Here is a 140,480-nt window from a genome sequence, read left to right on the forward strand (position 1 = left end):
TTAAAGATTATTTATTTATTTATTTATTTATTTATTTATTTGACAGAGAGAGAGAGTGAGAGAGAGAGAGAGAGAGAGCATAAGCAGGGGGAGGGGCAGAGGGAGAAGCAGACTCCCCTCTGAGCAGGGAGCCCGATGCGGGACTCAATCCCAGGACTCTGGGGTCATGACCTAAGCTGAAGGTAGACACTTAACTTGCGGAGCCCCCCATACGCCCCTGAACAGCCCCGTTTTAAGGAAATTCTACTTACAGACTGGCCACCTTATCTTTACAAAAAGAGAGAAGAAGCTAGGGGTGCTCATCCTCTCCCCCAAAAGTAGGGCCTGCTCTCCACAAAGAGAGTCTGGGAGCTCCTCAGTTGTTCCTGGAAGCTGTCCTCTCTTGACTTGGTTGTGTCAAAGGTCTCCCTGCTTGGAAGGGACACCACACGGAGCCAAACAGATGCACTGACGCAGTCGCCACAGGTCAAGAGCAGAGCGGGCAGGGAGGTGACACTGGCAGGACACACACATGCACACACCTGGCCCCCAGCCTCTATTTGAGCCACTGAACGCCAACAAAAGGATCACATTGGACAGAGGAAAGCCGCTCGTTGTGTTAGAGGTGCTGTCGCCTGTGCGGCTGCATTTTCTTAGAAGAGAAAGCAGGGTGGGAGGTGGGGCTGCCGCAGGAGGCAGAGAAGCGCCTACTCTTTTGCCTTTTTCATGCAAAAAAGCAGCCCGGCTCCCTGGGCTGTCCCCACGTTCTGTGCACCCCGTCCCCAGGTGCAGAGCCATTCAGGGGCAGAGACGGCTCTCACCAGAGCACAGAGACCTGCCCAATGAGCTCGCCCACCCCGAGGTGCACAACCCTTCATGTGGAAGCTCCCTCTGCACCTGCATCTGTCTACTGTGCTTCTGCAAAGACGAGGGAGCCAGGATCACAGCCCGCCAAATGCTACTGCAGGCGTCAGCTTCGGGACATGGAGACTTACAGGGTGTCTGTTGCTCAAGAACAAGCTCAATGACTGTTTCTCACCTTATTTGAATTTTTCAATACTTTAGTTTTATAGAAGGTCATACTTATCCTTTTTCTTCAAGATGTCTTCACCTTCCTTTTCCCAGGGGCCTATGCAAAAAAAAAAAAAAAAAGGCTTCAAAGAGCCCAAGCCAAGAATGGGAAGAGGGAGAGAACCAGACTCCCAAGCTGTGACTGGTCTAAAACATCACCCGAGGATGTCTTGACCACCTCCTGATGTTTGAGGAAACTGAAGTCCGAAGAAGTTTATGACTTTATTCCAGCTCACATGATGAGGGTCTGAGTCAAAACCTGGACTTGGAAGCTCTGATTCAGAGGCTCAACAGCCCTGACACCGCACTGCACCCACGCACATGCACTCCCCCAGTTATGGATGCACAGAATGTCCTAGTAAATAAGAATAACACAGTAAAGATGCCTCTTGGACACATGCAAGGGAGCAGCTGAGTAGAGAAGTCTTGCTCTGTGAAAACAGGGGGAAGTGAAGAGTATTTTGAATTAAACATTTCACCCCATTTCCTCTGCTGGAAACCCATTTAATAAAATTATTTAGAGAAATGCTATGGGAATAGGAATGTTTTAAATAAACTAGCAAGCCGTATTAGCTGTCATCCAATTCTTGCTCTCCAAGCCAGCATCTAGACCTCCGGAGCAGGAGGTTACACCATAGCTACACAGTGACTCTTAACACTCCTGAACAAGTGCTCTAAGACACAGGCTCTCAAAGTGTGGTCCCAAGCAGGCCTGTCAGCATCTTCTGGGACTTTTCAGGAATACAGAAGCCAAGGTCCTAGGCAGACCCCCAGCTGGACAGGCTGAGGTGGGTGCAGAAGCCTGCTTTACCACCCTCTGCCTCCCAGCGGAGCACCGGCACAGACTGGCCTGACACCAGTGAAGTTTCTGGCTGTTTGTAGCAAGTCTAAGATAAACATAACTCCTGACAAACCTCTTTTCATGCACCTGTGGCTCGATGCCCACCGTTTCACCTGCTTTTATAATCAACCATTTTCACCCCCATGAAAACCACAGGCTCTTCTTTGGTTAGGATCCTTGTGTAGGTCAGAGACTGAATTGTCAGCAACAAAATCAAGCTTAAATAATGTTCTGTGAACATCAGTTATTATCATCCTTGTAAAACCGAGTAAGTAAATGACAAATACAGTTACAAAATGTGCTGCTGCCATACCAAGTTGAAAATTGAAGGCTTCTAACAGTAAAAAGCACTTGGAAAAATTCTCAGTGCTCCCCAGTGGATGGGGAGTGGTTGAACATACCAGTAACTGGACTCCTGTTCCCAGGTCAGTGCAAGGTAGGCCCCAAAATAGAGTCAACGTTACCTGGGAGCATGCAAGGAATGCAGAGTCTTAGGTGTCTCCCCACGCAGGCCCAGGCATCAGAATCTGCACTTGAGCAGGATCCCCTGGGAATCTGTATTCACATTAAAGTTTGAGAAGTAATGAATTACATGAGATTTGATAAATATTTGGTGAAAATGCTCTATTTCCTACTCTTTTGCCTTTTTCATGCAATGAAAAACCAACCACTGGCCAAAGAGGTGTGTTATCCACAACAGCGATATTAAGTAATTATTAAGTGCTTTCTTTGAGTAGGACATTAGAGTAGGCTTGCTTTCTTTCTTTCTTTCTTTCTTTCTCTTTCTTTTTTTAATGAAGATCTCATTTTACCTTTCCTAAGTAGAGTGATTTAAATTAAGTAACAATGGGGCCACTTGTTCACAGCTGGGAAGGAAATCTTGAAGCAACTTCTGAAGAAGTCTTCATCAGATGTCTTTATATTAAAGGGAATTTGAAATTTAGAAGCCAGCAGAAAGGGAGATTTTGAAGGTACGAGGAAAGGGGGGGTACTGGAGCAACAGAGCATCTCTGGAGAGGTGGGACAGTCACCACAGCTACTCCTTCTCCACCCCCTCCACCCCACCCCCCAGACTTGAGTGCAGAGAAAGGCTAAGTGAGGAAGGGGGAAGATGGAAACCACATTGTATGGCCAATGGGAGCCAGTGAAGAGCAGAGCCTTTGCCTGGGATGCAGGAAACCAACCACTGTAGCAGATGCCCCAACCACTGGGGGCAGTGGGGGGTAAGGGGGCTGTCCAGCAGTGGGGTCTGAGCTGCCCCCCACCCCAAATTGGGAGCAGGAGTCTGGAGAAAACCTTTGATGTGGGTCTGCTTCCCAAAGATACAAATCCATGTTCAAGGTTGAAAGGATTCAAACCAGTTGCTGAGTACCCCACGTTCTCTGCTGGGAGGGCTTGAAGCACATCTATAATACTGTCTTCATGAGAAAAACGCCCTCACCATCTGCTGCATTATTAATCGCTTTCCTAGGGGCTGTCCTATTATTTTGACACCTCCGATACTTTCATCTTTTCATTGGCTCGTAGTTGCTGGTTTTCATTTTCGGCATAATTCCTACAACATGAGCCATCTCCTTAGCACCACCATCCACCTTGTTGGTGGATCAAAGACATGTGTGCCCCTGGTTTAAGAATAAAACTTACCACCTATATTTATTTACAAACATGTGCTTCCACCATTGGAAGCAAAAATTATTGAAGTCAAAACTGATTCTCAAAAGTGCAATCACTGCCCTAAGATTTTGTTTGCCCAAATACCTTCAGTGAAGCAAACCATCAACTGTCTCATGCGCTTAAGAGTGTTTGTTTTTAAAAAAAATCAATAAAAACCTCTTTTCCGTTATTTTAAAAACCTCTTTCATTATTATAATATCAAAATTAATATATTTCCCTGGTGTCTTTGTTAATAGTAATAAATTCACCATTTGGTATGAATTGTTACCCAAAGGATACAAAAACACAAATTCAAAAGGTCACATGCACCCCTATGTTTCCTGCAGCATTATTTACAATAGCCAACGTATGGAATCACCCCAAGTGTCCATCAACTGATGAATGGATAAAGAAGATATGGTAGATATATTTATAAACACGTAATGGAATATTACTCAGCCGTAAAGAATGAAATCTTCCCATTTGCAATGACATGGATGGAGCTAGAAAACATAATGCTAAGTGAATGAGTCAGAGAAAGACAAACACCCTGTGATCTCACTCATAAGAAATGAAACAAATGAGCAAAGGGAAAAAAAGAGAGAAACAAACAAACAAACAAACAAAAAAAACAGAGTCTTAACTCAGAGAACACACTGATGGTCACCAGAGGGGAGGTGGGTGGGGGAGGGGACAGGGGAGATAGGTGATGGGGGTTAAGGAGGGTGCTTGTCAGGATGAGCACCAGGTGATGTATGGAAGTGCTGAATTCCTACATGGTACACCTGAAACTAATATTCCGCTGTATGTTAACTAACTGGAATTAAAAGAATAAGATTTATTGACTACAAGAATCTAAAATCACTCTTTGTCTTTACAAGTAATGTCCTGTTTCAAGTGCTTTTCTTGCAGCACATGTATTTCAGAACAAGCTTGGGTAAACCACATCACTTGGAGAGACAAGCTTTCCAGGCACTTAGGGATGCAGAGCCCCTGTTTGCAGGCGCTGCTGACCGTGCCCTGGCCGTGCGGCCATCACAAACACCATAAGGGATCCACCAGCCTTGGCTACAGCTTTCAGGGCACCAGTTACAAAGTGCTGTAGGCAACTAAAGGTGAGAGGGGCTGAAAGAGATCTTCAGAGAGGGGCTGAAAGTTCACAATGCAAGGCAGCAAGGGAGAATCCAGAAAATAGCTCTGTGCGCACTCACAGGTTGCTTTGCTTCCTCTTAAAAAATAAGATATAGCATTGAAAGACAATAGATAAACTACAATGGGATTCTAAAAATCAAACAACTCTAAAGAAAAGAGAGGAAGAAGAGAGGAACAATATCACCAAAAAAAAGAAGAAGAAGAAAAACAAACAGAAGACAAATAGCAAAATGATAGACCTCCTGTCATATCAATAATTACAATAAATTATAATAAATATAGAGGATTGAACTTGCAAAGAAAAGGCAGAGACACACAAAGTGGTTTTTAAAAAGGGAGACCCAACCATATGCTCTGTACAAGAGATGTGCTTTAAATGAGAACATGTAGATAGGCTGAAAGCAAAAAGGCAGAGAGGCCCAGCGATGACAAGTGAGGCCACAGTTGCTGTCTGATGGCAGATCAAAGATGTGGAGGGAGCACAGGATCACTAGAAATAGGGTAACACTTCATAATAATAAAAGGGTCCATGTGTCACCAAGCCCTAACAGTCATAAATGTGTACACACCTAACAACAGAGTTTCAAAACACACATGGCAGGGCTCAGGGCAGAAGGCACCCTTCACAATTTGTCCCAGATGCCTGCAGTTCGTGTGCAAACACACAGCCCCTGCAAGCGGTCCCAGCATACCATTCTGTAATGAATCCTGCACACATCAGGAGAAAAACCAGAGATCTCCAGTAGATCAGTCCAACTTAGAAAATCAGACAAAGTTTTCCATCCCACTCCATTCTTGCCAGTAGTAAAACCTTGCAGGGAGTTTAGTCATCTATGTTTGGTTGCAAAAAGTTTTATTGTTTTCAGCTGCTGAATGGGTTTTGAAGGCAAGCTGACACTGACCCCAGGCATAGTACAGGTGGCTCTGAAGGCAGTCCAGTCTCCTTTAGAGGTAGTAGTCAGCTGTGGTGAGGTGACAGGTCACCCAAATACCTGAACACCTAGTGCCTCTGTCTTTGTTGGGTGTGACCCTGAGTGGGGGGAAAGGGGAAGGCTTATCTCCTTTCTCAACTCTTAATATACAGAAATTTTATAACCCAACATTCCCCCCCAATTGAGGAGGAAATTAGTCCAATAATTATAATAATAAATTATAATTCATAAAATTTTACTTATTGCAAAAAGGACAAAGAATTCCATTAGCTAGATTCAATTATTTGTCACTCAGCAAAATTACAAAGAGAGCACCAGAAACTAAATCTCACGCCAATGAAGCATAGCTATCCAGTTCATTAATGAGCTTTATACAGCTTTGTTTTCATCCTGCCACTGAATATTTAAGATTAGAAGCAGTTTAAGGGTTTCTTGTTCAACCACAGATTTAAACCTGGCTCTGCTATCTTAAAAAAAAAAGGCGGGGGAGGACAGGAAATGATTGTGAATGAAAAAGCAGGAGAGCCACGTGTCCCAGGAGAGTCTGACAGAAGATGAACTTCAGTGGTGAGATGATCACTATGACCCCTTGTTCACATCTGCACCCGAGACACAGACTAATAAGGAATCTTCATTCCAGAAACCAGACTAAACACTTATGATCAATACATATTTAGCTCAATGTGCAATTGAATTACTTTATCAAAAGACAGTGGCTGGCGCGCCTGGGTGGCTCAGGCAGTTAAGTGTCCGACTCATGGTTTCAGTTCAGGTCATGATCTCATAGATCTTGCGATCAAGTCCCATGTCAGGGTCCGTGCTCAGCAGGGAGTTTGCTTGTGATCTTCTCCCTCTAGCCTCCCCCTCCCCCTTGTACACTCACTTCTCTCTCTCAAATAAATGGATAAATCGTTAAAAAAAAAAAAAGTGTTAAAATTTACCCTAAGGAAAAAGAATAAGGATGTGCATAAGTATGTAGCTATGAGGTTATTTGTTGAGGCTTTGTTTATGAAAATAAAAAACAGGAGGCTATCTGGGAATGTCCAGTGATAGGACAGGCTGGGAAATTTGTCACACATACCCACACCCCATGTGGCCAGTAAACAGTGATGTGACCGCATGTTTCTTATCCCAGGATGATGTTTACCCCAGGTTATCAGATCGTCCGGGGCAGGAGTGAACAAAGACACAAGATAAGAAAATATTTTGTCTAGTGTAGTCCTAGCTGTAAAAACTTGCCTGTAAGTTTACAAGTGTGATTATACAGGTAAGAGGTCTGGTCCTGCACATAAACCAGAGTACTCACCGTGATCATCTCTGAGTTTGGGGATTATAGATCATTTTTATTTTCTGGTTTTTACTTTTACTGTCCTACATGAATATGAGTTATTTATGTAAAGACATACATGCAAATTGTTGGATGGGGAGGCAGAGGGAGAGAGAGAGAGAGACTCTTAAGCAGGCTCCACACCCAGCATGGAGCCCAACTGGGGGCTAGATCTCACAACTCTGAGATCATGGGATGCCTGGGTGGCTCAGTGGTTGAGCATCTGCCTTTGGCTCAGGGTGTGATCCTGGAGTTTCCGGATCGAGTCCCGCATCGGGCTCCCCACGGGGAGTCTACTTCTCCCTCTGCCTGTGTCTCTGCCTCTCTCAGTGTGTGTCTTATTAATAAATAAGTAAAATCTAAAAAAAAAAAAAAAAAAAAAAAAAAAAAAACCTGAGATCATGTCCTGAGCTGAAATCAAGAGTCCAGCGCGTAAGCAACTGAGCCACCTGGGTGCCCCGACACACACGTAAAATTTTATGCAACACACCAGGGGCATCTTCTACTTCTAAGGTCCTTAAATTATTTAATCCAATTAAATTTCCACAATGTTTTAAAGACTATTAGTAAATATCTTCTCTGAATTGGGTAAAGTCAAGCCCAATCACTCGCAATGTTTTCAGAGCGTGACCGAGACTTCTTGCTCTGGACAAACCCACCACCTGGCCTCAGCAGATGTGCTCCGCAGACAACAGCTGGGGTCCATGCCCATCCTCTGGCCTTCAGGCTGCAGCTGGGCCTCCCTGAGGTCCCTGCTCTCAACAGAGTGGGTGTCTTTGTGGCTTGAATTTTATCTCCCAGAGGATATGTTGAAGTCCTAACCCCTGGAAACTGTGAAGGTGACCTTTCCTGAAAACGGGGTTATTGCAGCTGGAATTAATAAAGATGAGGTCCTGCTGGAGCAAGTGTGCTTATAAGAGGAGGGGAGAAACACGGAAAGAACACAACCAGACAGGAGACAGCCATGTGGTGACAGGGACAGGCAGAGATCAGAGACACATGGCTGCCAGCCCAGAGAGCCCACCATTGCTAGAAGCCAGAGAGGCAAAGAGGGACTCCCCACTAAAAACTTTGGAGATAGCACAGCCCAGCTGACACCTCAATTTCTAGTAGCCCTACTTCCCATAATCCCATCGTACCTGCTAATACAAGCACAGTACCAAGACAAATGTAGTTTTTATCATACCTAGAATTTTCCCAACTTTGTGGGGCTAAGCCTCACACCCACAGCAGCAGCAATGCCATCAGGCCTTGTGGCATTTCCAGAAGCCTCCCTAATAACCCAAACTGATGGCAACCAAGGATTGCTGTCTTCAGAAGTTTCTGGAAGGCTCTTGCTGGGAGAAGGACAAGAAGAGGTGGTGGTGATTCCACCCAGGCCCAAGCAGGAAAGAGAACTCTCCTGGGTCCTCAGGGACAGACGACTTGATGGAGACTACCTGTAGAAGGCCAGGGTGCAGGGGACAAACAGAGCAGCCAGGCATCCAAGACCATCAAAAGGGGAAAGTCATCCCCCCGCACCCCCTGGGGCTGATGGAGCTGGGAGGAGGGCTGGAGGAGCCTCCTCCCCACAGCAGTCACCCATCCCTGGGCCTGCACCTCCCTGGCCAAAGTCCACCTCCTGTCAGCCAGCAGAAGTGTGGGGAGATGCCGTCAGTGGGGGGCAGCCTGCAGGGGCCAGACAGGGCAGAGACAGAGCTGGCAAGGTAGGGAGGGACAGAGGGGATAGCAAATGGGCAGGGGCCAGTGCAGGCAACAACCACCTTGAAGAACCCAAGTAGGGAACACCTGAGGAAGCTGGAGAAACCCCAGGTGACCCAAGAGCCTTCCTGTGAGGCAACTGGCCTTCTAGCAATGTTACTATTCAGTGTGCAGAGCTAACATCAGACACCCAGTGTGGGGATGACAGGGGAGGGAGGCCAGTGAGTATCTAGAAAACACCCTTAAGAGAGAGAAAGAAGCCTGACAAAGGCCTTCTCTCGTCCCTGCGACTGCCATGTCCCCGGCGGCGGAGATGGGATGGCATCGCACTGGGAGTTCCCTGCAGAGCACAGCCCGGGTGCCACCCTGAGTCCCAGGGAGGACTGGGCCACAGCTGCTCCCGCCTCCTTCCATCTTTTTTTCCACCTTTGTTTTTATTGTGATGAAATATGGGAAACACACAGTTGACCATCTTAACCATGTGTGAGTGCTTCGTCCTGTGGCATTTGGTATTTTTGCACTGTCTTATAGCCACCACCACCGTCTGTCTCCAGCACTTTCCATCATCCCCAATCATAACACTGTCCCTACGACTTTGACCCCAGGAGCCCCACACTGCCCGTCTTTCTGCCCGTGCAGTCACAGTGGCTGCATCCCATTCTCTGCTACGGCAGAGCAGTCCTCCCCTGAGCGTCCACACCACTGTCTCAGGCCCTCTGGCACCTCGGGGGGACGCCAAGCACTGGTGCAGACTGCAGCTGCTGCAGACTCGGTCCCGGTGGCCTCTCTCCTCTATCTGCAGGCTGTAGTCACGAGCTTTGTCCCTGAGGGTCCTGTGCCCAGGCCTGGCTGCGACACGGCCAGTACCTTTCCCACCTTCCCTCTCTCCTGAATCTTGAACAGGGGCTCACAACGAATGCCCCTTTGTTGTCTCAAAGCTTCTGTTGCCAACAACCGCGGGGAGGACCGAGCACATCCACAAGGACAGGAGGCCTGTCCCCAGACTACAGCCTTGGCCTTACTTCTGAGGACGTAAGTGGAAGCCAGCTCTTTCTACCTTCAGTTCTGAGGAGTGTGTGCCCTGTCCCCACCCCCGAGCCCTGGGCTCAGCCAAGTACAACACAGGAGCAATCTGAGAGCCGTCTCTCTCTCACAGGTCCTGAGCTTGAAGGGACATGTGGTGGGGATGTGGGCTCTGTGCTCCAAGACCCTCCAGGTCGTGGGGCTCATCCCGACGGGGCACAGCCCCTGCCAGTGGGCACACGTTCCAACCTCAGAGCTCCCAGACCAAAGCCCCCCACGACCCAACCAACACGAGCCACTGTCACCCCACAGCCTGTTTCCCGGAGAGGTTAGATGGCTCCTGGGCATGGCCTGTCCACATCTCCTGCCCGTGGTTGGTCGTCTTCCGAAGCAAACAACGTGAGCATGAGCCTGAGCTCTCTGGATGTCCGGAGCTGGTGAATTCACAAGACGCCTCACCCGTGAAGCAGACGGCACCCCCAAGGCTGAGCAAAACGCTTCCAGAGGAGAAATTTGGTCCTGCTGACATGGAGCACGCAGGTTGACAGTGACACTTCTGCTCCCTGGACCCTCAGGGCCACGCGCGCCCAAATGTGCAGCGTCCAGGCGGGAGGGGCACCCCGCCCTGAGCATGCGGCGCTCCTCCCTACTCCCTCTGCCGCAGCCCCTGCAGTGGCCCGGAGGTCACCTTAGCTGTAGCACTGCTTTATAACCGTCGGAACTCTTACACTGCATGTAATTCTAATAAAAGCTTTACAGTTGCCTATAAGGAGGTGGGAAGGGACCAGGAAACTATTTCTTACATGTACAGCCTTGTTATCTGTTCATGGCAAATTACTTAAAAAAAAAAAAAAGAAAGAAAAAAACAGGTTGAGCTTAAACACGAACACCTTGTATGTATTGGGGTATAAGTCATGCCGCTGTAACAGGAGACCAAAAATGAGGTGACTGGGACAGGAGCTTGCCCTCTGTCCTGCGGCCACCTGGAGGCAAGTGGGTTGTGCCTCTGGGCCCTCACCCAGGGCCCTCTGGCTCTGAATTGTCCTGCCTGTGTGGTAGAAGCTGGTTCACTTCTGGTCCACATTCCCAGCAGCGAGAACGGAGAGAATCCAGGAAAGCTTTTTTTTTTCATTTGTTTTTAATTGAAGTTTGGTTTGCCAACATGTAGTGTAACAGCCAGTGCTCATCCCACCAAGCAAGCACTTTATGTTTAAAGAGATGGCCCAGGGATTGCTCCTGGTACATCTGTGCACATCCCACCTGCCCAAACCTAGGCATGTGACCACACCTGACTGCAAGGGAGCCTGGGAATTGTGGTCTCTACCCAGTGGCCGGGTGGCCGGCCAAGAATCAGGAGTCCTGTTAGTAAACTTCTCATCCTTGTGTGTCTTAGCATGCATATGAGATATTAGAACAGCAGTGCCCATGTAATTTATAAAAACACTAATATACTCAGGGGTGCAGAGCTAAGCTCGTTTTAACCAATAGGAACACCTGGCCAAAAAAAACGATTTAGAGACATGAACCCACAGGATAAAGGCTAAGCTTCTTAGCAAATCCTTCTTCAGGATCTGGTCCAACTAATTTCTCCCACTTCTCCAGACACACTCCCAACATATCCGGCAGTGCTCAGAGGGCTGGGAGTACCTCTCACCTCTGTGCCTCACTGCCTCAGCCTTCCTCCACAGAGGAAGCCCCAGCGGAATCGTGCCACCCTCGGATGTCACCCTTAGGTGAGCATTTTCTTGAGGCTGCACTTCTGTTTCCCTCAAGTTCGGGGAGGCCCTGTGAAGACACCAGCCACGGTGTGGGGAAATGATGTCCTCAGTGCTCTAGTGGCCAGATGAACAGACTCTGCCCTTTTGAGCACCTACTGGCCCCCAGGACCTGTGGATGTGTCACCTTCCAAAGCAATGGGCCTTTGCACACATGACTGGGGGTCTGGAAGGTCTTGAGATGGGACCACTGTCCTGTGGGTCCTAGGGGAGCACCAGGGGCCTGAGAAGTGACTGAGGGGGTGGCGGAGTCTGAAGAGGGGTAAGGATAGATGCAGAGCTCAGACCGCCACTCAAACGGTGCCACGAGCCAAGGGCTACAGGTGCTCTCTGGAAGCAGGAAGGGCAGAGAAGTGCATTTTCCCACAGAGTCTCAGGTAGGAGCAAAACCTGCCAACACCATGATTTCCATGTCTAATGTCCATAACTCAGAGATAATAAATTCCTGTTGTTTTGAGCCACTACATTTGGGACACCCTGCAGCCACAACCCTAGGAAACTCCCAGGATGGACTTTGCTACAAGCCTGTGCTCCTCCAGGCCGTGGGTAGAAAAGCCTGAGCTGCCTCTATGTCCAGTGTGTACAGCAGATGCTCAGTGAGGGTTTGTGGATGGAACCCAGGGTGGAGGGAGCCTCAGACTCCACAGGCCCGAATCTCAATCCTGCTCTGCTGCTTGTGGTGTGCAATAGCTCTGAGTGGATTTCCTAAGTGGGACTCAGTTTCTTCACTTGCCATAACAGTCGACTCCTCTTTCAGGTGTTGGCAGGGATGAAATAACAGAGGTGATACTGGGTGGGTGTGTTTTGGATGATGACCAAGGAAAACAGGGCCCTGAGGTAGGACAGGCTGGCTCGGGATAAGGCACCGCGGATCTGCCTTCCCCTGACCTCTCCACCCCACTGCCCACCCTGCTCCTACTGGCCCAGTCATGCCTCATCCGGGCAGGCTACTTCCATCCGAAAAGCCCACCCAAACGAGCCTCCCTCCTACCTCCCCCAGAGCCCTGGCCGGGATGACCAGCCCCCTGGGGACCCCTACCCTGCAGCTGTCCAAGGGGGTGGGGGGGATACCTCACCTCCATGTCAGTCTCCCTCCCACACAGGAGGGGGCATCACATGGCACTTTGTCTCCTCCATCCACAGCCCAAAGTCAAGGTGTGCAGCCTCTGGGGCAGCGCCGTCCTAGCCCCTTCCCTGTGGTCCTGCCATCTCTGTCCCCGTCCCTGCATGGCCCCCTCCTGTGTCTCCCCTCGTCTTGTAAGGACATCTGGAGCTGCTCCACTGTGACCTCACCTTGACCGAGCACATCCACAAGGACCAAATTTCCAAAAAGGATGCATCCTAAAGGACATGATCCGGGGGGACACCAGCCAACCCAGTATACCCACTCTGCCATGGCCATGGCGCCCCTCCTAGACACACTGCCTCCACTGCCCAAGAACTCAGGCACCTGGCACGGTCCACCCTCACATCCCGAATGTGCCATTGGCCTGAGCAACTTTGTCCCACACGATCATGACCCAGCCCAGCCCCAGCCTCTCAGTGCCCTGACCTCCCTGGGGCTGGTGACTCACTCCACACCACTTCAACTACCCAATCCTAGTGCCACTCCATGGACTTTGTCATCATCTGCAGCTGCCGTCGCCTTCTAAAGCCACTCATTGATAAAACATCCTGTGACCTTCTCTTCTCTTCCAGATGCCATATCCAGTAACAGATGTGTTGGACCTTGGTTTCTGTCAGCAGACAACATAGATGCCTCCGCGGCAGAGCCCACAGCCAGAGCTCTCACAGTGCGCAGCTCCTCCTCCCTGGGGAGCCTCCAGGAGAGGCTGGCTCCCCATCCCTGGCACAGCTCTCTCCTTACTTCCTTCCACCCTCCTTGGACTCCATCACACACACACACACACACACACACACACACACCCGCCCCAATCACTAGTCAAATTCTTGGACTTCCTTGCTCCATTGTCCCAGAAAAATCTCAGTTCTGGATGCACCCAGAGCGGGCCTTCCGGACCCAGCCCGCCCAGGGGCCACAGAGGAACAATCACAGGGCCCCAGAAGCCCCTGCAGGTCCCATCAGCCCCGGCCTCCATGCTGAAGCACACACAGTGGAGCAGCCCCTCTTAGCCAAGGACAGCTCCTCCTCCAGCAAAAGCTAGAAGTGCCTGAGGACCCCGCCCTGCAGCCCACCCCCCAGGCCCCTGCCCACCCATTGCACTGCATTTCCTTTCTTCACTGAGGTGGCTTCCTGGTAATTCCAGTAAATTCCTACCCAGCCTCCCCAAGACTCCTCAGGGAATTACTCACACTTCCTTCCTCTTTATCAGTCTCTCCACTGGAATCTTCCATCAGCATTTAAATTGGCTCACGTCTTCCTCTTTTGTAAAACAGAAGAAAACTCCTTCTACAGCTTCCAAGGCTCTCTCCCCATCCTGCCTACACTGGCTGCATCACTTCCCTGGCCTCTACCTCTCCTCAGGGTCCCCACAGGCACCACCTCATTGCACACTTGCAGAGGGAGTCTGGGGTGGGTGCTTGTCTTTGCCACTTGTGCCCTTCCTCCCCAGAACACGCTTCCCTGGACTTCTTGACCTCATGTCTTCTTCCTGCCCCCCTGGCCCTTCCTGCACTCGGCAGCGTCTTTTCCTCCTCTGTATTCCCAGGATTGTCGGAGGCTCATGGATTTCTCTCTTATCCCACACACTCAGCCTTGGCCCATCCTCCAATGGCTTCAGCCATCATTTGCAATGGTCTCTGTGCTGGATTCACCAGCTACCTTCCATATCTAAGGGTTAGCCTGGAAAGGAAGGAAAAATTCTCTATGCTTCGACGTCTTCCAGCCAGACTAAGAATTACTTTTATGTGAGACAGATGAACAGGAGAGAAAACCAGAGCTTTGTTACAGGCTCGCAGTCGCCCAATAATGAAATTGAGACCTAAGGAAATGACCCAGGCAGGCAGTTTTCATACTTTGTTAGACAAAGAGACAACACACCTGAGAAGAATTGACAGGAGAAGGAAGACTTCACTCTGGGAGCTTCAGTTAGTAAGGAATTCTGAACAGAATTGGGGCTGGGGTAGTGCATTAGTAAAAAGTAACAGGGGTCGCTGATACAGACTTCATGGCTTTAGATCTCCCATCTCTAGTCATGACGATGTCTCTCTACCTCCTGGTCCACGGAGGGAACTTGCACGTGGGAGATTTTTTCCTTGCTTTTAGGGGACAGAGGAGGGTCTGAGTGTCCTTCTGCACAAGCTGGCTCTTTAGTAACTTCTATTTTATAATAATCAGTATGCCAAAGTGGCACATTTGGGGACAGCCCTTGGCCCCTGTAGTCTCTTGGCTAATCATGTATTTTGTACTCCCTTTTCGAGTGACTGAAGGCCAATCTGAGCCAACCAGACCTACAGACCCAGCTCTGGGCTCTTCCTGTCACTTCTGATTCTGACGATGCGCTGTTGGCTATGGAATCGGGCTGCCAGCAGCTGTACAGAGGGGCTGGGATCAGAAGGAGAGAGAGGGATGAACTTGGACCAACGGGGGCGAACCTGGACCAAGTGGGGTGAACCTGGAGCCACCAGACAGAGCCCTGACAGGTATGCTTCTCTCCCCCAGAGGACTGTTCCTGCAAAGTGGAAGACATCTTGTATAATCAGATCCCGGACATGTTTCTCACACAGCTGCAGCTGACTCAGTAAGGCACTACCTTGCATTTTGCTTTTCCTTCTTTGCCAACCTACTCACCTCTTTGCCTCACCCTCGTATGACACTTGCCAATAAAGTCTTAACAAGGAAGTCAAGATGCTCCTCAACATACAAGAATACTATCTTGCTACCAGAATCATGACCTGAGCACCTCATGCCCACTAGGATAATGAGAAACATAAGGTCCACTAGTAACGGGTATTGCGAAGGATATGCAGAAATCAGAATACTTGTATACCTCTGGATGGAATGTGAAATGGGCAGCTGCTCTAGAAAATAGTCTAGCAGTTCCATACAGCACTGTACTCCCAGCAGCCCCACCGGGAGAAGTAAAACATGCCCCCGCAGAGATGTACATACCAACGTTCACGGAAGCTTTGCTCGTCAGAGCCTCAAAGTGAAAACAACGAAATTATCCATGAGATGGTAAATGGATAATAAAATGTGCATTTCTGTGAAATGGGATATCATTCAGCCATGAAAAGTAAAGTATTGGCACATGATACAACATAGGTGAACCTTGCAATATTACACTAAGTGAAAGAAACCAGTCCCCCAAGAACACATTATTATATAATACTATTCATATAAACTCCTAGAGCAGGAAAACCTATAGACACAGAAAATTGATTGCTGGCTGCCCAGGGCTGGGGAGCGGAAGCTGGAAGATGGGGTGGAGGGTGGGGAGGGAAAGGACAGCTAAAGCCTGAGTTTCTTTCTGGGTTGATGAAGATGTTCTAGGATTGACTGTGGTGATGATTGCACACATCTGTGAATATACCAAAGCCATGGAATTGTACACTTTAAATGGGGAAACTGCACGGTTAGTAAATTGTATCTTAATAAAGCTGTTTAAAAACGATGACCTAATCTATACTGATTGACTTGGAGAGCTACTCATTATCTCTGAAGGTCTGGTTCCATTATATGTGAAGTATGATCTTACTTAGTTGTTTTAAACACAAACACACACTTATGCACAGGAAAAAAATGTGGAAGTACACACCCCGAAATATTACATTATTTCTGGTCACTGGGATTATGGGTTTTAAAAATATATTCCTGAGGCGTCTGGGCGGATCAGTCGGTTGTGCCTCTGACTGGTTTCAGCTCAGGTCATGATCCCAGGGTCATGGGGTTGAACCCCATGTCAGGCTCCATACTCAGCAGGGAATCTGCCTATCCTTCTCCCTCTGTTCCTCCTCTCTCTCTCTCTCTCTCTCTCTCTCAAAAAAATAAAATCTTTTAATTAAAAAATACTAAAATAAAATATATTCTTTCATATTTTCTGAATGAAACGAGCATGTGATGTTCTTCTACTAAAAACAATATACTTAGCCTTCTACCCTATTCTTAAAAATATTTATTATAAATGGTTATTAATGTGTAAAAAAAAACAATAGTAGGAATACAGACTATAGGCACTCACTGCAAGACCTCTCAAAGGTCTTAGACACCTGGCTCTTCCCTTCCTCTCTTGAGTCTTCTGTGTCTAGAGAGCTACAGAGGTCTTGGGTCCTGAGTTAGTGATTTGGGAAGAAAGTACGTCACAGCATTTGGTCCATTACCAACAGTAAACTTTCCTTGCATGATGGCCCATCTATAATGAATGATTAACATAAAATGAAGTAATTAAGAACTAAATGCTCTCCTGAACACATTTCCCTAAATACTTAACTCTGAGTAACTGACTGGGGCTGGGGGGGGGGACAGAGAGCCCTTATGTATTAGAGAAGCTGCAACAATAACAACGTCACTGGGGATAATGGAGTTGCAAATTCTCAAAATATTTGAATATTGTTTCCTGAAACCAAGCCTGTGGTTTGCAAGCCTCACAATGTACACTCACATTCTTCCATTGCCATTCCCCTAGCCTAACTTCATTCGTGGGACCAGATTCCACCGGCATTGGAGCAAACCACAGGCCGTGGGGCAGCAGTACTGAGGCCACATCCACAGCCCTCAGCAAGGACCCAACAGAACACAGTCCGCAGGCAGCCCTCCCACTTCCCACAGGCTCCCTGGGCCTCGAAGCGGCTCCCGGAGGGCTCCTGATTCACAAAGTCCCAGGACAGATGTGAGGGAATGAGGGGTCAGAGGCTGGACTGTGTGGCCAGCAGCTGGGGCAGGGAGAGAAATAGGCACATGAACAGACCTTAACACACCAATAAGCTCATGGAATGGAGAGTCCGTTTCCACACAGGAGACAGACAACACAGAAACCCATAAAATATTCCCATGAGGGGCGCCTGGGATGCTCAGTGAGTTGAGTGTTCGACTCTCAGTTTCAGCTCAGGTCATGATCTCAGGGTCGTGAGATCCAGCCCCACCTCGGGCTTGGTCCTGAGAGTGGAGTCTGCTTGAGATTCTCTCTCCCACTCCCTCTCCCTGCACCACTTGCACACACACTCTCTCTCAAATAGATAAGTAAATCTTTTTAAAAATATGTATTTTCATAAGGTTTGTACTTGTACATAAGGGTATTACACTAAAAGCGACACTGGAGTAGTCTGCATGGCCAGGCAAAATGGCAAGAGAAAAAAACATAAAGAAAACCTAACACATCTTAGATCCCAGAAGACAGATATGCTAATTTCAGTGCTGTAAGGAATCCACCTACACAGCAGCTTGGCAGGTAAGTGAAGAGCAGTCCCCCTGCCTCTTGGGCCTCATATACCTGAATGGACCAGTTTTTGAAAGCTGGTGAGAAGCTCCCTGCATTTACTAGTCTTTCCTGATTGAGTCCATGACATGCCGACATTTCAGGGCCGAGGCTGATGCAGATCCACGTCCACAAGATTCACACCTTGATTGAAAGAAGTGCTTCTCCACCTGCATATGACACTGCAGGCTGATGGCAGGGGAAGGGAGAGAGAACACTGGCTGCTGATGGCTGAGCCGGCAGTGACGTGATTACATAGCGTCCCTTGGATACGTGTGCCGTCATTGAGCCAGACGATTTCCTATCAGTGAACAGTTGGGCAGCTTTTCATGTTTTTGCTTTTACAAAGTTCCAATGTTACAACGGTGTGCACTTACAGTAGATGCGTGGAGAAAATGGCCAAGACCCACATGACACTATGCCACGAAGTCAAGAGCGCTTTGAACTTCTGGGAGCAAGGTTTATAGTGGTGATCAGGGTTTAGAGAGGGATACACAGAGTGTGAAAGCCAGCTTCTGCCCTTCTCACAGAGAGACGTGAGGACGGAACCCCTCCTTCCCACCCACTTCCACTTTGGGTCGTGCCCAAGAAATGCAAACAAGTGACATTATTAGCAAATGATAAGTCTTGATTATGCAGGAGTGTTTGAAAACACTTTTGTCATAGTTCATGATGAAGAAACTTGTTAAAAACTTAGGCTCTCATGGAGGTAGAAAAGATTAGTAGGTTACGTTCACACTGGGTTGGCATGATGGACTGGCTGTAGGGTGTTTACACCATAACCAGGCTGTGTCTGGCCTATAAGTTAGCAGTAGCAGAAAACCCACCACGGACGCTGATGCAATAGTAACAAGCTAATTAATGGATGGCAAGTGTCTTTACGCTGTGCTTCTCAAAACTTTAATGAAACACCCCTTAAAGTCACGGAGTGGGAACACAGCCACTGTAAGACTACTTTTTCCTGAAGTTTCCTGTTTTATCATTGAAAAAATCATGTGAACCCTCCCCTCCCATCTCCCCACCCAACAAAAAAAAGGAACTTTGAAGAATATGAGTATCTCAGGAGGCTGTCTCCATTTTTTTAAAGCTTCTGGCACCGAGTCACAAACCCTGATACTGAAGATGCCACGTGCAATGGGATTTCATGCTGCCTCAGCCCCCGGGGTCTCTCAGCCACCAGAGGATCTGCTCTAAGTCCCAACTTCCTCTCAATCTCTGCTGATGGGGGACACTACAGAAGACCACGGACTCTTCCCCCGCTACTGTTGAGGAACATCTTAATACCATCTTGCTCAACAAGATGTGAGATTAGCACGGGGCACGGTGTGACACATGTGGGAAACAGGGTCGAAACACATTACACATCAACGAGGTAAAGCAATCTGCTTTTGAAGAGTAAAGTTTAATAAGAGTTTACATTTTCTGTTTTTCTGCAGTACGTGTGATGGTTTGCTTTCCGTAAATAAGGAAAGGCAACGTGAACGTGGGAGAAGTCACTGCAGGAATGAAAAGTGCATCATCTGCATTTTCATCAAAGATTTCATGTCTAAGAAGGGCTTCTGGACCCCTCTAGGCCGCCGGGAAGCACACACCCGCCGACAGCTCCATCTCCGCGCCGGGCTTCGTGCGGGGCATCCACCCACCTAGGCCAGGGAGCAGGTGTGGGGACCGTCAGGCTCTGCAGAAGCGGGCCAGACAGGAGAGGTAGGGGCTGTGGGACCCAGGAAATCTGACGTTAATGCCCTACCCCTGGACAAGCAGAGCAGGACTAACTCCATTTTGTGCTGCACCCGCCACCTCATGTAAAACCCCCCACACGACCTGCCTGTTGTTTAAGGCACTCCCTCACCCCAGTTTAGCTATTAAGCACACCCTTATCAGGAACCAGCACACCTAGGAATGCGGGACCTCTGACTTTTAACCGCCAAAGAATGAAAACCCCGTCTTCTGCCGCCGAACCTGCGCGCCAACTCTAACCAGAATAATAGGCTAGTCCAAATGGTCACTATAGGGCGAATCGTAATTCAATCGGCCACCTGCGTGCGCACCGACATGACTGTGCAACTTTCTGTGTGTTACAATCTCCCTGGGCACGGACCCCTGCAACACTGCTGTGCTTCTTAGCCTCGGGGTCCGAGCCCCTGCTCCGCTGTGTCGGGTACACTTGGACCCAAGCTCCAGCTTGCAAATAAACCCTCATGTACTTGCATCGGCGTCGGCTCCTCGGCGGTTTCTCGGATGCGCGGTCTTGGGCACAACAGGGGCAGCGTCAGGTGACGCGGCAGGTGCAGCGCGATCACCTGCTGCCGGCGCGGTGCAGAGGCCGGTTAGCAGGGGACGCCACCGTGCGCCACGTCCGGGGAGGACCCGCCGCCCGCTCTCCCCTCCCCTCCCCTCCCCTCCCCTCCGGGCCCGCCGGCCCCCAGCTCCCCGCCGCCCCGCCGCCGTCCACCCGCCCCGCCGCCCCGCAGTCCACCCGCCGGCCGTCCGCGCTCCCGAGCCAGCGCCGGGCGCGAGGTGGCGGTGGCGTGTGCTGACGTCATATGGGCCGCCCGCCTCCGATTGGCCACCGCCGCCTCACCAGACCGCGAGCGGACGGGCGCGCGGGCGGGGCGGGGCGCGCGGAGGCCACGCCCCCCGACGGCGGGCCGGGCGGGGTCACGTGACCCGGGCCCCACCGCCCGCCTTATAAGCCGCGCCGCGCGCCGCGCGCCCCGCGCCACGGGCCCAACTCCAGGCGGTCCCGGCCGCGACCTCTTCCCCCCCGAGCCCGCGCGCGGGCGCCCCCCCGGACAGGTACGCGGGGCGCGTGGGAGACTCCGGGGCCGAGCTCGGGGCGGGAGCCGGGGGCGCGGGGCCTGGGGCGGTCCGGGCGCCCCCACCCACCCCCGGGAGCCGCGGGGACCCGGGCCCGGCCCCGGGGCGGAGCTGCACGCCTGACCCCCGCGGGTCGGCTCGGCCCCCCCCTGCCCCGGGCCCGGGTAACTTGCGCTGCGCGCGGACGGCGTGTGGGAAACTTTGGGGCCGGACGGGCCAGCGCTGGAGGCGCGTGCGGAGGGCACCGGGGCCGCTCGGTGCTGGCAGCCGGTCCCAGACGCCTGGCCGCCGCCGCCGCCGCCGCCCGCAGCCCCGCGCCACCCAGCGGGCACCCGGCGGGACCTGGGCGCGGGCCGTGCCGTCTGCGGGCGCCCGGAGCCCCGGCTTCCCGCGCGAGCCGCGAGGCCCGCACCTCGCCCTCCGCCCGACGCCGCCCGGGCCCGGCTCCCCAGCTCCCCAGCTCCCCAGCTCCCCTCGCCCGCGAGCGTGACGGGGCCCCGCCCCTCTCCCTGCAGGAGCGCCGGCGCGCCCCGGTGACCGATGCCCCGGCTGGACGACCACTGCTGGAGCTGTTCGTGCGCCCAGGGCGCCAGGCACCGAGGCCTCCCGGTGGCCGGGGCCGGAGGGCTGGCGGCTAAAGTGGGAGACATGCTCAGCCCCGCGGCGCTGGCGGCCCGCCGCGGCCCGGACCCCGCGCCCGCTCACGGGCCTCGCAGCCCCGGGGCGGGGGGGGCTCGCGGCGCTGGCGGCGGCTCCCCGGGCAGCTGGCACCACCACCTGGTGCGACGGAGCCTGGTGCTGTTCTCGGTGGGGGTCGTGCTGGCCCTGGTGCTCAACCTGCTGCAGGTGCAGCGGAACGTCACGCTGTTCCCCGAGGAGGTCATCGCCACCATCTTCTCGTCGGCCTGGTGGGTCCCGCCGTGCTGCGGGACGGCGGCCGGTGAGTGCAGCGGGGGTGGGGGCGCTGCTCGGGGGCGCTGCTCGGGGCCGCCGGGCCGGCCTCCCGCCGACCTGGCCCGGGGGCCGCGCGCGCCGAGCCCGCCGCCGTCCCCGGGCTGAGCGCACCCCGGATTGGCGGCGGGCGAACTGGTGAGCGGCACGGCGGCGCTGCCATTGGCCCGGCGCGCGAACACGCTACCCGCCGGCCACCGAAAACAAACCGTCACGTGCGCCCCGCCGGGCGGGGGCGGGGCGGGGCGGGGCGGAGGGGACGCCCGGCAGGCCGCGGGGTGCCGCGGGGTGCCGCCCGCTGACTCCGTGCGCAGGGGCCGCTGACTCCTGGGGGACTTGTTCTGCTCCCGTGCCCACGCGTGGTGGATCTCGGCTTGGCTCGGAAGACCGCTTAGCGCTTCTCTAGCGGCGCAGCCTTCGTGCATACGCGCCGTGTCAGGCGTTTCCTGCAGCCTCGCCAGCTGCCAGCAGCGGGAGTAGAGAACCGGCGGGCCCCAGCCCTCGGGGAGCCACGCTCTGCTGGGCAGAGCACAGGTGTACCCAAGTGGGACAGCCGTCGCGGGGGTGCCGCGCTGTGGGCTGTGTGTCCAGCCTTGATGGGTTGCCTGCCGTGGGTTTTACGTGCTTACAACTTAAGCCTGTTCACTCCTTACAACAGTACTCTGTGATGGCTCCATTTCACAGATGTGGAAACTGGGTGCAGAGACTTTAAGCATCCCTGTCTAAGGGGACACAGTAAACGGCAGACCGCTGTGCATAACTCTGCAAACTGCCTCCCTGGAGTCTGGGTGTGTCCCCTACACTGTGGAGACACATCCTCTTTGCAGCAGACTGGCTGAGAACAGCTGGATGGCACAGGGCTGGGAGTGGAAGCTATGTTCTGGCCAGGGCACGTCAGTCACTGCCGGGTGAGGGGTGGGGGTAGAGCACCCACTCAGTGGGTACAGTGCCTTCATCTCCGTTCTTAGAAAGGTAGGATCCTACTTTGCCTTTCTAAATCCTTTAATCATACAGCTATCCTATTAAAAATCCTTTTTGAGAAAGTTACCTAGAGCAGATCCCATCTTTCATGCACATTTGGTACAGTAGTTCTTTCTCTGAATCAAAAATTCGGTCTTAAAAAGGAAATATTTTAGGTTAGGTTTTATTTGCAATTGAAGCGTCAAGGAATTCTGCACTCTCTCAGTTTCTCATACCTCCTTAAAAAAAAAAAATTACCAGATAAGCATAGGGCAAAATTCTTCAGTACGGTTGTGCCTCTTTACCCTTTAACCTTAAAAGGTAAGATTAAGTTTATAGCTAAATAAGTTATAGAATTGTTTGGGTTTCAGTCTTCAAAACTCTTAAAATTAGAATTTGATAAACTGTAAGACAAAATTGAAACTGAAACTCTCAGTTTCATTGATTATTTTCACCAGAACTGTGTCCCTTATTTGTCCAGGAACCTGAACTTAGTTACTCCTTTCCTAGGATAGCAGGTGGAACTGCTCCTTGGCTTTCAAGCCTCTGCACTTGGCATCTTTAAGTGCTGAGCCCCATGTCCCACAGTTGGTCCCGTGGGCCTGGATCCCCAGCAGCCTCCAGGCACCCTGTTTGTTCCTGCCTTTACTATGTCCCTGAGTGCCACACCCTCCCCCTGTCTAAGTTCTCTGTGTCCTCTCTCCTTTAAAAATCTGTGCCTGTGAAAACTCCCTAACTCTTCCTACTCCGCCTTCTGCTTACATAACCCTTGTCATTTTACACATGAGGAAACAAACATGAGGATCCAGGTCCCATCAGAGCCCACAGTGAACCAGGGGCCTGGTTCCCTGGGCCTGGTCCCAGGCTGTTCCCACAGGTCAGGACCTGGACTCACAGGGGTGGCTCAGCATGGCTGACTGGTCACAGCATTATATGGATAATTAACCCCCCCCCCCCCCACCTGATTGAGTTCTGTGTCTAATTAAACTGAAGAACAGCAATTTTTCAAAAACAGTGTGATCCTTTTGTTTGTAGTCAAGGAAGACGAAACAAAAAAAAAGACCAACAAAAATTAGACTTAATTCAAATGCTGTGTTATAGCATATATGTTTTCTAGGAAAAGAACTGGTTTGAATAATCTGTTAATCGCACTTAGAAGTCCTGTTGTCATAGAGCTGGCGTGTTCTCATGTGTGTTCTCATAGAGCTGACTTATGTTGTTTTCTTTGGCAGCTGTGGTGGGCTTGCTGTACCCCTGCATCGACAGTCACCTGGGAGAACCACACAAGTTTAAGAGAGAGTGGGCCAGCGTGATGCGCTGTGTGGCTGTGTTTGTTGGCATCAACCACGCCAGTGCTGTATCCTTCAGAGGATGTGCTACGTCCAGGGCATTTCCTTAGGTTATATTTTGAAGCACTTTTTTACTTCTAACGAGTATATATTATCTCATAGGTTAGTGGAATGATCTTCTTCCAACTATTTTATTTTAAAGCATATTGCTTGGTGTATAGAGTTTTCAGAATAGTTCAGGAAACTGTTGAAATAATACGAGAAGCAGAGTGGACTTTCTGTTTTGTCAGACAGTAGCTCCTGGTTCCTTGGAATTGGTTTTATAAATTCTTTTACGTTTCACCCTCATAATCTTCCATTAAGAAGACCTGGTTTCTGTGGCCCAGTGAGAGGAGGCCAAGGGTCCCTGTTCTTCGGGAGGGTTTTTTAGATGGAGACTTATGTGGTACATAATAATGACAACATGTATAGGATCTGAGTTGCTTTGTTTGCTTGTTCTGTTAGTTTTTTCCTTTGGCTTATTTTGAGCATCTTAAAAATCACTGGACTTGTCCTTAACCTTGCATCACCAGAAATTGGATTTTGCCAATAACGTCCAGCTCTCCTTGACGTTAGCAGCCCTGTCTTTGGGCCTCTGGTGGACATTTGACCGTTCAAGAAGTGGCCTTGGGCTTGGGATCACTATTGCCTTCCTGGCCACTCTGATCACTCAGCTGCTGGTGTACAATGGTGTCTATCAGTAAGTATGTTCTCTAGCATATCTACGTCACCTAGAAGCTATGACTTCACTTTTATTAAAAACGCCCACTAAGCTGAGATGCCATATTTTTTTAATACATACATGATGTTGACTTAGGCATGAAATTCTCAAAAATACTTACTGTTGATTCCTATGTTAAAAATGTACCACCCAGGGATCCCTGGGTGGCGCAGCGGTTTGGCGCCTGCCTTTGTCCCAGGGCGCGATCCAGGAGACCCGGGATCGAATCCCACGTCGGGCTCCCGGTGTATGGAGCCTGCTTCTCCCTCTGCCTATGTCTCTGCTTCTCTCTCTGTGTGTGACTATCATAAATAAATAAAAAAAATTAAAAAAAAAATTAAAAAAAAAAAGTACCACCCATAACTTAACCGTAGGGAAGTGAAGCAGTGGCAGTAAGCGCAGCGGTGAGACGGGACTGTCCTGCGGCCCATTGTGGCTGCTGCGCATCGTGCGTCTCCCCACTGGTGGACTCTCCCCCAGAGGCCAGCCAGGCTCGGGGAGGCTGACTGATTAGGTACCGTTTCCTCTGCTTTCTCTGCAGATACACGTCCCCAGACTTTCTCTACATCCGCTCCTGGCTGCCGTGTATCTTCTTCTCAGGAGGTGTCACCGTGGGCAACATAGGACGGCAGCTGGCGATGGTAGGTCCTGCGGCGGTCTGCTCCCAGTGCCTGATCGCTCGCCTGATAAAGTGGCTGCCCACGAGTCATTGTAATGTGTGGTTGAGACCCAAGAACAACAGTTACAGAGAAAAGCATAAATTTAAAAAAAACAAAACAAAAACCCAATGATACCAAGGCAACTCTTTGCTAAATGATAAAGATTTGGGGATTTGTGAACTCATGATGAACTAGGAAGCAGCCAGGGTTGGCGGGTGACCCCTCATGTTATAGATGCATTCAGCAACCTTTCTAGGCTCTCAGCGAGTCCAGTGGCTGGCAGATAAAGTCACTGAAATGGCTAATAGTTGATGACAAGGTGTCCGCCGTCCATCCCACGAGGGCAGGTGATGCCCGGGCAGGAGATGCAGCAGAGGCCCTGCACCCAGGTTGAGGCCTGGGTAGACAGGCCCTGCACATCCTGGGCTGGGGGACCTGGCTCAGCCTCCCTGGAAGCCCTGCCATCGGCCGTAGAGGGAGTCACACGGCTTGGAGCCATTGACCATTCCTTGAGACCTGGAAGGGCAGAGGGAGTCAGGGATGATTTTGGTGGTTCTACCTTCACATACAGTAGTAGTTACAGTTTCACATTTGAACACATTAGTACGAGAAAGTTCTCTCAGGAGTTGACTTTGACTCTAGGGCTTTAGTAAAACGAACGGAAGAGAATTGCTGAGTCTTACGAGGGCCACTGCCCTCACATCAGCCCTGGGGCTTTCTCAGAAAAGTTATCTCGGTCCCTCAGGCTATTTATAGAACAGGACATTTATTTGTGCCAGCTGATACTCACTTGCGGGAGCTGAATTTGAAGGCCACTTGGCTGTTTCACAAAAATAGAACTAATTTCAGAAAGATAAAATGTGTAGCATGTCCCACTGGTTCTGGAGTTCACCGTCCCTCCCTCCATGCCTTGCAATTCCTTGGAGCCAGTGCCCAAAATGGGAACTCAATGAAAATACGGTTTCTTGCAGCCCCAGTGAGGGTCAAAGGACTTGGCTTGCTTATTTTGACTTGCAGCCTCACATGAGACACCCATGCACTGGCTCCCTCCCATGCAGCCCACTGACTGGTTGTCCGACTAGAACCAGGCAGGCCCACGTCACCTGGTTGTATCTGTCCACCATCTGCCCTCTGTCTGTCCACCGGTGCTTGTTGCCGTGCGGCTTCTGTTTCAGTAGCTTCAGTAGAGAACTCCTAATATGGCTTTTGGGGTAAAACTGCTGTCAACAGGGTGACTTCATAAAACAAAAATCTGAATGACGTTTGACAGGTTGCATGTTGTGGTTTCAGGCTGCTCAGCTGGTGCTGTTATGTATTTGCAGGGAAGGGTTAAGCCGGGGTTTGGAAGTAAGCATTAGTCCCGTAGAGGTAGTGACTTCCACGGGTACGAGTTATAAGCACCGAGAAATGGTAAATGGTTGGAGGGAACTGATTTGAAGAGTCATACACGTCATACCTTTGAAACTACCGCTGCTTATAGATTGTGTTAGCAGATGATCCTTGCTGTGCCCCCCCCCCCCCCGGTCATTATGGTGGAAATATCAGAATTAAGTGAAAGTTTGATAAAGGTAAGTTTTAAACAAAACAAGCGAGCCACAGAGTTACAGTTCTCCTTACTGAAGCTTGCTCTTCCCTAGCCTTTAAAAGTGGAGAGACTTATGTAAGGATGTTCTCATACCTTGAAACGTGGGGAGCGATAGTCACCTCCCCTCCCAGGTCATCAGAATGAGCGGGCGTCTCAAGGCTCTGCGCCCACCCCATGCACCACTGTTTCTGTCCTCGAGAATGGAAATCCTTCCTTCCCCATGGGTCCCAGCTGCAGGGAAGGTTAGCAGAGTCCTCAGAAGTGGGGGCTCCCTTCACTTGGACCAGTGGCACCACCAGCCACACCCTGTGGTTGCCCCCGAGATGAGCTGCTGACAGCAAGTGGCTGCTCCTGGCCGCTCGAGGGTGGGGGCAGCCCAGTCCCCGTTCTCTAGGTGGAGAGCATGGGACGAGGGTGAGCACATGTGAAACTGCTGGCCCTCATGCCCCCAGCCCTGTTAGTGCTGGAGGAAGCCAGGAGAGTCGTGCTAGAGTGGAGCACAGCTTCTGGAAGCTTCTCGCTTCGTTGCGTAGGGGTGTTATGGAGGCCTGAGAGCGGGGAGCCAGGTGTTAAAGCCACTTGTATAGTCCAGGTCCATCTGGACTGGCGGGCAGCCCTGGCCCCTGAGGTGAGGATGGCCTTGTGGGAGTTGGCGGCGGTGGGGGCATCTGTAAGGGGTGAGGAGCCCCTTACAGGAGCCGCTGCTTCTGGAAAGTAGAACTGCACATGGTTTGTAGGGTCTGTTTGATTTTTCTCATCTTTGTTAAAAAAAGTTACAGTAAAAATGATAGTTTTGTAATGTAAAGCGCAGGTGATGTGTGTAGGAAGTGATAGTGTAGACTGCGGAGGGCAGTGGTGAGGGAGCCAGGAAGGTCCGCTGTGAACACATGGGGCTTGCTCACCTAGAGGTCCCTGGAGGTCCCTGAGATGGAGGCCTTCCTGCCCTGCCGCCACCACAGCCGCCCAACACCCACCCTGACTTGGCTCCTGGAGGGTGAAGCCTTCCTGGACACCACCCTGGCATTACGTGGCAGTTGACACCCTGCCGCTTTGATCCTCTTGACCTCCATCCCTGGAAGTGTGTACACACGAGTCTCGTGGAAGCAAGAGAGTCTTATAAAAGTGGACCCAGGGAATCTTCGGCCGAATGCACCTGCAGCCAAATGAGTCCTCCGGCTGCGGCGGTGAGGGTGCGGGACCTGGGCCCTGTCTGCAGTGGTGCTGCTGCGACAGCAAAGTGCATGAAGCTAAAATTGTGTCCTGCCTGCCGGTAGAGCTGGGAGTGCGGGAAATTATAGATGTCTCAGGCTGCGGCATGACCGAATAAAATATGAATCCTAATCCAGGTGCCCTGCCTGACCAGGTTCTCCTGGGGCCTGTGTTTGGGGGGCTTCTCCCTTGATGCTGCAGCAGCAGGTGGCCCAGGAGGCTGCTGGGAGGACCGCAAGGGCTGGGGGCCCAGAGCCCTCCCCTTGGGGCAGTCGAGTCTGCACCCTGACGACCCGGGTGAGTGGGTCCTGTGGTGTGGGTGTGAGTCTGTGGGTCCCTGAGTTGTCAGCCTTAGAAAGTGCTTCTGTGGTGTCTTGAATGTTGGTGCCATGATGTCAAGTCCTCCCTGGCTAGAATCTTCCTCCTCGTGTGCACCCCTGCCTTTAAAAACGACAGGGAGTTAAGAGGTTTTTCAGGGAGAGAGTCTGAATGCTTGAGCCTGCCTCCTTAGTTGTTACCCTGCTTCAAAGAAACAGAAAAAACAACAGCTTTCTTATTTGTAAAAACAGGTTAACTGTGCTCAAAACTGGAAAAGCCCTTCCCATGCTTATCTCCAGGAAAGCTGCCCGGCGTCCAGAACGGGGCTGCCAGTCGGGCTGGCTGTGGCCGTGGGCCGCGCCCTCGCCAGAGGCCTCCACCCTCAGGCTGCTGGTGGGACGGGCCTGGGGTTGTGGGGGCACTGTCTCAGAGCGAACCCCTGATCCAGGACGGACACCTTCCCCACAAGGGCCTCTGACGGCCCTGCTCACCCACTCTCCTCAGGCTCCTTCTCCGTCCTTGCCGTTGGCTCCCTCCCTCAGGGAGACACATGGTCACTTGCCAGGGTCGCTGGGTCCCAAAGCCGCAGATGGGCCCTACTCCCATCCCGTGGCTCAGGGAGCTGATGTGGCAGCTGCGTGGCCACCCAGGTGTTCCAGAGAAAATGATGCATCTCTGCGTTTGTAGCTTCAAATCTTTGGAAACATGGAGGCTTTGAGCTGCCCCAGGGAGGGGACGCGCAGCTTTGCTTCCCACTCCCAGGCCAGGCCTCCTGGCAGCGGACAGCTGACTGCCTTTCCTGTGGTGGTGGCGGTCAGAGCAGCGCCGGCGGGTGCGGAAGGGACGCGAGGTGAGCTGGTCAGGGGTGTGCCACCCACCCTGTGAGCACACAGCTCCCGACGGCCCGCCTTGGGGTATCTTGGGGGCATCACTGTGGGACCCCTTCTGCCCAAGACATGCAGCTCTCAGGCTGTGGCCCCGTGTCTTCTCCATCCCAGGCCAAGCATCACCTCCTCTCGGTGGTCACATGTGTCCTTATGCTAACGCCAGACCCGAGTTAGGTCTCCCACGCACAGTGGATTGCAAAGCCATGTTTTCTGCATCTCCCCATGTGCACGAGCCACTCGCACATCTGGCGTGCTGTTGCGGGGCTCAGACGAGGAAGCGCGGGGCATGGGTGTCTCAGCGTCCTAGAGCCAAGCCTGTCTCCCCAGGCTGCCCCGGGGGAAACAAGATGTTAGTAAAGGTCAGGACAGAGGCCCCCTTCCTGGGGAGCAGACTGCTGCGCACAGAAGCGTGTGCATCCTAGATCGCAGTGTGTGAGCGTCCTGGTGTCATCGCCGTGCACCCCCGGCGCCCCGACCACACAGGACCCCACAGCCTCCCCGCTGGGGCGGATGTCGTCCTGCCTCCACTTGTGCAGCAGCTCTGCGCTGGGCAGGACAGGTGGCTCCCGGCCAAGGGTGTTGTGGAGGTCACGGGCCCGTTCTGCGCCAGTGGCTCCCACATGTCCTATCCCCACCACGCTCTCTGTCGGAAGATCCTCTCCTCCTCTGCACACACGGGGCACTGACGTTCTCGCTCTCCTTCCATGCAGGGCGTTCCTGAAAAGCCGCACAGTGACTGAGTCTTCAAACCCCCCGAAGAAGAGCACGATGTGGGAAGAGAGTCTGTGACATTGGATTGTGGCAAAGATGATCTTTTTTCCGCAGTGATGATCTATTTAGATTGGGCTGACTGTACCAGTGACTCCCGGAGAAATGACTCACCTGTCTTAGAATAGCAAGTGAAGAACTGCTTATCTCGAAATGGTACCTTGCTTGATGCGTCCATGCCTGCGTCCTGCTCTAGAGATGCGCCCCCCCAGCGGGTGCGGGCGTCAGGCGGGTACGGCTCCCCGAGTCCTCGATCTCATTTATGTTATTAAAAGCAAGTTGCCATATTTCAAAGCCTTGAACTAAAGCCTAATTACCAGCTCCTGGTTTTGTACCCGTGCCCATAGGGGATAGCTTGATGGTGCTTAACAAAGGTGAAGTGTGGAAAAATAGGAATAATATTTATCCAAAAGATTTTTTTTTTCTAAGAATAGGGTTGTGTAAAAAGCGAAGTTGTGTGGCAGTGAGCCCCGGGAGGCCGCGCCCGCGCCGAGACGCTTCACACTCCCATGCCGCATGAGCGTGTGCATCGCTGTGTGCAGCTGTGCTTCGCTCCCCCTGTGGGATTCCGTGCAGACAATCTTACTGAGTGCAGAGGGCAGCGAAGGCCGTAGTCCTACACTGTGATAGACCGGAGTTCTCACCGCGGTACTTGACGAGTCTCATCCAAAATCCATACCCACCTGAGAGGGAGTACCTGTCTGCCGTGTGTCTCAGTCTTAGCGAGCCAGAGTCATGTGTGGTGTTTCTTCAATCCTCCAGAATAGACATGGCGAGTTTTCCACAGCCCTATGGAATTTGCAATCTGTGATTGCCTTGTAAAAAGATGCGTGCACATGTCACCACATTGAACATTTGGTGTTTCTAAATACTCAAAGATATCGGTGAGCACAATGTATTCACTTAATGGCATAGACCATATTAGACCCACTTTGCAAGGATTGGGTCTCAAACTTCAAGTGCAATGTATATGAAAACCAATCTGAGCCTTGTATTCTCTTAAATATTTATTATTATTTTTTTTAACGTATGAGATGTTGAAGAGGGGTTCTCCATTCATTTCAGTGCTGCATGGAGGCAAAATTCAGCAATAATTTCTTTCAGTTCTGTTGCACCCTCCACTGAGCCCTGGTCCTTTGAAAATACTCCAGTTTTGTGGGTTTAGTAGATTTGTCATTTTTACTTAACAAATTTACCTTTTTGTATTTTGCAATTGAAATGTTTTTGTTTTAAATCCTGTGAAAGTGACTTCATTAGGAGACTCTTTTTGGCTAGAAACAGGCAGTGGGCAGGACGGGGGTCGGAGTCACTGGCATCCGCGGCCGCGGATGTGTGCGTGGTGGTCTCGTCGCGCCTGTTTGGTTTTGTTCTGACAAAAATACCATGGAATAAATTTTCGGTGACTGTGTAGCTAATCTGTTCTAGAGGAATTTTGTGTAAAAGTCAACGAGATCGTTCTGAACTTTGCACTGACCCCTTACATGTTTTCTGAAAGTGAAGACGGATGATTAGCCGTGTGTGAAAAGATTTCTCAAGGAAGAGGTCAGCATCTTATGAGAAACCAGAAGTTATTAGGTGAAAGCAGTAATTGAATCTTTAAAATATACTTGATCATGTACAAACAGTAAGTATTTTTTTCTCTGAAACTGGAAGTAAATCTTTATCTGTTAGAAATAATGTAGCCAAAAAAAAAATGTGAATCTGAAGAATTTTTTTGCCAATACTTTATAGCAAGTATATGAACCAAAGTGATTTGTGTTTGTAAAAATGTAAAATACTCTGAACAAAATTTGCACTATATCAGATACAAACATCTAGTGAGATTCACATTCATACTAAGTTTTCAGCACTGTGTTCTTTTTGCATTCATTTTTTACTTTTATTAAAGGTTCAAAACCAACTCTTGTATTTATGAGCTTTTCTTTAAAGGGGCAGGGGGCTTGTCTGCGTGGGGTATTAGAATTTGGAATGGGAAAATATTTTATGGTTCTTCAAACTTGACTCAACGTTTACACAACCTCTTGGGGAAAGACCGCTTGAGTGTATTTTTTCCTCCCAGTGGGAGGTGAATTTGGGAGGTGACCGGCAGTAGGATCCACTCTGACTCCCTGCCCCCCCCCCCACACTGACGGGTGGGGTGTCTCCCTGGCAGATAGAGCCCAGGAGGAAGGGACCATGCTGATGGTGACCCCCACCCCCCTACCGCAGACATGGCCCTCACCACTGAGGCGTGAAGTTCTGCCTAAGAGGAGCCCAGTTCATGCAGCTCCAGCACAGCAGTGCCCACACTGAACCCATCCAAGCCCAGGTGTGAGCAAGTCTGGGAGCGTGGCATGCAGTGGGTTGGCAGGCAAGGAATCCTGTCACCCTGTTGATTACAGACAAGGCACGCTGTCCTAGAGTTCCTTGTCCCCTCTGTCAGCTGCAGGGGCCAGGCTGAGAGCAGGAGCTCCGTCACTGAGCTGCTTTTCAGGATCACCTGCTACCTCACCTCAGGAGTGTGTCTGGAGATCAAGGACTGGCACTCAACATACATCATCAGTGCCCTGGCATCGTCCCTCCCTGCATTACAGGCATTCCTTTCACGAGGGAGGAGAACCAACTGGAATCTAAACCGGCTTTTCTTGGGGCCCTTGGGTGGCTCAGGCCATGATCTCAGGGTCTTGGCATCCAGCCCCCACGTCAGGCTCTGCATCGAGTGTGGAGCCTGCTTCAGATTCCCTCCCTCTCTCTCCATCGAAGAACAATAATTATAAAAAATAGTGAACTTGTCTTTCCTATTTCGTGTGTTAGGCCTTTTGCTAACAATGCTCACTTTTTTTTTTAAGATTTTATTTATTCATAAGAGACACAGGCAGAGGGAGAAGCAGGCTCCCTGCAGGGAGCCCGATGTTGGACTTGATCCCAGGACCCTGGGATCACACCTTGATCTGAAGGCAGACACTCACCTGCTGAGCCACCCAGGCGTCCTCACAATGCTGGGTTGCTGAGAGTTTCAGCTTTCTCTGTAACAATGTAGCTTGCGGGCAGCCCTGGTGGCGCAGTGGTTTAGTGATGCCTGCAGCCTGGAGTGTGATCCTGGAGACCTGGGATCGAGTCCCATGTCGGGCTCCCTGCATAGAGCCTGCTTCTCCCTCTGCCTGGGTCTCTGCCTCTCTAAAAAAAAAAAAAAAAAAAAAAAAAAAAATGTAGCTTGCAGATAGAGACTTAGGGTTGGGATCTACTCTGAAAAGTATGGTATGGTAAAATACTAATGAAGATATTACAATCCTGCTTCAATACATATAATGCATAAGATTCTGGCCCACTCCTCACTCATCTACCATCAGGCTTGCTCTTGAACAAGAGGCAGGCTGATAAGCAATGAATTAGCCACAGGAGGGATTTCCTATTGATCCCCTAATATGGCCAAAATACGCAGAGACTGAGGTGTGAGATCTACCCAATCCGGACGCCCAAACTTGGTGCTCTGTGGGTTTTCTTCCTAAGGCGCACACCTGAGGAGTTCCTTACTGGGCATTTAGGGAAACTGTGCCACGTGCTGGGCTCCAGGTGGGCTGGAGAGCAGGAGGCACCGGAGCTGTGCAGGGGCAGCCGGTCCAGACGCGTGATTTTGAAGTCAGAATGGTCGGGCCCCATGAGTGGATTCCCTTGCTCTTTCCATTTCTCGGACACTGGATTCTGCTAAGCATGTCGGCCCCTGTTTTACTAGTTCTCTCCAGGTTTGTGGCATATTCTCAAGTTCAGGAAGACACAGCTCTGTCCACTGAGGTGACTTCGCCTTGTGTCCCATCTCTGACACGTAATCCCGGCCACGATGGTGCTGATTGGTCCTGTTGTCCCTCAGGCCTTGGCCAGAGTCCCGCTCCCGCGTCCCGGGGCATGTCTGTCTCCCTGAAGCTCCAAGCCGCAGGGCCTGTCCCCTCAGCCCCTTCAGCCGTGATCACGTGCCCGTGTCACCACCACCACCACCACCCTGCCCCGCCCGGCTCCTGTCGCTGCGGACTGGGAGGGAGGAGTCTGCCTGCCACCCGGTGTGCTGGTCACCCGCAAACACCTGTGGGAAGCGTGTTGAACAAGTGAACGCATGGGCTCAGACCTCCGTGGCCATCACGCCACTGCTCATGGGTGCTGCTCCCTGTGGCAGGCCAGGTACCCCCATCGGCCCAGCCCCGGGCCCTGTCCCCCGTGTGAGCTCCAGACTGTGGATGAGAACCTACATAGAGACATAGGTGGGTGGTTCTTACCCACACACACACCGCATCCCCGCCCAGGGAGGTTCTGACAGCCCCGGGTCACCCTGTGGCCATGTGCACAATGGCAACGAGTGCTGGGGTGCTGTGCATGGGGTGGGCTGCACTGGGCCACCCACACCTCCTGCCCGATGCCAGCCAAGGCCAGCCGGGCTGCTGGGATCAAACCCAGGGTGCCACGGGGTGCTGACTCAGGATGTCACTAGAGGTGGAGCTGCCCCCTGACTGTGTGCTTGCCCTTGTCCTGTGCCCATCCACATCCACAGAGCCTGCCTTGTTGGGGCAGAATGCTGTGTGCTTTGGCACCAGGAGACCTGTGGCTGCTCATCACGTTGTGTCTCGTTGGCCACCCACCTCTCTCGTAGCGTCCTAGTGCCCTCCCGCTCGGGGCCTCCTGCCCCCACTGGTCTGGGCAGCTGGCATCGTCTGGTCCCTGGTTCCCTGTCAATCACCTTAGCTGCAGAGTCCCAACGAGGGCAGAGCAGGTGCAGGGTGAGGCTCTGAGAAGGATCATGGGCCAGGAGAGCTGTGGTGCCCCTAATGAGCCTCCTCCGGACTCTGGCCCCGAGAGGGGAGGGGAGGCCGCTCTACACGTGGCCGAAATCGATAGGCCTCCCCATGACCGTCTTGCGGGGCCAGGGCTGCGGTTTGCCTTCTCCTGCTCCATCACACATCACTATCCACGTCTCCCCCGGACACCCCGCCAGTTGGCGGAGCCGTCTGGAGAAAGGTCAACATGCCAACAAGTCACTGGAAAGATCATTTCAAAATTTCACACATTCAAGAGGAGGGAGAGTCTGCACTTTATTTCACATTATAGGATTAGCAACGAGCTTTGAGTTCTTTTAGAAATCTGGGCACACAGAAAAGCCCCGTTGGAAGGTTTCTCGTAAGTGAAATTATTGCATTTCCTAAGCTCCACATGCAGGAATTTGCAACTGTACAATTGGTCATTTAAAACTGTCATGAACAGGACACTGGGGTGGCTCAGTGGTTGAGCGTCTGCCTTTGGCCCAGGCATGATCCTGGGGTCCTGGGATCGAGTCCCGCATCAGGCTCCCTGCAGGGAGCCAGCTTCTCTGCCTGTGTCTGCCTCTCTCTGTGTCTCTCATGAAAAAATAAAATCTTAAAAATAAATAAAATAAAAAATAAAACCATCAGGAACAATAATAATAGTAGGAGTTGAACAGAAATGAAAGAAGGAGGGAAGGTGGGTAAGAGAGGGAAGGAGGAACTGCTTCTCTGGGCACCACTGTTCCTTACCCTTGAGTTAGGGGCTAGACTCTGCTCCCCACCCCACAGCAAGTGGAAGCCCTGAGTCCAACATCTCAGGATGTGACTCTGTTTGGAAAGAGGGTCGTTGCAGGCCTAACTGTGTGAAAACGAGGTCACAGGGTGGGCCTCATCTAGCAGGACTGGTGTCCTTGTCCAAAGGGAAAACATGGTCTCACAGTGGCAAAGAGAGGCTGATGGGAAGACACACAGGGAGGCCCCATGAGAAGTGCCGTGTCTGCATACCAAGGGGCGCCCCAGGCTGCAGACACAGGAGACAGGCCTGGGACACACCCTCATACCTCCACAGAGACTGTGGTCCCGTGACACCTTGGCCTAGACTCTGGCCTCCAGATCTCTGTTGGCTTTTTGTTTCTCACAACAGTGTTTACTTTTCCAGAGCACCTGCCCTTCTGCTACTTTGACCACTTCACCCAGACTTCTGGGAGTTTCTAGATCTTTGCCCACACTCTTTTTTCCCGCAGTACAAGTATATTGAAATCTCTTCCAAATGACCCAATGCCATCCCTAGGTGAGATATTCACACTGTGTTGCAGATCATTGGAAATGATGGTGACTATTTGCTGTAGAATTCTTCTTTCCAGATTACTGCCATTTGGAAAACCCTCTCATGTGGAACTACTTCATTCCCCAGGGAGGGGGAGGCAGAAATGGATAGAGAAAGTGCACATCCAGTGGGAAGCAAAGAGCCGGGGCCTGGAGCCAAACCCTGAAAGGCCAATAAGGAAGCTGATAAGGAAGTTTGTTGGTCTGTGCAAACATAACTGCTGAGATTAAACTTAGCACTAACCAGGTAGGATTTCTCCACCAGGTGTCAAGTTCTCCTCCTGAGAACAGTCAGCCTCTTCTCTGGAGTTGGGCAACCGACTCCAGAAGATAAACAAAATAGTGAGAGCCCAGGGGCAGGCACCCTCCCCTGGGAGACCTCACCCAAGGCTCAACCCAGGGCTGGCAGCCAGACCCTCTGTCCTAAAGCTGTAGCACCCCCTCTCCCAGGGAGATTGAAGACATTGCACCGTGGAAATAAATACCTGGCTGGAATTGCCTTCTGTTGCTGGGAATGTCTTAGGAGTCATCCACATCTACCTCTTGCCCACCTGCACTTCACGGGTGAGGAGCAGAATGCCCACGAGGACACCGAACACACTGGGTCTGAGTCTGTGGCCTCGGCAGCCTCATGTCCTCTCCTCTGGCCACTCCCAGCTGCTCTGTCCAGCCTCAAACAGCTGCAGGTGCCCCGGCTGTTCCTCCCACTGGGGAGCCCCAGTGCTGACCGCGAGACCAGGCTCTGCTCCTGGTGACCCTCAGCCGCCAATGTGGCCAACACACAGGGGCTGCACTGGTCCCTGGACTCCCATGGCTCTTCTTCCCCTGCACTGGGGCACCCTGTTGTAGTAAACACAGTGGGGTGTGAGCTATGCTTGTGCTCCCGTTCTGAACACTGCACGCCCCAATTCACATCATCAGGCTTCCCCACAAGCCGCCCTTGTCCTCCTGGAGTAGAGCCCTGCCCCTCACCCTAGCCACGTCCCCCACCCCAGGAGCTGAAGCTCTGACCCTACCGACAACGGCAGAAACCCATGATTACTGGGGGATCACCTCCTTCCTGAGGGCATGAGGTTCTGAGGATTTCTCTTGGAGCTTCCTAGTGCATGAGCCTGAGCCCATCCTTGGCACAGACTCGTGAGGTCTGCTCCCTCTTCCTGGAGGCACCTCTGTCCCATAGGCTTGGCTCTGCTCTGCTGGGCCCAGTTGAGTCCTCTCTCCTGCAGTGGAAATGAGGAAAAGCAGGCCAGGACATTGGTTCCCCAGACCAGCCTTGAGTTCAGAGCTCTACCCCTTCCTCGCTAAACATGCTTGGCTAATGACTTTTCAGTGTCCCGCTCTCCTTATCTGTAAAATGGACATGATAATAGTACTTATCTCATGGGGCTGTGATAACCTGGCAAACATATGAGCTCAATAAATGTTAACTGTCATCACCACCACCATCATCACCATCATCAACACCATCACCATCACCACCACCATCATCACCATCACCATCACCATCATTATCATCACTATCAGCATCACCAGCATCATCATATGTCTTTACTTCTTTTATTTGCTCTATTCCACTTTGTCTTGCTACCATGGAGGCCTATGGAGGAGCCCACCTGGAGAATTTTATAGCCTACTTTACAGGATTACAATCCTGAAGCATAAGTGCACAAAAGTAAAAATAACAAATTTTACCTGGACAAGTAAAAATAATAACCCTTCTTAACTTAGAGAAGTGGACTGAGTTTCAGCATTCATAAGCAAGCATTTAGCTAGATAACCAACTTATCATCTGTCTCCCTAATTACCCATCTGAACTATAGAAATATTAAACCTTATTTTTCTGGTTTAAAAAACTATACTAGTAATATCCTCTCCTTCTGCAAGTGCCAAATAGGATAGAAATGGATACATAAAAGATAGAACTCTCTCCTCTCACTTTTACTTCCAGGAGTAAATACAATGTGGTATGTATACTTCCAGGTCTTTTCTGATACACACAAATAGTAAGAATAATATGTATATAAAGTGATAGAAAATTTTCAGAAACTATGCTTTAATTTTTATGGTGGTAAAAACCACCTGTCCTAACTTTACCATCTTAACCACTGTTAAGTGTACAGCTCAGTAGTGTTAAGGATTTCCACACTGTTGCACAATCATTACTACTGTCCATCTCCAGAACTTTTCCATCTTCTCAACCGTAACTCTGTCCCCATTAAACACAAACTCTCATACCCCTCCTGCAGCCCCTGGCACCAGCCATCTGACTACTCTAGGGTCCGCATATAAGGAAAATCACGCAGTATTTGTCCTTTTGTGACTGGCTTGTTTCACTCACCATAATGTCCTCAAGGTTCACCCATGTCACAGCAGGTGTCAGGATTCCCCTCCTTTTTAAGGCTGAATAACATTCTACAGTTTGTGTAGACCATGTTTTGTGTATCCATTTGACTATCAGTGGACATTTGGGTTGCTTCCAACTCTTGGCTATCAAGAATAATGCTGCCATGGGCATGGTGTATAAGCATCTCGTTGAGACCGTGCTTTCAATTCTTTTTTTTTAATAATAAATTTATTTTTTATTGGTGTTCAATTTGCCAACATACAGAAGAATAACACCCAGTGCTCATCCCGTCAAGTGCCCACCTCAGTGCCTGCCACCCAGTCACCCCCACCCCCCGCCCACCTCCCCTTCCACCACCCCTAGTTCGTTTCCCAGAGTTAGGAGTCTTCCATGTTCTGTCTCCCTTTCTGATATTTCCCACTTATTTTTCCTCCTTTCCCCTTTATTCCCTTTCACTGTTATTTATATTCCCCAAATGAATGAGACCATAAAATGTTTGTCCTTCTTTGATTGACTTATTTCACTCAGCATAATACCCTCCAGTTCCATCCATGTTGAAGCAAATGGTTTCTAAGGGCAGAGTAATATTCCATTGTATACATAGACCACAGCTTCTTTATCCATCATCTTTCGATGGACACCGAGGCTCCTTCCACAGTTTGGCTATTGTGGACATTGCTGCTAGAAACATCGGGGTGCAGGTGTCCCGGTGTTTCACTGCATCTGTATCTTTCGGGTAAATCCCCAGCAGTGCAATTGCTGGGTCGTAGGGCAGGTCTATTTTTAACTCTTTGAGGAACCTCCACACAGTTTTCCAGAGTGGCTGCACCAGTTCACATTCCCACCAACAGTGCAAGAGGGTTCCCTTTTCTCCGCATCCTCTCCAACATTTGTGGTTTCCTGCCTTGTTAATTTTCCCCATTCTCACTGGTGTGAGGTGGTATCTCATTGTGCTTTTGATTTGTATTTCCCTGATGGCAGGTGATGCAGAGTATTTTCTCATGTGCTTGTTGTGTGCTTTCAATCCTTTTAATTATATACCCAGAAGTGGGATTGCTGGATCCCAGGTTCTACTTTTTATGTTTTTTAGATGCCTCCACACTGTTTTCCAAAGCAGCCACATCATGTTACAATCCTACCAACACGGCACAAGGGTTCCAACTTCTCGCATCCTTGCCAACACTTGTTCTTTTCTGTGTGTTCTTTTGATGGAAGCCATCCTAAATAGATGTGAAGTGATATGCCACTGCATTTTTGATTTCCATTTCTCTGGTTTTAATGATGTTAAACATCTCTCATATGCCTGTGCCCATTTCTCTACCATCTTCGGAGAAATGTGTACGTGATTCCTTTGCCAATTCTCTTTAAGATTTTATTTGTTTATTTATTTATTCATGAGAGAGGCAGAGACACAGGCAGAAGGAGAAGCAGGCTCCGTGCAGGGAGCCCAGTGTGGGACTCGATCCCAGGACCCCGGGATCACGACCTGAGCCAAAGGCAGACGCTCCACCACTGAGCCACCCAGGAGCCCCTCTTTGCCCATTCTTCAATTGGGTTCATTTTTGTTATTCAATTGAGGAAGTTCATTATATATTATTATCCCCTTATCAGATACATAATTTGCAAATGTCTTCTCAAGAGCACTTGACCTGCAGCTTTGTGTTCTCTCTTTCTAAAATAAATACATAAATCTTTATAAATAAATAAGTAATAAATAATAAATTCTTAAGAAAAAAAAAGATGTGATTGTCAGCTCTTTAAGTTTTGCCCCATGGAGATACATGTTGGAGAACATCTCCAACTTTTCACCACCATGACCCAGGGTCAGACAGACATACCTGTCCATTCATTCTAGTGACCCTGCCTATTTCCACTGCCAGAGCTCCAAAAGTAAAACTTGTAGATTTATGGCATATGCATATCTAACCTTTTGATTGGTGCCGTGAAGTTCATTTCAGTTGGGCTGTGACTATTCCTATGCTCGTTGCTGAGAGGCTCACACCCAGGCCTTGACACATTTGCCAATCTACAGGTGGAAGTGGTTTATCCTTTTCATCTAGCGCTTCTCTGATCACTAGTAAGGCTGGTGGCTTCTACTGCATTTATTCACCATTTGTATTTCTCACCATTTGTGAGTTTGCCAATCGGTTTCTTAGCCTGTTTTTCTACAAGGTGGTTTGTTTTTTTCATTGTTACTATTTTCTCACTTCTAGGGTCTATTTGTGTATCAGGAAAGGTACATCTTTGTTTTTTCTGTGCAGCTCATACCTGTGAGCACCCTTAGCCATGGCCCCCTTCACTCTGCAGTATCTGGGCTAGAGGGATATAATGCTTCTGGTGTAGCACCCTTGTTTTGTAGGGCTCTCTCTGTTCCTAAGTCTTTTTTGCAAAGGCCACATACAGTAAAGATAACCCAGAATAGATTTTGAATGAAGCTGCCTGTCTCTGGAGATGAACATTTTCCATTGTCCTCTGGAGAAGACTGTGGTTAGTTTTAAGAAAAATCACCAGATGGACCCTTCAGCCATGTGAATTCAATATGTTATTATATTATGTAGCGTAGAAATCAGTAAATGCTTGCTGAACCAATGGACATACCAGCGGAGGAAGCAATCAATCGGATGTTTCTGTTGGATTAAGCTTATTGTCCAAGATAAAATGATGGAAACAGACTAACGACAACAGATCTGGTCCAAGAGCCTGGAATCCAGCAGCACGTGGCACCTAATGGCTTTCCCACTACCCCTTCTCCCAAGGGCTCTGAAGCGCAGGACCTCAGGCCACACGCTGTGCTGCATGACCTCTGCTGCACGCCCGGAGCACCCAGGTGTTCCTGCAGGTGTTCCTGTGGCTGGAAGGTGCTGGTGAGCAGCCCTTCATTGAGGCTTCATGAGTGAGGCCGCAGTTCTAGCCCTGGGTCCTGACCCTCTCAGCTCACCCTACTAACCAAGGAGTAGGGATTATTCCCACTGCAAGGTGAGGAAACAGGGCACAGCAGCCCCACCCCACTAAACGCCAGTAGCACCTTCTCTCCCCCTCCCAAAAATGTCCTCAGACACAGACATGGCAGGGACTGGAGGGCAGAGTGCCGGCCTCTCTCATGCATGCACGGTAGACTCCACAGGCTCAGGGCGCTAAGCCTAAGCTGAGGCCTGGGCCTCACCTGCCTGCTCCTCACCCCACACACCTGGGGAAGGCAAGGGGAGCCTGCTTGACCAAAGATTCAGCAGACCCAGTGTTCCAGAAAGATCCACCCCACAGGAGCATTTCCTGCTCCATCGCAGAGGATTTGGGACCCACCCTGGGAATCCCACCTCAGCCTTCTGGAAACCACTTCTGGCTGCCATGGGGACCCCGTCAGGGAAGCACCCCTCCCTTGTCTCTGACACCTTCACAAGGTCCCCAGGAGCCACCCCTCATTTCCCCCCAGATTTGGGCTTGTGGCCACCGTGTTCTGCGCGGGGAGGCTTTCCTGCTTGAGGACAGAGGCTGCTTCTGTCCTCCAAACTGTGCGTCACTCCCGTCCGCCGCCCCTCCTGGCACGAGCCGCAGTGACCCCCGCCCACCCCTTCCAGGGACACAGGCTCCCCTGCAGCGCTCAGTCCCCCGGAGCTGGGAGAGAGGGAGGCCCTGGGGCTGGGTGTCCTTCCCCCCCTGGTGCTTTGTCACCTTCTCCGAGCGGCGCCCGCGCCCCCTGGTGGCTGCTGCTGCACCTGCGTCCTCCTCGCCCTCACCCTCGCAGACACGGGTGAGGGGACGGGGAGGCGGCGAGAAGTGTTTCTGATGTGGCCGGTCCTGGTGGGAATATTGCTGTGGGTGATCCATTCTCTCTCTTAGGCAGAAAAACCAGACAGGGTTTTAGGCAGCTTATTCACTGAGGTTCCGGGGGACTGGGAGTTGGGGCTGAAAATGACAGTTTGGGAAGGGCAGCGCGCATATGGCCAAAATGTCAACACCCAGAAGGTCAAATTCATGATGCAGGAGAAGCAGCCTCCAGGTCGACCCAGACCCCTTCCCCAGGCACCTTACAGTCTGGTGGTTGTTGACTAGCCACTCATACCCGTTTTATAACCTACCTCTCCTGCCGCGGATCTCCAAGGACCCCTGCGAGGAGAGCACCAACTCCCCCCGCCTCCCGGCAGTGTCCCAGGAGGAAATGGATCCTAGCCTCCGCCCTGCACCGAGGGGCCCCACTCGGAGGGCTCCACGCAGTGGGCATCGTCAGGGCTCAGCCGTGACGAAGGGGCCGCAGGGCTGTGGCCAGGTATGCACACCTGCCTCCTGTGCGGGGCCGGGGGCGTGGGGGACAGGCTCTGGCTGCCAGACCCGACCTGGTGGGGAAACGGACCCGATGGTTCCCAGCTGCCCCTGCCTGCTGTCGAAACCCGGGAAGGGAGCAAGGCTGCGTGAGGCTGCTGGCGTAGGGCCGTCTGAGGCCGGCAGGTAAGCACCTGTGCCCTTGGGGTAGGCAAAATGGTAACAGATGCTGCAGGCCCTGCCAAAATGAATTTTCAAATGAGTCGCTTGGGTAGCAGGCACATTAATGAAGAAAAACACAGTTTTGTTTTGTTTTTTTCCTCATTCCTGGGAGCAAACAGCTGGGAGTCCTGTTAGTAAAGGGAGCATCACAGAGGAAAGGCTGGGAATTCTTTCTGCACACAAGCAGCCGGGAGGGGCCCATCAGCGCCCGAGGGACACAGTGACACCGGCTCTGCCCCTCCAGGTAAGAGGCCGGCACATCACTGCTCAGCGCTGCCCTTCGTGGCCAAGGACAGATCCGAGCGCTGGAGAGCCTGCAGGCCCAGCCACACTCAGGACGGCGGCTCTCGGCTGTTTGGGGGCCCTGGACACTGCTGAGAACAGACCTCTCTGATCGAAGGAACAAGGGTCCCCGAATGTCGCTCCCAGAGCCCCAGGGCCACGGAGGGCCACCTGAGGTCTCTGCAAGCCACAGCACCCTGGGCAGGCCCCGCGGTTCCCCCGCATCCCTCACCGCAGGTGGAGCCAGGTACCAGAGATGCCGTCGCTCCAGATGTAGGTCCTGAGGGTCCAGGCTGGGCTCCTGGCCAGAGGCAGCTGCGTGGACAGCCCCTCCAGGCCCAGAGCCCCCGACACACACACACACACACACACACACACACACACACACACACACCCATCTGTGGCCAAATACAGACCAGACGCAGACTCGGGGAAAGATGATCCGGGGGCGCGCTTTCAGGGCACCTCCTCAGCCCGAACATGTGCCCTTCCAGCCCCGCCAGCCAACGACCCTGCCTTCCTGCCCCCGTGCGTCACCCTGGGGTCGCAATGTGAGCCAGGCCAAGCATCTGGCCAGGGTCTCCGGCATGGGCGCCTGGGACAGGGACGCCCCACAGCCCCGACCACAAGGAGGGCATTGGGCCCGGCTGGCACCCATTGAGACCAGAGCCCGCGCCAGCCCGCCACATCTGTGTACACGTCCTCAGGGCTCCCACCAAGCCACCCCCACCCCCACCCCCACGGGCTCTGACAAAGGACTCCAGGAGGTTGCCCCTCTTTTAGTTTAGCGACATATTACGTTTAAAATGTAACACGGTTCAGCCGATTTATAATGCAGAGGAGCAGCCCTGCACTCTGCTCCCACCCCTTGGGCAGCCATTCACATGCCTTCTAGATGTTGTTTCTAGAATCTTCCTCATGTGGATGAAACCTGCAAGGGGCTGCCTGGCTGGTGCCTCCCACGGAGGTTAGGGGTCTCAATCTCTCATACGCCCCCCCCACACACACCCCCACACACACTTTTTCTGCCCCTTCCTCCAAGCATAATTCACTTAAACTAATATTGAACCCTTGCAATAATCTGATGGCATAAATACTATTTGTAGTTTACCCCCCTTACATGGTAAGGTGTTTATTTTCTTGTGCAGCTTTTTTACTGTTCCTGCTGTCACTCATCACCTGTCCCCATGAACTTACCTTCCACGTGAAGCCATCACTCGTTCGCCTGCATGGTCCCTGACAGGACTATAATATGCCCCCAGCCAGCACAGGGTCATCTCCCTCCCGGCGGGTCCCCCATCCTTGGTGGCCCGCCTACCCTGCCCACCCCACCTGGGCTGAGTGCTGGTCTGAGTGTCTCCACTCCCTCACACCCACCCCTGGCTCCAGGGTACCCACCTCTAAGGCCAACGGTGGCCCTTGCTGCCATATGCTCTCCTGTCCTTGTGGGTTTATGCCTCACCCTTTGCTTGCCTCACTGACACAGATGGAAGATAGGAGGGAAGATAAAGTGGCATGTCTGTCCCCAGTCTGTGAAGAGGTAAAGCCTTGAAACACAGTTAACCCCCTCCCGTGGGTTTCCCTCCTGCTTGCCTCCCCCCACCTCCCCATCAGTTGGACAGAACCCTTCTTATAGCCTGAATTATGCCCCCCCCAAAAAAAGATCGTTGAAGTCCAAACCCCCAGTAAGTCCGAATGTGACCATATTTGGAAACAAAGCCACTGCTGGTGTGACCAGTTAGGTGAAGACTGGTCACACTGGACCAGATGGCTCTAATCCAGGTGACTGGTGTCCCCATAGAAAGGGGAGTGCAGAGGCTGACAGGTGCAGGTTCAGGGGTGAGGGACGCTGGGTACAGGCTGGAGTTCTGCGGCCTCAAGCCCAGGGACCACCAGACTCCAGGAAGAAGGCCGTGAGCACATCCTTCCCTGGTGCCTGTAGGGAGCCAGGCGTGGCCACACCTGGATCTGGGGTCCAGATCCATGCATTTCTCCTGTTTGAGCTCCTAGTTCATGGTCTGGCAGCCCTACCCAAGCTGGGCAGCCAGGCGCTCACGCTGGCCCTTCACTCCTCCACCTCATCGGGAATGTGCAGGTGTGTGGAAGGCCCGGGGTGGGGGGTAGAGTCCTAGGGCCTGAGACACAGGTGGGGTAGCCAGGGGGCCCAGGGACAGTCTGTTGTGGGGACCTCGCCCCCACACCCCGACTGCAAGGTAAGAGTCATCTCTCCTACTTCCTGACTCCGGCCCGGGGATCCAAGGGAAGCTCCATGCTGGGCAGTAACCTGAGGGCACAGGTGTCCCCTCACATGTGACCAGTGGACAGGCAGCTCTTCTCTGTACCTGCTCCGCTCCTGTAACTGCTCAGTGCCTCAGCGGCTATGGCAGGGCTCACTCTTTGCCCCTACAAGCTTCTCTTCCTTTTAGAACCTTCCAGAACACCTGGGCTGCACCCAGGACACCCTGTGGAAGACCTCACTTCCCAGCCACCCCGTTGCAGCCAGGAGGAACCATGTGAGGAAACGTGGGCTGGCAGGGTGACCTGAGAAGCTTCTGGGCCAGGTTGTTTGGGGGGAAGTCATGATTAGCCCACAGGGGGAGCTCACTGCACAGGCCAGACCCCGGTGAGCGCAAGGCGTCAGTGGGCCTGATCCATGGAGGGAGCCTCTTGAGGGGTGCCTCCAACTTGCCAGGAGAACAGGGGTGCGGGGCTCCCAGCTCTGAAAATGCACTCTGTGTCTACCCACAGCCGCCCTGGGGGAGGAAGGAAGCTCCGCTGGTGGTGGTGGGTGGGCTGGGGCGGGGGCTGTGGCTTTTTATTTGTAACCCACGAAACACTCCACCATCAACACAGGAGTGCACATCGCCCCCTGGACATCGTGGGATCCAACGTGCTTTCTCTGCCTCTGATGCAGAGTCTGTTGCCAAAGAGCGCCACCGCTGCTGCCACCACCGCCACCTGAAGAAGGGTTTTCTCTGGAGCAAATGCAAGCTTGCCCTGAGATGCGCAGATGATGTTCAGGTGTAAATGAGTCCTCACCTTCAGAAATGACCAGGAGCCACACGGCACGCCGCACGCAGCACGCTCACCCCCAGGATGCCCCTGCTGAGCTCCTGCTTGGCTGGTTCGGGGCTGGGCCTGCACAGGGCTTAGCAAAATAAACCCTTTGGGAACAAGGGGTTACACCCCTCATCCAAACCAAACCCATTGGTAAAATGTGACCTCATGAGCTGGTCCCGGAGGAGACAGGATAAAGACCGTGGGGCCCAGGGAACTGGATCCCCATCCTTGGAGTTGGAAGTGGACCTCCCAGGTGAGAGGAAATAGCAGGTGTCTGGGACTCTGGGGATGGACGCAGGGGCAGGACCCTCGGAGAACCCGAACCGAACAAGGACCCCACTCGGAGGCACAAGAACAGTTCCTGGAGTTTACCCACCTGGGTTGTATGCATGTGTTTTATGCAGAAGGTGACCCCCACCTTTTATTAGATTTTAATCAAGAATGATCCTGTTAAATATTTAAGATCGCTGTTTGAGGGTGATATTTTTAAAGAACCGTGTGATGAAGAGAAGAACATAGGGAAGCATGAATTTTTAAAATTCATTCCCTGTATGTAATAATTCCACAAGGCACTTACCACTGCTCGGCTGCGAGGAGAGCCAAGCACAAGTGTCTTCCATGTGGCAGGTTTCTCCTGTCCCTCCTGGTCCCTGGACCTCCATCCCCATCATCCAGCCTAGCTCCGTCTGCATAAACGAACACCATTTGACAGACTAGCAAGGTGACTTAGATTCCAGAAAGGTCTGACTTCTCCTGTGCCCATTGGACCGATCCGTCCTCTCGCTGAATTAGACAGTCTCCCCAGTCAGGGCTCACGCGTGCGCACACATGCTCACACACACACCCCGAAGTCTCCACTTGAACCTGTGCTGCCACCCAGAAGCCCAATGGTACAGAGAGGCAAGAATCACAGGAGATCCCCACGTGGAGGCCCTAGAGCAGCCCCAGCTTCCTCTGAGCTACTGAGAAGGCAGGGCCTACCATCCACAGCCACAGAGACCCAGTGGGTTCCAGGAGTGTGTGGCCCCTGAGATAGGCCCCCCTCAACCTTCCTTTCTTGGCAGGGCTTTTCCCGCACCATCACCCTCCCCTTCAAATGCCTGCTGCCCCAGACCCCATTTTACTCCCCACTGGCCAACAGAGTCCCTCAGGAGGTGTGAGCTGGTGCCGGGGATGTGAGCCGATGCGCAGTTGGACCAGGGTCCCCAAAAAGAGTTCTCCAGAATGTAGAAAGGCTTCATTGGAGATGCATCTGTGTCTCAAACAAGAGTGGAGACCAGTGGTGCCTGGGTCCCGGTGGCTCTGCCCCCCACCGCTCGAAGCTGCCCGGTGTCCAGGCACCTCCTACATGCTGCCCTGCATGTCCACGGGGGCCTCCTTCGTCCTATGGGACTAGGGGGCCAGCAGCAGCCATGGGAGATGGTCCCTCCCACTTACTAGCCTCTGTCCCACACTTGGCTTCCTGACCTCGCCCGGGTGAGAGGAGACTGGGGATCATGTCTCTTCCTGCATCCAGAGGGACAGTTCCTGTCTCTACCCCGCATGACAGGAATATCTGTAGACCTTCTTGTTTGATCCTACAGCACAGGGCCCAGGGAAGAAGAGCTGACTGAGGCTAATCTGTGCTCAGACTTGGGATTTGGGAAGGGAAAGCCTTCAGGACCTCCAGATACCAAATGATGGGGTCAGGGCTGGGGTCAGAGGGCTGCCTCCTAGGCCATGGGACAGCCTAGGAAGGGGAGGGGACCTGCAGGTGACACATGGGAGTCCCATCCACCCCCTGCCCCCCACCAATGCCTGTGGCAGGTGGCTATGCTTCTTGGCTGCCACACCACCTTGGCCCTGGGGGGTTGGGGCAAGAAAGACAGGAACAGAGGGAAGGTCTTCAGTGTGGCTGTGGAGGTTCACAGAGGTCCTGGTTTATGTGGCGGCTGCCCGGCCCCATGGCCTCCCAGGGAAGTCCTGTCTTTCGTCTCTCCCGGGGAAGGCCCAGCGGCTCAAGATGGTTTACCAGGAGGCGCCGGATTAATAGCTTGTTTCTGAGCTGTTGCCTTTGGATTCTCCAGAGAAACAGAACCAAGAAAGTATGTGGGGAGGGAGGAGAGAGAGACAGAGGGAGATTTATTTAAGAAGTTGGGTCAGACAAACATTATATGGTCTCATTCATTTGGGGAATATAAAAAATGATGGAAGGGAATAAAGGGGAAAGGAGAAAAAATGAGTGGGAAATATCAGAAAGGGAGACAGAACATGAAAAGACTCCTAACTCTGGGAAACGAACTAGGGGTGGTGGAAGGGGAGGAGGGCGGGGGGTGGGGGTGAGTGGGTGATGGGCACTGAGGGAGGCACTTGACGGGATGAGCACTGGGTGTTATTCTGTATGTTGGCAAATTGAACACCAGTAAAAAATAAACTTATATAAAAAAAAGAATATCTATTAAAAAAAAAAAGAAGAAGAAGTTGGGTCAGAGGCAGCCCGGGTGGCGCAGTGGTTTAGCGCCGCCTTCAGCCCAGGGCGTGATGCTGGAGACCCGGGATCGAGTCCCACATCGGGCTCCCTGCGTGGCGCCTGCTTCTCCCTCTGCCTGTGTCTCTGCCTCTCTCTCTCTCTCTGTGTCTCTCATGAATAAATAAATAAAATATTTTTTTAAAAAAAGAAGTTGGGTCAGTTGGTACTCCTGGGTGGCCCAGCATCTGTCCTGGGCTCAGGGTGTGATCCTGGGATCCGGGGATCGAGTCCCACATCAGGCTCCCTGTCTGGAGCCTGCTTCTCCCTCTGCCGGTGTCTCTGCCTCTCTTTCTTTCTCTCTCTCTCTGTCCTTGGGGACTGGCGAGTCTGAAAGTCGTAGTGGCCTGGAAGTTCAGGTAGGAGCTGGTGACGGGGGAGTTCTGAAGGGCGGCGGCAGCCTTGGAGACTCGCGCGGGGCCTCCGTGTCAGTCTTGAGGCAGAATCCTTCCCAGGAAAGCTCGGTCTTTGTTCTTACGGCCTTCGACCAATGGGCTGAGGCCCACCCGCATTCTGGAGGGTGGTTTGCTTCTTCGGAGGCTACTGGTGAAGCGTCAACCACACCTACAGCACGCGGTCACGGCCACACCGGGCTGGTGTCCGGCCAAACCCGAGAGCCAGCGGCTGGCCTAGAGCACGCAGACCGCTCACCTTCATAACCTCAGGCACCTGCCTCCTCCAAACCCTAGACTTACACGGATGCTTTTGACATTTTTACTTTGTCTTGCTTTTTTTTTTTTAAGTTGTTATTTACTTCGACCTGAGCCGAAGCTAGATGTTCAACCACTGAGCCACCCAGGTGCCCCTACTTTGTCTTGTTTTGAAGAAAAACAATTTCCCTAAAAGCAGTGCCCTCTGGTGGGCACAAGGCCGTCGTGGATCCGGACCTAAGGTGACCCAGCTGCGGTTCTCTCGCATCTAGAGAAGAACATGCAGAGACACATGTGGTCCCAAAGCCACTTTCTCTGCATTTAAGCATGGGCCCTTCGCAGAACACACTTGCCCACCTGGACCCACGCATCCAGAACCCCCTCTCCCTGCCTTCGCACGCTGACAGCTGATGCTCTCCTGATGGTCGCTCCTCACTCAGCCTCCAGCGACTCTCTGTTAGAATTAAGTGTCCTCAGCTCCTTACCTTGGCTTTCTCCCTCTTCTCCACTGGAAGCTGAGCCCCCGGGGCCTTAGCCTTCTCACCCACCAGTGTACATCCTGCGTTTAGAGTAGGACCTGGTCACTTCATAGCAGGTGCTACTAATAGTTGTTGAATGAACAAATGCTGTCATCAGAAGAGACCAACTCTAACCAACTTTGAAATTCTGTAATTAAAGAGGACACTCTCAACTCACAGCAAGTGGGGACAGGCAGTGGTCCTCGGCTGGAAGGGAAACACCCAGGCATGTGGGCAGTGGACACAAAGCTTCCTGCCCATGCCAAATTTAAGTGATATCAGCTGGCAAGCCATTTACACATTAGTATAAACAAGCTCTCTAACCTCGTCATGAAGGAAAATCTCAAGGAGAGGAAAGATGGGCAGAATCAGAACATAGCAAACGTGAGCAAGGAGGTCAAGGAGAGGGGTCCCTGACAGGGAGGATGTGGACGAGACAGGGAGACCAAAGGCCCTGACAACAAATGGCCTCATCTTCCCCAGGAGCTGGCCCAGGTAACAGCTTTCAAACCTGTCTGTGGGCCAACTCTGCTTGGTTATTAGGTCACAGAAATGGAAACCATGTGTGCTGTTGACCTGCTCCCAGACCATCTCCCTTCAATGCTGTAAAACAAGACCCTCCTGAGTGTTCCAGAACGGCAGACGCTGAGTGATCCCGAGGAGCCGTGGGGGAAAGACTCCAGTGAAGACCCCTGGTTAAGTGACACACACAGATTGATGACTGCAGGAGTTCTCAGAGCCTTTAATATGCTTACACACGTATCTTAACCTTGTATGCCCCACTCTTCCTCCCAGGGAAACCCCTTCTGTTCTGCATGGCCAACACCCAGAGAAACTAACGTTCCCAGGAACACTGTTTGAGAAACGTTGACTTGGAGGCCAGGACCAGGCGGGCAGGTCGCTGGTGCTCCCAGGAGGCACGTCACTTCGAAGGTAATTAGGGACAGGGGGACCCCGGCATGGACTGGCTCCAATGGCCCTCCTACTGTCGGCCCCGCACATCCCGCACACAGCTCTGCCTCCTGAATGGAAGAGGAGAGGAGAATAGACAATCGTGCAGAATGAGGACCAGGAAGCTGGGCCCAGGGGTGAGAGGCACCGCTCTGCACCCTCCCCACCCCCTTCCCCAGTCCCTAGTCTCTGGCCCCATCACTTTTGCCGCCCACGGCAGCAGGGCCACCCAGGGACCATGGCTGGGACGCAGCATGCAGGCTCCTCTTCTCCCGGCCTCAAGGCTGAGCTGTCACTGCACGGACAGCAACTCCCTTCATCCACGGATTTCAAGGCAGATGTGTGGCCAGACCCCGCGTGCCCCCCGGAAGGGAGCCTGGCACGTTGCAAAGCCGTGTTTCCCCTTCAAGGTCACGGGCCCCAGCTCTTTCCTGCTCTGAGCAAACATCCACAGAGCACAGGGGGAGGACTGGGCAGCAGGCAACGGCAGATGGGCAGCAATGTCATGTCCTCGGGTGCCGGGTGACATGCAAGGACCCCTGTGGTCTCTGGACAGTGGGCACACAGCACTCCTGTGATGCAGTGACACTCATCCGAAAGCGACGCTTTGCAAATAAAGCAAAAGCTGCCGACAGAGCTCACACTCCTCTCCTGCCTTACCCCCATCTGACCTCAGGTGCCCCTCAGAGCCGCTCTTCAGGGCCTCTGGGGGGCAGTGCTCCACAAGCACCGAGCACACCTGGCAGGTGGGGTGACACAGGTGGCCGCAGGCGAGCCCACGTCGTCCCTGCTCAAACGCAGGTCTTGTCAAGAGTTAAGACAGACATTCAATTCAAGAACTGAGTGTGCATAGAGTACATCTGGTGTGCTGTACAGTATGATGCTGTCTCTGGCTGGGGAGAGACTGCCCCTCCAGGGTGGCAGTCTCTAGGAGGGCCAGCCGAGCAGCCTCTGATATGCAAACCAAACAATCTAGAGCCACTGACCCCCAACTGGCCTGTGAATCCCCGGGGCAGCAGCAGCAGCAGTTTTAATCACCCCAGTGTGAGAGGACGTGCTGGGCAACTCAGATCCACCCCACAGCTTAGACACTCTGGGATTCCTCAAACCAGTCAACCTAAGCTGTTGGCCTGTCCTGCCTTCCCCTGGGACAGCCCTGAGCTCTCCATCACGCCTGCCCTCTGCCTGCTGATGTTGGGGGCTTGGGGGTGGCACTCCCCTGAGGCCCTCCGGGCCATGTGGCCACCCCCTCGGGGTCCTGTGAGCTTAAGAAACATCTTTTTTGCCGGCTGGGCCAGCATCTGCTCCCCGGACTTCACCCCTGCCCAGCCCACACAGCTGCCCTGAGAACTCTGAGGGAGAGGTCAGGTGGGTGCTGGGGCCTGAGGGAGGGTGGGGAGAGGGCATCTGCAGCACGCTCACATCCCACCCTCGCACCTTGGGAGCCTTGTGAGCACCCTTCCCCAGGCCGATGGGCAGGGAGACATGGCATCAGCAATTGCACTGCACCGCACCCTCCCCCCAACTCCGGCCTGGGAGTAACCTTGCTGCACCACAGCCCTGCACTCGGCGCCGTCTGTGCACAAAGTCCCACAGACCAAGGGCTTGAACAGTGGAGGTGTGTTCTGTCCCTGTCTGGAGCCTGGAGGCCTAGATTGGGGTGTGGGCAAGGCCGGGCTCCCTGGGGCCTTGCAGGGCAGGGGGCCCCTGATCTTGGGGTCCTGGCGCTGCTGGCAGCACCTGAGGCACCAGGCTTGTGGACACTCGGCCCCGTCTCTGCCTTCATCCACGTGAGGCCTTACTCTCTGGTGTCTCTGTGTCCTCCTCTCTTCCGTGAGGACACCAGTTGATGCATAGAGGGCCCGCTCTGCTCCGGGGGGTCCTCACCTTAATCCGACTAATGACATCTGCAAATAGGGCTGCATTCTCAGGGTCTGGGAAAGACATGACAGGAGGCGGGCACTGTCACCCCAGCACGAATGAGCTCTGTTCAGGCTCCCATCTCCCACCCGCAGTCCACTCCGCCTCCCCTACAGGAGGGACAGGTTAGAAACCCCCACGTGGGACGCAGTGCCAGGCTGTGTCCTCTGAGCCAGAGCCCGCAGGAGCCAGGAACACACCGGCTCTGAGAGGGGCCGTCACTTCCCGGCACCTCATCTGGGAAGTGAAATGCTAATGTGAGTGGTAGTGCCTGCATGTCTGTCCAGCCCCAAATTCTCAGTGCATGGCTCAAGGGAGGCAGAAGGCACCCCCTGCACCCCGGGAACTGTGGCAGAAGCGGTCACTGGCTTGCCCAGGGTCACAAAGCTGACCACCACAGGGCAACAGTATGCCAGGCTTCTCGGGCCCCTGGGGGGCCAGCTCAGCGTGGTGCCCCCACTACCCATCATGAGTTATCTCCCCTCCTGGGCACGCCCAGACCACCTGTTCTTAGACCCGCTGGCCTCCTGTCCCTCCCGTGGTCACTCACCTCTGACAGGTTGCCAGTCTTCGCGTGGGACTCAGATCACGCTCAGCGTGGGTTTGCTGCACAGAGAGAACAAATGAGCTGAGAGCGGAGGGAGAGGCCAGGGGCCGTCTCCACCAGCACCTCCACACCTGCACATGTTTGAGCCCCGCTGGGTCAGAACTGGCCACGGGACACCTGGTGAAGCTGCCCGGCGTCCCCTTCCTGGGCTACAGGACAGGACAGTGTCACCCGGAAGGACCTGCGCCTCCCAGCCTGTGCCCGCAGAGCTTCAGCGTGAGGGGACAGAGGCCCAGGAGAGAGGGGCACCACCACACGCCCCCTTTCTACCCCCCCCCCCCAACCCCTTCCTAGGTCTTTGCAGGCTACTTCCCATTTTCTCCAAGTGCTTGGGGACAGACTCACTACTCACATCCTTGGAGGGTCTGCAGAAAGGCTCATGAAGGTAAAACCCAGAGCCACCTGATTCTCAGCCATGAGACGCTCTAGTGGAAACAAGGGTGCATCCACACCTGTGGTTTTAGGTAAAGAAAATTCACTGGAAGCAGGTGATTTCCCCAAACTCCGATTGTCCCGTCCCTGCAGTCCCGGGAGCTTTGAATCCCGGAACCCCAATGTCGGGGCAGTTTTGCTTCAGAGGCGACTGGGGTATAGTTTCAAGCCAGGTGGATTAGGTAGGGACCCTTGGGGCCTGGTCACCAGGGGTAGGGGTGGGCCCTTTGCCTAGCACACATGACATAAAAGCCCAGACGCGACATGCTTCCAGCAGAGGCTCAAGGATGGTCAGAGCATCCTGACATCACAGGGTCCTGGAATGAAAAATGAAGCTTGGTGCATGACACAGGTACACCCACATGGATTCTCGGGTTCTCGGCCAGAACAGATGGCCCTACTTGGGCAGGAAGGAGCTTCTCCCAAATGCAGTCTGTTTATGTCTCCTCTTCACAGCCCCTTCTCTAATGCCCAGCTTCTGCGGGTCACTTCTCCTTCCTTGACTCCACCCCGCCATTCAGATCTGCAGGTGCCCAGGCATCACTGAGCCCACAGGGAAAATGGACGTGATAGGCATGGAATCCTACGCACCAGACTTAGGTTCCCCCAAGGGCCATCACGGCAACTCCTTGAGGACTGTTCCTGCCCAGAGAGGGTGGCACCGTGTGCAAGAGGAGAAGAGGGCCTAGGTACTAGACCAGGTCTGTTGGGTGCCACCTGCCCCAGGCAGGATCCTAGGACATCCCTGGTTGGTGTTTGTTGGGGCTGCAAAGTCTTGGAATGAGCTATAGCAAAACACAGTGTTTTCTTAGGGAGCTAAGTTTTCTCGATGTCTAATGAGAAAGCATCTCCACTTTTAAAACTATATTGCCCCCTTTGTAGGGAATCATCTCATATGTTATTAAACACGCTTCCTGACTTTTCGTTGCAGTGTATTAAATCTGCTTGACGTTTTCTTGATGGTTTGCTGAGGGGCACAGTGACAGCTTCACTCCAGCTGTGTTTACGCCACCCCCGTGGGAAGACAGGAGGTTTGGGGGAAAAGAATCGCCAATGGGAACAGGTGTTTAGGCCAAAGAATCCCAAAGAGGCTGGCGCTGCTGTCCGGATGCTGGACAGAAGCAGATGGACAGAGGCCAGGTCGCCAGCGGGGATTAAAACTCATTAGATCAAAGCTCAGGACAAGGGGGAGTGGAGCCAGGGTCAGCATCTGGAATCTCTCCCAGCAGGGGCTATTGGACAAGAGGCATGTGCGGCCAGCTGCGTCCTTTGATTTGGGAAGATTCGAGGCATCCTTCATCAAGTCCACCCTCAGGGCTGGGACCAGGAGGCTCTGAGGATTAAAGGCTGGGTCCCTGCAGCCAGGTGGGTGGCTGGACTTTCCTTTCCCTGCCTCCTTCCCTGTCTCTCCTCATCTAATGACAGCGGATGGTGCAGCATCTCTGCAGCATGGGTATCTCTGTGTGAGGGGCGATGCTGTACCCCTGCGGGTACAGGGCCAGACCATCTGGAGACAAACCAAGTCTCCATCACTTACCTAGAGGTGACACACCAAAGCTCATGGTGCCTCAGCTTTCTCATCTCTAAAATGGGAAGAATGAGGATGGAGCCCATCTCCCAGGCTCATTGTGAGGCTGTGTCCATAAAGTGGGAGGCACAAGGACCAGAGCACAGGGAAGGCTCCCTAAGTCGTTATGAGCTGACAGGGCTCCCCTCTTCTAGGCCCATGCTTGACCTCCCAATGGTTGACCGTTTCATCTCACAAGATCTCACTTCCCAATCTGGAGATGTGTGTACAGGTGGCTCCTGACCCAAAGCAAGGCCCTGGGAAAACCGCCTCCTTCTCTGCTCTGGTGCCTATGTCTTCCATCTGCCCTCTCAAGGCTTTTCACCTGCAAAGATGACACAGCCCCGTACTGGAAGTGGTGGGAGGAGGGTTCGTTTCCCAGGCCAGAGCAGGTCTCTGTCAGCCAGAGGATTTGGTCTGGAGGGGTCAGGAGAGCAGGTTCAGGGGTGGGGAGAGCCACAGAGGCTGCATGAGGCAGTGCTATATGCTCAGACCTCTGAGAGTGTAATAAGGACCTTCCACAGAATGTCCTACGACATGATTGTCTTGTGCACTTGTATCTGTGTACACCTCCTGGAGCCTCCATTCCTTACCGGTCACTCATTCACAGGCATGAGGCATGCTGCAGCCCAGCTCAGCACACGTGGACTCTGAGCTGTCCTCACATGTGAGACAGTGAGTCCAGGTGTGAGGCTCAGGGAAGCCGTCAACAGGAAGTAAACATGGATCATGAGCCAGGCAGGTTTTTGGCATAGTGTGGAAGGTTCTAGACAGGCCTGTTGGTGCCTCGTTTATTCAGGCCATAACTAGGATGCTATGCTGGAGGGCCCCCTTCCCTGAGTAAAGAACACAGACCTCGGGGCAAGCTTCGGGGGGCTACTCACCAACAAGTGTGCATCGCCCTCCGTGCACCTAATGCAATACTTGGCCCATCACAGGTGCTTCCTGAGATCTGTGGACTGCTGATAGCCAGGATCTGATTCCAGCATTGCTTCTTTCCCAGGACTCGACCTCATCACCTTGTGGTCATTTTAGCTCCATGACTCATCCACTAATTGTGGAACCTTGAAACATATCCCCCCATTGCCTCGGCAGGTTGAAACTCATCCAAGTACACAGCGCTATCTTACTGGACAGTGGCTCCTCTGTCCTGAGGGACACAGCAAATGCTTCAGGAGAAGTCCGGCACGCACTCGGCCACTCAGACCACCAGGAGACAAGACACACTCCTTTCCATCCCACTGAGAGCAAAACTCGAATGTTAACATATTTATGATTTTCAGAGTGTTTGCTCATCCCTTTAGTCTAAGCTTCACTCCAGGATGAAGTAAGTAGGGTCGGCTAATCATCTTCATTTTACAGGCCAGTAATCTGAGTCCCCACGTGCAGAGCACGCTCCTTTCAGGGGTATGCTGGGTGGGTGCACAAATGGGGTCCACGGGGTGTAGCAGTTCTTTTTTTTTAAGATTTTATTTATTCATGAGACACAGAGAGGGAGAGAGGCAGGGACACAGGCAGGGGGAGAAGTAGGCTCCCTGCAGGGAGCCCGTGATGCGGGACTCGATTCCAGGACCCCAGGATCACGACCTGAGCCAAAGGCAGATGCTCCATCATGGAGCCCTGGCAACCCAGGGTATAGCAGTTCTAAGGGCAGATCTCGGTCAAATTCTGACCACTTACTAGTTGTGTGCTCTTGAGAAACTAGTTTCATCTCTTTGTGCCTCAATTTCCCAAGAGGTACCCTGGAGATGATAAATGTACCTATCTCACTGAGTCTCTGGAAAAGATTAAATAAAATAATCCAGGCAGAGTGCTGAGAAGCCACCTGGCCCGCCTGTTATAAAGGAGGCCTGGGTTGTCCCATCCCTGGCCACAGCCTCCTCCTGGTGGCTGGGAAGCCGACTTGTTCTGTGGCCACAGGAATTATTCCCAGACGTCTCAACTCTTGTCGAAGGCCCTGTTGTGCACACAGCTGGGTATTTTTTGCTGAGATTCAGTGTGGATTCTGGCGGGCTCAAGGGAATGGTTTAGGGCCCCCAAGAGAAAAGGATCAGGATCGGAGGGGGTGCCCCTAAGCTGTGCGCGAGGGTTTAGCCCAGCGGCCCTGAAACCTGCCCAAGGATGTGGAGACCCCTCCAACCTGCGACAATCCCTGGCTGGATTTCCGGTCTTTGTCAGCGGAACAAAGGCGCCTCCCACTCCCTGCACCCGGGAACTGGACCACCGTGAGCTCGAGCGGAGGAAAAGGAAACACGATCTGGATCTGGCCCGGTTGTTGGCGGAGTTCAAGAACAAACTCCCTTTTGTGTCTCTGGCTCCGTGTACTAGGGGGATAAAGCCAGCCAGGGAACAGGAAAACAATTTCTTGACCGGCTCACTCCCTTTTCCAGGGCGAGCTGATAGTGCAGGGCGGGGCTTGGGCTGGGCGCGCCCCTCTCTCTTGGGGCTTGAAGGTGGTCCTGGCGGGAGCAGCTGGGGGCCTGGATGGTGGGGCTCTCCCGCATGGGGTGGGGCAGGGGCTGGCGCAACCTGGACTCCCTGCCCACCCTATCCTGGGAGCCCTTAAAAGCGCCAGGGCCTTGCTCACCGTGATGTCAAGGGGCCCACGATTCCGCGGAGCTTCTGGAAGTCTGCTCCCCTGCATCCCGGCTTTTCCAAGTGGGAGGAGCCTTCTCTGTGGGCCCCACCCAGCCCTGGAGCAGGTTTAGGATGGGGAGAGAAATCACACTGCGTGTGACTATGGTGTCAGTGCCAGGAAGGGTCTCCTAAGCAGACCCAAGAGCTCACCTCCCTCCTCCCTTCCCCCACCGTCCTTACTCCCACCTTATCGGCGGAGGCCTCTGCTCTGGTGGAAACAGACTTGTTCCAGAGAATATCCTGGTGAGAAGGCACACTTGCCTCTGGACTTGGCCAAGAGTTTAGGGAGACTGTCCATCCAGAAAGAACTAGGGTGCGCGTCTCACTCTTTCTTCCGCCCCTGGGATAGAGTGCTGGGGCCAAGGCCACACTGCGGGCGTCCCCAGCTCCAGACCTGCCTGCCCGGGTCGACCCGGGCTCCGGGCTCTGACGGCTCTGCCTTAGCCCTCCGGCGCCCGCCCTCCACACCGCGCCGGACCGCACTCCCGGATCAGGGGGAGCGCTTACCGGCAGGTGCCCAAGTGGTCGGGGAGCAGGCCGACTTGAGGGGTACCCCCTGCCCTGGGAGCAAAGCGGGCAGCTCCCCACCTACCACAGCCCACGGGGCTCACCGGGGCTGGAGGTGAGTGCGACCGAGGCGGCTGAGCGCGCCCCCTGCTGACTGCTCGCACTGGGGGCAAAGCCACCTCCCCAGGAAAGCTCAGTGTCTGAGCGGAGACCAGGGGGGCTTGTGTCCCTTACCAAAAACCATCTGGTCTAGGAACGAAATCTCCAGAACTAAACAAAAACCAGCTTCGTGGGAACGAAGCCTTGGTCAGCGTCCCCTCTGAGCGCCGCTTGGCCAAGGGGAAGCATAGAGAACTCTGCCGGGTGCCCTCTCCTGTGCTGACCCACCTCCACCCATGGGGACCCCAGAAATCAGGTCTCCCTCTGCGTCTGCTGCTTAGACAAAGCTCTAGGATTTGAGGCACCTGTAGCGGGAATAACTTCAGCGAAAGCAGAAACTGGGTTGTAAAGGCCGTAGGGTCCCCACATGCCCCCCCCCCCCACTCCTCACCCCAGGCCAGAGGGCGGGCCTGCTCCCTAAAGGAGGTCCAGAGTGCAAGGACTGGAGTGAAGGATTTTGGCTCCAGATTGTCCCCTCCACAAAGGGCACTAACCCGCCCCTTCTCAGTCCTCAGGCTCCAGGCACCAGGACAGGAATCGCCCTAACCCGGGATTTTTTCAAATCACTTTTGCGGATTTTCGGTGGCTTTCCCCAGAGAGGCTTGGTTCCCGCTCTGCGCTCTCCCCTCCGTGCTGCCCTGTTCCCCCACACAGCCCTCTTCCAGCGAGTAGCTCCTAGGGGCTCCGGCCCAGCAGGCTCTGGGGTCGTCGTCCCAAGTCCTCAGGAAGACCTGCAAGGTCCCTTTCTGGTCCCTGGGAGGACAGTGCGAATCCGGACCGTGGGTTCCCTCCTGGCATCAAGGCTCCAGCTCTTGGGTCTGGAGGCCGGAGTTCAGCCACGCGGCTTCTCCTGGGCTCGTCAACCCTCTGAATGTGCATTCATTTATTTATGTGTTTTAATGTCGTAAATGGGCAGCTAAATGAATTGCAATTTGTAATCTTTATGGTTAATTTTAAATCTCGCTCTTGTTGGCTAATCCTGTTAGTTGGTGGCAAAACAAGGAGACAGTCGTGTTGCCGCCGCCGTGATTCTAATAGGCATTTTATGTGAAATTACAGCCACCGGCCAGAACAAAAGGCGCAGCCGGACCTGCAGGCCGAGCAGCCTGGGCGGGTCCGGAGCCGCCGCGCCCAGCCCGCTCCGAGCGCCCCAGGCCGGCAGCCGCACCGCCCGCCCCGACTTCGAAATTAAGAACCCGCGTGGGCCCCCGGGTTGTGGTTGTGAACTCTCCGCGCCCCCAAGTCGTCAGCCCGCGGGCCCCGAGCCTCCCTCCCCGGCTCGCCTCCTGGACCAGGGCGTCCCGGGCGCCGAGGCGCGAGCGCGCGACGCGCCCAGGTCCGTCTCCACGGCCGCCTCCTGCCTCCTGCGTCCTGCCTCCTGGCCGAGTGGAGGGGAAGAGGGGGTCTCCGGTGTGCGCGGGGCCGCGGACGGCGAGCGGGGCGCGGCGGTTCTGGGCAGGTCCCTTCCAGCCCCTCCCGACCTCCCAGCCCGCGATCCCCGAGCGGAGCGAGCCCGCGGGCGCCCGCTCTTCCCGGTGCGGCCGGCCGGGTGGGGTCCCCGCCAGCGGAGCGCGTGCGGGTGGGGGCGCTGGAGCGCAGGGACCCCGGGGTGGGGGCCTGTTCGCGCGTTGTTGCCCGCGCCGTATTCCTTGTCCCCGGCGCCTGCTCGGTGCCATCCCAGTGAGTTTGATTGAAACGCGGCTGCGAGGAGATGTAGAGCAGGGAAGGCGGCGCGAGGCGGGAGGGCGAGGCGGGAGGCGGGAGGGGCGAGGCGGGAGGCGCGAGGAAGGGGCCCCGGGAGGGAAGGCGCCCCGGCGGGGATGGGGCCCCGGGCCGGGAAGGGTCCCCGGCGGGGTAGGGGCCCCGCGGAGGCGGGAGGGCAGGGGCGGTCACCACCGGAGGCGCTGCCCGGCGACTCCTATTGTGAAGCCCGCGGCTGTCCCCTCCCGGGCGCGGGATGCCAGGGTCAAGTGTCACTTCCTCTGGCAGTCAATCTCCAATATTCCTTGTAATGTTTCTAAATGGACGAATTCATTACGCGGGGACATGTGAATGGGGAGCGGCCGCCGGCGCGCTGGGTCGAGAGCGTCCACTGAGGGTTCACTTCGCACCGCGAGCGCGGCCGGCACCGAGGACGAGCCCAGTCAGCCCCGCTCCCGCCCGGCCGCCGCGGGCCTGAAGGTCACCTAGGGAAGGTGAGCAAGTGCAGGCGCCCGGAAGGAAGCTCGATTGTCTCGGGTCCGTGGCGCGGCCCGGCCTCCCCTCCCTCCGCCTCCCTCCTCCCTCCCGCAGGCCTGCGCGGTGCAGAACGGCCCGCTCCGGAGCCCGGGCGCACACGCGTCCCTGCGCCCGCCGCGCGCCCACGCACGGGGCATCCACGCGCTGGCCGCCCTCACGGCAGACGGTCGGGGGATGGGGCGGAAGGCGGGGGGCGGGGGAGGTCGCTTCTTAAAATCCAGGGGCTCTCCTAGCTAAGGAGATGGCCGCAGGGTGGCAAGAGGAGTTAGACCGCCGTCTCTCCTCCCGCTGTTTTTTAGAAGAAGCATTAAGTACAATTAGAAAGGAAACACCTCCCTGTCCCTTCTTCCCGCAGGACCACAGGACAGGAGTGGGCGGCGGCAGGCGGATCTGGGGAGGAGAGTCAAACTGATGCAGGAGCCGGGATGCCCAGGGAGGAAGGCCTGCCTCGGCTGTGGCTGGGTGGCAGTGAGGGCTTCCCCAAGGTGGTCCTGGAGCTCAGAGGGGCCAAGGAGACGGAGCACACCTCCCCAGAGTTTCTCCAGGTAGATTTCAAATGGGGTTGGCTGTAGATGAGGGGGCCAGCGAATTACCTGGTGACCGGATGAATCCCTGAGTCTGGGGAAGGGAAATAACTTGCCTCCTAGAAGCTCCTCCATCCCTGCCCACCTCAGACACCAGAAAGCTATGCCTCTCTTTCCTTTTCTTCCCGAGGTTCTCCCCGGAAGGAGGAGGAGGAGGAAGGTTGGTGGAGTTCAAACTGCCAGGGGATATGGAATGGTTGTGTTTGACCCACTGACACCTACGTCGCTCTGGGTACACGTGGTCACCCCCTGCACACGTGTCTCCAGCAGGAGCCCTGGGGATACCCTAATGCCGGTGGAGAGTGGTCTCCGTCTGCACAAGCCCTACCTGGCTGGAAAGAGATGTGAGACGGTTGAGTCGGGGAGGGGGGTGCAGTGGGCACTTACTTCATGCCGAGTGGAGGAGAAGAGAGGGTCTCTGGTGTGCGGTGCACAGACGCGGAAGTGAGGTTCCGTTTTACTCTGGGGCTGGTGGCCCGTGGAGACCCAGCCGCAGGTAGGAGGGGGCATCTCTGCTTCCTCTAGATTTTAGAAGATAAAGCGGAGAGGGAGGAAGTGGCTTGCAGTTCAGACACAGCCACAATCTGCTTGTTGGGGTTGTTACGTGTTTCTAGGTGCCCCCCACCCCAGGTTTCAGACTTCATCCCCCCAAAACGTGGTTTTTTAAAAAGTCAAATGTGAGGGGCTGTTGGAATACTGTGATCTCTATAATGGATCCCGTCTTGGTTTCTAGTCAGATGGTTCATTTTCACCATCATCTGAGAGTCTATTTTAAGCAGAGGGTTTTAAACTGTTTGCAGTTTGGTTTACCTGGAAATACACCTCCCCAGAGAAGGCACAGTTTGCTGCAGCTTCACTCCCCACAAGGGCGTGCGGGTTACATGTGTGAGGTCAGCTCCAAACCTATTTGTCTTTTCTGTCCTTTAGTGGCACTCAGTGAAAAAAAGGGCAATTTGCTTAATTTAAGAAAGTGACACATATGAACCGGTAAATGCAAGATAATGCAACACAGCTGACATATTTGGCAGATTAAATCCTGGATTTTTTTTTTTTACAAAATTCCAGATTTTAAGTTATTTACTCAATCTTCAATTATAATATTAAAAGGACAAACATTAAGGGGTCTTTGGTGCCTATATTTTTTTTGTAAAGCAAGCTCTTCTATAATTTCCCACAAAATACATTTTTTTTACTTAAACTTGTCTTTAATCAAGCTTCTCAAATAATAATACAAATGCTGTGTTCTCATTTTCCTGCCTCCTATAAGCCTCTGTACCAAAACACTATAAGGTCAAGCACTTGCTTTTTATTTATACATATTAAAATTGCTCCTAAGAGTCGAGTTTCCAAACACAATGTGTCAGGACAGGAAGCAAATGTTGTTTTAGGGGAAGATTCCAATAACAACCCCATTTATGCAAGCACATTAGAGCAGAAAGAATCATTTCTGTTAGTTAACATTTTTAAGCCAGAAAATTAAAAACAAATATTTAACTTCCCAATTTGGAATTCGGGTTGGCATTTGACTGCAAAACTTTTACAATGCATACTCAATGAGTTAAACACAATCTTTACTAGCCAAATAAAACTGCATTCGTGTGGTTCAAAAATAAGTTTGAATAAACTGAAGGATAAATAAAATGTGTGAGGATGCCCAGGGAGGGAGCTGATGTGTGTGAACTTGGCCAAGAGACAGCTTTTGGACTCGGCTCAATTCAGGGGTTTTAAGATATCTTTTATTAGATGCTATATTTAGAGAAGACAACTATTAAAGAAATAGGCACACTTACAAACATTAACAGTTCCCGCTTTGTTCTCTTCCAGAGCGACTTTTATAATAAAGCCGCTTTGGGGAATGAACTTGCTCTTTCCCCATCTCCACTTCTCCCTTTCTGTTTGGGCCCCCCCAAGAGAGGGTTCTGTGATTGTGCTGGGTTTATCTCATTTCCCCTACCCAGGCTAGCAGTGGGGAGCAGGAACTGGGACTTCATGGCTCACTGGAAGGCCTCTTGTGTGCTCCCTGCCCCTCCTTCAAGTCCACAAAGGAAGGAGGTTTCTAACTTGGGCACCACCCCAAACACCTACCACCGCGACTGTGGCTTTTTGTCCCAACACACACCTGGCAGGGCGTCCCTAAGGTCTAGCCTAGCTGGCCTCCTTGGCTCTCGGGGGGAGACACCCTAATAGTTCCTCTGTGCTTTCCCAGCGCACTCCGCACCTCCAAACCCCCTCTCCTGAGAAAAAAACAAGAGCCTAGCAACCCTACAGTCAGGAGCTCAGGCTCAGGCCTGACTCAGGGCTCAGACTTGGGGTAGCCCCAGGTGGGGCCTTTGTGGGAGAAGGCTGCCTGGGCCAGGAACCCCAGCACCCAGTAATCAGCTTGCTGGGCACCCCGAGGCAGCTTGCACTTCCTGGCCATGGTGAAGCTGGAGGTCCGGCTCCAGCTCATATCCAGACTCCCCCAACCCTGGATCTTTTGAGCTTGGGTCCACCACCCTATGAGCTGGAAGCCGCCATTCCCCGGGTCCCAAGGCTGACAAAGGCACAAATGCAGGTGGCCAAGGGCCCCCTTGTCTCTGTGTTGGTGATTATTTGCGGTGCCTGTGGATTGGAGATAGGGAGGCAGGAGTGCAGGCCTGCAGGAAAAGGCTCGGCCTCTGGGTTTCTCCAGCGGTCCCTGGATTTAGGAAACACAGCTGCCTCCTCCCCTCGGCCCCCTCCTCCAAAGAGTAAAGAAGAGTGTTGCCCCCACATCCCTTTTCTGTTTCTGTTCCGAGGGTTTCAGGGTATATACTCTTTCACCTGGGATGATGGTTCACCGTTACTTTTAAATTCTAGCTAAACAAAACATGTTATGGATAGCCATAAAGGCAGTATCCCTCTAATCAATACCTCTGCTGGTTACGAACAAGCCCAGGGAAGTCAGCAGAGGTCAACATCAAGCCCAGACAAAGGTGTGGGAGTCAATGTACAGGTTGATATTTTGTACCCATTTGATGGAACTCCCTTTCCCCACAAGGTCTCTTCTGCCCTTGTCTCCCATGCTGACATTTGGTCAACCTGCCCCAGGCTAGGGACCCCTCTGTGTCCCACTGAGCTCGGAGTTCCTTCAAAAACAAGCCAGAGACGAAGGGTGGGGTGCAGGCGGGCTGGACTCACTTCTTCCCATCACACAGCGTCTGCAGCCAGGCCTCAGGTACTGAGGTCAGACACCTGGGAAAACGAATCCGTGCAGAGATACAGACTCCAGTGAAGGAACACTCCCACAAATGTTATAGCTTAAAGATGGGGAGAAGAGGAGGGGAACCTGGGGGGCTCAGTGGTGCCTTCGGCTCAGATCATGATGGGTGGCGGGGCGGGGGGAGGGGGTGTCCTGGGATCGAGTCCTGCATCAGACCCCCTGCTCAGCGGGGAGTCTGCTTCTCCCTCTCCCTCTGCCGGCTGCTTGCTCCTCCTGCTTGTGTTCTCTTTCTCTCTGTCAAATAAAAAAAAATCTTAAAAAAAATAAAGATGGGGAGAAGAGGAGGCAGAATGGGTCAGATTCCTGAGGCCTTTAGAACTGTCAGCTGTCTTGTGGAAATAAAGACCTTTAAACGTGTGTGCTGAGTAACCAGAACACGGTTTAGACCGAAGAGGTGTTGGGTCTTACCCCACCTGAGAGAGAATAATGGGTCCTGGAGCCCTGCAGCCTTAGCAATAAGTGGGATCATCAATCAGTTTTTAAAGAGGCACTCGGGCATGAATTTGCAAACCGAGCTGAGCCGTGAAATCATGGACTCCTCTGCCTTGCAGGAGGCTCCCTCGCCGCTTGCAGAGACACCCGTATCTACGTTAAATCTGGGAAACGGCAAACATCTAAAAAATAAACAGATCCCTGGGTCCTCCTTCACCAGGTTGATCAAAATGGAATGACAGACTTCCGGAATTCACCTAAACGCACCCCGGCCCCCCAAGATAGCTGCGGAAGTGCCCGCTGGCACCTCCCCGGTGGCTGCAGGGAGCTCTCTGGGACAGCAGTGAAACAGCCTAGGCAGGGCCAGCTGCTCACAGGAAACCAGCTTCTCTCTCCATTCCCGCCATGGGAGGAAAGCAGTCTGCCCCCCGAGCTGGCCGAAGCACACAAACATCTGCCACAACTTTCCCAGACTTCTGACCCTGCTCGGTTCTTCTGGGGACACCTGTCTCCAGCCATAGAAACTGCCGGTGCAGAACCGCGCCGACCGGCGGGCCCCGTGAGGTCCGTAGCGGAAGGCGAATCCCACCGCCCACCTCCCTCCCAGCAACCCCCACCCACAGAGGCAACTTTGATCAAGCATAACTTTCTTTTCCTTTGGCCCCAAGCTTCCGCAAACACGCATTTCTCTCTCAGCCAGAACCTCAAAAACCTTTTGGACTGATTCTGTCCCCTCTGGCTCTCTGTCTGCAGTGATCCTGAAAAGGACCATCCGCGATGCCACCGACCGTCGGATTCGATGACTTCCCACTGGTTCGGGAGCTGGCTTTGGCTACCTTGGGGACCCGCAGCCCTCCGCACCTCCCTCCGCAAGTTCATTGCTAAATGATTTGCAAACTTAAACGATTATAATTGTTCCCTTGCCTCGGCCCAAAGAAATCCTGCTAAGACAAGAGCCTGATTAGCAAATCTAGCCTTCCTCTGCATGTGGCAAAATGCAATAAAGAGCTAGGCTTTCTTTTTTTCTCAATAGTATCAACAACGGGCTTTGGCATCAAATTCTGCAGTGCCTGTTGGTGTGCTTTTAAACACCCACTCTGGGTATTTAAAAAATGAATCGGCGCACAGTCACCTCTGTGGTTGCCTGTGGGGAAGGAGCCCGTTGGCAGACACCTCTGCAGCAGCGCGAGGGGTGTCCTTCCATGAAAGCGACGCCAGGGGGCAAGAGGCGTTAACAAAGAACGGGTGTAGACAGCTGCCTTTATCTGCCCGTGCGTGTCACAGGTTGCAGGGCGAAATGTCATTTTGCAAGGTTATCCGTTTCCAATTCCACACAGAGCCTTATCGCTCATCGTTTACCTCGTGGGCACAAACAAACAGCCTCTTTAAATAAAACCAGGCAAGGGAAACATATACCTTTGTACAATTAAAAATTGCACAAGAATGCCAAAATGTATTGAACCTTGCTGTTAATCCGACTTACCTTGCTGATACTTTGGCCTAATCCTATTTTCTCCTGCAGGAGAATGATTCCACAAGGCCACGTTTTTTTGTTCTTCTGGAGGATGGTTTACCTGGCCAATGGGCTGAGGGGTGCGAGCTCCCCACCCCGACCCCCAGCCACCTGAGGCGGGGCGGAGGATGGCGGGCTGCCTGCCTGGCCCAGCAGGCTGGAGGTCCGAGAGCACAGAGCCTTCTCTGCCAGGCAGAAAGCAAATGAAATCACTCAAGGGAAACTTGGCTGGAGACAAAACACATTCAATTTCCTGACTCCGCTTTCTCTCCCGAATTATTTGCCTTTGCAGAGGCACGTGAAACAAATGAAACATAAAAATGGAAACTCCCTGGCAAAGAAAAAAATTTTTTAAGAAAGGATCTGGTAATAACAATAATAAAAATGAAAGAAAACAATAGCACGGTAGCTCTTTTAAAAAATAAACTCCTTTTTCACCTAAAGTCCTTTTGGCAAATTCTCATTTGCCGGGGTGGTGAGGACAATGAGAGCCTGCGCTGACCGAGGCTCCCCAGCACTAACGGTCCTGGAAGCTTCCACACGGCTTATTTGGCCTTCTTTTTACACCTTCACCTTGCAGACAGCAGCTTCTGGTGACCCTGACCTGTGCCTGGCTCCCCTATCCCACTGCCTGAGAAAGGGAGCCAGTCTGAGCGGGGGGTGAGGAGCTGCCCAGGAGCACCGTGTCCAGTGCTGTCGCTGGGTGTTTGAAGATTCTGTGTCTCCTGCACACCCGTCCCTCCCCCCTTCCCTCCGCCCCAGTATCATTTCTCTTTGAAATGTCATGAACTTGGCGCTTTCAGCCCCAACCGCTGGGCTCAGACCCCAGACAATGGGATTGTCAGAGGGCCAGCACCGAGCTTTTTCTGCGTGTTCACCCAGCGTTAAGCCTTTATCCCACAAAACGGCTCTGTCTGACCAGGTCAGACAAAAGCCAACTTCCATCTTCCGCCTGGAAGGGGATCTGGGCAAAGCCTGGTGTCCAGTGCCGCCGCCCACCCCAGGGGGGGGGGGTCCCCTCTGCTCCCACCCCATGCCTCAGGGCGCCCAGGGCTCCCCGGCTTGAGGCACCTCCAGCGGGAGTCCCTGGCCCTGCTCTCTGAGGGGCCCCGCCAGGACCTGCACACCCTCCCTCCTCACCTCCCAGGCCCTGGCCCACTGGGCCCCATAGCAGGGGCGTGTGAATGCGTGCAAGCCTGTGGATGTGCGTGAGCGTGCATGAGCCTGTACGTACATGCGTGTGGGTGTGCACCAGCGTGTGACTGTGCATGAGTGCAGGGGTGTGCAAGGGGTGGGCGGGAGACCAGCTCGGAGCTCCAGGAGGACAGGCCTTCTTGGCTCCGGGAAGACTGCTGAGAAGGCTGGCACGCGGGCTCCATGCTGGTAAGTGTCGGGGGTATTTCTCCCCCTCGGCTGGGCCCCGTGGGGCGGCTCCAGGGGCTGGGATGGCCCTCTGTGGCCCACCCCCGGCCCTGCCTGGAGCCCCCCAGCCTCCCTCCCCCGGTGGCCCGGTGCCCCGCTCCACCCACCAGCCTAGGGGGAAGCAAGTTCCTGGTTGCTGAGAGCCCTGGCGGCTGGGTTCATGGTCAAGGGCGGCCTGGCTGAGTGTGCGGGTGGGGCAGGGGGCACGGGGTGGGAGATGGGGAGGGGGGCTTGGAGTGTGCCCAGGGAGCCTGCCGAGAGCCTCAGGGAGCTGCGGGAAGCACCCTCTGGCCTTCAGAGGCCAGTGTCCTTGGGGACTTGGTCTTCTTCATCCCTCTTCCACCATGGAACTGAGTTTGTGCACAGCCAGGAGGTGGCTAGAGGGGGGTGGGAGAGGTGGAGAGCTAGAGATACCCTCCCACACACCCCTGCAGCCAGGCCTTGGAGGATGGATGCCTGCCCCAAGCAGCCAGGTGGCCCCAGACCCTGAAGAGGCAGGCGTGATGCTGGGACTGGCCGGGCGGGGCTTGGGGGGCCTATGAAAGTCCCTGTCAGTGTTGCGACAGGCCTCGGCCCTGGGTGGTACACATCCCAGGCGCATCCCAGACAGGCCCTGGAGTGCCTGCAGGCCATGAGGTTGCCCGAAGACATGGCCTGGACAGGCTTCCCCCACCTCTGGCGCCCTGCCCTGCCACTCAGCGCACTCTCCAATGGTCACTTCACCACCCTGTCTGTGTCCTCGGGGTCCTGGGGCCCCATCACAAGGTCTGGCAAACCGAGGGGCTTAGGACAATAGAAATTTATGATCCTCCAATCCTGGAGGCTGGAAGTCTGAAATCTTCCAGTAACATCTGGAGGTGTGGGCAGGGCCTTTCTTGCCTCTTCCTAGCTTCTGGTGGTAGCCACTGACTCTCCGCTCTCCTTGGCTCATGGATGCAGCATTCCAAGGTCTGCCAGCGTGGTCACATGGCCTCCTTGCATGGTTGTCCCTTCGTACGTGCTCCAGCCTTTGCTCCACTCAGGCTTTAAGATGGCTTCGGGGGACCCTGAGCGATGACCATGGGTCTCAGCAGCCCATGAGGCCGACGGGACAGCAGAAGCTGTGGCAACACCGCCCAGGGAGTCAGGCATGTCCTCTCTCTGCTCCTGAGGAGCCAGGTGGGGATGTCCTCCAGCTCTCTTTCTTCCCCAGCAGATCCCTGTGGAGCCCAGGGATGCTCTCGGGGTCCTTGCCCCTCTTAGGCTCACTCCATCTCTCATTTGCTCTGAGCTAGCGTCCACATGGAGCCTGGACTAAGCATGGTGGCTGGCATTTGTAGTTCCCCTGAGGGGTTTGTGACAAAGCAACACATCCCCAGGAGACGTGGGGTTCTGTGGCACCTCCAAAGTCAGGGGTTCCGGGGCACCCAAAAACCATGCGCTTGGCAGCAGCTCCACTGAGACTCTGGCTGTGATGGATCAGCACATGGCAGGACCTTGGGCCAGTGAAGGAGCAGGTGCCATGCTTGCAAACTCGCCTCCATGCCCCCCGAGCCACATCTACGATGTTTGGCACCCGACTCGGCCTCCGAAAATCTGCTTCCTCCTCTGCAAAATGGGGAAACCCATCCTCCACCCCAGGCAGCCAGCAGGGCTGCAGATCAGATGAGATCCAGGCTATACAGTTCCTGAACCAAGCTTAGCGGCCCTCAGCCCTGGCTGCCCATGAGAGCCACCGGGGGACATTCTGAAGCTGTTTGGGAGGTTCTAACCAGCATCAAGGTGCAGACCCGCCTCTGGCTTAGCTTTGAGTCTCTGCCACCTGAAACCTGCTCCTCCTGGGTAGTTCTTGCTAGGAGGACCCAGTGCCTGACTCCCTCAAAGCTGCAGGGACAGGAGCAGCCCTGGGGGGCCCGGGCACCTGGGGACCAGGCCGAGAAGAGCCACCTGTGGCTTCCTTCCCCCACTTCTTCCAGAGTCCCTATTCTTGTTCCTATTTTTTTTAATATCAAAAATCCTGGGATCCCTGGGTGGCGCAGCGGTTTTGCGCCTGCCTTTGGCCCAGGGCGCGATCCTGGAGACCCGGGATTGAATCCCACGTCGGGCTCCTGGTGCATGGAGCCTGCTTCTCCCTCTGCCTATGTCTCTGCCTCTCTCTCTCTCTCTCTCTCTCTCTCTCTCTCTGTGTGACTATCATAAAAAAAAAAAAAATCCCTGAGCCCTTGCTGGTCTTCAGTTCTCAGAATCTATTATAAAGCAAAGCCTCCTCTCCCAGGATGGCTTTCCCCACACTGTTCCCCCAACCTCTCCCTAATTCCAGGCTAGAAAAGGTGTTCCTCCTCTGGAGTCCCATACCCCCCAGGGCCGAGGCCTGTCGCAACACGGATTGCACTGTGCTGTCCTTGCAGATATAAAATCCTGATGTTATTATGCCTCTGTTTCTGTATCCCTAGGCTGACAGGGACTTTCACAGGCCTGGGTGCAGTAGGCACTTAATTAATGCAACTGAAGGCATATCTGGCCACCTCTCCCTTGTTGGGGATAAAGGAAACACTGTGCTGATTTAAACGCCTGCACCTGGAAGTTGTGTTCCAAGAAGACACGATTTATGGTAGCATCGACCCGAACATCTTTTTCTACCTCAGCTTCGTGTACAGGAGAAAGAGGAGGAAGATACTCCGAGTAAAACTTGGACGAGTGACCCCTCCCAACCCAGAAAACTTGGGATTCCAGCATGTGAGCGCTGAGGTTCACAACCTGCCACGGGAGGTATGGAGTCACAGATGGGAAGCAGGTACACCAGCTGGCTGAGGCATCTCTGTGGGGCACTGCACCCCTGTGGCCCCCATGGATGATCAGTGGGGCCAGTGGCTGGGGTTACCCTGTGAGAGAGCCCCAAACCACAGGCTGATGCCTCAGGCTGTGATGATGCTCCAACCTCAGATCGGGTGTCTTGGCCTCCCAGACAGGTTGTGCCTCTCCTTCCCTGCCAACACAATGCCCATGGTTTCCTCAACATTTGCACCAATTTATTTGTTTTTTTTTTTAAGATTTTATTTATTTATTCATGAGAGACACAGAGAAAGACAGGCAGAGACACAGGCAGAGGGAGAAGCAGGCTCCATGCAGGGAGCCTGACGTGGGACTCAATCCCAGGACTCCAGGATCACACCCTGGGCTTAAGGTGGCACTAAACTGCTGAGATATCCAGGAGTCCCTGCACCAATTTAATCGTAGGAATGATGAGGCTGGGATGGGCACAGCATAGATGCAGAGCGAATGCCTGTCTGAAGAAATGATGCAATGCCATCGTCATTGAAGCCCTTGGGCAGTAGGTACTGTGGGCCAGATATGCTTCTATGCACATCACATGTTCGCTCAGCTCATCCTCATGACGGCCCCATGAGGGTAGCACTTTCATCACCCCACTCTCCGGAGGAAGAGACAGATGTCTGAGGGGGTAGGTAACGTCAAGGCCTTGTCTATGGAAGGGTCAGTGCTGCTGGCAGGGATGAGGGACTGTCACCATCCAAGGCCGGCTTTTACCTCACTGGATGGCTCAGCCCGACTGTCTGTGAACCTCTGCCCACCCTCCACTCTCCGCAACAGTGCTCCGTAGGTCATCTGGGGGGCAGTCTGCATGTAGTGCAGATCAAGGCACATCCGACACCATTGCCACAGGGGCCATCCCGCAGAATTCAGGGTGCTGCATCCATCCAGGACTGGGCAAGGGGCATCTGGTTGGAGTCCTGACTGTGCCAATACCTAGGTGTGCAAGGCTTGGGGCAATTCATCCCTGTCAACACCATCTCTAAGTCAGGCTGTCCTCTCATCTGTAGAAGGAGGCCTCCAGACGCCAGCTCCATGGGGCTGTTGAGACTGTCCACACCGGGCCACCAGAAGGCCCCTTGAAAAGTGTGCAGCAGTATACAAAGGCATTTGTTTGTCATTCAAGTGAGCCGCCTGCCAGGGTGTAGTCACAAAAAGAGTCAACCTGGGCTAGCAGGTTCTGGTTGCCTAGATGGGGACACAGCCTTTCATCCGGGCACGGAAAAGAGAGAAGCAGCCAGGGGTCAGACCCCTTGAACGTTAGTCTGTCCAAGCCTGTTAAGTGTTCTGCTTTGTTGAAGGGTGTTTTAAATTGGCTTATTTTAAGTTCCATTTAGCTCGAAATATTTTATATTTCATTGGAAAGCGGGGGCTGTCCCTTGGTGAGAGTGAGTCCTATGGGATCACTGTACTGGAGGTGGTCTGCTTGCTGCCGACTCCTCTGCTCACGGTGCAGCCCCCATACCTGGGTACAGGGGGAGGAATAGTGCCTCCTTCTTGGGGTGCCACTGTGGTCCAGGGAGGCCTTTGGTCTGAGGATCCTGGGACATGTGGCTGCTGGATGAGGGGTGATGGGGGAGCCTGTCCAAGAGACAGGACCACATAGAAAAGGATGACTAGCCCTCGTGAGGGAAAACTCTGGTCAAGAGGGGGTACAAACACCCCAGCACCAGGGGTGTGCCCCTCATTGCCCCTGGATGAAAAATCAGACTCTCCTCCAACCAAACCCCATGGTCCGTCAAAGAAGAAACTGGAGTTCTCAGTGGTCCAGTGAGTTACCAGATACCTGGGACTGATATTTCCTATCTGTCTCTCCCACTCTTTTTTTTTTAAGATTTTATTTATTTATTCATGATAAACAGAGAGACAGAGACAGAGACAGAGGCAGAGGGAGGAGTAGGCTCCATGCAAGAGAGCCAGAAGCAGGACTTGATCCCGGGACTCTAGGATCACACTCTGGGCCAATGGCAGGCGCTAAACTGCTGAGCCACCCAGGGAATCCCCTGTCTCTCCCACTCTTACTGATTTTACCAACCCATCCGATTGTGCTAATGATCCTGCCCCCAAATTTGGCAATCTCCTTAGGAAAACAAAAGCAACTTGGGAGAAACAGAGAAGACTAGGGCCTGCACTTGGCTGGGAGTCCTGTGGTCAACGCTGCTGCAGGACGAGCTCAGGGAGTCAGGCCTCCTCCGAGGGCTTGCAGAAGAAGACTGGCCTTGACCAGGGGAACTGCTCCTCTCTGTGTGTGTGCCCCATCCCTCTGCTCTGGACAGTCCAGCTTGCCCTCATGGGACGCAGCCAGGCCCCCTCCATGCCCCTCCCTCCCAGCCTGTGCCCTCATCTGTCACATGGTCCCCTGTGCAGCTGTCTGGGTGGTTCCCCTGAACCAGGCACTTGGTTGCTCCCATCTTGGTGGAAGATCACCCCCCATGGTGTACAGCTCCCCTCGTTTCCTGGTTACAGATTGCCTGCACCACTTTGCAGGAGCTGCGGCACCCCCTTCCTCCTGTGGTTAGAGGAGGCATTAACCCGGATGATGAGGAACTGGCCTGGGGTTGGGATGACAGGCAGTGAGCTGCACCCTGGGACCTGAGACCACATGGCCTCCTCATTGGGCAGGGTAGGGCCCGGTGGGGGTGGGCAGTGCCTGCAGGGTGCCTTTACTGCACTACGGGGTAACTCTTTCCCCGTTTCACAGCAAGGAAACTGAGGCCCAAGAGGTCAGATCATTGGTTGTAGGTCACCAGCCAGTAAGGCACGGAGCCAGAATTTAGATCCGGGGTCTTGATGCCAATGCTCCACGCCTAGGCTGTACCAGCCTCCCACCTGGGTGCAGTCCCCGGCGTGGGGGCCTCCGTGACACCCCTTCTTCTTAGTACACAAGCCGGTCCCCTCTGCAAGGGGGTCTCCAGAAGCAGGAGGGTGAGGCTGCCGGGCATGTGTGGGGCCCGAGGGGCCTGCTTCCAAGAGTGTGGACCTCAGACCTACCGGGAGCCTGGATGCTCCACACACACCTGCCTGGTCCAAGATCAGGGAGGGATCGGGCCAGAAGGCCAGGGAGCTGAGACTCTGGCCCCTGAAGGAGCTGCCTGGTGACCCAGGGGACAGGAGCTGTTCAGCAGAGGAGCAGTGGGATGGGCGGGAGCAGACAGGGCCTGGACTGTGGGCGCCTCCTCCAGAACACCCTTCAGGGTTAAGGCCAAGGGGCTGGTGGGCCATGAGGGCTGGAGAAGCAGGAGGAGGCCCAGTGAACGAGCTGGGGCTTCACCCTAAACACAGTGAGCTGCCCGCGAACGACCTTAGTTCATCATCACCTTGTAAGAAGAGTCAGCCGAGTTCCCAAGGGGAGAGAGGTGGCTAGCGGCTGTGGGTGGAAGTGTGGCCACGCGGGTGGGGCAGCAAGCAGTTCCCACCCCATGGCAAGGGGGCGGGCACCTGTACGTACAGGACAGAGGATGGGCAAGGAGGGGCGATGCACACCCCACTCACCCCACCACAGATTGACGGCTGGTCCCCCTGCCACCCAAACCCAGCTAGAGCCAAAGGCCATGGGAGCCTGCTGGGTGGGTGCGGGTCGGTCCTCCAGGGCCCAGAGCCCGTGGGGAGGGGCAGGGCCCCTGAGGCTGAGGACCAGGTCCCCTGTCCCATGATGGGGAAGCCCCTGCACCTCACCAGTCCTGGGTCCCCGATGTGTAGATTCATAGATGGCAGTAAGTCCTGGAGGCCACCCTGGCCATGCACACGGCCGCCCTGCATGAATGGCCCTTCCATGACTTCTTCCGATAAAACCAGTGAGCAGGAGCTCCTGCCCAGGCCGGCGGTGGTGGTGGGGGGGGTGGGGGGGGCGGGGACAGCCTCTGTCCACCTACACCGTGCCCTTGGGCTTCCACTGGGCAGGTCACTGCCCTCATTGCCCCCATCACAGGCCCGCCATGCAGGATGTGGGGGCCCAGCCTTCGGGGGCCTTTCGCCTGGAACTGCATTGGCTCCCCCCGACTGCCCCACGCTGCTTCTGGAAGGGCTGGGGTGAAGCACCAGGCTCCCCTCTTCTTCAGCACCCAGAGGGGTTGCTGCACTCACAGTAGAGGTGCCAGATGCTTGAGGAGAGGGCAGCACGAGTATCCTGGGATCGTCCCACGTGAGCAACTAGTGACTCGTGTAGCCACCCCAGCTGCCCTCTGGGAAGCCCTCTGTCGCGTTCTCGCTATGGAAATGGGAGGGGGAACCTCCACAGAAATGCCATGGCTGAAGGCCTGGGGCCCCAGGTGCTCACAGGCCTCAGCGCCAACCAGCTTCACACCCCACGCGGTCGTGCGGAGCCCGAGGGATGGGCAGACACAGCACACCTCTCGCGCAGAGCACCAAGGACAGCGAGGGAGGGGGGTGTGGGCAGGGAGCCTAATCGATGAATGGGCGTAAATGGCAGTGACACTCAAAGGAGACATTATTCCACCTTATTTCTGGAGAACAGTGAGAGCAATGTCACAAATCGCAGGTGCATGAGTGGGAAATCAGGCAACATCAGGACTCACAGTCGGACACCTCTTGAAAAATACCGCGGAGGGAAAAGCATAAAGCAATGTATTTTCCGATTTCCTGAGAACAGGAGTGTGACCCCATGTCCGTGCCGTGTGGGAGGGGCACGTGGGGACCCCAGCAGCTGGGCCCAGGGATCACCCCCCCACACCTGCTGCTTGCAGTCTGGCCTCCGCCGTGGGCCCTGGACTGCCGGGGTCTACAACATAGGCCAGGGCCTCTCAGGATGCGCAGCCTGGGAGGCAGGATTAATAATGCATCCTCCCTCCGGGCCACGAGTTCTAACGCTGCAGACGGAGGCCCGCCAGTGCAGCCGCAGAGCCCCGCATGCCTGCAGCCTGCCATCACACACTTGCTGGCCCTGGCAGGAGGGAGGCGGTGCAGGGGAGCAGGTCGTCTGGAGACCCAAGTGTCAGACCCGGGGTCAGGTGGAGGTGATTGAAGAAGGTTGGGGCTTTCACGTCGGACCCAGACATTGGCTCACTGGTTGAGATCTAAGGAGCCCTGGAGGCCCCACCCCAAACCTATCCCTGGCTAGTGGCTGTAGCAGGGCCACCGGAACCCATCTCTGGGGTGTGGTGGGGGGATGCCCTCTCTATGGTGCTGCAGGGTGCCCCCCGCCCCCCAGAGGGAAGATTAGGCCGGAGCGCCTGGGGGTTCCCACGGGCAACAGAAGAGCAGAGACAGAGTGCTGGACGTGGCTTACAGTTCGTCCTCAGAGTCAGGAACAGGACGCTATACGGTGCTGTCAGGTGTTGGGGGGGCGGTTTCCGTTCTGACCACCGGGAAGAAGCATAAACCTGCAAATGTGTTCAAAGAATAAACACACTCAAAGAATACGGAGGAGGGAACCGGGCTCCACTGCTTGCAGGATGGGGGCGGGGGGAGGTGGTAAACGCCGGCCCGTGTTTTCCGTAGGAAGTGTGAACACACAGCTCGGTGGTGCTGCAGGAATCAGGCCGGGCTTTGAATGCCAGGGAAAGAAATCATTTAAAATTGGATTTTGAATGAATGAGGCTTTCTTGCGATCTCCATTTTGTGCCCATTGCCCTAGAAGCACAGACCACACTTCTTTAGATACCAAAGTAATTGCTCTGCTGAGAAGCCCCGCAGTCTCCCAGGAGGGATCTCACCAGTGATGGGGGAGCTGGTGCCCCGCTCGGGAACGATTGGAAACAACGAGGGAGACGCGATTTCTGTACAGATGGGGCTTGAAGTGCCTTTTCCTGACTCACTCCCTGAAAGGCACAGTGCTGCCTCCGATGCATTATTAATCCTGCCTCCCAGCCTGCACATCCTGAGAGGCCCTGGTCCTGGCCCACGTTGGACCCCTGCTCTGCCCAGGTGGTCTCCAGGTCACCACCCCCGGAGGGATCCCTGGTGGTTTCTGCAGGAAGGGCAGAGGTCCCAGGCACCAGGAGGCAGGGCCATCTGGTCCTCCTTCCCCTCCGTGGAGCCCGGCCTTCCACCTGCCAGCACTCTGCTGCTCCAGGACCACAGAGAGGACTCAGGGAGACCCTGCAGGGGTTGCGAAGCCCCAAGAAGGAGCCGGCAGCCAGGCAGCTGAGACTGTGAGCCTGGGTGCAGGCCGCTGGGGACACAGGCGCCCGAGATGGTCCTTCCAGAAACGATGGCACAGGCTTTCCTGCCCACATGCTGGGAATGGCACCGCCTGTCGGGGAGGTTCGGGCAGGTTCCAGGAGCAGGCTTGATCCTCTGCAAGGGGTGTTTTCCACAGACAGTGTCTGGGCTCCTGTCAGGGGCATGAGTGCTGGCCACTCCCCCCTCAGGAAGCTCAGGAGAGCACTCAATCATAGGTGTGGACGAAGAGGAGAGCATGCAGCAGCCTCGCCCAAGGACGCGGAGACTCCCTCCAGCTCCCCTTCCTCCCCAAATGCTGCATTGGACCCCTTTGTTCCCCCCACTGCTGCTCTGAATTTAGTGTTTGATTTTAGCTTGATGAAAATAACTAGAAGATCCCTGCTTCTGTGTGTTCCCACGATGGCACACCATAGGGCTGGCGGGCACCGAGTGGCAAGGGGCGCCCTGGGGACTCCCTGGTCAGACAGAGGCCAGGGGCAACCACGGAGGGTCCCTTGCTGCCTCAGGGCTGGCATGGGCTGATGAGAACCTCCTGGAAGCCTTCCCCACTCAGCTAGACTTTTAATATACGTCTTACCCCATGGAAGAGCATTAGGTGAGGGTGACGTTAGCTTCCCTGGGTTTATGCATAGCCGCAGGCCACCCGGGTACCCAAAGGCCAGCAGGGCATTGTCATAATGTCATAGCCTCCTCCTTCTACCACCGTGAGTCAGGTGCAGAGCTAGGGGAGAAACAGACCTCTGGCCTGTCCCTTCTGATGCCCCACTGCACCCCATTGCACAGGGGCCGGGGCATCGAGCTGTGGTTGGGAGTTCTTATGTACCTCATCCTTAAATTTTCTTGGAGCCAAGGAATCTGCCTATAAAGGGAATCAGCAATTTTCTAAGAGAGCCCAGGGCACGGCGCATCAGCCCAGGAGACATGAACATTCCTGAGTCTTGGAGTCACCAAACTGAGTTTCAATCCTGCCACTTCCTCACTGTGAGTCAGGCAACTCACTCTCGGGAACCTTCATTACCTTCTCCATAAAATACGGGTAAACATGGTGGGGCTGAGATTGTCAGACCAGGAGATGGATCTCAGGTGCTCACAAAGTAGCAGGTACCTATTGCCTGCCCTGGGTCATTTCTGTGTCACGTTTCAGCTCAGGCTCTCTCACGGCGCAGCCCATTTGCTGAGCACCTACTACGTGTGAGCGCCAAGTGCTGCCGGCAGTGTGGAGAGGAGCCATGCATGGCGCTGCCCCCGAAGACCCCGCAGCCCACACAGGTGTGAGGATGAGCCGGTCACAAGGTGGAGAGGATGCGGTGCCTGAGGTGGGGTTGGGGGTGTGTGTGTGGAGGAGCCGCCCCGCTAGGCCAGGTGGTGGGGGTGAGCTGGAGCTTGGAGAGATGGCTAAGGTGAGGAAGGGCGTTTGGTCAGAAGGACTAATAGCAGTCACAGCACAGAGGCCCAGGATAGGCCACCCTGCCGCGTTCACGGAGCTGCTGGGGGTCAGAGGGTGGGCAGGGCTTGGCGGAGGACGAGCTCAGAGCTCGTTTGTGGACGAGATGCCCGGGCTGGGGTCTTATCCCATGAGCAAGAGGACACCAGGGAGGTTTCTGATGATGAGGGAAATGATGCCATCAGCATCTTGCTTTAGGAAGGTAACTCAGCCAAGAATGCTTGCCCGGGAGGAGGTGCAGACAGCCCGATGGAGCAACTACGGAAAAAAGCCAGAGGAGTGCGGTGTGGAGCGGCGGTGAGGTCACAGGGACACCATAGTACGGGCATGAGCAGGGGACAGTGACGGTGCCTGGGGACCGGGAGACACCTGGGGCCAGCGCCTCCACACAACTGCAGTGCTTCCCAAGGACTCTCCTCACTGCAGCCCTGGGGGCCGCGGGTCAGCTGTCACTTACCTATTTTACAATGTGGCGCCTGAGGCTTGGACAAACGCAGCGCTCTGCCCAAGACCGCGGGGCGAGCGAGCAAGCGATGAAACCACCACAGGCTTCCGCCTCCAAGTCCAGCCCTTGGAGTTTGGAGAACTCAACATCTGCCTCCTCAGACCCCAGTGAGTCCAGAACAAGTGATGCGGGGAATGAGTCCCCTTGCAGCCCCCCTGGGGCCACTGTCCTCTGTCTACTGGATGCCAAGGGCACCAAGCACGGCCTCTGTCAGGATCTGCCGGTCAGCAGGGCACTCCTCCTCGCAGGCCCATCCGCACACATTCGCTCCCCTGCCCCACACAGCCGTGGGCTAACTCGATGTCAGCTCACTGCAGTGACACGGGTCTTCTCGGCCCGCCCAGAGCCTGGACTGGTGCTGCTGCTGCAAACGGGAGAAGTAACGTCTGCTGAAACGATGCAGTCTCTCGGTTAGACAGACTATTTCTTTCTTTTTTTTAAAGATTCATTTATTTATTTCAGAGAAAAAGAGAATGAGGGGTACCTGGGTGGCTCAGTGGTTGAGCATCTGTCTTCGGCCCAGAGCGTGATCCTGGAGTCCTGGGATCGAGTCCTGCATCAGGCTCCCTGCATGGAGCCTGCTTCTCCCTCTGCCTGTGTCTCTGCCTCTCTCTCTGTGTCTCTCATGAATAAATAAATAAAATCTTAAAGAAAAAGAGAGAGAGTGGGGAGGGGCGGGGGGGAGAGAGAGAGAGAATGAGGTCTCAAGCAGATGCCCCCATGAGCATTGGAGGAAAAAAGCCCAACGCAGGGCTTGATCTCACGCCCTTGAGATCATGACCTGAGCCGAAATTGAGTCCGACGCTCAACCGCGTGCACCACCCAGGCGGCCCAGATCGCCTGCTTTGACCCTGGAAACCAGCTTGCGGAACATGTTTAAAGGAGGTCTGGTATCTCAAGGATGGAGAACAACTGTCCCTGAGTCTCCGTTCCCTTCCTGAATCCGGCCCTAGTCGCCCACGCCCCATAGTGTCTCCTTCCCTGCTCTTCTGGGCTCTTCCCATTTCACGACCTGAGACCCACATTTCGGCGCTTAGCCAGGGTCCCCCACATGTAGCTGGGGTGCCACTGAGCAGAAGCCTAGTTTTCCTGGCATGACCTTGTGTTATCCATTGCTATGTCTTCTTCCTGTGTTCCCACAGTGCCACACACCTGTCACCGGCAGCCCCGTACCTGCAAGAATGGGTCTCACCTGAGGGGGAGGAGGTGGGGCGATGGGGTTCAGGGTCACCTGGGCAGCTTCCTTATGCCAACCACCCTCAGGCTGCATACACAAGCTGAAGACGTGGGTGGGTGTGGAGGGTAGACCCCCGGTGCACAACACAGTGGGCTGGTCACTGGGCATGAAGCTGGGATCCAGATAATGGGGGGGGGGGTGGGAATGCTCCTTGCGGATGGGCAGTCATTAGGGGTCTTCTGTTGACATCGCTCGGTGACTCCTTGCGGAGAGTCTTCAGTTTTGAGCCTTGACTTTGGCCATGGTGGGAGCATTTCTACCACGGAAATGCTGGGAAACCAATAGGCGGGCACCAATCGGGGTGACCCCCAAGCAAACTGGCAGACACATCCCTGCAGAGAGCTGTCTCCCCGCCACATACGTCCCCGAGCAGTCGCCAAGCCACCTTGGAAATGAGAATGGACACCGGCCAGGCCTGAGTCCAGATTTAAGCCAGCCACACTGACCTCCATGGCCAGATACGGGCCCCTCGCCTCACTCTGACCTCTAGTTAATTCAGAGCAGAATCATAAAGCGTTTCACAAGGGGACCACACTAACAGGTACTGTTTATTTAGCACTTAGTATGTGCCAGGCCTAGGTGCAAAGGACGTCATGTGCATTAACCATTTAATTCTCTCCAAAAGCCTATGAGGCAGATAACGGTTTCCGTGCTTTAAATTTGAGAACCCGGAGTATTGTGAGTTCAGTCGTATCCTGCAAAAACCTGCTGCGGTCCTCCCCACCAGAGCCTCGGAACTCGCCGTTCAGTCACAACGGGGCCCTTGCAAATAGAATTAGTTCAGAAGCCGTCCTAGGGTGTTAGGATCTTTTAACCCTGTTAAAAAGAGGGGAATCTGGGCAGAGCCCTGAGCATGAGGCAGAGGCCACAGTGGTGCTTTTGGGCCCCGGAGTGCCCCTGCTGGCCACGGCAGAGCTGAGGAGAGGCCAGGAAAGACGCTCCCTCACAGCCCCAAAAGGAACCAGCCCTGCGGACCTTGGTCTTGGGCTTTTGACCTCCAGACATGAGGGAATTAATGTCCGCCGTTTTAAGCCACCTGGTGCGTGGTGCCTCGGTACCACAGCCCTGCGAACAGTTCACACGGAGCCGTAGGGAAGGCAGGAGACCATGGAGCCATCCAGAGGGCAGGACGGGCAGACCTCATGCTCACACACGCCCCAGGAGATGGAACCACAAAGTGTGACAGCTCCGGGAACTGCCAGGAGCAGATGGTCCAACCCCTTCAGGCCCAGAGGCAGAAGGGGGCCCATCGAGTGTCCCATGGCTGGGGCTGGGGCCGCAGCTTAAGGCTCCAGACTCTCCCTGCAGTGCTCTGCTCACCAAACCCCTGGCAGTTGCTCTGCCCCAAGCCCTGGCCACCCTCCTGGGATGGTGGACTGTGCCTCTGCAACAGCCCCTCCTGCTGCCTGGCCCTGTGTCCGCGTCTGCCTCGCTCGCCCTGCAGCACGTCTCTGGAGCCTGTTGGCTCCTTGCAGGTGGTGCCTGAGGACCCTAGATTTTTCCACAAGAGATACACATAATTCTTCCTCCTTTCTTGATTTAACTCTCTGTGCTCGATTGTCTTTGCACCAGGGAAGAAGTCCCGATTTTCCACTAACCTCTGACAGTTTCCCTCAGAGCAGTAGCCTGGGCAGCTCCCCGCAGAGGTGGAGGTGGGGGGAGGCACATCCAAGGTGAGAGCTCTGAAGTCTTCTCCCACACTGGCCACCTCCTGCCTTCGGCAAGGCCCGGGTCGCTCCCTTCCTGCACACTGAGGGCTGCAGGGCTTCTCCTCTGTATCCTGACAGCTTTGTGCAGCATCTGGCTTAGCGAAGGTTAGCCAAGTGGTTAGAGCCAGCTTGCCGGGGGCTCAGTCCTGCTTCTGCCCCTCATTACTTGTGTCCTCATGTGTGGGGGCTAATGGCAGCCCTGACCTCGGAAAGTTGCCCTGAGAGGGAAAGGATGAATATTTGCAAAGTGCACTGTAACTCCCCGCATTAAGGAGATCAGTGAATGTATGAGTAAGACTCCCTGATGACATGTGTCCATCACGGGGGAGGTGCCCCACAGGTGGTCCCCAGGGGCAGCGCTGTGCCCCAGAGTTTACATGGGTCCAGCCCCTCTGTCTTGTGGCTCTGCATGCTGGGCCCCGGGGGTCGTCCTTGGCCCCCCGCCTCCCTTAAGTCTGCTTTGTGCATACGAATCAGCACAGACACGACTGCCTGATGTATGGGGTGAGCAGACTCAGCTGGACTTGAGTGCAGAGCTCCGGAGGGGGCTGGTGGCCCTCACTACCGATACTCCTAGAGCTTCCAACAGCACCGTTCGCCCCTGATCGCCCTTGAGGTGATCTAATGTGGCTTTCCACAGAAGCCCCTTGCAAAAATGCAAGTCACACGGGGACATCTGTAAAATGCTGGAGGCTCCACTGTGTGAGCTGTGAAAAATCAAAGTTCTCTGACTCCGCCAGCTTAGTAACACTGCCAGGTGCCAGCTTGTGGCAGGTCTGCCAGAAACCCAGCTGGCATGAAAGTGGGTTTTTAATCCAGCCTGGAGTAGCCTCCCGCATTCAGAAATTCTTTGCATGACTGCAGAAGTCTACGGCAGGTGCCACTCTCCCCGCAGCTGGAGGAAGCACGTGAGGTCTTAGATGTAGTCCAAGTCAGGGGTAGAAGCCTCGCCCTCCTACCTGTGGGCCAAGGACCCCTCCTCACCCCCAGGCCTCACAGGATGGCCAGGACAGCTTTGAGGAGGGAAGGTATCCACCTGTGAGTCAAAAACAGCCCTGAAACCAAAGGGGAGGCTCTGGGAAGACACGGGGGCAACTGAACTTGAGAGAAATAATAAAAATCTGCAATTGGATTTTTCTGCCTCAGTTTCCCTCCTTCGAGTGTCCAATTTAGCCTCCAAAGTCCCAACAGAATCACACCCCCAGATGTTCATGTAACTCCTGATCCGAAACCTTCAACTGCTACCGCCTTCCGCCTCCACGTTGCCTGAGGAATAAAGTCCAAACACCGTAGCTTGATTCTTCATTCTTCTCCTCAGAAGAACAACATTTTTTAAACGGAGAGTGATGGTTGTGTTGTCCGGCCACAGGCTCCAGCCCCGGGTCCCATGCTCCTTTTGCCCCAGGACGGACACTGGGCTCAGGGCCGGCAGCTTCAGCTGGGGCACCTCCCTCGGGAGGGGCAGCAGCCTGCACCCCAGGCCCTGCTGACCAGTGTTGCTGGAGAACTATGCACTGGCCACTGAGGCAGGGGCTGCTCGGGCTTCCTTCTCCCCAGATCTGCTACGGGGGCCCCAGCATGGTGGCCAGCTAAGTCAGGAACAACTCTGCTTGCACCCCCTGGCCTAGGGAACACTGCCCTGGTCTGCTGCTGCCCACAGCCATCAGAGCACCCCCCCGCCCCCTTGCCCCCAGCTCCCCGGACCCCAGAAGTTCTTCAGGCCATGCATCTTGGCTCAAGAAATAGCCTTCAATCAAAATATCCTCCCCTTTACCCCTCCCTGCACAACACTGCTCACCTCGAGGTCCCCAACAGATGCCTCCTCTTCTGAGCAGACTTCTTGCTCCTGCAGCTGCAAAAGCCAGTTTACCACCCGGCTCCCGATCCCCCAGGCTTCCTGTCCGGGCTCGGGACACCCAGGCTACCGTGGAACAGCCGGAAGTACCCAAAAGAGAAAGGGTGAGCGGCAGTCATCTCTGTGTCACCTGCCCGATGCTGTGGACAGGATCTCATAGACTTGGTGGGTTGGAAGAGGTACATAAGAAGGATGTTAGGGGCTGAATTGTATCTCCCTCCCCAAATCCATCTGTTGAACCCTAACCCCAGGACCTCAGAACGTGACTGTATATGGAGTCAGGGTTTTTGAAGATGCGGTAAAGGTAAAGTGAGATCGGGATAGTGGGTCCTGGTTCAGTCTGACAGGTGTCCTTATAAGAGGGAGTCAGGACACAGACACACAGGGGGATGACTGGTGAGGACCTGGGGAGGGGACGGCTATCCACACGTGGGGGCAGCCAGCCCTGTGACACCCTGGTCTAGAAATCCCAGCGGCCCTCCAGCCCCATCCATCTTTACTCCTCGCTCCCACCACCACCACGTGCAACAGAGTGTCTCCCGCCCCTTGGATGCCGTCCTTGCCCTCTGTACTTTCAAGGACACAGTGATGCCCTGAGGTCCGGGGCCCCCGCCCGCTCCGGCCTCCACCTGCCCAGAGGCCGCCCCTGGAGGCTCGTCTGAGCGGGTCCTGAAGGAGCCCTCGACCTGCTCTAGTGCCCACCAGGCACCCCCTTCCCAAGCCCAAGTGGCTGGCATCCAGAAAGGGACCTTGGGGAAGGAGAATCAAAGGGACACAGAGGCCGAGAGCAGAGCGGAGGCCGCCCCCCACCCCAAGCCTCCATTTCTGGCGGAGAGCCGCTGGGATATGACCCTCAGTGGCCAACCCGCTTCTTCATGTGCCTACATCCCAGCGTTTGCGGCCCGGCCACACCCCTGCAGGAGAGCTGCCACCGCCAACTAAGGGAACAGGAGATCGGAAACCTGTTCTGTTTTGAAGATGTCAGCATACAGGCGGATCAAAAGTCGAGCCCCGAGGCTGCTGTCAGCTCCTCAAGCACATAACTTCATACAGTCCCGGCGATCCCTGCTGCAGGGCCCGTGGCGGATCCGAGGCCGGGGCGGCAGGGAGGAGCTGGGGGGTACAGGATCACTGGGCAGGGGCAATGCATCACCCCTGTACACTCTTCCCTGGGAGCCCCTGCACCCTGAGCCTCTCCCAACCTCCCCAGTGCAGTTCCGAGAAGGCGGCTCCTTCTTCCATGGGGCAGCTGAGCAGACAGGCCTAGAGGCCATCCAGGAGGAGGTGACCAGAGCCACAGCTGGGAGCAGGAGAGGTGGGGAAGGGGGCAGTATCCCATCCATTGAGGGTCAATTGGTGCACCCAGTGGGATTGCTCAGGTAGAGGTAGGTGCACATGTACCTGGGCAACTGAGTGCATGTCCCCCTCAGCACCCAGGCGGGCTGCGTCCTGCGAGGAGTCATCATGCACCGGTGTCCCTGTGTGTCCCCTCCCCCATCCTTCATCCACTCATGTGTCATCAGACACCACCAGTGCTTCCCGGTCCTCGGCAGGTGCTGAGCTGCTCAGAGCTGTGGGTTCCTGCCCCCCACCCCACCCCAATTGCACAAATAGAAGAAATAATCAGAGGAGATCTTTTATTATCCCCATTTGAAGGACAAGGAAGTGAGGCTCAGAGAGGTGAAGTTCCTCACTCAAGGTCACACAGCTAATAAGTGGAAGAGGCTAATTAAAACCCAAGCGGTCTGCAACAAGAATCTGTAACTTGAAGCACTTTTTGTTACAGGGATAATTCTTCATTTTTAAAAGATTTTGTTGGGATCCCTGAGTCGAAGGCAGACGCTTCACCAACTGAGCCACCCAGGAGCCCGATTCTTCAGTTTTTAAAGGAATTTTCTAACTGTAAGCACCCACATAGTAACATGTTGCCACAACGTCTCCTTTTCTGAAGAGCTCTGGCCCTGCAGCCCACATGGGGACCCCGCTCACCACCAGGGAGGCGGGGAGGAGGCGGTCAGTCTGGCCATAGCCGGGTTCACGTCCCTCTCCTCTCAGGGTCTCTCCTGCCTCTTCCAGCCTCACCCCCGCACTCCCTGCATGGACCCGCTCTCCTCAGGGCCCTGCACCCGTCAACATCTTGTGTGGATGCTGTTGATCTGCTCAAGCTCCGCAGAGTAAAGGAAGGAGCCTTGAACAGGGAAAAATCTATGCCCAAAGGCACAGTGATAGGAAGGTATTTGGGATGGGGGAAGGACCCCCTTCCCCCGGCCCTGCCTACCTGAGTATGAGGACAGCCTCACCCGCAAATGGTCTGTGGTCAGCGCAGAGGCAGCCTGAGGATGGCAGAGAACAACCACACCTGTGTGCATGGGGGTTACGTGGCCACCCCACAGGAGTCCATGTGGGGTTTTTGCTTGGGTTATTGTGCCTTGTCCATCCTCTGGGAGAGCCTGGCTGGCTGCCTCACCCGGAGCCTGACCTGACTGTGCTGCGCTCAGCGAGTGCAAATTCCAAGTGGAATCAGGCTCCTGAGAGCTGCAGGTGCTTAGTTTGAAAAGATGAGGAAAGAAACCCAGGTGGACTCTGCTACTTGCAGCCTTGGGGCTGTAGCTCCTGTGCGACGGTCTTGGCAGCTCAGGGTTTCTGGATGGGGGAACGCGTGAGCGTGTCTGTGTGTGTAAGTGTGTGTGTGTGTGCGCGCGTGCGTGTGGGTGACTCCTTGTCTGCAAGCAGCCTCCTCCAACAAGCATCCCCCCCTCCGTAGCACCCTATTAGCCAGTGTTCCTGGGAGCTGGTCTTTTGGAGAAACTGAGAGCTACGTGGGTTCTCACAGCCACTGAGATTTGCTCTGCTCTGCTGGTCTCTGGTGCCCCAAATCTCTCCAAATCTCGGAACCAGCTGAGGCACCTCAGGCTCATTTGGTTTGGCCACATTCTCAGATGTCCCTCACCTACCTCTCGTCAGTCTTATCTAGACACAGAGACATGGCTCTGACATCTGGATTCCACACACCACCCTCTGGGCGCCCCAGGGACCCCAGCAGGGGCACTTGGCCTGTGCTTGGGCTTCCTTCCTCCTTGTGAGGTTGGTACGGGGCAGGAGTCACAGAGCACAGAGGTTCCCCACCCCAGCCCCCTAGCCCCCTGGCCCCTGGCCCCCCAGCCCCCCAGTCCCCACAGCCAGGGAGTCACAGAGCTGTGTGTACAAAGGAAGTGGCTCGGAGGGCATCTCTCCATGGGCCGACTCCAGGAACTATGGGCTGGAGAGACCTGAGGGATCGTCTGCCCACCTGTGCTCTTCTGTTCTGGAGGAAGGCTAGTAACTGTCCTAAGTTACACCACCTTAGGAGAGATCAACTTCCTCACTGACTCCCCTCCTCTGTACTCAGGGCGAACAGTAATGCAAACGTTCTCCAGACTCTGGCTGCCTGGGGGGGTAGGAACCCAGGGACCAGTTCTGGGCCTTGGGTTCTGTTCTTTATTATGCTAGTTTCTTGCAGTGGCTTGAAACCACACAGATTTGTTGTCTCATAGTCTGTGGGTGAGAAGGTGGACATGGGTCTCGCTGGGCTAAAGCCAAGTGTTCGCAGGGCTGGTTCCTCCTGGAAGCTCCAGGGGATAACCCATTTCCTTCCCTTCTCTGGCTCCTAGAGGTACCCTGCACTCTGCTGGCCCTCCCTCGTTCTTCAAAGCCAGCACCATTGCATCCATCAGACATTCTTCCATGGTCACGTCTCCTCTGACTATAGCTGGGGCAGCCGCCATACCTTTTAGGACCACCTGGGGCCCACCTGGATGACAGGGGGCACTCTCCCATCCAAGATTCTAATCACATCTGCAAAGTCCCCTTTGCCCCATAAGGTACCATATCCGCAGATATTGGGGATCTGACCATGGACATCTCGGAGGGGGGCTCATCTCCAAATCATGGAGAACCCAGAGGCCCCGCACCCCAGTCATCTCCCGTGTCTCCAGCCTGGAGTCCTCATGAGCTCTCAGCTTCTTCAATCATGAGCACGAGGTCAGCCTGGCATCCTGGATCTGCACTTGCCCTCCACCAACACTGATTCAGGCCACCCATTGTGCTGTTCATCCCCCCTGGGCTCTGCGGTGACCCTGATCCCCACAGCTCCTTGGATGACCTTGTCATCCCCCAGAGGCCAGTGAAGGAGGACTTCAGAGAGCCTACACAGCATTCCACCCCAAAGTGGGGTCTGCCCGTTGCTGCTGAGAGCGCTCAGTGCTGCCCCACCACAGGGACCACGCTGGAGATGTTGGGGTGCTTTGGTCCCTTGCCTGTAACAGACAGTATTCAATGAGGGCCCTAAAACCCAGCCATTGGTTCCCAGGATCACCTTGCCCATCTAAACCACGCTGCCACAGCACGGAGCTGCCAGGGCTGGCCCTGCCTCGTGCAGACAGTGTGACACAGGGAGCCGCTCAATCCCGCTGAAACTCAGTTGGCCCGTCTGTGACTCGGGGGTGGTAAGGGTACCATCCCACCAGGCTGCCCGCCAGAGGAAATGGAACCCGTGAGTACCAGGTGTAACTACAAGGGCTCAATACAAGTTGGCCACCGTCATCATCGTCCTTGTCATGAGCATTGCTACAAGGATGCAGATGAGCACTGCGAGGGATCCATACAGAAAGCAAAGGCGCCCAAAGGAGGATGTGGAGCTTTGGGTCCAAATTCGATCTGCCACCACCAAGTTGTGGAGCGTGGCCAAGTCGCTTGTCCCTTCTGGACCCTCCTCACCCATCACATTGGTTAATGACTGTCATCCGCGCCACAGGAGTAGGGCGAGAAGCAGACACACTGAGGCCCCAGCCAGGGTTTGAAAAGCTGCCAGAGCAGGGCATTGCCAGTGCGTGGATGTGAGCACTTCCTGGCACAGCATAGGGCATCGAGCAAAGGCAGACGGAGGCATTTACACCTGCAAGCTCTCTGTGCATCCTCTCTGTGGACTCTGAATAGCTCATCACATGGCCCTGGGGAGACAGAGGTGCAGTGGGGCAGAGTGCGTGCCCCAGATCAGCAGCTGCCAGCAGAGAGCCAGGCGTCCGTGCTGGATTCAGTCCTCACTGCACCCATACCTTGTCCGGAGAAGAGGCCCCGGTCTGCGGAGGGTCCCGGCTCAGAAGAAATAGGCTCCATCCTGTGCATGAACGTGCTATGAGGGCTGGCCCTGTGCCACTGGCACCAGAGGAGTGGCATCTGAGTCAAGTCAGAGAAAGTGAGACAGGGCACTGGGGGGCAAAGGGTGGTCCCCATGCAAAGTCCCAGAGGGTGAGGGGCCATGGGTGCTCAGGAGCTTATCCGCCTCCCAAAGAAGCCTCTTCTCTGGGTGGGGTTATAAGAGAGGAGCCCAGGTACCCCCGCCCCCCGTTTCTGCAGCATCATTTACAGTAGCCAAGATACAGAAGCAGCCCAAGGGCCTATCGATAATTAAATGGATAAAGAAGATGTGTGGCTCATATCCACGATGGACTACTACTCAACCATAAAAAGAGTGAGATTTCTTCATTTTTTTAAAAATACTTTATTCATGAGAGATACAGAGAGAGAGGCGCAGAGACACAGGCAGAGGGAGAAGCAGGCTCCCTGAGGGGAGCCCGATGCAGGACTCGATCCCAGGACCCTGGGATCACACCCTGAGCCAAAGGCAGACGCTTAACCGCTGAGCCACCCAGGTGAACTGAGGTTTCTTCATTTGCAGTCACGCAGATGAACCCAGAGGCTATTATGTCAAGTGCCATTAGTCAGACAGAGAAAGAAATACCACATGATTTTACTTATATATGAACCTAAAAAAAAATCGAACAAATGCACAAATACGAAGTAGAGACAGACCTATAAATACAGAGAAGACAGTAATGAGTGCCAAAGAGAAGGGGGTGGAAGAAATGGGCAAAGTGGGCGAAGGGTTGTGGGAGGGACAGGCTTCTAGTCATGGACAAATGGGTCAGGGGGATGAAAGGCATAGCATAAGGGAATACTGTCAATGGTGTCGGAACAGCGTGTTGTGTGGTGACAGATGGGAGCTACCATGGGGTGAGCAGGGCATGCTGTATATAGACTTGTCCAGTCACTGCATTGCACACCTACAACTAATATCACATTGTGTGTCAACTAGGCTTCAATAACAAAACAAGTAAATCAATAAACTAACAAATAACAAAAAAAATAAAAGCTTTTTTTTTTTTTTTTTAAGGAAGCCCCAGGTGTGGCCCTAGTGTGCTTGTACCTCTGTGTCTTCTTCCAGACATCAGGGACACCCACCTGGAGTAGGAGCTGGCTGAGGTCAAGAATCACAACTTATATTCATGATGTCCACCCATTCAGCGGGTATTTAGTGAGTGCCCCCCATGTGCCAGCCCTGTGGTAGGTGCTAGGGGTGCGGAGTCTCCCCTCACTAGTGGGCAGGTGCATGGATAAACAACATGCCATTGTATACCTTTTAGAGAACTCAGTCTTGTTGGTGTCCTCATTTGCCCACTCACTCATTCATTCACTCATTCGTACAAGTGTTTCCTGGGGACCTCTATCAGGGCACGGCAAGTACATCAGGGACATAGGCGGGTAAAAATCTGCCCTAGCGATTGATCACACTGAGTAAGAATAACCGGCATTCTCCTGGTATCTCTTTTTCATGGCAACCACAGGTAGTAATCCATCCCTGACTTCGAAATAGAAACACTGAGACCAAATTAATTGCCTAATTGCTGCTGAAGTGTAACCAACCAACCATGGGCGAAGTTGAGTCTAAAACCAGATATAAATGTTTAGATATAAATGAAACTATTGCATCTTCTCCCCACTCTACCCCTCGCCCACTTAAAATTTTTTGTGTTTCTAAAGACACTGAAATATTTGGAATTATAAAATTTTGATTTTATTGTTTAGCACGTGGTGGTTCTGTGTTGTGTCTGGGTCTTTATTCTCCTAGAACGATGTCAAAAAATTATGCCCTGGGAGGACGCTGTAATGAAAATCACGGCATCTTATTATGGTGCATGAGCAAAGAGGGGAGGCGGGGGTTGGAGATCACCTCGCAGAACAGTTCCGGACCACTTCTGGTTCCTGTGATGCCCCTCCCTCCCGCCCCAGGAAGGGAGCAAGTGAGCCCTCCTCGGCCTGGGGGCCGCTTCTGGATGAGGCCGGAGCATGGTGTGAGGATCATTCCTGCAGGAGAGGGGGCGACAGGCTTCCAAGCTCAGTTGGTGCACGGGGCCTCGGGGGGAATAAGATCCGTCCCTGGGTCTGAGGCTAGAGCTCCATCCCCCTAAGGTCTGTGACCTTGAGATGCTCTGGGGAAGTACCAGAAAATGTCCTTTTCTATTGAAAGACAAAATATGATAATTCTGTGGGGAAAACACAAATAGTGCAGAGTCCTGGTCCTAGACAACGGGCATAGACTCGCTTTATATCTGAAAGAAACCTCAGCTACAGAGGTAGAACATTCAACTTCTTTCCTAAATTTCCACTTCCTATACTTACTGTTTTTTTTTTTTTTTTGAAGGCAGTTTTACGTAGAATTTCTGGAAATTTCTGGACTTTTACAACCCCCAGTTGAACCCAGTCTCCTAATACATGGTCCAGCATCTTTTTCTTTCACTTGTGTCTCTCTCTCATTCTCTTTCCTTGTGACATTCAGACAATTGCTGCCCCTTTTCTGTGCTTGGTGTGAGGCAAGGCACAAGATATAGAGTAAGTGGATGCTCTTACCTGCAAGCCCCCACCTCTGCCCAGCAGGAGATGCTAGGAGTGTGATCTGAACCCACCACATGCTTCCACCAGCACACTCGAATGTCTGCACACATGTGAGGGGGATTTTTGTTGCTATTTATTTCTATAAAAACAGGGGTGAGTGTATCCATTCGCTGCAACTGCTGTGACAGAGTCCCAGGGTTTGGAAGACATGAACTGCAGACATGTGCTTGCCCATGTCCTGGAGGCCAGGAGTCCGAGAGCCAGGTGTGCGCAGGGCTGGTTTTTCCCGGGCCACGCTCCCTGCCCAGTGGATGGCCATCTTCCCTGTGGGTTCTCACCTGGTCTTCCTTCCTGCGGGTCTGTGTCCTGATCTCTTTGCATGAAGACACAAATCTGGGGATTAGGGTCCACCTTAAAGACCTCACCATGGCTTACTTATGTCTTTAAAGGCCCTACTTCCCCATGCAGTCCCATTCCGAGGTGCTGAGGGTCAGGACTCTAACTATAGGTCTGCAGACACAGTATTGGCATCAAGGCGCACCATCTGACTGAGCCGCACAAAACACAACCCTCCCATCTTCGCCCAGGCCACCGTCTAGCCCTCCCGTGGCCTCAGGCACCAACACCTGTCCTTCTACAGGACACGCTGCCTCTAGTGGGAGTCTGTCTTGAAGCAAACCTGTGTTTTTACCTATGTTGTTAAAATTGCTAGATGGCTCTCTCAAAACTATGAGTCATGGGTACCATGCCATCTGAGGGAATCCAGCCCCCATATTCTCACCAGATGTGAACACTATTCTCGTTTCATTTGTAAACTCGTATTGAGGAAAATCTCAGGGCACCTGGGTGGCTCAGCGGTTTAGCACTTGCCTTTGGCGCAGGTCGTGACCCTGGGGTCCTGGGATCGAGTCCCACATCGGGCTCCCTGCATGGAGCCTGCTTCTCCCTCTGCCTGTGCCTCTGCCTCTCTCTGTGTGTTTCTCATGAATAAATAAATAAAATATTTTAAACAAACAGATGACTAAGGGCTGGAGGCTTTGTTCCTCTCCAAACTCTGCCTCTGAGTTGCCTGGGCAAGTCCTTTGACTTATCTTGGTTTGGATTTCCCTCTGAATGGGGGTGGAGGTGGGGCGGGGAGGTGGGGAGGTGGGGAGGACATTTCAGTTGCCTGGAGACTCACTGATGCTCCAGTCCCTCCACCGAAGAGAAGGGAGCACTTAGCCTCCAAAACCCTGAGTCACCAATCAGATCGTCTCAGATCTCTCCTCGCCCCTGCCTGGTGGGGCAGGTGAGGGAGGTCTGATGAGGGTTGTGGCTGCCCCTCCACTAGTACCCTGGGGCATCACAAGCGGAACCCAGACTGAGATAGGGCTCCAGGTCCCACATGTGGAATCCCTGCTGATCACAGTGGAAGGCTGGTCACGGGCTCTGTGTGCAGCGGGACCAGCTGGTTGCGTCTGTTCCCACATGGCCACGTTCCTCTCGATACCTTTAGTGCTCGTCCTGCCTGCATAAGTGGAGCTGTGCCCAGTGACCAGACAGCCTTGCTCCCGTGCTCATGGGTGTGTGCTCAACACATACTCACACACATGCACACCCACCCACACAGGCAATAATGGCACACACTCAATGCAACCGTGCACACCCATGCACATCCATGCACACCCATGTACCCATGTACACACGTGTACCCATGCACACACACATGCACTCGTGCACACACACACACACACACACAAAGCTCCAAGCTCCACACAAGCAAAATAAATCAACAAAAAGTGCAAGGCACATTTCTGAGAGACTAGATGCTCTCAGCAGTTAAGCCTCCATGGGCAGGGAGATGGCAGCCAGGGGTGGGACTGACAGTCTCAGGGTGCCTTAGCTGGGTCTCTAGAAACTCAGCAAACCGGGACAGGAGATATTTTTAAAAGAACTTTATTGCATTTAAAAAAAAAAAAGATACCTTTTTCTGTAAGGCCTCCAGTTTAATAAGTATCCAGGGCTTACCCTTAAATTCACAGGGGCTCAGCACTAAGGACTTTATGACAGATTTGCCACTCATCTGAGAAGTGGCCTGAATCCCAGCTGTTAGAGCTGATAGATTTATCAAAGCTGCTCTCCTTGGCTCCTAGGCAGGAGGGGAAGGCTGAGGGGCCAGCAGAAGACACAGGAGAGGTTTGGGAGAATTAGCTGTAGAGACAGCAACCGCCCTGCCCGAAAATGGGCCACGCATGGGTTTAGAGATGAAATCTTCGGAACGGACAGCAGGTCTAGTTACAGGGAGACGCACAAAGCCAGTGCTCCGCTCCCTTGGGTCCGGCTGCACAGCCCAGAAGGCGTGTGGATGTGGGTGTGGACACCCTGCCCCTGGCCTCACACCTGCTGCAAGGAATATCAAGGTGCATTCCAGATGCAGGGCCCCTCAGGAAAGCACCCCCAGAGCACAGAGCAGTGCCTCTGACCCCCCAAGCACACTGCATGGGTGTGGCCACGCGGGCCCCTCATCCCCACTAAGCAAGCACAGCTCTATTCACTTTCCGGGGCATGCATCCCAGACCAACGCTGACGACAGTGCACAGCAAGAGCACCAAGGGGCCATGACGCAGCGCCCAGCCTCCGGCGCTCCTTGTGACCAGGGCAGCCCCCATGACCCCGCCCTCTGCTCATCATCTTCTCTTCCCATCCAACAGACTCACCCTCCTGCCAATAGCCCTGGCAACCCATTCTTTTGGGGTGAAACCATGGTATTCTTGATCCCTCTTCCCCCCGGCCTTCAATCCATCTGCTCTGCCCCTCAACACTCAATGTCCATATGTTGAAATCCTTACCATCATGGCATCCCAGGTGAGGCCTTTGGGAGGAGACAAGGCCACAGTGTGGAGCCTTCATGCATGGAACAGGACCCCGGGAATAGCCCTGCCTCGTCCATTATGTGAGGACACGGCGAGAGGTGGGCCATCTGCAACCCAGAGGAGCGTCGCCACCATGAATCTGTGCTGGCACCCCGATTGCAGAACAGAGGCACAAACGCTGTGTACAAGCCACCCAGCCGGTGATATTTCGCCACAGCAGCTGGAGCTGATGAAGAGACCACCAGCATCGCTTGCCCGCATGTCTGCAGCAGACCTGCCGCCGTCTTGCCCACACGGGCCCTGGAGCATCAACTGGCACCCTCGTGGGAAGGGAAGGGCACAAACTCAAGCAGTTTTATTCTTCTTTGGTGCAAGGAAGTCAGCTCCGTGTTCAGGCTTTGAGAGGCTTTGGGGTGGATAGAGAGGACACAGAGGTCAGATCTTCAGCTCTGGGGCAGAAGGGCCCAGCCGACTTGTGCTCCTCAGGTGTGTGACCACCTTCCTGAACTCTCACAGCAACTTGCTGTCTTCCAGAAGGTGACCAGTTCAAGGACCTGATGCTTTGGCCCACTCTGTGGGGTAGAGGCAAGGGATGGGAGCCAGCCTGGTGCAGACCCAAGCTCCAGCCTCACCTCGGCTCTGGCTCTAAGCCCGAGACCTCCCACTTCTTCATTCTGCGTTTGCCTTGTCTGTAACAGGGGTCTGCAGGGACCTGCAGAAGCAGGTGATGTGATCAGGAAGTGACCTCATGGGGTGCCCAGCTGGCTCAGCTGGTGAAGCCAGTGACTCTTGATCTGGAGGTTATGAGTTCAAGCCCCATGTTGGGTGTAGAGATGACTTAAAAAATAAAATCTTAAAAAAAAGGGGGGAAGCCCGAGTGGCTCAGCGGTTTGGCGCCGCCTTCAGCCCAGGGTGTGGTCCTGGAGACCCGGAATCGACTCCCGCATCAGGATCCTTGCATAGAATGGAGCCTGCTTCTCCCTCTGCCTGTGTCTCTGCCTCTCTCTCTCTCTCTCTCTCTCTCTCTCTCATGAATAAATAAATAAAATCTTTAAAAAAAAGAAGAAGAAGACTGAGTGAAGTAAGTCAATCGGAGGAGGACAAACATTATATGGTTTCATTCTTTTGGGGAATATGAAAAATAGTGAAAGGGATTAAAAGGGAAAGGAGAGAAAATGATTGGGAAATATCAGAGAGGGTGACAGCATATGAGAGACTCCTAACTCTGGGAAATGAACAAGGGGTAGTGGAAGGGGAGGTGGGCGGGGGGATGGGGTGACTGGGTGATGGGCACTGAGGGGGGCACTTGATGGGATGAGCCCTGGGTGTCATGCTATACGTTGGCAAATCGAACTCCAATTAAAAATATGCAAAAATAAAAAGGAAGAAGAAGGAGGAGGAGGAGGAGGAGGTGGAGGAGAAGGAAGGGCACGTGGATGGCTCAATGGGTTAAGCATCTTGCCTTCAGCTCAGGTCATGATCTCAGGGTCCTGGGATCGAGCCTGGCGTTGGCTCCTCCTCAGTGGGGAGTCTGCTTCTCCCTCTGCCTCTGTCTCTTCCCTGGCTTGTGCTCTGTCTCTCTGTCAAATAAATAAATAAAATCTTAAAAAAAAAGAGGTGACCCCTGAGATGATCGGCCAGAGGGAGGGGGAAGCAGAGCAGGGAGGGGGCAGGCCAGGCAGGGGGACCCCACGGGGCTGAAGCTTCAGAGCAGAGGGGATGGGCGTTCACACCAGGCTGTCAGGGGTCGGGGGTCCCTGCATACAGAAGAGGGGAGTCGGTTACCAGGCAAACCACCATTTGGTGGCTGCAGGTCAGTGGCTCCAAGGAACTTTCGTCCCTGTGCTGTGTGTTAGAAAGGAAAGTACATGGAGGCAGTGGGGAGCCCACAAACCAGCTGGAAGGCAGATGACAGGTGGAAGAGCGTGATGCTGCTTGCTATGTGGGGGACCGTGCCCGCCGGCGAGGACAGGTGAGGGACCAGGCCAGAGCAGCGCACCCAGGGTGGGTCTAGTGACCACCTGTCCCACCTCCATTGCTTCTGTCTCCTCCAGGGTGCTCTCTTCCATTTCAATCTGTTTGCACCTGGTAAGCAGACCTGGGGCACGTGGGGCCCTGGCCCAGCAGGTGGGCATCTGTGCCTTCTGATGGTGCATTGGCCCGTCTGGTGACTCCTGTGGCTGCTCATCCATCGTGAGATACAGTCAACCCTCGGTTGCGGTTCTGGCAGCCGTTTGGATGCTAAAGCCGCTTGCTCCACTCCGTTGGGAGCCACAGCCCTCAATTCAGCCTGGACCCAGGGCTGGGCGGCCCAGGTAGGGCAGAGCCCTAGACCCCTGCTCCCCAGCAACCCCTGCCCCCTGGCCTCTGCTGGAAAGGCCCTGAAACACTTCTTGACCTCTGGTCTGCTTGAGGGTCGCTGTGGACAGGCCAGACTCCATTCAACTTCCTCCTGGGAGGGAGCTTCTGAGCTGGGGTTCAGCGTGTGCGGGTTCGAGATGGCCATCCTCCCCCAGACAGCTGCTCCAGATCCACTGAGTGTGCAGCATATATGGGGCAGGGCCTCTGAACGGAGACCTGTATTCTTGGAGTCCAGCCCCATCCTCCTCAAATCTTCTAATCACGTGGTGGAAAATGAGAGAAAGGCCAGGAGAGGCAGACAATTCACAGCTCTGTGCCCCAGGTCCTCATTCATAAAGTGGGCAGGTCAGACCCAGTTATCTCCAATACCTTCTCCCGCCATCCGGGGGCTCTGGCTAGGTCTGCCATCCCAGGGTCCATTCAGATCCAGGATGGTATTGTCCCATCAATGATGTTAAACCAACCAAAAAGTACAAAACTACAAGGCTGTTACCTGGACAGCCTTGCCACTGGGTACAAGACCTGATGGTGGCCTTGTCCCGAGTCTCTGGTTCCAGATGAGGAAGAGCTGCCTGGGCCTGGGCCTGATCACACCGTCCTCCATGGATGCCTGTGGCCAGAGGATGAATCTTTCCAACATGTGACATGCTTCAGAGACCATCTGCCCTGCACCCGAAGGCTGATACCACCACAAACCCATGTCAACGCACCTGCCGTGTACCCTCTCACCTGGGTCACCACATGCATGGTGTTGTTATCAGTGATCAAGCCTCGGAGCCCTGGGATCAGAAGCCATGTGGGGTAAAATCAACACCCCTAAGTGCGTGTGCCTGAATGAGTTACTTGGCCTGTCAGCACATCGGGCTCCCCTTTCCTAAGACAGGGATGATTATAGGCTGTACCTCAGACTTAAGCTGAGTGAGGAAACATGGGGCTGCTAGGCGACATCAGGCAGGGATCGTTCTGAACATATTATGAGGACAGCAGTGACACTTTGGGACAGTGAAACGACAAGCGTCACCCTCACCCTCAGGTGTCCCTGAACTCAGCACCTCATGATTCTCTTATCATGAGCCACATCTGGGATCAAGCGGTGTTACTCCTACTGGGTAGAGAAAACATCTGACCGAAATAGAAGTGTTGGGATGCCTGGGTGGCTCAGTGGTTGAACATCTGCCTCAGCTCAGGAAGTGACCCGGGGTCCTGGGATTGAATCCCACATCGGGCTCCCTGCAGGGAGCCTGCTTCTCCCTCTGCCTGTATCTCTCCCTCTCTCTCTGTGTCTCTCATGAATAAATAAATAAAATCTTTAAAAAATAGACTAAGGGGATCCCTGGGTGGCTCAGGGGTTTAGCACGTGCCTTCAACCCAGGGCATGATCCTGGAGACCGGGGATCGAGTCCCACATCCAGCTTCCTGCATGGAGCCTGCTTCTCCCTCTGCCTGTGTCTCTGCCTCTCTCTCTCTCTCTCTCTGTATCTCTCATGAATAAATAAATAAAATTAAAAAAATAAATAAAATAAATAAAAAATAAAATAAAATAAGAGCCTTACTATGTCTGGGGAGATCCAATGAGAAGTCCCTTCTGAGGTCATGGGAACCTGGCCTCTCCGGGCCCAGGAAGTGTGCAGGTAGGCACCTGTAGAAACAGGAAGATAGGTGTGGAGAAGCCCAAGAACCTGGCCCAGGTGCATCTGGCGTTGGGTGGAAGCTTCTAGGCTCCAGGAGGCCTGTGGACATTCATGTCCAACACGGCAATAGGGCAGCCAAGGTGGAGGGATGGCCAGCATCCCAGCCTGAGCTGACCCCTGGCTTCCCATGGTCTGCCTGAGGTGAGCAGCTGATGAGAAGTTCCTGGGGGTACAGTGAGGGGCCCTCCTCCTCCTGAATATTCTCAATGGAGAGACACCCACCAGAGGGATGCGGCCAAGCCCAGGATCGGCAAGCATCGCTGGCAATCTCCAGAAGCTGGAAATGAGGCCTGGACCAGATTCTCCAACAGGGACCCCAGAGGAAACCAGCCCTTTGGTTCTGGGGCCTCCAGATGGTGAAACCCACTTCTGTTGTGGTGCTTTGTCACAGCACCCCAGGAGGCTAACACACGGACCCATACCTGTCATCACGAGGACTCCCTGGCCTCCAGAGCAGGTAGGGTAGTTGGAGAAATAGCTGATGGAAGAGTTAATTCTGAATTAGCTAGATATTTCCCTACAAGGCCTACTTGGAGGAGGACAGACATGACTAAGCACGTTTAGTAAGACATCAATGGTAGAATCCCAATGGTGGGTGTTCAGCTCTTCATTGTAAAATTCAACTTAGAAATCGTTAATAGAATGTCAGGGTGTTATTCGTGGCAGACATTAGAGGTTAGATGACCCAACCCCTTCCTCCTTTGCTTGCTTTTATTATAAAGCCTAGAAAACGAAAATGTTTCACTTTCCCAGCTTCCCTTGCAGCTAAGGGTGCCCATGTGACATGGTGTGGCTGATGAGACAGTGGAAACCCCCAGGCGTTCCAGGAGAGCTATGGATTTCCTGTGGAAAGGGGAGGGACATGCCAGGCAATGCACCAGTGAGGTCCCCTCCTTCCTTTGCTTCAACCTCAGATACTACAACGGCTTGAGGTCACAGAGGGAAGATGATAGGCCAAGGGAACCACAGGATGTGGCCTGGACATGGTCGGGCTGCCAAAGCTATGCCACGTCTTCATGGGTGGGGGACAAAGGGTCGGTTTCAGCCATTGTGAGTTAGGATTCCCATTACCTGCAGGCAAAAGCACTCTCACCTGATCAAACTGTCCGAAGACTAGAAATGCCATTATGAATCATGTAAGGCATCATGCTCTTGTGGGGGAGGAGGTGGTTAGAGAGATCAGGTCCTTCTGAGAGATGACATGGCACAACCAAGGGACAGCAGGTCTGGGCACGCTAGCTCCTGTTCAGTATTAGCTATGATTTTGAGACAGGGGTGAACAAATTCATACACCAAGTTTTCTTAAGATGATGAATCTTGGGACACCTGGGTGGCTCAGTGGTTGAGTGTCTGCCTTTGAGTGTCATGACTCATGGCATGATCCTGGGGTCCTGGGATGGAGTCCCACATTGGGCTCCTCGCATGGAGCCTGCTTCTCCCTCTGCCCGTGTCTCTGCATATCTCTCTCTCTCTCTCTCATGAATGAATAAATAAAGTCTTTAAAAAAAAAAAAGAAGATGGATCTTTGCTGAAAATAGCCCCTTCCTCTCCAGCAATCCCAATGCTGGGTTGGACATTTATCAAATATGCCCCCAAAGCCCAGGGGACTGGTGAGGACACCTGGGAGCATTCGATACCACAGGGTCTCTCAGCTCCGGAGACCTGGTACTAATAATTGCAGGACCCAACTAAGCAGTTCCTGTGCAGCAAACGTCTCTAAGCTCCTACATCCCTTACAAGGACTAAGTGGATGAGTATCTCTGCTGCTTCCAGGGCTGTTCCCGGAGGAACTGTATCCTCCAAAAGACACGTTGCTGTGCTGGTGACAGAGGCAGAGGCAGGAGGCAGCTGGTAGCCCTGGAGCGCCAAGGACCCTCTGCACCCTCCAGAAGCTGCAAGAGGGGGGCAAGACCATTCCTGCAGACACCTTGCTTCCAGACTCTGGCACCCAGAAAAATCCTGCAGACACCTTGCTTCCAGACTCTGGCACCCAGAACATTCCTGCAGTCACCTTGCTTCCAGACCCCTGGCATCTTGTTTCCAGAACCCGGCATCCAGAATATTCCTGCAGACACCTTGCTTCCAGACCTCTGGCATCCAGAATATTCCGCCAGCACCTTGCTTCCAGATCCCTGGCATCTTACTTCCAGACCCTAGCATCCAAAACATTCCTGCAGACATCTTGCTTCCATACTCTGGCATCCAGAACATTTCCATTGTTGCAAATCTCCAAGATTGTGGTTCTCGAAATGCAGCCATCAGACAGTAAGCTGATGAAGAACACCCAGCGCCACTTTACCATAAAGACACCCAACACTCAGCCGGGAAATTCAGCTCCAATACCTTCAGGGTGGGGCCTTCGTTTCTGCGATTGGGTAGCAGAAGGGCCCGGTGTGATGGAACGGAAGTGTCCCAGCCCTGTGCTCGGTGAGGATTAGCTTCCGTGTACAGACTGGAGGCTCCTGGGAAGAAGCTCAGCCCCTGACAGGAGCCACGGCCCATCCTGCACAGCACTGCCAGCCTGCAGCATCCTCTCTCAGCTCTGGCACCCCGCAGCCCAGGGTCCACAGCCCTTGGCCCCCAGTACCCTCCACTCCCCCGAGGTCATCCCGAAGGCCCAGGTCTCTCTGGGCCTCCTTTTGTCTGTGTGTTTACACGCCTACTTGAGCCAGATCACAGGGAGCCAGTAGGTGCGTCTGTGCCCAAGACAGAAAATTAATTAAATTTAAGGCTCCAGGTGATGTAAAATAAATTAGGTCTCTGTTTCATCAATTTAAGTCCCCAAACCTTGGCAGTAAGTTTACTTAGGATGTGATATCTCTCAGTGAAATAACACATACCTCGAGAAACGGAAACCAAGTGTATGCAGAGATTACGCGAACGGATTCAACTTTAGGAACTAGGTCACAAATGAGGTTTTTACCCTGTGCGTGGGAGAACTGAGTGTCAGTTGAATTATTCATGCAATGTGCGCTGCACTGTTTTAAACCAGACAATTGAACATTGGTTTGGAAGGTCATTAACACCCAGGAAAAATGCAAATGGTTTCTCCATCTTTTTAATTGTCATAGCATGAGAATCACCAGCACATGGAAATGGGATGAAAGCAGGTCCCCTCCCTGGTGGGGGACGTGGCTCCCACCTGCCAGACTGTTCTTGGATGTAGACGAGAGAAGGTTCCCGTGGGCAACTGCTTCTCCACAGAGACCCCGGCTCGGTGGGTGAGGAAGCAGATTGAGGTGCTATTTAAAGCCATGTTCTCATACGTGAATAATCAAGAGGCTTTTTTTTTTTTCCTCTTTTGAATAGGGTAGAATTGGGGGCAATGCTCAATTAGCCTGGAAAATATCCCCTTGCCTGGCCACCTGTGGAAGGAAGCCATCCCAGGTGGAATCACAGTGTCAGAGGGGCTCTTCCCAAACCTTCATCTCGGAAGTCCACAGAGGTATGGGGATTCGCCCAGAGGGGCTCAGCTACTTAATGATGGTCGGAGCTAGAATTCTCTTCCGTCTCCAGCCCAGTGCCCTGTTCGTTGCACCTCCGTCCCCGAGGAGGCAGATTTGAAGGGCTGGTGTGCAGAACATTTAATATCTGTAAGTGCAGCTGGAAAAAAATGGGTAGGTTTTTAACTCTGAATCCCAATCTTGAGGGGGTTCTGAATACAAATCATAGCCGGCGTCTGTTTCCCGAATCCCTTCAGGTAGGCAAGAGGGGTGTTGTGTCTGCCCCGGGGCTGGCCAAAATTATAGGAGGCGGCCAGGGGGCTGGGGGTCTCCTTCACGAAGTCCTTGCCAGGTGTTGGAGCAGCATGCCACACAGGATGACCCTTCCATGTCAGAAGCTCCACCTCGTTGACTAACAAACTAGGAACTGGCAAAGCCGAGACCCTCCCCATACCCCTCTAGTTTGTTAGTCACCAAAGACCCATTTTGTCTAGAAGAGAGATGATCAAATCTTAGCATGTGTGAAAGTGACCCAAGGGGCTTGTTAGAAACACAGGTTTCCAAGTCACACCCTAGACTCGAGGTGGAGCTTCTGGCTTAGGAGATGTCGCTGGGCCAAGATCCTACAGGATGATCCCTGCAATGTGAGAAACACCAATCTGGGGCGAATCCGGCCTTCTGTCCAGAGATGGGCTCTCAGTACAAACTTGTCATTGTTGCCATGGACCGTGTGGCGGTCTGGCCGCAGACCTGCTGTGTTAGACCAACGGCCCCCCTCAGCGATGTCCACGTTCCAGTGCCCGGAGCCTGGGCATGAGTTACTGGTATAGCATGAATGTTTGAACCCCCCGCATGTTGGTATGATGGTGTCCCAAAGGTGGGGCCTTTGTGGGGTGACAAGCTCATGGGGGTTCCCCAGGATGGGCTCGGGGCCCTTAGAAGAGAGATGCCACAGAGCTCCTTCTCCATTCCAGCCACGTGAGGATGCAGAGAGAAGCTGCCTTCTCTCAGCCAGGAAGTAGGTCCCCACCAGACACCAAATCTGCTGGTGCCTTCGCCTTGCACTTCCAGCCTCTGGTGGGGTGAGGCCTGCCCATGTCATTTCCGCTGCCCCATGTGTGGTGTCCTGTTGTAGCTGCCCAGCTGAGCTTACACGGCAAAAGGGACCCAGCAGATGTGACGCCAGCCTTGACATGGAGAGATCATCCTGGATTCCGTGGGCGGGTCCAGTGTCCTCACAAGGGTCTTCACAAGAGGGAAGCGAGAGGTCAAAGCGGGAAGAAGGAGCTGTCAGATAAAGCACTGGCCCTGGGCACGGAGGGGGCCCGAGCCAAGGGTGCAGGTGCAGCTGGAAGCCTGAAGAGTCCAGGACACAGACTATCCCCTGAAGCCTCCGACGGGATCAGCCCGGCCGATACCCCAATTTTAACCCAGTGAGACCCACGTTGGTTCTGATGTTCAGAACTGTAGGATAATAAACCTGTGTTGTCTGAAGCCCAGGGCTCACAGTCATTTTATTTTTTAAACATCAGTTTGTTACAACGGCAAGAGGAAATGCGTACACCTGCCAGTGAGTAATTCCAAATGGAATGGTCCATCAGCCAGCCAGCTCCAACCTGAGCTCTCACCCTGCCTCATCTGTCTCTGAGAACTTGGCTGGCTTTCAAGAGGGCAAGCCTGCCTTACCAGCCCCGCACCGCCTCCTCCCCCGACCCCCCGGACAGGGAAAGGAGTGTGCAATCCCCCTAGGACACCGTTCCCAGGCAGGCAAACCCAGTCTCCAACCAGGATACGTGCACTTGTGACAAGGGCCCTGCAAAAACAAGCCTCAGCTCCTGATCACCTCAGCTCCTGATCACCCGTCGCAGCTTGCCGGGTAGCGGCAGTGACAAACACCTGCTGCCTGGTCACGTCCTGCTTCCATGTAAAGACCAGGGGTCAAGCTTTCCTAATCTCACAAGGACCTTAGGGTTCCCCGCCACCCCTGGAGGATGACAGTGCAGCAACGCCTGGTGTTTATTGTCTTCCTGACCCAGGGCCCACACCCTAAGCAGCCCCAGCGTCACCACTTGAGAAGTGTCTGTGATTGATGACAGCAGGTGCATTTGACAGAGGAAATGTCCCAGAGCCTTGACTCTGCTCTTGGAGGCTTCAGACCCTGGGGAGCTCCCGTTGTTGGGGGTTTGGCCAAAATGAGGGTTTCCAGGTCTCTTGCCTGGAATGTTGGGCTCAGCAGATCTGGGGCAGGGCGCAGGCACCTGCACTTCAATTCCCTTCCTCTAGATCCAATCACACATTGAGCCTAAATGGTTGGGATTCTGGATCACTTGATGAGGTTCCAGTACCCCGTCTGGAAATGCTGATCGAGGGGCCACTCTGGAGGTATCTTGTAGGGTGATTACTGTCTATAACCGGTCAGCTTTAAGTAAAGGAGATACCTCTCCACAATTACGCGGACCTCATTCAATCAACTGAAGGCCTTGGGATCAAAAATGGAAGTTTCTATAAAAGGAATCCTGCCTCAAGACCAGCATTAGCTCCTGCCTGAGCTTCCACTGGCTAGCCTGCCAGAAGGGTTTTAGATTTGCCACCCTACAGTCTCCAGAGCCAATTCTATAAAGCCAAACTCCTTGGATCCACTGGAGAGCCCTGGCTGGCACAAGAGCCCACGGGGCTATTGTGCATTTGGATGGATCGTTCTGCGTGAAGTTTCTAGAACAATGCCCTGGACACAGCAACCATTCAACAGATGTGACCTGTCATTATTTCTATGTGCCAGGGACAAGACATCGTGTTCCCTGTCTTTGGGGACTCTGCCTCATGTGCCCTATGCCCTCTCTCCAGAGGCTCCAGGAAGGTGAGTGTACATGAGCATGAGCCAGGGATGGGGGAAAGCAGGAAAAGGGGTGCAGGTGAGGGGTAAGAGGCCCCAGTGAGCTGGGACACAGGGCCAGGAGACTCAGGGAGAAGGTGAGGACAGGGATTGACCCCCAGGCTGCCCCCAGCTCACCCCCCAGCTCTCCCCCCAACCCTTCCCCTGCCTCCTGTGCCCCTGCATCCCCAATTCACCTCAACTGGGGTCACCCCTCCTCTGGTCACGTGCCCTCCTGCCATGTTCTCAGCTCCTCTAACTGCCTCTTATGCCTGCTCTGAGTCCCAGCCACTGCCACCACCAAGGACGATACTTCCAGACCCAAGTGGGATGTCCCCACCCTATCCTTTCACACTCTTCCACCAACAAAGGGAGGTGGACGGAGGATGGACACACTACCTGCTGCCACCCGGCTCCTCTGGGGCTACCCTAGAGGATACCTGAGGCTGGGACCACAGCTCTCCCTCACACCAGGAGATCACAGGCATTGGCGTGGATAAGGAGGAATGGAACCTGTGCAGGGCTGGTGTGACAGCTGCCATGGAGAACAGTGTGACAATTCCTCCCAAAACTTCAAAGTAGAGCACCCCCTGACCCAGTGACCCTACTGCTAGGGGCACACCCAAGGGAATGGAAGGCAAGGTCTGGAGGAGGTAGGTGCCCACCTGTGTCCACGCAGCATCACTGACAGAGCCCGGAGGGGGAGACAAGTTGAGTACCCATTGGTGGATGAGTAGAGACGCAAAACGTGGTGTAGTCACGTTGTAGGATATCACACAACCTTGGAAACGAAGGCAGTGCTGCTGTAAGATACAGCTCCGGTGAACCTGGAGGACGTGGCGCACAGTGGAATAAGCCAGCTGCCGTGTGGAAATGCTGTAGGACCCCACCCACATGGGCTCCCACAACTGTCAGACCCACAGACACAGAGCAGGTGGGAGCACTGGGGCTGGGTCATGGGGCTGGGGTTTCATGGGGATGAGGCTCCAGTATGAGGAGATGCAAAGGTCCTGGGGATGATGGCGCTGAGGACTGCACACGGTTTGAATGTGCCTGGTTCCTCAATGTCCTTTTAAAAAGGTCAAGATCGTAAGTCTTGTTATTTTTTCCACAATAAAAAAAGTGAGCCTCATTTTAATAGCACATGAAGTCAGAGTTCAGATCAGATGGGCGATTCACTGTGTAACGTTTTCCCTCAGAGCGCTGTTAGAGAGCATGGATACTCCTTAAGGATTTGAAAAGAACAGCCATTTTCTGAGCAATATTAGCCACCCAGAACTCAAATTTGCCAAATGCAAAAACTTCCTTTTCAGTCTTAGATTTTACCATTTTTGGTACAGCAGAGCCCTGGTGAACCTTGGGTTCTCACAAGTCACACAGAAAGGGAAAAGTCGGGGAGCCCAGCAATCCAGCAAACCTGAGCGGCTGCGGCTCTGGGTGCAGAGGACATGCTCAGAGGAGATGGGGTCAGGGCCCTTAATGCCTCTCAAGCTGACCTTGCTGCCAGGGTTCCACCAGGCCCCTAGCTGGGCGTTGGGAGGGCCACTGCGTAGCAGTGGGGGCCTGGGGTGCGGGCAGCCCCAGCACGGCAGGCCCTGGGCATGGGCACGCCTTCTGTTTCCACCCCTGCATCCACCCCTGCATCCACAGTGGGCCTCAGGCCAGCCAGTGGCCAACCTTCCCTCCCCAGCTGCACCCTCATGGCGTAGACATCGAGGGAGATGTCTCAAGGTGTATCCAAACACTTGCAAACCTGTGAGTCACTCGTGGCAAAACCTGATCTGAATGGAGGTGAGGCTTCTTCTCATTGGATCCCACAGAACATGGCTTTCCCTTGCCACAAAAGTAGCAACACGTTTCCTTATGGGGCGCTGTCGGCATCCACGGCCACGCAGAGTACATGAACCGTGCTACCTTTCCAAAACCAAATAAGTTTTTTCTTTTTTTTTTAAAGATTTTATTTATCTATTCACGAGAGACACAGAGAGAGGCAGAGACACAGGTAGAGGGAGAAGCAGGCTCCCTGCAGGGAACGTGATGCGTGACTCAATCCCAGGTCCCTGAGATCACAACCTGAGCCGAAGGCAGACGCTCAACCGCTGAGCCACCCAGGTGTCCCCAAAATCAAGTAAGTTCTGATCTGAAACACATCTGATGCCCAAAGCTCTGGGTCAGGAACTATGGACCTCTAAGTATCCCCCTCAGGAGACTGGAGTAGAATTCATTCATCATTCAAATACACATACAGCACAGCAAGTCTCAAAATATGATCTGCAGATCCCCAGGGGACCCCCAGCCCTTTTGGGAGGTCCACATATGGCTGTTTGTACACTGATACTGAGCCACAATCTACCTCGACACCTGCAGACGTGGGCACAGACATGCGAGCAACCCAGCAAAGAGGAGACGGGTCCTCTCTGGAGGGCACCCATGGGCACGGTGCCTTTCACGGCCACGCGCTCTCAGTTTTGTAAAGGAAAAAAGAAAAAGCCAGTTTCACTGAAGGATGTCCTTGAAGAAACAGTAAAAAGTGGTTTCATTAAACCTAGGCTCTTGAGTACGTCTCTTTTTTCCCATTCTGGGTGAAAACAGGGGTGGCTGGCATTCACCGGTGCGGTGGCTGTCCAGAGGACGAGCTCTTGTTGACTGAGTTGTGAGCCACACGAACCACTTTTCGTGGAACTCCATTTTATATGAAACAGCATCTGACAGACAGACCGTGGTTATTCAGACTTAGATATTTGACAGATATTTTCTCAAAAATAAATGAACTGAGACTGTCGTGTCCAAGAAAACAGGAGTGGTTGCCAATAATAAGATTTGAGTTTTCAAATGAAAGACAAAATCTTGGAAAACTTGTATCCAATACCACAAGCCAGACAACTTCCCATGACTTATAGAAAGAGGTCTCCAATGAGCTCAGTGGTGAAATGACAGGTGGGATTTTGTGGTATTGTGTGAGGAGAGTGGCAACATTCGGGATCCCTGGGTGGCTCACCCGTTTGGCGCCTGCCTTCAGCCCAGGGTGTGATCCTGGAGTCCCCGGATCCAGTCCCACGTCAGGCTCCCTGCATGGAGCCTGCTTCTCCCTCTGCCTGTGTCTCTGCCTCTCTCTCTCTCTCTCTCTCTCTCTCTCTCTCTCTGTCTCTCATGAATAAATAAATAAAATCTTAAAAAAAAAAAAGTGGCAACATTCAGAAGAACTGCCTAACCCAGAGAATGAGTATTTTCCAAATGACCAGTGAACGATGGCACAAAATCTTTCATGGGTAAAAGATCCTCTCAAATTCAAGATGGTCCCATAGATTTGGACGTCATGGAGTATGAAATGTTCATCGATGTGGTTTCAGATTCCATGCTGTAACTAACCTGTCAGAAACTACCACTCATTGAATTTTGGTGTAGTATTAAGGAAGGATGTCCACAATTATCTGACCAAAAATAAAAACCCCAAACACACTAATAAAACATTCTTCCCTCTTCCAACCACCTGCCTGTGAAAGGTTGAATTTTCTCCATAGACTTGAACCAAAGTAATGGATTGCACAGCAGAAATGGGAACCCAGCTATCTTCTATTAGTCAGACATTAAAGTGTGTAAAAATGTAAAACACTACCCTTCTGACTAATTTTGTTTTGTTTGGGGATACACAGGAAATATTCAATGAAATATATTATTTAAGTAAACATCAAGAGGGTTTTTGTTATCATTGTCAGTGAATCAACAAATATGTTAAACACAGTTGTTTCCATTTCTAGTAGGATAAATATCAGCGGGTATGATCCAAACAAAGAAAGCTCTTTGGGGCCCTCAGTAATTTTTAAGACTATAAAGGGGCTCTGAGATGAAAGCTCGAGAGCCCTGGCTGGGTGTTGCTGCGTGCCAGCTCCTCTGGCTGGAAGGAGCTGAAGCTGCAGGAGACAGGGCCCCACCTGCCTGAAGTGTGTGTCCCAGAACGGCCCAACACGTAGCCCTAAGTGCCAGGAAGACCACACGACTGGATCCGACGCTGTTTTAGACACATGGCCTCATTCTGGGCTGTCTGTATCCCGGGATCGGGGATGTTCCAGCCAGAGGAGACAGTATCCCCTGGGGGGTAGCTTGGGTGGCAGAATTTGTAGGGTGCCCAGGCTTGCAGAGGAAGGCCAGCAGCCTAACTGCAGGTGAGGGAGGGGGCTCAGGCAGTCACGCAGGGCCCTGAGGAACCTTTACACAGTTGTGTCTCATTCTCCGCATTCTTGGAAACCACTGGTATAGCATGTAGCCGAAGGACATGAGAGCATCCGATTTGCACTTACTTGGGCTCATTCAGACTGCAGGGACCAGCAGGGGTAGAAAGCCGGTCAGGAGGATCGTGCAGCTGTCCAGGTGGGATAAGAAACGGCAGCAGAGGGAGAGGAAGTGGTAGGAAGGAGGAACGGTGGGATGGAGCTGCAGGCAGCAAGGTCAGGGTATGGCCTCTGGTACATGGAGGAACCAGCACATCTCTTGGAGGCTTAGCCAGAGAAACTGGGTGAACTGGGGGACATGAGAAGGAGCAGGGGAGGCAGGACTCAACCCATCTATTTGAACTGATACATTTGAAATGTCTATTAGACCCCCCCAGTGGAGGCGGCCAGGAGGCAGTCAAGTAGGTGCATGAGTGTCATGCTCAGAGCTGGACAGAAATCTGGATTGTCATCCGCACAGTGATGGTGATTAAAGCACATCCCTTCAGAGCTGCTAGGAAGTGGTGTTAGTTGGTTGGGTTGGTTGGGTGGGTGGGTGGGTGGATTGCAGCCAGCATGGTAACAGGGGAGGCTTCCTTCCATAGAGAAGGACGTTTCAGACTCATCTTTTCTTTTTACTCTTGGCCGCCACAGCTTTGGGAAGTCTCCAAATGTCAGAGCCCCTCTTGTGGCTGGGGGCAGGTCATCCGGAGGGGGGAGTGGGGGATTTATCCTCTGGAATCTGGGGAAGGGAGAGCCTCAAGGGGCTTCCCAGCAGGTGAGAGGGAGGAGCGGTGGCAGTTGAATGGGATCTGAGGGGCACAGGAGAAAATGCAGTTTTTTCCTGGGGCAGGAGTCTCTCCGGAGGTGCCCTGTCACTGTGGGACAGAGAATCATCAGAGACGTAGATGGCGATGGGCACTGCCAGTCATGGTGCCCAGAAATTGTTAATGTGGCCACATGCAGATACAGGTGACACTTCCATCCCAGTACGTTTACTGCAGTGACCACGACACCTGTGATGCTTTCTGCCAAGCTCATGGAGTAGGCAGAAAGGAACGAAAGGCTTTTCAATATTAGGAACAATTAAGGAATCACGGTTTTAGATTATTTGCCAAAGTGGCAATGGAGGGACTTCTGACAACTTGACTTCTAGGGCCCTAGAGTATAGAAACTGAATCCCAAAGATTACAGGTGGAGCAGTTGTGAAGTACGTGGGTGCGGCTGTTTGGATGGAGCTCAAAGGAGGCCAACAGAAAGAAGTGTGGACTGGCTGGACCATTGTGGACTGAAACAAAGTTCTTTTCAGGAGAGCTAGTTTGAAGATTATGATTTTGACTTTGGAGGAACAAAGGTGATTGCAGTGGAAGGGTTCACATGCAAAATTCCTTAAATGAAAATTACTGACTTTGAAACAAAGACACAATTGCTGCCCTTCTGTCCTCCTGGGTCCCTGTCCCCCTGAGCCACACCACCAGGTTCTATCAATTCCTGCTGTGTCTCTTCTATTTCCTATCCTTAAGTCATTTAGACTTCCCTTGTCTTTGCTGGGCCAACGCCCTGCCCCTAAACTCGTTTTTTAAATAGATGCCTGGACCCTCTGCTTCAGTGATTCCCTCCCTGGGCCCTGAGGATGAGAGGGGTCACTGGGCCAGCCGTAATCCTTTCTAACCTCTGACCTCTCCTTCCTTACCCCACCCCCCTCACCCTGCATCCCTTCCCACTTTGCCACTGCTCCCCCATTTAAAGGTAGGTGGGGGACGGCTTCGGGCCAGGACTGCAGCCTCCTAAGACACCGCCGCCAGATCCACTTGGTGGAGATGGGGAGCATGGCGGGATGGGGGGGCTCCCTCCGCCGGGGCGCTCTCCGGGCCTGGCACCCGGGCCCAGAGGCCACGCTCCTCGCTCCTCAATGGGGCGCACACGTGGGTGCCTGCACCCCCGCGCCAACTACCGGAACACCAAGGAGGCAAGGACGGACTTTGATTTACAGGTGGGAGGGGGGTAGGAGCCAGGCCACGGAGACTCGCCCGCGGACCTAACGGGGTAAATGTTGGGTGAGCGCGCCCAGGGTCCCCGGGGTACGCGGAGGGGTCACCGCGGGCAGGCGGGGCGGGGCGGGGGGGACACGCAGTTCCAGGACGCGCACCCCTGCGAGCGCCACCCCTTCGCGGAGTCCGGGCGAGCGGCTTTGAAGTCGCTGCCTTGGCTCCCCCGACCCCGCCCCGCGCCGCGCGGAACCGCCGAGCCCGGGCCGTGCCTGCTTTGTCGCTAAGCGCTCATTGCAGCGGCTCATTGGACCACGTCGGTGGGGCGATCGCAAGCCCTCTGATCTGTGAGCTGCGGAGAGCTCACGGCTCGTTCACAAATCCGCGCCCGGGGCCGCCCTCGCTGCGCCCAGCCTGGGGCCCCGCGCCCCTGCTCCCGCCGCGCCCTCGCCTCCCCGCGGGCGCCCGGGGCCTCGCCAGCCTCGAACCCGGGAGGTGAGGGGACCGGCTTTCACCTCGAAGGAAGAGCCCGAAGCTGAGAAGTCCGCCCCAGGGATCCGGCCTTGACTCCAGGGCCCTCGCTGTCGGGCCCAGAGTCTCACTGGGCCCGAGTCCCCGCCTCTCCCAAAAGCAGAGCGTTGCTGGGGTGCGTCGCCGAGGGCCCACTCCGAGCCTGCGGGGGCGCGAGTGTAGACCTCTCTCGGCCTCCGCGGCCGGCCCGCGCGGGAGCCACAGCGCCCCCTCCCTCCCTCTCGGGGCGTGGCGGGGCACCTGGCCAGTCACAAGGAGTCACCCCTAAAACCGCGCCTGCCCGGGGCTTCGCTGCTTACTCTGATGCGCAGGCGGAAGGGGACCCCCGGACGAAATCTGCTCCGGGGCCTCCTGGGGGTCCCGCGCTGGAAGCCCCGGCGAGGGACCCCTCACCCCACCCGACGCTGCAGCGAGAGAGGTGGAGGAGCCGCGCCCCCGACCGGGGCGGCCACCCCTGGAAGGGAGAGCCCGGGTCACACTCGAGCGAGCAAAGGCCCGCGCCCCCGCCGCCCCCGCCGCCCCCGCCTCCCCCGCGCGCACCGCCGGCTCCCGCCCCTCGGCCAGCTCCGCGGGGCCCGCGCACGACGGGAGGCTGCAGCGCGGGGCGCCCCACCCCCGCCTCGGCCGCGGCGACCGCTGTCCCCGGGAGCGGAGGCCTGCGCTGGCCGCTGGCCCGAGACGCCTCCAGGCCCTTCCGGGGTGCTGCGGGGCGGCCCTTCCCTCTGGCTCGCGGAGCAGGCCGGCGCGCGCGGGCCCCCACCCCGCCTGGAGCCTGCAAGCGCGACGCGCCCGGGGTCCCGGAGAGGGAGCTCTCCGCGCGCCCGGGCCGCAGGCAGGCGCCGCCGCTCTCCTGCTCGCGCGATTTTCTGTTTTCCAGGAGTTGTTGCCACCGTGGAAAGGAGGTTTCCGCCCGCCGGGGAAGAAAGGCCGCACGCCCGCACTCGGCCGTCTCCAGCCCCGGTGGACGCTCGCCTTTGCGGATCTTCTCGATCCTAAATCCATTCCGATCGCTGGCTGCGGAGCCTGCCCCCGGAGTGGGGCGCCCGACCGGTCCACCCTTCGTTGTACATTCTGTTTTTTTCAGGGCTGAGCTGCTCCTGGCTGCTTTGCACGAGGAGTTGCTGGACTTGTATCTGCAAATATAACAGAAAAGCTGTCACCTGAAGTGTGCCGTGTTTGCGGAACCCGAGCTGTGCCCTCCGAGTGTGTCTGCCATGCCGTGGCACCAAGCCTTCCGGCCGGCCGGCAGCCCCAGACCACTCAGCCCCAGGCGCGGCTCCCACGTCTGTACCCCAGAGGCCCCAGTGCGCCCGGGTCGGCCCTGGCAGTGCCAACTGAGAGCCAAAAGCAGGCAGTTAATTAGAGCAGCTCTATCTCCTGTTCCTGGTAGATGGGGAGGTGTAAATCCCAAGGAATTTAAGGGCATTAGCTGCATATGTGGGAAATCCTCGCTCGTATCCCATTTCTGTCTCCCAGCCTGTGCTAATTCTCCAAATGGCATAGTCTCTGGACTTTGCCGGCATCACAGAGGCTGTTGTGTCTTAGGGGATTATCTGATATGAGACACACACAAAATCCTGAAACTCCATAACATAAAACACAACACAAAGGCCTGTGGAGGAATGGAGTTTTTTGTGTTTTTTGTTTGTTTGTTTGTTTTGTTTTTGGGGTTTTTTTGTTTGTTTTTTGTTTTTGTTTTGTTTTGTTTTTTGTAGAGGAACGGAGGGGATGGAAGAGTTTTGGAAGAGAAAGAGAGCACTTCTGCCGTGTGCCCTCACTTTCAAACCTCGCTTTGTGAATTCTCCCTAAGTGGAGTAGAGGAACTGGGGTGAGGGAACAGGCAGAGGCTAGCGGGGAGGTAGGTTCTGAGAGTGTCCCCCAGCCCTAGCAGGACCATCTATCCTTCAGAGGGGCTCAGGGGAAGGCAGCTCACCCCGAGAAGTTACTGAGAGCAGGCACCCAACTGTGCAGGGGACACCGTGCCTAGCCCAGCCTGCCCAGTCAGCAAGCTGGGGCAGGAGCCTTTGTGCTGGTGAAGGGCCACCCCTCTTCCCACCAGGGCTCTGCTGCACTCAGCACAGGAATTTACCAAAGTGGGACATACCTCCCTAGACCAGACATTTCAGAATGTTCACCAATTAGATACTGAAGCTCAAGAGGTGACCAATGTCGTTGAAGTCTCTGAGAATGTATGAATTTAAATCACAAGGTACTTTTATGATTTTATATCAAACTACAGTGTTCTATTTAATAAAGGGAAAAAAAACTAACTAGAACAGTTTTTAAAAAAATCCTCCCTCCCTCAACTGAACAAGTGCATAGCTCTACATAACCCTCCTCCTCCCCAGTAAGGTGCTCCTCAGCCCCGTATATTTGAGAGCGATCATGTAGACATGTTCTCCCTGACATCAAATCAGATTCCTGAGCCCATTTGTTTCTCTAGCTGTAGGTAGATTGACCAGGCTGGATCCAGGCACTCTACGTTAAGCCTAAACTTGCGCAAAGTTCTGAAAATCTCTAGCTACTCAAACCATATTTCCAAAAACAGCATAAAGTCAGCATATGTGAGTTTATGCTCTGCTAGCCTATCCGTCATTACCTGTGGCTTTTAGGGAAAGAGATGGGGAAAACCCTCATGCTCCATGAGGAGAAGCAGGTGTCGTGGGAGTTCCTTTCGAAGCTCTTGCTTTCCTTCCAAAGGTCAAAAGGAAGACACTGGGTAGATATTTGAAGTTCTTCCCCTGTTTGTAAGCAATCAGAACGTTGGAGAGGGTGGCTGGTTTCCTCCACTATTATCCTTTTACATGTCTTCTTGTTTTGCTGTGCTGAGACAGCTCCAACCATGAGTGCCGCTCTTCAAATTCCTTTGCCAAACCAGTGTTACCCATTTTCCTCTGGGTTACTTGGAATGTGTCACTTTCTTCTGGTGGCTGCGATTCTCAGGGGACACATTCTTTACAGTAGAGGCATTAGGTCATGGAACAGTCTGTCTGACCCTCAAATGTGACGCTGCACAGGCTGCTCTGGAAAAAACAAAAACAAAAAAAACGTCCAAGCCAGACCCCAGAGGTGTGATTGCTCTGGAGTATAATTGGGCCCCACTTCCGGAGGGGTCCAGATTTGACTAGGATTAGGAATGGCAGTGAAACAGGTTGAGATAGCAGGAAAGGGGCCTCCAGGGTGCAAAGTGATTCCCAAAGAATCCCCAAGTCAGTTCGCTTAAGCCACGAGTCACCTGGCCATGGAGAAAGTCAAGGGAGGGTAGGCATGGGCCAAGACGGTGTTCGGAGTTCGGTGTGAGTTCGGCAGCACTAGCACGGCCAGCCTACACATCCCCCTTTAGAAGCTTCTGTTTTCAAGAGAAATGAGGTTAGGGACGCTTTGTGCACCGTAGTCTCTAGCTCTGGAGATCTGCCCATCCTCTACCCATCTCCCCGGCTCTCCCAAGCTAGCTCTTGAGCTAAGCATCAACATGAGGACCTCTCCCTGTGGTCTGGACAGGACAGTGTTCTCCAGTGGGGGTGTCTCTCACACTTGGTACCCTCTGACACCCAGGGAGCTTTTGCTGAACACAAGCTGCCACTTCTCCAGCTCTCCAAGCAGAGACCAGGCAGCCAGCGCTGCCTGCAGCCCGGTGTGGCCCTCCTCAGCCCAGCCTCCCTGGCCACCCCCTGCCCACCAGGCTCTCCGTGGCACCTGGCACTGCCTCTGGGGAGCTGGATGACCCTTGTTGGCCTGGGACAGGGAGAGGCGTGAGGCCTGGAGCATAGGACCCAGGAGCCTGGGTGCCTCTGCTCCCTACCAGCTTCAGCCTCTCCCAGGCTTTGCCCCTGCTGTGCTTAACCCCTTCCTTCCTGGGGTTACCCAGCTGAGGCCCCTGACCCCAGGCCCAGCCTCCACAACCCTGGGCCCCAAGTTTGCCGGCTGGATCCATAGGCCAGTATTTCCCTTGGAGGTGAGCACCAACAGGCTCCCTTTGCCCGCTGCCCCACCCAACCCACCCCCTGCTCCCGGGGCCCCTTCACTTAGACCTTTGTCTGCGGGCCTGGAATGGCCACGGCACCAAGGGTAGCTGTCCGGCTGTCTGGTGGTCCGGCAGGCTGGGGACGGTTCTCTCTGCTCGGCCCAACTTCCCCAGCTCAGCTGGTCTCAGGGCCCAGGGCCAGGCCGTGAGGAGCCAGCTCTCCACCAGGGGGGTGCAGGGGCCTCCGGGCTGATTTTGTTGGGGTCAAAGTCTCACTGTCTGGAATTGTTGGGCATCTCCACCAGCCGAGTGGCAGGGACCCCTGCAAGCGAAGGCTCCTCTCACCACCTTTGTTTTTTCCCCAAGTGTCCTCACACCCACCTAGACAAGTGTGGGAAGTGAGAGGACAACAGAGCTGCCAGAAAAGTCACCCTCCCCCAGCCTTCTTTTAGGGGGGAGAAAAAGGAGGCTGCATCTGCAGCCAGGCACCTAACCTCCACAGGAGCGCTCCTGCCATCGGCTGCCAACCGCAGCCATGCGCCAGCTTTTATTTGTGATACTAGTGTCTCTATTCTAAATTGACGTGTCTGGAAGCCCTTTCCTTTGGATGCTCTTCCCTGGCCCGTCTTTGTGCAGATAGCCCGGGAAGTACGGAGGTAGTTCTCTGAAAGTGGGTGGTTTGAGGACGCTCCCCTGCACCTGCGAGAGTGGGAGTATTCGAGCTTCCTGGCCTCCGCCTCACTTTCCACCAGGGACCAGACAAACGTCCAGCGGTGGCTCTCTGGCCAGCAGTTCGCCCACCGAGAAGCCGACCGGAGTGCAGCGGTGGCCGGCAGGGTCAGGCAGTAGGGGGTGCAGGCCCGCGGGGCAAAACGGCTGCAGGGCAGGCATCCCCGTGCTCCACGAGAGGGACTTGCAGATGCCCCACCACCTCCTCCCCGCCCGCCATAAAGCACAGCCGGGCTGGTGTACCGGATTCCGCAGGAGGCCCAGCTGGACCTTCCTGAGACAGCTTGTTGCGACACCCATGTTGTAAGATTTAGAATTCCCTCAACTTGGGCAACTTGGGCCCAGATTCCCCTGCTCCCTGCCCCCCTGGCCCTTTGTATGGTGCTCACTCTCGAGGGGCGCTGTTTTCGGGAATTATTGTCATGTTTGCGTTGGCTTTGGGGGGCCTGATACTCTAATTATTTCTCACCATATTCCTTCCTTTTTGCTCTCTTCCTGCTGCTGCACCTCTGGCTCCCCTCTCCCAGCCTTCTTCCTCAGACCAGCCTGACCCTGGAGACCTGGTGTCCAAAGGTTGCTGCCCACAAGCAGGCTAGGTTTGCCTGGGGATAGCGTGCTGCTTTTCAGACTTCCTGTTGCAGCCATAAATATGGGTCTGGGTTGCAGGAAAGAACACAGTGGAAGTCCAGCCCGTGGGCTCGCTTAATGCTAAGGCAATCAGAGGCAAAGTTTCCCCCAGAAATTAGAAAATATTTCTCAGGAGACGGCCTAATTGATTTTTCATGGGACAGGTGGAGAAATTAACCTGGGATGGCTTTGCAGGAAGCAGACCAGCCCTGGGCCTTCCCTCCGCTCCCTCCGAGTTCTGAAGACCCAAAGTAATTGGACATTCCCTGGATGGTGATGATTAGGGTTCTCAGAGTTGCAGGAAAATTTCCCCGAAAACCATCAACACAAGTGGATAGGGTATTCCCTCAAACCTCACCAGCCCCATTTTCCTAGGGGCAGGCAGACTGTGAGGTTTGATTTTTTTTTGAGACCCAGGGAGGGCCCCTGGCAGTTACGTACCTAGTTGGATAACTTGGCAAGGACCCCTCCAATAGGAGGAAACAGGGGCGAGGGAGGTAGTAGATGTGAGTCACCCCAGGTGAGAATTGCCTTCTCTACCCTGTTTGAGTCTCACAGAGGATCAGTGAACCTTTCCATCTACCTCCGGAGCCTACAAACATGCAGTCCACCTTTAGTGGCCAGCTGACCCAGCCCATCACCTTCTCCTGTCCCCCACCGAGGTACCCCCTCAGAGGGTTAATTGGCCTGGGAACAGAACGCTTGTAACTGCTGTTTCTTCTCCCCCACAGGCCTGCACTCTGGAGCTTGCAGGGAGTGGACAGAGTGGATAGGAAAGATCACAGAACCTGGGTATGATGGGCAGAGAGTCCAGTCAGGCTAGGGTGAGGCCGTCAACACTCAAGGTGGCTCGGACACCCCACTGCCACAGTCGAGAGGGCCGCTTGCCGAGCCTGGCAGTCCCCCACTGGCAGCCCCGGGGCTGGAGCTGCTCTGCAGTGGGCCTCAAAGCTCCAATGCGCCTTTCTCCCTCCTCCTCCCCATCCCTCCTTCCACCGGGAGTACTTTTATTGTGTCAGGCTCCTAAAGCCTTGGAGCCGTCCTCTCGGAGGCTTCCTGAAGTTTGCAAATCTCCATAAAAATGCATTTTGATTGAGGGACAGCCAAGCTTAGGGGAACAGGGATGTTCCGTGGGGTATCTGCAGCTGGGGGAGGAGGGAAGAGCAAACCGGAAGGAGCCTAAAAGAGGAGGGGGAGGCGAAGAGGAAACAGAAGTTCAAGGTGGACATCTGACAGGACTGGAGAGCAAATTTAGAAAGGCGTAGAGAAAAAAGGGGGAGGAGTGCGGAGAAGGGAACTGGAGCCCTCAGCCGTCCACCCCCTGTTTTCCCGAGGAGGAACTCGTTGAAGGGATTTTAGGACAAAGAAAACGAGGTGAAGGAAGGGCCTGGCAGCCAGCCCCTCGGTGGGGGTAGAGATGTGGGGGTGGGAGGGTGGTCTGAGAACCCGCGGGGCCACGGCTGCCCCGGGGTCTTCTCTCTGGATGGCGTTGAAGCTTTGACCGAATCGTCAACCCTCCTCTCCTTCCCAAAACAGAAGATTCAGGGCGAACGTGCCGTGCTCCTTTACGGCTCCTTCCCACGCGGAGCCCCGAGTCCTATGCCCGCGCTCCTCGGGGTCTACACGCAGGCTGCACGAGCACCGGCGTTCCCGGGTGGAATCGCGCCGTATGCACGCGCCTCCCCGCTCACGCACACGCACACGCACATACACATGCACACTTACAGGGAGTGTCTACGGGAGGAGGGTCCTGCGCGCCAGCTCTGCGGTTAAGTCAGGAATCTGCCAGGTTACCAAAGTCAAGTGTAAGTGACAGTTCCCCCTCCGCCAGCAGGAAAGGAGACTACAAAAGTCCCTTTGTATGTCGGCAGCTCATTTAATATTATTTATGCATTTTTGTGCAAGGAATTGTGGGATTTTTCCCCACGGTAAACAATATGGAAATGTTAAAAATAGCAATCTTCCAGCGCGTGTCCGCCGACGCTCGCCCGGATGAGCCGGCGGGGCCGCCGCGGGGGCGCCGGGGGCCCGCGAGCCGAGGGACGGCCGGGGAAGCGCGGGCGAGCGCAGGCAACGCGGTCGCGGGCTCGCGGGGGCCGCGGCGCCCGCACGCGGAGCCCGAGGACGCGGCCGCTTTAAGGGGGGGAGGGGCGGCGGCGGGGGGAGGGGCGCGGGCGGCTCCTGTCACCGAGCGGCCGCCGGCGCGTCACGTGGGCGCGCGGCGCTGCGGCCATTGGCCCGAGGCACGTGTCCAGGAGACCGGCCCGCGACGTCACTCGAGGGGGCTCTGTTAAAAATAAGAACAAAAATCCAGAGTGAAAGTGTCTCAGGTTGCGCCGAGCGCCTGGAAGCCGCCCGAGCCCGCGCGGAGGCCGAGGCGGCGAGGGCGCGCAGACGGCGAGGGAGCGGGGCCGCCCAGCCCGGCCCGGCCCGGCCCGGCCCAGCCCGCGCCTCCCGCCGCTCCCCCATGCGCCTCGGGCCGCGGGGCTCGGCGGGGCTCGGCGGGGGCGCGGCCGCACCCGCACCCGCACCCGCACCCGCACCCGCACGCCGGTGGGGCGCCCCGGCCCGCAGCGGGGCGGCGGCCGAGCGCAGCGCGGGCCCGCGGGCCTCCATGTGCGTGCTGGCGGCGGCGGCGGGCGCGCTGACCGCTGGCGCCCCGCACCCTCGAGGGCCGGCCGGGGCGCGCGGGCGGGGGCGGCCGGGCGGCGGCGGCGGCCCGAGCGGGCCCGGGCGGGCGTGAGCGCCGGGGAGCGCGCTGCCTGCATGCGCGCAGCTCCAGCCCGGGCGGCCGCGGCGGCAGCAGCACCGGCGGCGGCGGCGGCGGCGGAGGCGGCGGCGGCGGCGGCCGCGCGCGGAACCGGCGCGCAGAGCCGCGGAGGAGCCCCGGGTCCCCGCCGGCCCGCTGTGACCGTCTAGCGCCCGGCGCGCGGCAGAGACCAGGACCCCGCTCTGAATCGCCGGCGTCCGCGCGCCGCGCCACTCCCGGTGTCTCCCGACTCGGCTCGTGGATTGGAACGTGGCTCCGCTCCGAGCGCGGCCGGGGACTCGCAGGAGCCCGGCCCGGGCCCCCGCCGCGCGCGCCCTCGGAAGCCCCGGGGGGTCGGAGCGGGAGCCGGCCGCGACAGTCTCCGCGCACCGCGGGCGGGCCGAGGGCTGGTTGGAGGGGGGCCCCGGAGAGCCGATTCGGGATTTGTGGTGAACAGCATGGAGGAGCATGACCCCAAGCCCAGCGAGGCGGCGGCGGCGGCGGCGGCGGCGGCGGAGGGGCAGGGGCAGCGGCAGCCGGAATCCAGCCCCAGCGGCGGCTCGGGAGGCGGCGGCAGCCCGGGCGACGCGGACACCGGCCGCCGGCGGGCTCTGATGCTGCCCGCGGCCCTGCAGGCGCCGGGCAACCACCAGCACCCGCACCGCATCACCAACTTCTTCATCGACAACATCTTGCGGCCCGAGTTCGGCCGGAGGAAGGACGCGGGGACGTGCTGTGCCGGCGCGGGAGGAGGAAGAGGCGGCGGCGCCGGCGGGGAAGGCGGCGCGGGCGGCGCGGAAGGAGGCGGCGGCGCGGGCGGCGCCGAGCGGCTCCCGGGGTCGGGCCGAGAGGCCCGGCTGAGCGCGCCCGGGGCGCCCGGGGCGGGCGGGCCGCTGCCCGGCGGCGGCGGCGGCGGCGGCGGCGGCGGCGGCGGCGGCGGCGGCGGCGACTCTCCGGGCGACGGCGAAGGCGGCTCCAAGGCGCTCTCGCTGCACGGCGGCGCCAAGAAAGGCGGCGACGCCGGGGGCCCCCTGGACGGGGCGCTCAAGGCCCGCGCCCTGGGCGGCGGCGGAGACCTGTCGGTGAGCTCGGACTCGGACAGCTCGCAGGCCGGCGCCAACCTGGGCGCGCAGCCCATGCTCTGGCCGGCCTGGGTCTACTGCACGCGCTACTCGGACCGGCCTTCTTCAGGTGAGCGGCAGGCGGGGAGGCCCGCGGGGTTGCGGGAGGCGCCGGCCGGGGACTCACCCCGAGGAAGAGACGCCGGGACGGCACCCCCAGCCCCAGCACACACAAAGACGCACAAACAGGGACGTTGTGTGCGCCTGACGCCGGCCGGGGCAGCGGCCCGAGGGGAGGGGGCTCGACGGAATCGCAGGGGGGTACAGACCGCTTAGAAAAGCAGAAGCGACAGGATTCTCTCTCTCCCTCTCTTTCTTGGTTTTGGGGCCACTCCCCAAAGTCCCCGGCTCTTCTCTCCCCGGCCTGGAGTTTATTTGGTGAGACGAGAGGTGGGTGGCTGCAAGACTGGCCTAGAAGCTGGACTCAACAATTTCTCCGTCCTTCCAACTCAGTAGAGACCCAGGACCCATGCCCAGCTCGCCCCAACCCAGTTATCCCAGAGGAAGCCAGAGAAAGAAGGAGCGAGGCTTCAGACTCTTCCTTTGGCCTGGGCTGGGTGTGTGTGTGGGGGGGGCGGGTTGGATAGAAGTAGGGAAGGGGTGTAAACAGAGGTGCCCTTGGCCCGGTGGGGAAGCTCAGCACCCCGGCCGATAAGACGGAGGCCCGCAGCCCCCCCCCCCAAATAAAGGACCTGCTTGCAGAGGTTTCCCCGGGCAGCTCCAGGGAGGAAAGAGCCAATTTGGGCCGGGTGGGGTGCAGGGGCCCGCGGGGGTGTGCAGAGGTTCTGGGTGTATTCTCCATAGATCTAGGTTTGTAAAAGCTGAATGCATGTCCTGATGGAAATCCTCCGTTGCCTGAGATGGGGTGACGGGGCGGGGGGGGGGGAGGTGCTGCAGCTGCAAACCCGCCATTAGGAGCGGGCTCCATTTGTCCCCAACCGGCGGCCCCCAGACCTCCACTGTTTGGCGGGGGTTGTTTACCCAAATCAGCGCAACCCAGTCGCCCCTGGGCCGACTTCCCGCAGAAACCCGTGTGTGTCTTTCCAAGGAAATCCACATTTCTCCCGCTAGATCTGAAATTTGCTCCATTGTTCTCGCCTCCCTCCTTTGTTAATATTTAATTAACATAGAGGCTCACAATGCAGCCAGCGAGGAGGCTCGGCCCAGCTTTGTGCGGCGGTCGAGTGGAGGCCGCGTCAGGCCCGGTGCCCGCGGGAGCCCCGCAGCCCGGCCCGGCCTCATGGAATCCCCGACTTAAACCCATAAGGTAACATGTGTATTTCTGGGCCTTTTAGAAAGAAGCAAGGCAGAGAGTTTTCTTTGCTGAGGTTTGCTTCTGTTGCTGCAACTCTTAAGTATTTCCGTTTTGAAAGAAAATCAAAGAAAGAGAACTAAAAATCCTGATTTTAGGGAAATTTTGTTTCTGCAAAATGCCGTGTATCTTCTTATGGGCCGGTTCACGTGTGCAAGAGCCCTCGGGACCGGAGGGGATGGAGGGTAGGGAGCGTGCTGCCCGGGCCGGGGAGGCGCAGCACGGGCCTCCCGAGAGCACAAGGCCGCGCTCCGGTCGGAGCAGGGCTCCGGGAGCCACCCCAGCCTTCGCGCACCCAGGCAGCCTCTCCAGCACAGCCCTCCCGCCGGCTCGGAACCAGCGCCCTCGGCTTCTGCGCAGCAGGGGCGGGGACGGTGGGCGCGCTCGGGGTGGGTGGGGGCGCGGGGCTCGGTGGGGGTCTGCTCTAGAGTCTGGAAGACCAGGGGTTTGCACCCAATGGGGCTTGGCGCCCCGTCGCCGGCGCCCCCAGCCCGTCTTCCCGAGTGTGGTTTTCCCGGAGCGCGCCGCCGGGCCGACGGGCAGGGAGCTCTGGCTGGCCCACACCCCTGGCCCGAGCAGCCCGGGTGCATTCCGCGCCCTCCAGGTCGGTTCAGCAGCAGCTGGGGGGGCCTCCGGCGAGTTCCCTCTGCAGCCGCTGTGCAGGGTGGTGGGGCTGTCCCTTGGCCCTGCTGGCTGGGCTGGTGGGCATGCTGCGGAGACCTGGGGGGTTCTAGCTGCTGGAGGGGTCGGGCAGGGGTCCAGCCTCCCGCCATCAGCCTCTAGGGAGGAACTGGGACCGGAGCTCCCCAAAGTTGGATCACTGTACTGAGTAAGAAACCCACACATGTGCAGCCTGGCCTCCCTCCCCTAGCGGCCTCTGCAGTCTCTTCCCTCAAAGACACCTTCGTGGGGCTGAACTTCGAGACACCAACAATAAAGAAAGGCTTGGCTCTCCTCTCTGCTCCCCTCATCCCGGCCTTTCCAGATGGCTGGGTCCTAGGACCTGTCCCAGACCAGCCTCCAGTGGTGCTGGGCGGAGAGGGTGCATCCCAGCAGGAGGAGACCCTCTATGCAAGGTCAGCTGGGCTCCACTGTGGCCCCCACTGGGGAAGCCCGAGTCCAGGAGGGGGTGCCTGTACTGGGAGCCTCAGTGGGAGGTGGCTCCGTGGTCCTTCCCCATCCAGGAAAGGAAGGATGTGTGTGCGGTCTCCCCTCTGGAAAGGAAACAATGAACTGGGACCCACAAGGCCAGTTAGGGGAGGAGAGAGGCCAGGGTGGAGGCAGACCCCCTTACTGCCCACCGCCCCTGAGCCCTGAGGGTATCAGCCCCTGGGGGCATCCGGTGCTGTTCCTGAGCTCCTCCTGCTGCTCCCGCTGCCTGCCCCTCCTCCAGCGTCCCTCTTCCCCCTCCTGCGCCACCCAGTCCTTACTCCTGGACAGAAAGACGCCATGCTAGGAAGTTTGGGGCTTTTGCTCTCCTGTAAGACTTTCCCTTTTATCTGGAGATCGATCTTTCTCTTTCTTTCTTTCTTTCTTTCTTTCTTTCTTTCTTTCTTTCTTTCTTTCTTTCTTTCTTTCTTTCTCTCTCTCTCTCTCTCTCTCTTTCTTTCTTTCTTTCTTTCTTTCTTTCTTTCTTTCTTTCTTTCCTTCCTTCCTTCCTTCCTTCCTTCCTTCCTTCCTTCCTTCCTTCCTTCCTTAACCTTATGCAAACTCTAGGCCACATGTGGGGCTCAAACTCTGACCCCCGAGATCAAGAACTCCAGGCTCCCTGCCCTGAGCCAGCCAGGCGCCCCTGGAGACCCTCCCACTAAGCCTGCCCTGTACCCGCACTCAGCCCCTTGCACCCAGATTTCCTCGGCCCACCTCTGGCTTTCCACCCCTTTCGTGGGGTGGGTCCTTGAGGCTGGAGAGAGCAAGCCCGGCATGCCAGCGGACCCTGACCAATCGGGCGCCTCCCTCCCCAGCCCCTTCGCCCCTCTGTTGCTCCCCCTTGAGTAGGCAGGCAGGCCCCAGCCCTCCTAACCACCGTGTCCTCTGTCCACCGTGCCCACCCAGGTCCCAGATCTCGCAAACCAAAGAAGAAGAACCCCAACAAAGAGGACAAGCGGCCCCGCACCGCCTTCACGGCGGAGCAGCTGCAGAGGCTCAAGGCGGAGTTCCAGACCAACAGGTACCTGACCGAGCAGCGGCGCCAGAGCCTGGCGCAGGAGCTCAGCCTCAACGAGTCACAGATCAAGATCTGGTTCCAGAACAAGCGCGCCAAGATCAAGAAGGCTACAGGCAACAAGAACACGCTGGCCGTCCACCTCATGGCACAGGGCCTGTACAACCACTCAACGACCGCCAAGGAGGGCAAGTCGGACAGCGAGTAGGGCGGGCGGGCCCCGGAGTCTGGTCTCAGTCCGCGCTCAACAATGCAATAATTTAAAATCATCAAGGGCCAGTGTATAAAGATTATACCAGCATTCATAGTGAAGATATCGTGTATTAGCTATGGTTCTGCAATATTCTATGTATATATAATTTACAGGTGGTGTAAAATCCAAAATATCTGACTATAAAGTATTTTTTGAGTTTTTCTGTGTTTATGAGATTATGCTAATTTTATGATTTTTATGTTTTGTTTGCGAAGGGGGCTGCTTAGGGTTTCATCTTTTCTAATCCCCTAGGCTCCGTTGTGGGACATGGGACACTTTTATTTTTTAATTTCAAAAGAAGAAAAAAATTAAAACAACTTGCTGAAGTCCAAAGATTTTTATTGCTGCATTTCACACGACTGTGAACCGAATAAATAGCTCCTACTTGGTCTCTGAGTTCTGCCACTTCGTTTGTGTGGGCTCAGTGAGGACAGCAGGAGGGTCTGCGCCCCCAGCCCTGGCCCCGGCCCAAGTGGGGAGGGCAGGGGCCCTGGCTGGGCCAGGTGACCTTTGGGGTCCTGGGAGGAGTGTGCGGCCTGGGCCTGGCTGTGGTCAGGAGCGCACCCCCTGGGGAACCCTGGGTCCATAGTGCTGGGCCACCCAGGCCCCCAGCCTCACCCGGCTCCCCTCCTCCTGCCTTCTCTCTGGGTGCTCCTCCTCCTCCTCCTCCTCCTCCTCCTCCTCCTCTCTTCCTTCTCACCAAGGCCTGGCCAGCACCTCCCAGCACCTCTCTGTGTGCTTCTGTTCTGTCTGTCGTGTCTGTCGCTGTCCCCTACCAAGCCGCCTGCCGCCAGAGCCAGCCCTCTGGCCTCCAGGCCCCACTTCAGGGATCCCAGGCCAGTGGGCCCAGCCTGTGGCGGAGACCAGCAGTGGTAGAGCTGCCCCTCAGCCCTCCGAGCCCCGGGAATCTCCTGCGGCCCCACTGGCTCACCAAGGCACTTGCATGGGCCCCAGAGGTGGCTGAGGTCTGCTGCCTCTGGACAGGCAGAGAGCTCCCGAGAGGGACCTGCTCTTTTCTTCCTTTTTTTTTTCTTCCCTTCCTTTTTTTTAAAATTTTTAAAAATTTTTTTTTAGTGGCTGCCTCATGTTTTGGAGAGCATTCTTTCAAGTTAAATATGTGTGTGTGTGCATAATCTATGTACTGCGTGTACGCACACACGAGCAAATGTGTATGAGTCCATAGTTCTGGAACATGTGGCTACCTTGATTTTTAATGGAACTCAGAATCCTCCAGGATTGAAAGGAAGGAAGAAAATATGTAAATAATCATTTCTTATCACTTTTTGTCTTTTCTTGTTTTTTTAATATACATTTTATTTTTGAAGGTGTGGTACAGTGTAAATTAAATATATTCAATATATCCCCACCAAGTACATATATATAAACAAACACATTATCTATATATATAACTCTGCACTGTCTCCTGTCTAGTGTATGGAAAAAGAATCGTGTCCAAATGTCCATCCGCAGCCAGGACAGCCCAGGGGGTGTGCCCATGGCTGAGCCAGACCCACGCTGAACCCCTGAGGGCTGAGGTTGAACTTCTCTCTTTGCCTTAAACCTCTTTATTTCACTGCGATAATAGTCTCACTTTGTACATACTAGTGCAAACCTTTTTAAAAAGGAAACTATAAAAAGAAAAGTTGTAATTTAAAAATTCTGTGAATAACCATCTGCTGCTTAGGAAACTCAATGAAATGATATGCCTTTTTAGCAGGAAGCAAAGTTTTTTGGTTTTTATTTTTTTATTTTTATTTTTTAGTTTATGAAACGTGCATTTTACAGTCCCAGTATCAAATATTTATAATCTTATGAGAAATGAATGTTTCTATTTACAACTGTGGTTATCAGCATTGTGAACATTCCCCTTGCATTTTTTTGTGTGTTTAAATTCTTGAAAGTTACATTAAATAAAAAAAAATCGCTTTATTGTAAAATATCGGATGTCCGAGGTGGAATGACTAGTTGTTCTAAGTGTGTTTCTAAGTCCAGCCCAACTGCTCTGGTGCTCCTGGCCTTTGCTGCCATCGGAGCAGGGAGGTGAAAAAAAAAAAAAAAAAAAGAAAAAAGAAAGAAGACGCTTCAAATATCCCCTGTGTGAGCATAGAACCACCAAAGTAATTGAAGTACATTTCTTTACCAGAAGGAACTGTTTAAAAGTATGGTACTATTCCATAATTGCATAATTGTTGAAAATCCTACAGAAAGCAACAGGTGGCCATCCTCCCCACTGTTCCAATGGGAGGGACAGAGACACTGGTCCCTTGGGGAGGGCTCTCCTCTTTTGTTTTTAGCCCCCAAAGCAAAGGACATGGACATATCCCAAGGCAGATGTGGGGAAAAGGACAGACTTAGCCCAAGCTGACCAGACGACTCAAAGCATCCATCCGGATAGTGTTTTGGGGAGGGTGGTGAGGGCCAGTGTGGCCAGGCAGGATGGTGGAGTGTACCCTGGGTGCCCAATTGGTCTATGTCCAGACTCTCCTGCCTTGAAAAAGATTGTTCTTCCAGTAAAAGAAGCTCAGAGACTAGTGAGGATCATCTGCTGCCAAAGGAGACCTGGTAGGCATTTTTGGGGTCTACATAGGCTTCCCAACGGAAAGCTGGGCCTTCAGGCAGGAGAGGGGGGCTGGCTGCTCCCAAGATTTGCAAAGATGCAAGGAATGAACAAGAGAGAGGCTCTGGGGCCCTAGCTGCCCGGGCCCAGGAGTGCTCCAGGGTCATTGTCAATGGGGTGTAATCACTCAGGCAACCCTAGTGTCTCTCCCCTCCCCCTGTACCATTCTGAGGATTCTTTAGGATGGGGCTTCTATTACCTAATTGGCCACTCTCTCTTTTTAATAAAAAGACAGCATAACTACACAAATCCATCTTTCTTGTTCTTTTCATCAATTCACAAATCATAACATTGTTGAGGGGCAATGCGCGGTTTTGTAAGGTAATGAGTTCCCCATCCTCAAAGGAGTGCAAGCAAACGTTTCTCCTGCAGTGGCATAAGGAGTTTTTCTTTTTTGTTTCTGGTAGGGGTTTGGGCTGAGTGAACCCCCAGACCCTCGAAATGCTGAGATTCTGGTCTTGCTCCTATGTTTATTTGAAAATTCAGCATAGAATCCAAGTGTGAGACTCATGAAGAGCCACCGTCTCTCTCACTTAGCGGCAAGTCGAGCCCAGAGCCAGGCCTGCAGGGGAGGCAAGGCTCCTTTCTGATTCCGACTCGGGAGCCTGCTCCGTTCCTCCTGGACTGGGGCCTACCGAGCCCTGGACCCTGACCGGGACCGCAGCGCCGCCGAGAGTTGCTGGAGCCTCCCGCTGGACCTCAGCCAGACTGCTGCCCCTGCGGAAGGCCAGTCGCACGACGCGTTCTTCGGGGGCAAGCCCTCCTCCTTCCGGCGCAGGCCTGCCGCCCCCCAGGCCCGGCTGAGTCCACAGTCTAGGCGGGCCTGCAGGTGTGGACAGGGGTGCGTATTGCTGCCGCGCGCCCCAGGTCCCATGGGGGCGCCAGGTAGAGCGGCCGGGCAGGGCCCCTGAGGGTTCAGAGGGTCTTCCTCTAACGCCTGCCCTACGTGGTCAGAACCTGAGGGTCTGCCCGGCCCGAGGGTCCCCCCCGTGTGGACCCGCCCTGTGTCTTTTTCAGGGGAGACCAGGAAGGAGCCGCGCGGGGACACCAGTCTAGGCTCCAAGGGTTCTCCTTGAGGGAAAAGGTGACAGGGCCGGGGCTTCCAGCCGGCGGGCGCAGGTGTGCGGGCGCGCGGCGCTCAGGGCGCCTCCGCGGACGCCGGATGCAAAGACGCTCGGGGCGCCCGGAGGCGGGGAGGCCGCGCGCGCTCGCGGCGGCTCCGCGCCGGGTGGTTCGGGCTCCGGCTCCGGCTCCGGCTCCCGTAGAATCCGACCTCCGCGCCCCCCGCCTGCCCCCGCGGCGCCCCGGGCGGCCCCGGGACGTCCCGGCTCCGCCGAAGCCTGCCGCCTGCTGCAAGGAGCGGCGGCGGAGGCCGGCGCGCGGGCTCGGCGACCCAGGGCCGGGGCGCAGCGCCCACTGCCCTCTGCTCCCACGGCCGCACCCGCCCGGCGCCCCGCGAGCCGAGGGAGGTCGACTCCGGGCCCCCGCTCCAGGCGGGCTCCGTGGAGCAGCCGGCCCGCGCCCGAGAGCTGCGGCCTGGGGACCGAGCGGGCGGGAGCGCCCGGTGCACCCGGGCGGCGGACAGTGGGGCGCGTGGGCGTGTCGGTGACCCCGGCCACACAGTCAGGCTGTGAACTTAAAACGCTGCACTGTATTTTTGCTGCCTGCCCACGGAAAAGAAAAGGCCGTTCTTGAAGTCGCCTGAAATGTAATAATATTCATTAAAGTGGCTCCTAATTATGAGATTTAATCAGGCGTGGTTCGCAGTGCTTGGCGCTGGCTGGTGAGGCCAGGGATGACGCGTTACTATTATTGTTGTTGTTAGCAGGGTTCTCAGGCGACGGAGTGCCGCCACCTCTTCAGTGTGGGAATTTGGGGAGCCCCGAGATGGAGGAAGGGGGGCAGAATGACTCCAGAGCCTGGGGGAACAGGTGTGGCCCAAGCCTACTGCCCCTGTGGACCAGGTCCGGTCAAGGCCTGGGCAGCAAGCCTGGTGGAGGCAGGGGACCCCCCCCACTCCTAGGCCCTCCATGTCCCTCAGGGACACCAGGGCTGGCTTTCCGGGAAGGGGAGCCTTAGGTCCAGAGCCCAGGACACCTCCCCCCTCTATAGGGGGCCCCCCTTTCAGGGCTGAGCCCCACGCTGTGCTCTGAAGCAGGAACAAAGAGTAGCCAGATCAGCCTCCCGGGTGCTTTTCCGTCCCCTATGCCTGGAAGGCGTCCCAGAGAGGCCCCAGCCCTGGTGCCCCAAAGGCCAGGAGGGAAGAGGAGCCGAGGGTCCAGAGGGCTGCGCCTCTGCTCGGCCTGTGTCGCCTCCTCCTGCACAGAGCGGGTCGTGGGCCGCAGGGCCTCTGGCACCAAGGGGTGCTCTGTGGGGCCGAGGAATGGTGGGGATCACTGCGTGCATGGACCGTCTGGAAGAGTCAGGGCGGGCCGCCGCTCATCCCCATCTGTCAGGCTGCGAAACTTGGCCGTGCGGTCGGTCGGAGCGCGCTGCCTGCGGAAGGGGCCGCCCAGAGCCTTTCAGCCGCGCCTTCGGGGTTCTCTCCTCCCGCCAAGTCCTTTGTCTGGAAGGGGACTGTCAGCTCTGCCGCCTTTGCTTGCCTCCTCCTTCCCCCAACCTCTACCCCCTCCGCTAACTGCCCTTTCTTCCCTCGGCTTTTCTCTCCTCCTTGGATGGGTAATCACAGGCTCCAGCTGCCAAGCGCGCTGCGAGGAGTTGCTGCCCGGGTTCTGTGTGTGCTGCCCCTCCCAGCAGCAGACTGGCGCTTCCCCCAACCTCCCCAGACCGGCCCTGCCCTCTGGCGTCACTTAGTGGCCAGGGGCGGCTCCATCCCACTTTTCCCTTTAGGCCAAAACTTTGTCCTGGGGTTTTTGGTAGCTGTACTCTCCCACTCCTGTTGACAAAATGTGTGTCCTGGCAGCTGGCATTTCCTTGGATTCAGGCAGTGGGTGGCGGGGGCGGGGGCATGGTGGGATCATGAAGCTCTTTGCAGAATTCTACTACCACCAAGACCAATCCCCCTTTTGTATTCCTGCAAGTAAGGTGCCCCCCAATAAACCACTTAAGTTATAACTCAGAAGTCTCAGCTTATCCCTTCCGATGTTAAAACATCTGGCTGGAAGTTGGGAAAATCTCAATCCCTCAAAAGATGAATATGCTGGCTTCCAAACATCTGTTTGTTTGGGGATTGGCTGAAGCCAGCAAAGAAAGCAGTGGGCTGAGCTTGCTGTCTGTGGCCCAAACGTCTGTGCTTCCACACGTGGGCCCGGTCAGCTCGGGGTTCAGTTTTTCATGTAAACACGGAACATCACCCAGCACAGAAAGGAGTGTCCTACAGTGAAGGCACAGTTTTGTAACTGTCCCCCCACCAGCCAGCCATTCATCTCTCCAATAGCAAGAAAATCTACCTAATGGGCTTCCCCGTGGAGTTTTTTCTGCCAGGGAAAATGAGCCTAAAGCAACTGGCACAGAACGGGGCTCTGGAAGTGAGAGGTTGCCTTTCCTTGACACTTACACCCGTGCTGGGCTCGGGCTGTGCCATTCCTGATGGAGCGCCTAGCCTTCCTGGCTCCTACTACCCGGTGCCGCCTCTATATAGTTGTCTAGGGAGAGGGGGATAAAAAGAAGAAGTCGTGACTAGCAGAGACAATATTCACACGGTTATACAAAGTGGAACCGTGAGAGGAGCCAAGGGAAAATAGCAAATGGTTTTGCTGGAAGAAATTCAGGATGCTAGTCTGCAATTTCCAGAAACACTGCCCCCTTCTCTGAAACACTGCTGGGTGTGCTTTGTTACTGCAGGGCTCAGACATAGGATTTCCCCCCACATTTTTCTTGAGCACAAAATACAGAAGAGGCTGCGCCTGGTGTTTCCACAACAGCCTGGTAACTTCACACACCCCTCCGTCTCCCACCCGCGGTCGCTGCACTTAATCAGCATCCCATGGCCCGGAACCCGGTCTGGCTCCGAGCATGGGATGCAGGCATCCTACTGGACAGCGAGGCTGGAAGCCAGGCTACACCTTGCACGTGGGTCCCAGCCTGTGTTCACGCATCTTGCTGCCCCCTCTCCCCCGAGGCTCTTCCTCCGAGAGCGAGGGGGTGTCCTGATGGTCTGATGAGCTGTTTGGTCTAAATAGCGAAGAGTCTAAGTAACTCTTTTAAATTAATTGCTGTTCCTATAGCTAAAAGCATAACAGGCTTTGATTACATGCTAACCAGAATGAAACATAATCCTGAGTTAATTATGTGGAGATAATTTTATAATTATATCATTCAATTTAAGAAGCAATGTGTTGTTAACCTCCCCTTTTTACAAGAGTAAGGATTCAAAACAAAAATAGTCGTAAACCTGGACCTTTTAAAAGACCTATGAAGGCTGTCTCTTCATTCTGCCTAAATGGCAAAAGTGGATGTCAGCTCAGCCCACATCTTGCCCCTTTACCTGCACACACTCCCAGCAAGAACTGCGGAAAACGCTGGAAAGCCTCAGACAAAGGGGGCCTTCGGAGCAGAGCATTTCCCAGCGCTGACCTGCTCTCAAATGCTAAGGAAGCCTATCTGCATTTCTATTCTGTCCAGCTTGTATGTGGAAGTAACACCCAACGTCCCTGACGGGAGAGCCCCCCCCTTCCCCCCCCCCCCCCAGAATGCACTGTCTCTGAGACGCTCCAGCTGGGAGTGAATGGAGCCTGCGGCCTGGAGCGGGGGCTGAGGTGAAGGTCAGACCCCAGCCACCTCTGCAGGTGGTTCATTTCCTCTCCCTAACACTAGTGCCCTCAGAGGGGTGCCCCGTGTGGCCCACGGGATCGGCTCCCCTCCCTCCTCGTTCCCCTCCACCTCCCACCCCCAGCCACCCTGCAGGAAGCTCTGCTGGCAAGGGAGGCAAGGTAGTTTAAGAGGTGCTCCACTGGGATCGACTCCAGGCCTCCTCTGCTGGCAAGCCGGCCTTTTGGGGAATCTGCAGAGGGCTGCTGGGGCAGTACACGGGATCCGGGTGGAGAAGGAAATCATCTAATTCTTGTGAGGGGATCAAAGGTCAGCCGGACACATTCCTTTTGGACACCAGGTGAACCCCAGGATGTACTGCTGCCGACTGCACATTGCCGCAAAGTGGGCAAGTCACCGGTGACTCATCGTCACCTGGCTGGCAGAAAGGCAGCTTTTATGCAGCCACAGGAGTGCGCCCTGTAGGTTGCGAGCCCTAAGGAGACAAAACCAGTGTCAGAGGAAGAACCTAATACAAACCACTGGAGTCACAAGCCAAACAACCCCAACCCCAACGGGGGCATGACAATGGCCTTTGTTCCTGGCCCGGAATGGGGGAGCTGGGCATAGTTTGGAGCCAGGCATGTGGGGCACGTTTCCATGCAGGTAGGAGCATCTGGGGGTGCCCACCGAGGGCCTTGGGCCTTGTACCCGAGATTTGCAGCCCCTCCCTTCCCTCTACAGGGGTATCTCATTTGCACCTTTTTTTTTTTCTAAATGCTTCCTGGTCTAACTTGAATATGCAATGAGGCGCCAGAGCTTTGTGGCGGAAATATAATTAAACTGGTGAAAGATGTAAAAGATGAAGAATGAGGATGACATCAGGCCGATTTCACACTTGGCAGTCGGATAGCTAGGCCCAAGCCTCGCTCTCGCCACGCAAGGCAGATCAAAGTGCCCTGCCACTGCTAAAAAGGCAAAAGGGGACTTAAGTATGCTAATCCCCAGGACAAATATATTTTAATCTTGTTAGAATACAAGTTAATGCTGCAGCTCAGTGGCTGAACTTGGTCAGACTGTAGAGATCCATTTTTATTTTAGCTATGAATGAGGTAGACCTCCTGGTTTATTCATAGGTAGTAAAAGTAAATTTACAAAACGAACTCCTCTTTGGGCTGCCATCCCCCTCACCTAGACCTCGCTTTGCTTGGTGGGGGGTGAGGGGCGCAGGGATCGGGAGGCTCCCAGGACCTGAGGATCCCTGCCACCATTTACCACTCCCCGCGCCTCCCTCTTTCTGCACAGGATCCTGATGGCCAAGAAAGGAACTCGGCTCATTTGACAGAGAAGAAACAGGGAAACTCTGAAATTAATTAAAAGATTCTCCAAAGCAATCTGTTTCCCTTTAGGCCTGAGGTTTGACAACCAAACCAATTCCTTTCTATCGGCCTCCTCACTTTAATTTTTACAATGTCAATTTTCATTACTATTAATTATTTGCTGAGCTCCAACTGTATATTCAGTACTGCCCTGATTAACAAGAAGCTCTCAGGTTCTTGCCACTCCCGAGTTTCAATTCCGATTAGATGTGAATGTGTAAGTCGGGCTCGAATGCATATGGAGGATTTAGTTACATAGGGAGGAAGAAAATGTCAGTGTGTCGAGCTGCCCAGCAAATAAAACCATTATGGTAAAATGTGATATATAATTGCAGACGTATCTGTACATCGGTGTGGGGGGGAGAGGAATGAGCGAGCGCGCGCACTTCACCGCACTTCACCGTAAGGTTACAGAAGGTTAAACTGCCCTGCAGAGCTGCCTGTGCATATTGCTGATGGCAGCCATCTAAAAGGTAATTTCTGTCTTGCTGCTCTAGTGTGTGTTAGAATTCCCTCTGCCTCAGGCATAAAACCTGACTCCCAGAAAGCCAGCAGCACATCCCCGCATTCCAAAGACCTGCCTTTGCTCTGGGCCTGGGGGCCCGGCTGACCCTGAGGTTCCCCCAGGAGGCGGTGGAGGGGCTGGCGGGCTGAATGGGGAGGGCAGTCCCCCAACTCCCCCCACCCCCACCCCCACCCTGGGCACGCCCAGGTTTCCAGGACTTGGGAATGTCTGGCTGCCCTAATCCTCTCAAGTCTCCCTCATGTCCCAAAGCTGCTCTGTGATGACTGTAAACACAAAGTCAGTCGGTGGTGGGGCAACTGGGGCCCCAGACCCCAGAAAGGACCGTCCTGGGATGTTCTTCTCTCCCTGCCACTCAGGGTCTGTTCTTTGGCCTTCGTTACCTTGGAAGGCATGCTAGCACTTCCTTTGTGCCCCTGGTCCCAGCGGCCCTGGCTCCCTCATACCCAGCCTATGGCCTTCTGTCTTAAAGCATGACCTGGCCTAACGCCGACAGAGGCCCTGCGTTGTGCCTCAGTTTCCTAAGGCCGAGGTTACAAAGAGCCACCAGCAGAAATTTGTTTTCTCCACTCTGGGGATGGGAAGTCAGAAACCAAGGCCCAAGTGGGGTGGGTGCCTTCCGGGGCATCCCAGGCGGTGAGGTCCTGCACCTGCCCCAGCCTCACTCACCCACGCTTGGGGGTCCCCGGCCTGTGGGTGTGCCACCCCTGTCCCTCCCTCTGTCTCCACAGGCCTGGTCCGTCTGGGGGTCTGCGTCCAGAGCTCTCCTTTTTCTAAGACGCCGGTTATATTGAACTTAGGGAGACACAGATGTGGGGGCAGCCAGGACACGGCATTCAACGTGCATGGTCTTAAACTCCTCCAGCATGAGGCCCCACATGCTGGGCTGGGTTCCTATCACCAGCTCAGGGGCGAGGACCCTGGAAGTGAGCTCCTCCTGGAGGGTGAGTGTGCCTGGGTCTGCATGTGCTGTGGCTCCCTGTGCCACATGGCCTTCCGGCTTCCTCCGCTGTTCTGTGGCGTGGCTGGCACCATCCCTGACTTTGCTTGGGGCCTGGCCAGCCTGCGTCCCTGGGACCTACTGAGACACTGGCCCTCCTGTGGCACAGCTCGTGTGAAGGGGCTTCGTCAGAGCAAAGCACACGGTTGCTACATAGTGACCACCCCTTTCCCCCTCTGTGCTTTGTTTTCCTTGTCTGAAACCCGGAGAGTGTGTATGATAGAAACTGCCACGTATGCTCGTGGGGGGCTTGCCCAGAGACCGCGGGATCAGGCCTGGCCCGGGTGGTCATGCTCTGGGCAGGCATCAGCTCTCATTAGGACCAAACCCTCCTGTTCGTTCCTCTTTGCCAAGGTTACATACGATTTTTTTGGTTGTGCAAGTGTTGCATTGGGAACTCCTGTGTGCTGCCCTCTAGGCTCTTGGGTTTCAGGAAAGTCTCAACCCCTCCTTCACCCTTGAGGGCTCTCTAGGCCATGGGAGGAACCTACACTTGGGAACCAGCCAGACCTGTCTGCGAGTGCCAGCATCCCTGGGCAAATCTCTTGTCTGCTCTGGGCCCTGCTTTCCTCAAAACAGAAAGAATTGTACCCACCTCCTAGGGTGGTGGGCGTTCTGCATGTTGGGGCCTCTCTGCGGAGGCCCCTGGTGCTGTGACCCAGGTGGGAGCAGAGGTGAGCCGTCCTGTGCCCCTGCCGAGTGCTGTCGAGCACATCCTGGGCCCTCAGAGTGATTGTTACTGGGTGGCTGTGTCATCACGCCCCTGCTGTCTCACTAACTTCCCGCGTGAGCATGTCCAGTCTTCACAGGGCAGACCAGGGACATGTGGGACTGTGTGTCTCAGGCTGGGAACTGGAGCCCTCTGAGTGGCAGACGGTGGAGCCTGTCCTTAGGCTCCCAACCAGACACCCTGTGGCCTGAGATTCTATTTCAGGCAAAGGGGAACAGAAGGTGGTTGTTTGGTTAAAGGGCTTTGAGGGCAGCTTTAGCTGGAGACCCCTGTTCTCCACTTTCTCAGAGGCTTGGTGGCACATCAGCTGTGCAGGGAAGGCACATCCCTGGTCTTGGGCTCTGCCTGAGTCCCTCCTCTGGCCACTTCGGGGCCTGCCACATGCTGATGCTGACCACCAACAGCGGGAGCCACGAGCATTTGCCGAATGTTTCTGAGAGCCAGGTGCCACGCAAGGCCTTCACGGGCTGGCTCACCTCTAGGGGGTGAGTTCTATTACTAGCAAGGTTCTGGTGAAGCCCATGGAGGAGGATAAGGGACTCCCAAAAGCCTCCAACCTGGTACCTGGCAGACCTGAGATTTCCTTCCAGGCAGAGGCTTGGCTAATCCAAAGGAGAGCCTCCTCACCGAGATGGAGGCTCCGTGTCAGGACACACATTGGGGAGGGGACTGTGGCACAGACGTGGTACCCCCCAGACATTCCACGGGATTACCCGTGCGTTTCCCAGACTCCCTGGCAGTGAGGTCAGGGATGCCCGATTAGCAATGACCGATGATCCGGGGGCAGAGTGGCCCACTTGGCCCCCTGGGTCTGAGGCCACTAGAAGCAAGTGTGACTTCCCCACATTCTTGCTTTCCTGACCTCAGAGCTCTGGACCCCCCAGGTGACACATGATGTCACAGAGCAGCACGGCCCACATCTCCCTGGGTCCCTACTTGGCTGTGTGGAGCAGAGCCGCCAACCCACTTTGGACATTTGGACGTGGGCTGAGCAGTGGCCTCCCCATACCCTGTCCCTTACCGCAGGACTCTGGGGACAGCTTGTGCTGAGTCTACTGACTTTGTAGGAGAAAACCGTATGTTTGAACTCATGTGATTGGCTGTATGTCTTGTGGGACCCCTCTGCCCCAAAACATGGTGTTTATATGCTACCCCAAAACTGGAAGCAGTGATGTGGGTTTTTTTCCCTGGCTTTTCAGAGAGCATCCGTGGACCTACCTTGGAGTTTCTGGTCCTTTGCTAGTACAGAGACAGGCAGTACAGAACTGGACTGTTGAGTGGTGTTTGCCAAACTCTGTGTCCCAGCAAGAGCCACCTCTGCCTCAAGGAAGGGGTGCGTTTTTTTTTTTTTTTTAATTGCATGAAGCTGCTACGTGCTCATCAAGGTTTGTACTCGACCATCCACAGTGACTGCCCAAAGCAGAAATGCTTGGGAGACTAGTGAAGAAGAGGCCAAGGGAGGCAACCTGTATTCTGTGTAGACAGGAGCACCAGCACCTTCTATTTGTTTTGACATAAACAAGACAAAACTCAGAAGCAGAAGCTACAGTAGCACAAAACACTGCCCAGGAGCCTTGATGGTAGGATTATTCTTCTCTGCAAGGATTCACTCCACTTATCCTCTTTCTCCCCGTCTCCTCCTTGGGTTGAGGGCACTTCCCATCCCCCCAACGCTGAGCTTTGGTCAATAAAACATTTGCAGTAGTCTCTGGCTTCACTTTAGTGCCCTTGTGATATTGGCCATGAGAACGGGTTGCTTCGGGCAGCCTGGACCCCAGATGAGCACACGTGACAGACCCGAACCCACCCTGAAGCATGGGGACAGAGCCAGCTGATTGGCAATCTGCTGCAGAACTGCCCACAGTGCCTGCCCCGGGTCAGCGGAGCCACATTTTGACCTGCAGACTCATGAGCAGAACGGATGTGCAGCACGCTTGCACCCCACCCCTGAGCTCTATAGTATTCAGTCTGCAGCGCTTCGCGCACCACACTGGGAATAGCCAGGAATACCCCTTCAAATGTCTTCTTTGCCCACATCTGGAATTTGGGACTGATTCTTTTTTTGAGGGTTTTAAATAAACTTAAATGAAATTCCACTCAATCCCCTCATGTGCGGACTGGGCTGGTGTAGGAGAGGGGCCGTGGGAGAAGCATGCCTTCATTGGCGTTCAGACCCGGTGCTCGGGGCCAGCCTGCACGACGGGGGAGCCAGCCCGTGTCCACTGAAGAGCCAGGACAGGGTCACTTGCATGGCTGTGTAGTGTAGGCCACTACACTGGCTAAGGCTGATATTGGGGACACCCCAGACACGAGAGAGGACTTTGTCGTGAGGCTTGGTATTTGCTTCATTTCTTTGATGCCCCAACCCGAAAGGTCGGAGCATGCCTCCTTCTCACTCCTCCGCAGGTGCAGTCCTGTCAGAAGCCAGGCCCTTCCGGTTATGCCCTATTCCTCCCTCTTGTCCCTCCCTCAGGAGTCCTAGGCATCGCTCCCTCTCTCCCAAGCCCTACACGTCTTCCTCCTCCAGCGTTGGCTCCTCTCACAGAAGGAGAAAGGCTCATCGTGGGACTTGGGGCATCAAGGCCGGGCTGGGAGCGAGCAGCGGGGCCGGAGCAGGTGGGGCATCCTGCGGCCACACGGAGCGCCCAGAGCTCCCACCAGGACCAGGCTGGGAGGGGTGACAGAGCGGAGGGGATGCCTCCTGCCTTCTACAGTTTCTACCTCTGAGGTACAGTGACAGAGCAGAGAGACCACTCACTGCAGTCCAACCTGGCTCTGGGGCGCCCAGACAGAGCTGGTCACAGGGACATATGGGGGGCCTCGTTGTGCCCATGCACCGACCCTCTCTGACAGAGAGGTGATGGGTGCCCGGCCAGCGCCAGCGGGGCCTCCTACAGGTTATAAAGGCAACTTGAAGATGCTGGGCATGCTGAGTCCCAGTGGTTCGTCCTGCTGCTTCCAGCTCTCAAAGCCCAGGCCCGAGGCAGAGCCTGTCCTAGATCGAGAGGAAGGACCAGATGCAGAGAACACACAACACGTTGTAGTGTAGGAGGGACCTCTGTGATGGGAAGTCTGCCCTGGGCACTCAGGAAAGCCACATCGTGGACCGCATCATGGTCCACGAGCTTCCTGTTTGCTTAGAAGTGGCCTGGTCATACCCAAGAGGTTGTGTGGGGCCTGCTCTCCGAGCCCAGGAAATGGCAGAGTCGCCAGGACATTCGGGTCTCCATCCTGCCCGGCTCGGGCCAGCTCAGCCCCGAGTGGACAGTTCACATGCACGTCTATGCCTGCCCTCTGGCCATGGCCCTCAGACCTTGTGGGCGCTGGAGGAAGCATGATCTGTGTCTTAGCGGCATGTTGGCACAGGCCCCTAGTACCCTGACTAGCTCAGGCATGGGAGGAGGAGGGAAGGGGTGTGCAGGGTGCAAGTACCCCCATCCCAGACCAGAGGTTGGAGGCCAGCCTGAAGCTTTTCTACTTGAGGGGCAGGTAAAAGGGGCTCAGGTTTTGGGCCACAACTTGGTGGTCAGAGAGCCATGGTTGGCCTGAGTGTCCGAGGTCAGAGTGGGGAGGTGGGAGATCTGTACACGCAGGCACGCCCATCAGGTGATAGTTCATGCTGGGATGGGACCATAGAGGCCGACCTCAAGTCGCATGGTGAACAGGCCCAAAAGGTGGTATTGCTAACCTCAGAACTGCAGGGACAGCTCACCAAGATCATAACAGATGTGCCTAGGGACCCGTTGTAGGGACAGCTGTGAGAGGGCCTACAGGGGTAAGAGGGCTGATGGCTCTGTAGAGGCTTGAGGGCAGACCCCAGCCTGCCAGATGAGCCGAGGGTCCCCAGAGCAGAGTGAGGGAGGCTCCAGACCCCGAAGCCCGGCAGGGGGTAGGGGGTAGGCAGGGCCCTGAGTGAGCACAGCAGTCAGAGAGAGTGATCCATCTGCCCTGGGAAAGCTCACATTATCTGGATGCCAACTTTGGAAGCTGACCTGGGAAGTAGATGTGCATGTACGTGGGTGAGCATGCACATCTGTGCGATATCAGTGTCTGACCATGTGTGATGTGTATAGCCCGCGCATGCCTGCATGTGTGTGATCCTGTGTGTGCCCATGTGTGTCCACACATGTATGTGCATGGTCTCTGTGTGCATGTCTGCATGACTGTGCACGTGTGATCTTGCGTGTGCGCATGTGTCCATGCATATGTGTGGTCCTGCACGTTCCCATGTGTGTATACATGTATGTATGTGTGTGCATTGTGAGTGTGCACACATGCATATGTGTGTATGTATGCATTCATGTGTGCACATCCACAAGTATCTGCGTGTATGCACACATCTGTGTATCAGGTGAGTAAGGTACACGTGGGGGCCAGTTTCTGTTATTGTATTTGTCACCTACAGCTGATTGTTTGGGGACCTGAGGTCCAACCATGGTGTAGTAAACAGGAGGACAGAACCTCTTCTCCCACCAGATTTCTAGGGACTAATCATGCAACTTCTCTGGGTGTGTGAGGTTAGATCCCGGGGGTCAGCTGGGTGTCGGGAGCACCTCATGTCCAGTGGGGATGGATGATCCTTAGTCAGCAGGTCTGGGGTTGGGGGCATCAAGATTGCTAATAGGGACTCAAGCCTCTGAGGCCGTGTCCTGAGAATACCCAGTGCACATTGCCAGGCTGGGGCCCCTGCCCAGGAGCCTCCGCAGACACACCACCAGCTCTGCCCACCAGGCCTCCAACTTTGGGGAAGAGAGAAGAGATCAATCTGGAAGCAATCCCGAAAAATAGGAAGAGTTCCATTTTTCCTCCTACACAATTTCAAATTGTCTTTCTTGTCTGGTTGATTCCCACCAGCAGGAGGCCTTTTTAAACATCCCAAACCCGAGGGATGCTGCACAGTGGCCGCCGTCCTTTACTATCCGCTCGCTAAGCAACTGCACAACGAGAAGACATAATGATGAATTAAGTAATGCTTTTAGATGCAGCAATCACAACGGCATCTACAGATACCAACTTGTATGAACATGAAACACTCCATTTATCCAGTCTGTCAGAACTGCTTAACATAAAATGAA

General features: G+C 54.8%; 2 protein-coding genes and 3 long non-coding RNA genes across 7 annotated transcripts; 3 read left to right on the plus strand and 2 right to left on the minus strand.

Moving 5' to 3' along the window:
• Positions 1 to 19,211: 19,211 nt before the first annotated feature.
• LOC112663181 (uncharacterized) lies at positions 19,212 to 20,221 on the minus strand. Of its 2 annotated transcripts, none has more exons than XR_004805790.2 (2): positions 20,033 to 20,221; positions 19,212 to 19,506 (listed from the first exon to the last, which is right to left on the minus strand). It is a non-coding gene; the product is annotated as an uncharacterized LOC112663181 (long non-coding RNA). The 2 variants fall into 2 exon arrangements; XR_003139041.3 differs by having other exon boundaries at positions 19,212 to 19,539.
• A 308-nt stretch (positions 20,222 to 20,529) lies between these two features.
• On the plus strand, positions 20,530 to 31,931 carry INSIG1 (insulin induced gene 1). Of its 2 annotated transcripts, XM_025451745.3 has the most exons (6): positions 20,530 to 20,624; positions 21,161 to 21,585; positions 23,789 to 23,913; positions 24,418 to 24,584; positions 25,147 to 25,246; positions 29,974 to 31,931. In XM_025451745.3, the coding sequence occupies exons 2-6, from the start codon at positions 21,186 to 21,188 to the stop codon at positions 30,001 to 30,003; spliced, it is 822 nt and encodes a 273-aa protein (XP_025307530.1). In that variant the 5' UTR covers positions 20,530 to 20,624; positions 21,161 to 21,185; the 3' UTR covers positions 30,004 to 31,931. The 2 variants fall into 2 exon arrangements, with proteins under 2 accessions (XP_025307530.1, XP_025307536.1); XM_025451751.3 differs by lacking the exon at positions 21,161 to 21,585 and having other exon boundaries at positions 20,541 to 20,624.
• Positions 31,932 to 60,630: 28,699 nt separating this feature from the next.
• LOC118351026 (uncharacterized) lies at positions 60,631 to 67,150 on the plus strand. The gene is made up of 3 exons (XR_004805791.1): positions 60,631 to 60,937; positions 61,336 to 61,525; positions 65,991 to 67,150. It is a non-coding gene; the product is annotated as an uncharacterized LOC118351026 (long non-coding RNA).
• Positions 67,151 to 112,354: 45,204 nt separating this feature from the next.
• LOC112671828 (uncharacterized) lies at positions 112,355 to 118,836 on the minus strand. The gene is made up of 3 exons (XR_004805792.2): positions 118,573 to 118,836; positions 114,127 to 114,550; positions 112,355 to 112,660 (listed from the first exon to the last, which is right to left on the minus strand). It is a non-coding gene; the product is annotated as an uncharacterized LOC112671828 (long non-coding RNA).
• A 929-nt stretch (positions 118,837 to 119,765) lies between these two features.
• Positions 119,766 to 126,385, plus strand: EN2 (engrailed homeobox 2). Its single transcript, XM_025451730.3, has 2 exons — positions 119,766 to 120,787; positions 124,085 to 126,385. The coding sequence occupies exons 1-2, from the start codon at positions 120,055 to 120,057 to the stop codon at positions 124,399 to 124,401; spliced, it is 1,050 nt and encodes a 349-aa protein (XP_025307515.2). The 5' UTR covers positions 119,766 to 120,054; the 3' UTR covers positions 124,402 to 126,385.
• The last annotated feature ends 14,095 nt before the right edge of the window (positions 126,386 to 140,480 follow it).

This window comes from Canis lupus, chromosome 16, assembly GCF_003254725.2.
Source record: "Canis lupus dingo isolate Sandy chromosome 16, ASM325472v2, whole genome shotgun sequence".
Taxonomy (NCBI): Eukaryota; Metazoa; Chordata; class Mammalia; order Carnivora; family Canidae; genus Canis; species Canis lupus.

Excerpts from the sequence above, each read along its gene's own strand:
- INSIG1 (XM_025451745.3), top strand. The coding sequence starts at position 21,186 with ATGCCCCGGCTGGACGACCACTGCTGGAGCTGTTCGTGCGCCCAGGGC. Across the intron at positions 24,585-25,146 it reads GTGTACAATGGTGTCTATCA|ATACACGTCCCCAGACTTTC; the intron begins GTAAGTATGTTC and ends CTTTCTCTGCAG. Across the intron at positions 25,247-29,973 it reads TAGGACGGCAGCTGGCGATG|GGCGTTCCTGAAAAGCCGCA; the intron begins GTAGGTCCTGCG and ends CCTTCCATGCAG.
- EN2 (XM_025451730.3), top strand. The coding sequence starts at position 120,055 with ATGGAGGAGCATGACCCCAAGCCCAGCGAGGCGGCGGCGGCGGCGGCG. Across the intron at positions 120,788-124,084 it reads CTCGGACCGGCCTTCTTCAG|GTCCCAGATCTCGCAAACCA; the intron begins GTGAGCGGCAGG and ends GTGCCCACCCAG.